The sequence below is a fragment of the Platichthys flesus genome, chromosome 4 (assembly GCF_949316205.1).
Source record: "Platichthys flesus chromosome 4, fPlaFle2.1, whole genome shotgun sequence".
In the NCBI taxonomy this organism is placed as follows: Eukaryota; Metazoa; Chordata; class Actinopteri; order Pleuronectiformes; family Pleuronectidae; genus Platichthys; species Platichthys flesus.
Window position 1 is genome coordinate 13013885 of NC_084948.1, and position 125675 is coordinate 13139559.

General features: G+C 42.3%; 4 protein-coding genes across 4 annotated transcripts; 1 reads left to right on the plus strand and 3 right to left on the minus strand.

The window, feature by feature from the left end:
* The first annotated feature begins 5056 nt into the window (after nucleotides 1-5056).
* On the plus strand, nucleotides 5057-15492 carry fzd4 (frizzled class receptor 4). Its single transcript, XM_062386574.1, has 6 exons — nucleotides 5057-5685; nucleotides 9579-9716; nucleotides 9898-10284; nucleotides 10773-10918; nucleotides 11457-11704; nucleotides 12113-15492. The coding sequence occupies exons 1-6, from the start codon at nucleotides 5428-5430 to the stop codon at nucleotides 12529-12531; spliced, it is 1596 nt and encodes a 531-aa protein (XP_062242558.1). The 5' UTR covers nucleotides 5057-5427; the 3' UTR covers nucleotides 12532-15492.
* Nucleotides 15493-39258: 23766 nt separating this feature from the next.
* On the minus strand, nucleotides 39259-47820 carry rab38a (RAB38a, member RAS oncogene family). Its single transcript, XM_062386201.1, has 3 exons — nucleotides 47538-47820; nucleotides 43864-44144; nucleotides 39259-40382 (listed from the first exon to the last, which is right to left on the minus strand). Exons 1-3 carry the CDS (start codon nucleotides 47737-47739, stop codon nucleotides 40227-40229), a joined length of 639 nt encoding a protein of 212 aa, XP_062242185.1. The 5' UTR covers nucleotides 47740-47820; the 3' UTR covers nucleotides 39259-40226.
* Nucleotides 47821-49846: 2026 nt separating this feature from the next.
* ctsc (cathepsin C) lies at nucleotides 49847-59125 on the minus strand. The gene is made up of 8 exons (XM_062385732.1): nucleotides 58794-59125; nucleotides 58152-58297; nucleotides 57116-57270; nucleotides 55132-55287; nucleotides 54641-54759; nucleotides 53563-53694; nucleotides 51644-51876; nucleotides 49847-51099 (listed from the first exon to the last, which is right to left on the minus strand). The coding sequence occupies exons 1-8, from the start codon at nucleotides 58951-58953 to the stop codon at nucleotides 50833-50835; spliced, it is 1368 nt and encodes a 455-aa protein (XP_062241716.1). The 5' UTR covers nucleotides 58954-59125; the 3' UTR covers nucleotides 49847-50832.
* Nucleotides 59126-63145: 4020 nt separating this feature from the next.
* Nucleotides 63146-121636, minus strand: grm5b (glutamate receptor, metabotropic 5b). Its single transcript, XM_062386609.1, has 18 exons — nucleotides 121259-121636; nucleotides 120469-120694; nucleotides 120212-120387; nucleotides 119504-119618; nucleotides 110767-110841; nucleotides 109686-109860; nucleotides 85739-85974; nucleotides 84893-85014; nucleotides 83395-83519; nucleotides 83135-83303; nucleotides 82713-82839; nucleotides 79053-79170; nucleotides 78658-78844; nucleotides 78052-78210; nucleotides 77505-77630; nucleotides 76680-76862; nucleotides 74692-74858; nucleotides 63146-72914 (listed from the first exon to the last, which is right to left on the minus strand). Exons 1-18 carry the CDS (start codon nucleotides 121412-121414, stop codon nucleotides 71825-71827), a joined length of 3732 nt encoding a protein of 1243 aa, XP_062242593.1. The 5' UTR covers nucleotides 121415-121636; the 3' UTR covers nucleotides 63146-71824.
* Nucleotides 121637-125675: the final 4039 nt, after the last annotated feature.

The window sequence follows — 125675 nt, forward strand, 5'->3', positions numbered from 1 at the left end:
ATCCCAGGCCAGTCAGGGCACATGTCCTTCCAAAGGCCGGGCTCTTTAGCATTAAACCATCAAAATGTTAGCCAGGGTGGGTAATGTGGGAAGGAAAACCACACCGTCGAGTTAGTCCTGCTGGCACTGACACACACACAAAAAAAGAATCACATGAATGTTGTGTTGAAGGAAAACTGTGCGGCATAGATAATTAGAAAGCTCTGACCAGTTTTTGCTCGGCCAACAGCAGTGGAAATCAGGCAGTGCAGGACCAACTCTCACACACAGACTTCAGGCGTTTAATAGGCAGATCTAATCTTCTATTGCATAAGTTGTTTTCAGTTGTGAAATATAGAGGCAGCAAGCTGTACAGGTTCCAGCTAAGTTAAACTCTGTAGAACTGATAGTGAATGATGGAGGATAGCGTGCACATGAGTACGTTATCATCATGCCACCATCAGTGACATGCACGGATGAAATTCCGAAACCCTCCTCAACCTCCCACTTCCAAGTATATCCACATAAAGCTCCAAATACATTTTGACTGGGTACTCACGGCCCACCCTCGCAGTGTGTTCTCCCTACAGTCACCAACAATTAACTGCTCAACATAAATGTTTATATAATGCTTGCACTAACCCGTGTACTGGCAGCCTGATTTCCTCCTTCAGCTGATTGGTGGTTTAGTCAGAAAAAGGTTGTGCTTAGACAAATTACACTCCTTGTGGATTCATGAAAACCAGCGCCACAGAATTAAATCGATTTCTTATGAGGAGCCAGACATGTATGTTACATTTAGGGCTAAATCCATTCTAGAAAAATTTCATTTGAAAAAAATGTTTGTCAAAGTAAGAACATGAGCTATGTTGGGCTCTTAATCAGCTTTAATTTCCATCCAACACAATCGCTGGCCTTCGACACATGTAAACAGTTGTATCATTGTAAAATGCAGAATTTAACTGCACATCAGATGTGAGCGAAGACCCTGTTCAAACCTGGTGTTAGCATGTGGGTTTGGGGATCTGATTCCCAGTATGCATTGCGTCTTTGCGAGCAGAAATGATGTCCGTGTTTGTTTGCATGTAGCGCTGAAAGTAGGTTCCGATCTCCGACCTGATCATGAGCCTCATGTGGGGCCACATTTTAATGCCAGGTGTGAACACACGCACTCAGAGCTGTTGGATCACAAATCCACATGTTAAATCCAGGTGTGAACGCGGCTGAGAGACAACAGGTTCAGCAAACATTGTAATTAACTATCCGTGTTGCGTTATGCACCTGTAGCCGAGGCAAATGTTACTTGTTTTCTTTTGGGAGGGGGTCAAGCGATAAGAACCTGATAAGAAAGGACCCGATAGGAAAGCAGTGTGCGATTGTCTCTGTCGTCGTTTCCAAACATCTCCGTTTTTGCCCGTCCAGAATAACGCAGCCCCAGAGTTTTCAAACTTAAATGGAGCCAGCAGCGATTCCAAATGTCTCCAATCTAGTGGCTTTAAAAAAAAAAAAAGCATTGTGGATGCCAGGCGTTTGCCTATGTGGAGTTGATGCATTTCCAAATGGAAACACAGTAATGTGGATGTAGCCTTTGTGAGAATATGGATTGTGCATAGAAGCAGGATATCCAGAAATTACTCTCCTTGTGGATTTGTGAAAACCAGCCCCAGAGTTAAAATAATACACTTTAGATTTAGCTACATGCAGATTTTAAACCCCCTCTCTCCATCAACTTCGATTACCAGCAAAGTGTCAATTGAGGCGAGAAAATTTTAATGGGAAGCCTGTTTGGTTATTAACCAAGTGGTTTTATGGCTTAAAGGGTAACTGTGGTCATTATCCCCTCAGTGTGATGGTCATTAGTTTGTCAGTTCCAACACGTTGTCTGCTCACCCCCGCTATTCACACTCCATTGTAAATGTAAACAGAGGGCACACAGTGTGCTTGTGGCCTGGGCTGATAATGTGCCACTGCGCTCACCTCACGCTCACTTTCTCTCCATCAGCCTCACTCGTCCCCTCTTTATCTATTCGAGATTGATTAACTGATCTGATTAAGTGTTGCCACAGTGATGCCAGCAATTGGTCCCGGGAACTTTTTTTTTCTTCTCTGCTTTGTGCTCAAGTCCTTTGGGTAAGCTCGGGCCTGATTCTCAGGTCATTGTCAGACAGGATCTCCACAAAATATCCAGATGCGTTTTTTTTCGGAATTCGCCTTTCACACATGTAGAGCGCAGCAGAAGATTGTCCGAGTCAGACACATTCCCAGCAGTGGGTCACAGCAGGTCCAAAAACATAAAGGTGAGGGTGGAGCTGGGCACTTTGCGGTGTCTGCCCTTTTGGCCAAAAGCTCTCGGATCCTGTTGCATTTCCAAGTTAACCTTTTTGTTTACATCTTCTATGTGTAAGGCTCTCTTATTCATTCTCAAATTTTTGTATTGTTATTGTTTTTTTTAAGTTTTGCATCCGTCATGTGCCCTTTTACCACTGATCGAACAACCCACTGACACCAGCTAGCATCTGGGTTTTGTCTGCAGTGGCAATGGATTTAACTCTGTATTCACTTCTGTGACAACTGGGTGAAGAGAGGGCCTCAGTTTCTGGTGCGTCCGCCATTCCGACCATGATGCATCAGGGAAAAGACAGAAACACGAACTCCTCTCCTGGTTTGTGGGAAAGGAATCAACCGCCTTTTATTAGTGGGTTTACCCGCGTTGGACCAAGATCGCTTGAGTGGAAGAAAAAATGTAGTAGAATGGATTTAGCCTCACATGGGCGAACTCAGATATTTCAATCAGGGGCTGGCAGGGAGAGTTAAGAAAATGTCCAGAGCAACTAACTCTGACATTCTAAACTTTCAGTTCAGTGCGAGTCTGACATGGGGTCTCAATTTCATGTTCTGATCCATGCACCTCCTTTTATACACACACACACACTTTCACACACACACCAGCCCCCGCCCCATGATAGTCATCAGCTGCAGGGCACAGTCTATTGTTTCAGCTCAGTGCTAATTACTTCAGGTCTTAACCCCAGGTTCAGCCAAAGAGCAGCAGAGAGGGGGGATGGTGTGTATGCGAATGTGTGTGGGAGCAGAGAAGTGTGTGTGTGTGTGTGTGTGTGTGTGTGTTGGCAGTAGGGGGTAGGGTAGGCTGGGTGGAGAGGTCAATGCTGCTGCCAATCAATTGTCACACTGGATTCGCCCAAACATCACAGTATAATCCAGGGGGGAAAACTCAGCGGCACAAAGAGAACAGCCAACAAGACTCAGATATGAAACACGTCAGGTTAAAAACTAAATCTGGAGCTAAAGGAGGTTCATGTTTAAAATAAGTTCATTTTGTAGACGGCGTCTGAATTTTTCCATTTTGAGGTGTAACTTCTGTCAAATTTAGTAAAGAAAGTCATTACCTCTGCCAGGAAGGTTACGTTTTCCCTCCTATCAGTTTGTTTGTTGATAAGATTCCTGGAAAGTTTCCCAGAAAGTTTCCCTCAAAACTCTGTAGAAGGATGTGGTGTTGAACAGGTAACAACCAATCAAATGTTGGGGTGGCTCCAGGTCAGGTGGCCGATGGCTTTCATAAACAATGCGAGATCAGGCACGTTTAGGGAACATATATTTATGAGTATGTGTGATCTGGTCAATCATGATGAATTAAAGAGGACTATTGGACTTTAGGGATATTTTGAATGGGAATGGGTTAGGGTTAGGGTTAGGGTAGTAGTTCTTGTCTACCTCAACTTCTTCATGTGTTGATTTCTTAGGTTTGTTTAGATTTAGATTAAGATTTAAAAAGGGCCCATATTCTCTTACTGTGTGTGTTTTTGTGTGTGTGTGTTTCTGGGCCATGTGTGGAATGTCAACACAAGGTCCGTTATCTCACCCAAATCCAGCTGGGGCAAAGGGTCACACGCTCAAAATTTAAATAAATAATACTGAAGAAGACAAATAGTTTGATGTCAGGAAGACTGGATAAAAAATGGAAAGACATGATAACTTCAGGTGCTATAACATGGGCTCAGGCATGTGCAGTGTTTGAGAAGGTCTGCGGAGCATGATCACACCAGGCGGACACTTTAGTCTTCTAAAAAATGTCCAAATCCGCTCCTCCGTCTAAATATCTGCAGCAAATCCCATCACCTTCTCACCCAAGTCCATTTTTCCAACAACAATCCTCACTGCTAGTTCAATGCTATGACAGAGAAACCTTCTGCCGGGTGCCACAAGTAAAACCTGTCCAGTATGTGAGTGCATTGCAATGCAAAACAGACTTCCAATGCTTCAGCATCACTTAAAGCCCTACTTTCAATTACAATGTCACGAGCAGTTAGAGCTGACGGGCCTTTTAGAGAAGGGGAGTGGAACCTGTGGTGAGGTTCCAGACGGCCTTAAAAGACCATTAGAGGACTTTAAATATAAAATAAACACACACTCGCATGCAAACACACAACGAGAGACACACACTGAAAAATCCACTTTTCAGATGGTTCTTTTCTAAAAATACAGCCAATAAAAATATATGTAAGGCCACATCACCCCATATAAATACAGGCTCTGCATATTGTCAGAATTAGTTGGGGAGCGCTTGCTGATTTTCTCTGCAGGAGGAAAAGCAGCGGAGGAGAGGAGGGAAGGCGAAGAGAGGGAAATGAGGAAAGAAAAGCAAAGGATGCAAGCAAAAAGGAGATAGGAGCCGAAGTGAAGGAGAGAGGAATGTAGGACATGGAAATGAGGAAGGAAAAGAAAAGGACACAAGAGGTAGGGAAAGGGGGAAGCTGAAGGGAAGGAGAGGGTGGTAAGGGCAGAGGAAAGAAGGCACCGTGAGGGAAATAAGGCAAGACAAATAAAAGAAGGATGCCAGAGGAAAGGAGACGGAGGAGAGCTGAAGGGAAGGAGACGGGGTAGAGGGGAGGAGAGGAGACTCGCTCTACTATTTTTTCTCTCGGATCCCGCCCTCCTGGTCAGGGGTTGGTCAGGGACACCCTACTCCCGCGCCCGGATTGGTCGACTCTCCTCTGGACGGGCACCATCGTCTCTCCTCACAGACACAATAAAGTTTGGAGCCGGACGCGTAGCAGCGGTAGAGGCGCAAACACACCGCAGCGCGCACACCCTCGTCCCTGCGCCGCGCGGCTCCACACGGACTCACTAACGGGAAACAACACACCGAGGACGTATCCAGATGTTTTTTTTTACGCGGCGTCGCTTTAACTGAAAACACGCGACTTTGGGTTTTACGCACGGACCTTGCAGTGTCTCCCTTCAGTTCTCTTGGGATGTTTTTAACCTGCTGAAGTGGATATCCCCCAAAACAAGGCACGGACCTACGCACACACACACGCGCGAGCCCGGACTGTAAACACGCGCCGAGGGTTTCCAGGGAGACTTAACACAACTTTGCGTGTGAGGAAATATTCCGACATCCCCTGAGGACAGCCACTCGCTCGGACGATGGTGTCGCTCGCCGGGGCTGCCCACCTCCTCCTGCTGGTGCTGCTGGTGGCCGCTCCGCTCGGCGTGGTGCGGGCATTCGGCGACGAGGTGGAGGAGATGACCTGCGACCCGATCCGCATCAGCATGTGCCAGGGGCTCGGGTACAACGTCACCAAGATGCCCAACTTGGTCGGCAACGTGCTGCAGTCGGACGCCGAGCTGCAGCTGACCACGTTCACCCCGCTCATACAGTACGGCTGCTCCAGCCAACTCAAGGTACCGGCGCGCAGGGCTGCACGGCCAGTGCTCATGACACCACACTAGAATAGAGCAGACCAGACAGTGTCTTATTAAAGGGGGAAACGCTTTTACCCACATGCACACATTTAGCAGCAGTGATCCTGGTCCGAAAAGGGCACAGCTGAGTCTGGATACTTTATTTGTGTGTGAGTGGGGGTGTGTGTGGGGATGAGGTATTGCCCATGTTGCGGGGACCACATTGCTTATGACCTGGGGACCTGTCTGCCTGATGGTGACAAAAAGTAAGTCACCACAACGTAAAGGTGAAGACCGTTTTCTTTTTTTAAGTCATGGTTAAGTTTCCAGGAATTTGATCTGTATATGTGTGCTTGTGAGTGTGTGTGTGTGTGGGGGGGATTCAGAGCACATGACAGGGAGCTACTACCAATACTATTACCCGAAAAGTTTTTTATTATGCTGGTGCCATTGATAAGTAGAGTCTGCACCTCAGCCAAGACCCAACAGTGCCCTTACATACGACCTAGCTGCCCCAATATTCACACACTAACAGATATCGGTTCCCTGGATCCGCACATTTAAGGGATTCTTCTCTGACCTACGTTGTGCCACTCCACCAACTCTCTTTGAAATCCATCCAGTAGTTTTTGCGCTCAAACAAACAAACAAACGGACACTGGTGAGGACACAAGCCTCGTTCCCAGCAGACATTGTATTATGTCATAATAGGATAAGCACAGGTGTTGCTGAGGTGTCAAGTGTCCCAGTAAGACACGATGACCCCGTGACACTCAGCCAGCGTGCACAACCCGAGAACCCAAATCCAGGAGCAGCTAAATGGGACTCAGCCTTGTTTACTTTATTGTTTACACCCGTGCTCTTCCTCGTGTGACATGTCAAAAGAATCTATATGCACTATCGGTCGCTTGAATCCCATGTAAGTGGAAGGGTCCCAGCCTTCCCTCCTTCCTGTTTTGCCAGGCTGTCATGCCAATTTCAGTTAAAATGCCCCCTCTGTCTGTTGACATTCTGAGTTCATGCCCCGCACAGCAACAGCTGAGTCTCGGGGGCTATATACTGTCTTCTGGTTAACAATAGTGCCCTCAGTGTGCTAAGACAAATGCTGCTTGTTGTGCCTCGTGCACCATGTATGAACAAAATTGATTGGTCTTATTACTTGTGCCTGAGATTATTTTTTTTTACTTCAGACTCTTTTTGTGATGACAAGTAGGACGAAGGGGGAACATCAGGAGCATGAGTTTAATTCACTTTTCTGACATTATAAGTGTTCTGACGACTTTTCATGCACCTTATTAAAAGTCACACCTAGACCTCGGCATTCAAAAATCCTCCCGTGTCGTCATTTGGAGGAATGGCATTCTTTAGTGAATTGTTTGTGCCTACAGGTGCTTTGGAACGGGTACAAATTATCTTGACATGCTAAGTGGACACGTTGACATTTGTGCACATGTGCACGAGACAGGAAAAGGAGCAACTGGAGCATAAAACCAAACCGTCCCGCTCCAGCTGAAAATTGTCTTGTAAGATAAGCCCCCCCCCTGCCCTTCCTCCCCACACAAACACACACATACACCCAGACACACACACACACACACACAGAGACACATGCATGCTAAAGAGGGAGGAAAGGGAAACCGTATCCTCTAACATTTGCTCTAATGGGAGGCTTCCTGACTGGTAACCAGAGCAGCTTTTAGCAGTGAAGTGACAGCGCTCAGGTTGCCAACGGTCAGGGGAAAACACCCAGAATGGGTTACACTACTGTCGCGGGCAGGGTACACATAACTCACTGTAAGACATACCAGAAGTTGTTCCTCTTTTTATAAACTTGTATGAGATTACAAACAGACGCGGAAACGCCACACAAACACACACAGAAACGCACACTCATCCAGAGGGTAACTTTGTTTAGCCTCAAACTTTGTTCATCTAATTGAATCAAATGGCAAATTACTCAGGATGACTATAATAAATATGTTTCAGCCTGGGAACAGAGATTCTCTATTTTGCAGAAACCTGATACTGACTCCAGATCAGCTCGTCTGCTCTGTTTGCAGAGATAAAGCCGTGCTGCAGCCCAGATGCTGACCACAGAGCGGTGTGACATATGGAGTTTGAACAGAATTTGTCATCAGATAACTCATTTTTTTTATTTGGCTCAGGTCCCTCTATTACTGTGAATTGTTTACAAGTCATTGATCGTGGCTATAATTTCAAAAGCACATCCACGCACAACTTTTACTGGTTTACTCTGCCAATAAATTCTCACAGAGAGTCAAAGTGTATTTATCAGCCATGACACCAAACCAAGGGTTCATGTTTCATTTTGGCTACTTTCGAAGGCCGATTTCGAGAAGGAGTTTTCTCCACCGCTGCATCAAGGCTGCAACTCCAAAACATTCTGTTCTGTTTATTGCCCAATACATATTTTGGTATGAAATTGAAAAAGCCTCAAATCCTCACATCTCCAGCTCCTGGAAACTATTTTTTGGCTCATTTACCTAAACATAGCAGAGTGAAATGTAATTCCTCTTTCTCAGTATTTTAATATCTTGAGCTTGGTACAATTTTACACTGCAGCTTCAGACAGATTTCACTGCAAAAAGCATGAAATCACTTGAAATTGCAACCTTGAGTAACCCTTGGAGTCCACCTTCCCACACATCTCAACGGCCTCAAGTGGTCAAATGTCACTTCGGATCGTTCACTATCTTTATAACTCTGACTTGGATATCTATTTCAAAACCATTGCCATGGGACAGAGAAAACTGAGCCTTGGATTAGAGGGGGGGATTATACAGCATTACATGGCACATGCCCTCGGTGTTGTTAAGACCACAGATTGTTTTTAAAGACGCAGAGTTGTGTGTGTAACCTTGGGAGCAGGTTAGTGTTGGCCGTCGTGTTTTGACTCAAGTTTTGGTTATTTTATTGGAATTGAAAATGGAGAGCCGCGACTCAAAAAGGTGATGAAACCTATTGAAAGGAAAAGGCAGGAGGGAGCAGTGGGACAGTTAGTGGTTATACGCAAATCCACGTGTTGCCATCTACCAGCTGTAACCCTGTTGTATTATGTAGCAGAATTGGTCCATGGGGCAGTCACAGCAATGTTTCCACTTCTTTAACAAGCACTACACTATTGACACGACTTTCCTTCTGCTTCACAGTTTGATTTAAGTAAGAGCAGTGAGCTGAAATGTGACGTGATATCGGAAAACTGCGCCTCACTCATCTGTTTCTTTCTCCCCTGTCGCCCAATAAAAAGGGCTCTTACTTGAATAAAAGAGAGATTGCTGAGGGAAATGATTTTCACAATGATGGCAACTGAGGTCCCAAGCTTGTATCAGACCAAGATAAGACGTCATGCCAATTTTTATACATTGTTTCATCTCAGCATGTGTCAAACTCTGGGAAACTGACACCAGATTGCAGTGAATAAATCCTGCACTTTTACCTCTTTAGGGGCATTCTAGTATTCTGCTTCAGCTTCAGAATTTGTCATATGATTGTCTTGCAATATATAGATTATCACAGAATCTATGTATCGTGAGTTTTAAAGGAAGGATAGCACCTGGTCCAATAAATGATCCTGCAGAAAATAGCAAAACGGAAGTCCAGTAATTGGCTATGGGACACACGCGGGTCTGATCAGCTTGCGGTGCGTCCTCTATGAAGGTGTTAACATCAGAATATCCACACTCAGACTGCTGATCCACAGGGGTTGTACCAACAGGTCCAATGAACAGATCATACATGATTATTAGAGTAATTCAACCCATTTGCATTCTTTAACTATTTTTGTGTAGATGCTTCATCTCTCAAAACTTGCTCTGTGTAACTGTGTGAGATCAAAATGTCTAACGAAATCTTTTATCTCTTGTTTTCACCAGTTCTTCCTTTGCTCAGTCTATGTGCCAATGTGCACAGACAAGGTGCCCATCCCCATTGGTCCCTGTGGCAGCATGTGTCTGTCTGTCAAGAGGAAATGTCTCCCAGTGCTCCACGAGTTTGGCTTCATATGGCCCGAGGTGAGTGACGTGGTCACAAGAACATCCTGCCTGTGTAAACAAATATGACTTTTGGGAGAGAAAATGCATTCTTTTAGGAATTATTTTCCAGTTTCACCCGAGACAAATGTAGATGAGTTCAAAGAGCTGTTTCAGTATCTGTCACAGCCTTAAAAATGCCATCACATCCCATTTCCTCTAGGTGCTCAACTGCAGCCTCTTCCCACCTCAAAACGACCACAACCACATGTGTATGGAGGGCCCGGGTGACGAGGACTCCCCCTACCCGCCGGTGCGTCTTCCTCCCCACCAGGAGGAGTGCCAGGCGCTGGGAACTGCGCCGGACCAGTACACCTGGCTGAAACAGACGGAGAGCTGCGCCCTCCAGTGCGGCTACGACAGCGGCCTCTACCGACGAGGCGCCAAAGTCTTCACGGACGCGTGGATGGCGGTGTGGGCCGTGCTTTGCTTCCTCTCCACCACCCTGACGGTCCTGACCTTTCTGTTGGATTCACAGCGTTTCTCCTACCCCGAGCGGCCCATCATCTTCCTGTCCATGTGCTGTAATCTGTACAGTGTTGCATATTTGGTAAGTTGTTGACATAAAACGATTTCTCAAACGTTGGGTATGCCAGCTGAAAAGGCATCGACTCCTATCTCATTGTCAGTAGAAGAGTTTGCTGTTCGATTTTTCAAACTCGTTGAATACTCTCTCGCCTCGCTGTCTTGCCAGTGGTGGTTTAATACACAGTTCAGGAAATGTGACTCTCAAGGTGTAAAAAACAACAATACAAACTGTCATGGGTAATTCTGCACCAATTCCCAGAAGCTCAATGCACTTCACAACATCAAGCAGAAAGGGTGCCGCTTCAGTGACTTAACTGCCAAAATTCTGGTGAAACCACAGCCACTGCAGATACCAGTGAACAAATTAGTCCAAGTAATACGATGGGATGGCATAGTTTTTTCATCACTAAATACAGACTTCCAGTCAATTTACAAAAGGAAAGAATAATAATGCATTTTTCTCTCGCATTTTTTGTAATTTCCCATTTTGTTCTCTCATTTGGTTTATAGGTTCGTTTAATTCTGGGGAGGGAACGTGTTTCCTGCGACCTGGACACCACAGCAATGCCCATTCTAGTACAGGAAGGGTTAAAGAGCACCGGCTGTGCTATTGTCTTCCTCCTCCTCTACTTCTTCGGCATGGCCTCCTCACTCTGGTTAGTACAAACAAACACACACTTTCTATTTGGATCAGTTCTCCAACTCTCTTTCCCAGTTTGATCACCGTCCTCAGCTGCCATAGACTCTGCTGGAACAGTTTGAACAAGAGACTGGCCTTCTGCTTTCTTTTTAGGTCCAACTAGCCTATATCGAAGGATTCATTTACACACACAAATAGACACACAGTCATCCTTTGTAAAAAAAAAAAGTATGTTCTGCACAACACAGTGGCAGTGGAAACACGGTGCTGAAGAAGCACTTTTTTCTTCCTTTTCACTTTGCCCTCATTTTCCTGTTTTTCTTCACTCTTCTAAGCTGAAAAGCCCAAGGACTTCACTTTCCTAAAATATGACCCCGACCCTGTTATGTAACCCACGACTATCTGGTGTCATGATTAGCTTTTTACTACAGAGGACTACAGTTGTCTGCCTGACAGGATGTTAGGCCACACTTTAATTTGCTCCCATGATGAGAGGTACAATGTTTTAATAATTGTCTCTGCCTAACTATCCTTGCGTGCGTGGCCTCTTCTAGGTGGGTGATCCTGACGCTCACCTGGTTCTTGGCTGCTGGACTGAAGTGGGGCCACGAGGCTATTGAGATGCACAGCTCCTACTTCCACATAGCAGCGTGGGCCATCCCAGCCGTCAAAACCATCGTCATCCTCATAATGAGACTGGTGGATGCAGACGACCTGACCGGACTCTGCTATGTCGGCAACCAGCAGCAGGAGGCGCTCACAGGCTTTGTGGTGGCTCCCCTGGCCTCATACCTTCTCATAGGTAACAAGAATGTCACTCAGTGGACCGTTTGCCTCTGCCAAGGCCCAGCAGTTGTATTACATTCAACCTGCACACACTCATATATATCAACCACCTTAATGTGCCTGATGTCTGATGAATTGTTCTGATAAATCAATGAAAAACACCCTATAATGCAATGTTAAATAAAGCTAAATTAAATTCCTTTATCCACCTAATTTAGATTAAAACCTCTATTTAGATCTGCTACCCAATGTGCTGGGTTCCTGCAAACTAACAGATGAACAAGGCCCATCGCAGGCCAAGTTTAAAATCTCTAGACCCAGATTTTGGGTGATTCCTTGGTCCTTTCACAAAATTCAGAGATCAGTTCTTGCTTCATATGACTGTATTGATATCTGATGAACCTTATTCCTTTCCGCACCTCAGGTACTCTGTTTATCTGTGCCGGCCTGGTGGCTCTATTCAAGATCCGCTCCAACCTGCAGAAGGACGGCGCCAAAACAGACAAGCTGGAGCGCTTGATGGTGAAGATCGGAGTGTTTTCTGTCCTCTACACCGTCCCAGCGTCCACCGTCATTGGCTGCTACCTCTACCAGCTGTCTCACTGGGAGGACTTCAGGTCCAACCCCAGGGATTCCTATGTGGCATCAGAGATGCTTCGAATCTTCATGTCGCTGCTCGTAGGAATCACGTCGGGCATGTGGATCTGGTCGGCAAAGACCTTCCACACCTGGCAACGCTGCACCACCCGCCTGCTCAGGGACAGCAGGGCAAGCCGACCGGGCAAGCGGGCGCCGGGGGAGGGCTGGATCAAACCAGGGAAAGGGAACGAGACGGTGGTGTGAGGGGACAGAAGGAGAGAACGGGCAGGGATCGTCAACCTGCTTCTCTCTCACTGACAAAAACTTCCTCTGTCTGTCCTTTTGAAGGATGGAGATGTCAGAGAAATCGAGAGAGCCACTGGATGTTATGGCATCAGGAAAAGAGATCGCCAAGAGTCCATAAGCACGTCTTACCCCCCTTCTAACTCCCTCTGGAGTCAAGGAGGATTAAAGAGGAGGACTGCTCTACACACAAGTAGCAGCAGTAGCCTCTCTACCTCTGTTAGCCTTCATTTGGCCAGAGGGATGGAGAAAAGCAAAATAAACAGCAGAAGGTGAAAGAGAGACGGAGAAGTCGGAAGAGAAGAATATGCAAAACGGACTCATGGATAAGCTGTGTGGCACCACGTCTACCTCTGTCTCTCTTTCCTCCAGAGCTGTCAGCAGAAGAGACTGAACCTGCTGCAAACAGTACACCCTTATGTCACTGTGTGTTTCTAGGGTCGGCAATGTTTGAAATTTTACACTGGAGGGTCTTGGTGCAGTTATTATACAGATGGAGTCGGATGTTTGCCTTGAAAGCCCCTACCACGATGCAAATATCACTAAGGACAATTAAAAACCAGACCAAAAGCCAAGAAAACCTGTACATTGGAACAATATTCTACAGGTTTGCAATTTATACCTTTTTTGTACAATACAAAATCACAGGTATAATGGCTCAGATGATTTTTGGGAAACCAGCTCTAAGCTGTAATAATGCACTATAATTATATACAATATGTGAAGGGTTTTAAGTGCATTAACCGGGACAAATAACAAATCATCATAACATGTATTAAAGTGCACAGAGCCATTAACAGGGGGGAAATCTGTTCATTATTTACTACACAAAAAATGATGTGGTTTATTGTTTACACAAACGTGTAAAAGATCATTCATTATATCACTTTTCTTACAAATACTATGAAGGCAAAGGCAGTTTTCTCTATACTCTGTCATGTACATTTAAGGTAAAGTCTTAGCTTGATATGAGGTAATACTGCAATGAATCCTGGGAGGACCCCATCTGTGCCTTTATATAGACCGATAAATGTGGAAGCGTCTGGGAGATGTAGGCCCGTGCGACCTCGGCACTCTGTGAGAAGCTCAGCTAACTTCCAGTGAAGTGTGTGTGTGTGTGCGTGTGTGCAGACTTCCTGGAAAAGCTGCACCATGTACAGGAAAACCGGCAAATTACCGTGAAATCCAGGAAATGAAATGATTCCCTCTGCCCCCCCTTCCAAAGATCGGATCTGAGGCAGGTTAAAGAATTCAGAAGTGATCAGACAATCACTCGCCAAAAGACACATTGTGAAGCGGGATAGAGCCGTCACAGACACATCCAGGTAGACACACGGGGATCAGTTCCCACGGATCTCATCCAACAGCTCGTTTAAGACCGAGTTATGATCACTATCACTGTCAAACGTTGGCTGTCTGCTTTTCCTCTCATGCGGGTTTCGTGATTTTTTCTTTCCAATCACTTCAGTTCACGATGAATCTGGCACCGTCTGTTCTGCTAGTATATCTGTAGCTGTGTCTCAATTCAAAGGGCTGCATCCTTCGGAGGACGCCTGGCCGGCTCCTTGGCGGTTAACCCCTAACCCAGCCATCGCAGAAGCTTAACCAAAATGAGACGCCCTGGTCTACGGTGAACAGTGGTCCGTGGCATTAGCTCATCTCACCTTTATTGGAAACGAGTGGATTGATTTAATGTCCCTTGTTTTGTTTGGTTATTTACATGTGTGCCACTGTTCATTGCTGTGACACAACACAGTCTTTAAGTTCTGCCTCCGAATGACTCAGGCATTGAATTGAGACACAGCTTGCATGTCTGTCTACTGCACTCATTTCTGTTTAACTCTGTCTTCTGCGTCGCGGTTCATTTTTCCAGACAATCAAATCATCCCCGAAAAAGATTATTGTTCATTACAGTTCAGAATTTCTAGCCATGCTTTTACTCCGTTATAAGCTCACAGTTCTTCTCACTATCTGGAAATCTGAGTTACAATAGGTGGGCTGCTCGTGTGTCACGGCTGCCTTCGCCAATCTCTGACTGCTCCTGTGTGCCGTATATTTGCCTGACAATCTATAAAGCAAAGCTCTTGTGTTTCCGTGAGGCTTTGAATGTATACTGTGTGGGGGGTGTGTCACATTACGCCTCGTACGTCTGAGTAAAGAAATGGTTTCTGGGTAATTTTTATGCATAAGGGCTTGAATAATTTGGAGCTTTGCCTTCCTACGTCTCATCTGAAACCACTTAGTGCCTCAAACAGCCTGTCATGGGCTTTTCTAAGCAGAAATATTCAGAACGACACAGAAAATGAATTTTCTTCAAATATTTTAAATGTAACTTCACCCTTATTGCATTCAAAGAGGGTTTTGGGTGGTTCTGGTGAAACCTAGAACCCCCCCCCCCCCGCATTTTTTCTCAAACCAGCGTACCTTGGCACATATTAAGTTCCCAAAGTCAAACAAACATGACATGGGGTTTGCGTGAATTAAATTAACCTCCGTCGACCTGCCCTCTGAGCTAATGCAGTTCCCCCCTGAAACCGTCTTAATGTTTTGGCAGTCTCCTCTGGTATGATCGCACCGAGCTCCAGGTGACGTTTCCCAAACAATCGCTGTTCAGTTGTGCCTTGGAGAGCGGTCGGGCGTGCGTCCACAGCCAAACGAAGATGGAGAACCACTGGTAATTCAGATTGTGTAAATGTGCTTTTGAGAATCCCCCCATATGGATCAGTGTTAGGGTCACCGGTGCTGATCGGAAAGCCTTTATGGTGTGGAGACTGTTCGTTAGTGTAGAAAACTCAATGTCTTGATGAAGTTGTGAAAGAAATTGTTAATTTATCCTCATAAGAAATGGCAAAACATTTGTTTATTATTTAAATAAAAAAAAACTTTTGTATCAGAAGATGAATAAAAGCTTTTGGTTTCCAACTTGTGTGTGTGTGGGTACATGTTGTCTATTTAGTGAGGGACACTATTGAAAAATGCCTGTTAATAAGTGAAATTAATATGTAATCCTGTTTCATTGACTGTGTGTTATGGCAAAAAAACATAATCCATCCATCCATGCCATGAGGATCTAGGGGCTGGAGCCAGGTGAGAGGGCGGGGGTACACACTGAACAGATCGCCAGACATTCTTAGTTAATTGATCAAGATAAAAAAGTAATTGTCACACTGTTTGTTTAAAGGCTTAAAGGAGTTTTTAACCCGTATCAAAAATGTTACAAATCTAATCTTGTCAACTATGTGTGCTATCTCGTCACTGAACACAAAATATATATATAAATATTTATACATATATACATATGCATGGTTGTATTCCCAAGCCTCTTAAGTCCACCCTGGGGCAAGTTAAGCATATGAACAAACGAGTGAATGAGTGATTCAACATCCATCATAGGTCTGGATAATACCTTGAATCTAAAACTTTTCATTATGTCCTCTCTCTTCCGTTCACTTAATTTGAACAATGCTGCCCTCTCTTGTCCAAAGAGGCAAATTATATTTAGACGCTTCACCAGCTTTTTAACAGCTGTTTAAAGGACTCATCGCCCTGTGTTAAATCCTCACATGCAAACAACTGGGTCCCTCTCAGATTTGTGTTTCTTTACAACAGTTACTCTGGTTCAGGATAAGAAACTCTGCAAAACCACTAAATTTGTTTTAAATCCACAGTGGAAACACGACGATTATACTGTGTAAACATTACTGTACCATACATCACATCTCATCAGATGTGAACTTACAGCCTCCACACACACATACACATATACAAACCAACACTCACACACACACACACAAAATTGCAGATGGACACTCAACTCTCCCTTTTAAATGAGAGGTAATTTGGTTTTACAATTACACTTAATGCAATTTGCGCTGTCATTTTACCAGTGCCAGGGTAAAATTGCAACTGGAGACACTGATTAATTCTTGGCATGCGTGTGTGTGTGTGTGTGTGTGTGTACTACAGAGAGTGAGGTAGTGTCCAAATATCGAAGTCTGCAGCGCAGATAGCTTTCCTGTAATTTACCGAGAGTGAATTGAGTGTTTGCTTAAGAACTCAGTGAAAAGCCTGAGGTAAAGAGAAAGTGACTGCATCTACTGCTCTATTGTTTCCAGATGTGGCTCCGATAACACACACACACATATGTATGCACACGTATATACACAAGTCATACACATACAGGCACGTTCACACACATTCACACAACGCAGTCAGGAAAATGAGTTTGAGGAGTTCAGTACCTTCAAATTCAGACCCTAAATGGTATTTTTGTATGCGAGTGCATGATCAAGCACACAACATGATGTAGCTGTTTGTTGCAACGTCTCCGTTCACATTTCATGCTGAACGCCCCAGGTCATTGGTCTCAGGCTTCTCCCTGCAGGCAGTGGTTTCACTGTTTCTGCAGCCGGGCACAGATACAGTTACTCGTTTCAAACTAAATTCTTTACCAGTGAAACAGCAGCTCGGCCTAAATGCTGGTTTTCCCGGCTTAAAGAAAAACAGAAAATGACACCTCAGACTTTATGTCTTACTCACAAACTACAGCTTTACACTGTAGGTTATGGATATCTGATCATGTGGTGACATTTAGGCAACCAGTTCACACACAGACAGGCACAGCAACACATGCACTCTTTGTTCCCTCTCTTTCCTCACTTCTTTTTTCTTCGCAAAGCTGAAATGTCAAAGGAGGCTATTCAAATTCCTTGGACTAATATTCCTGGGAATGTTTTTTTTTCAGAGCTGGGTTCCCTTGTGTGTAATTGTGTATGTAATGTTTGTGTGCTTTTCCATGCATGGCAGTGTGTGAGGAGACTGGAGGGAACCAGAAAGGAGCCCCAGATACAGAAAATCAGGAAAAGAAGACATAAAGAAAAAACTTAATGCAAGGGTGAGAATAGAGAAGAAAGAGTGAGAAGGTTTGAACAAGAGGAAGATAATAAAAGGAAATCTGTCAACCTCCAGCAGCAGGATGCTGCAGCTGTTCCCTCTCAGCAGTGTTGAAATCGTTTCCCCATTCTACTCAGCGTCCCTGCTGTATGACTGTAGTTTTGAGTAATGGCCACCACTGGGGATTCTGGGTGACGTAGTCGTCTTGGCCTAAGAGCCAATTTGGTGTGAGAAGGATTAGTAAATCCTGATTCTTGGGCCAAACAAGTTTAGAGAGTAGAGAGTGAAATTAAAAATCTCAGCCAAGAGAGCGAGACTGGAGAGTTGTCCACCTTCAGAGAGTGTGTGATGCACAGCAGGGGGCGTGAGAGGTTCAATTTATACATTTGGCAGACAAACCTTTCCTGTATGTTTAAGGTCAGGTCAGATACTTAAAGATCTAAACTTGAAAACCATGTGTCTTGCATAATATCAAGCATTATGTTCTGATCTTTTAAGACAATATTACAACAGAAAGTTAAGTAATTGATGATTTTCAACATGACAGACTTTAATTGAGGTCACTGGCAGACTTTTGTATGTATTTTAATGTTGTCAGATCTATTTTACATATAGTGTGTATGTCACCACTAGATGTCACTCTTTCTTTACCCTATCAGAGGTATATTAATCAGAGACACTTCATTCTTTCTCTACTGAAACTGTGGTCGTGATTAAATTAAAGTTTTGAACCCGTTCATCATTGTTTTGTGGTCTTTTTGGTGAGTCGGTTAAAGAATAACATTAATAGACGACAAAAAATAGAATGAACAAATCACCAGGTTTAGTTGGGAGAGTATGCTCACAATCTAATCTGAAAAGGAATCTGCAATTATTCTCATATATTTTTCTCTGGTTCTATGTAAATGTCTGTATATATATAAGAAAATGTAAAAATATGCTACTGACAAGGGCCCATTCGGCATAAGTATGTTTCCTCTGTGTACATGAATACAAGACTTCTAATTGTAATGGTATTTTTCTAAACTGTGGTAATGCAGCTAAATACTTCTTCCACCACTACTGGAAAATAATCAAAATCATGTACTTTACAAAGATTTAATAAAATCAAACCGTTCCTGCAGGTTAATGTTTTCAATGTGTAAGCAAGTAAAGCACACTAAAAAGAAACAGCACGTGTTCTCACTGTTTATTAAACCAGAACATGATAAATAACCACATACCCACAGGTGAGTGTTATTTGATTACATCTAGAAATAAATGTGCGTTCATCTTTCACATAATGCACACTAAGGTCCCTGGGGGGGAACTATGTATTGTGTTTGGACGGAGGCAGCGATGTCGGGAAGCCACTGTGTTACGATGAATAAATGTGGTACCATATGGGAGACAGGCTGAGTGATTCCCTGTTTTTTCAGTAGGACATTTGTCAACTTTAGAAATGTCAACCAGTCAATACCCACACACACACACACACACGCACACAGGAGAGGGTATAGAGAGCTTGCCGAATTGTATTTAAATTGAAAACAGGCTAAAGGAAAAAAAAAAGAGGGTGTGGGTGGCTGGAAAATGAGACTGCAAATGAGATGTGGTGGCTGGTGGTGTTGTTGTGGCGACGGAGAGAAGACAGAGAAGATGATGGAGGGGAGAAAGGAAAACAAGCAGAACATTATCCATCATTCTCAATCACGAAGCCTTATTGGCAGGCGGAATGACTGGAAATGACTCGTACAAACATAATCTATCCCCTTTCGCTTCTCTGGGTCTGTGGCTTATTGGCGTTTTTTTTCTTGTACATCTGCGCTCACTCAGTACCCAGGTTTACAGATATTCTCCTGAACACATCCCCAGAGGCTGTGTGTGAGGAGGCAAAGGAGAACTGTGAGAAAACATCAGGATATGGTGTGGAGAAGCGAGTAGGCACGTTGAAGACGCAGATAAAGATGTCACCTTGGAAAGACTTCGAGAGCCTTTTGGTGATGAGGACAGTTGTTGGTGTCTAGGTGCTGTAAAAAATACGCTCCACACAAATGCCACAACTCGCCTGTGTGCTTTCCTGCAGCTGCGAACGTGTCTGATCCACACAATCTGTGTTTTGTATGTACTGTATGACATTACAATGTCCAGATAATGTCAGGACCCAACTGTGCCGTCATTATTCACACTTCAGGTCTGGAAAGGGCTTTAGAAAGACCTGGCTGTGGGATATATTAAAACTAAAAGTCAGAAAATCACCGAAGTCAGTATGACTCATCCTCTGGGGACCATGATTGTAACTGAATTAATACATTTTTATACCTCAAGTCACACAGCGGGAAACAGAAAGCAAATGCTAATGAATTTGTACAGGTGTGTGTGCGTGTGTGTGTGTGGGGGGGGTGTGTGTCTGTGTGTGTGTGTGTGTGTGTGTGTGTGTGTGTGTTTGTGTGTGTGTGTGTGTTCTCACAGATCCGTGATTTTGAACTGCCACCCCTGTGAGGTTCATACTTTTTCCTGCAACCCTGAATATCAATGAGTCAATTAGCTGCAGCCTCTGATCCAGGCCTTAGTGTCCTGTTCTTATTAGAGCCAGTCCAACCCACTGCAGCTGCACCCCTGTCACAACGACATGGAAATGAGGTGGCACAGACACACTTTTACAAACACACACACAAACCAAAAGTCATCAGATAAGAAACAGGAAAATTTGGCACAGGGGAGTAGGAGCGGCCTGCAGGCTTAAAGATAACATCTTTTTTTTCTCTTTTTAATGTTTTATCAGCCACATGACTGAAAAACAGTTTCCAAGACTCTGTGCTCTCTGAACACAGTAAAAGTCCCCGTCTTCTCACGGGTGATAACCTTCTTAAAACAGATGGATCTATCTAGGTACTGACAAGGAACTGGATTGGGAAATAAAATCCTCTCAATGCCCATCCCTGCATCAGACTAACAGACAAGCCCAGCACGTGAAAGCCAAGTGAAATATAGGTTCAGTATTGGGGACATTTGCGGGACTTATTTTTAACTTGTGACACATATCCAAGAAGCCATTTTGAATAAGTAAGCCACACAAATTATCTCAGGAGATGCAGCAAATGTATTATAAGTAGCTGGGTAAAAGGAAAAATGTGGTTTTAACTGAAATTTTGTGAAGGATCTGCCATTATCTGTAGGGTTTTTATTTTGTGCTTCTGGGGTCATAGTTTTCCAACAAGCATAAACAATACATCGACATGAAGTTTGATTACAAAACATATATAATGATTTTCATCAATAGCAACATAATGAATGTTCAAAACATATCGATATGACAGGGAAGCTGTGGCTGAGGGGGAGAACGTTCATCTCTAAACAGACGGTCGGTGGTTCGATCCCCCTCTTTCCCATCTTCATGCCATAGTGTCTTTGAGCAAGATACTGAACCCTGAATTGCCCCTCATCGAAAAAGTGCTGCGCATAGCACTGTGTAAATCTGTGAATGGCAAAACCAGCACTGTAAAACGCTGTGAGGGGTCATCAAGATTACAACATTGCTACACAAATAGAGAACATAGACCATCTATATAAATACAGACCAGATTATACACCGGCAAGCACACTCTATAATTCATCTGATATAAAAACACACATTATGAGCAAAATATGCAATGTTTCAATTACTGTAAGTCGCCTGATTCTAATGTGTTTTAATGAAATGCAAATAGATGAGCTGAAAATGACATAACCACGCTTGTACCCATGTGACACAGTGACACTGCTTAGTGGTTCACTGAGGAGAGTGATGCAGAAAACAGAGGAAGGTCAGGGCCAGACACCGGAAGCAGAGAGAGAGAATACCTGAAGAACACACCAGCAACCATAGGAAAGTAAACTGGATGATTGGGGAGCATAAATACATTTGTATGTCACACTTCACACAAACTTGATGTGGCATAAATAGAGCAGGTCTGTTTTTCAGTGTGTGTCTGCTTCAGACTGGCAGGTAATTCAGTGACGCCAACAAACTGTTACATCTTCCACGTTCACCTAATAGCAGCCAATAAAGTCGTTTTGACAGGTTTTGTGAAAACTCAATGGAACCGTTTAACAAAATCTCTCTTCTTCATACTCTTCAACTTGATTTGTCGAGTGGGCGCAGAAGGAAAAGCACATGTTTAGAAATATGACATGTTGGCGAAAGCTGAATTCCTTTTAGCTGCTTCAGGGTCAGTGGCCCAGTGGACGTGAACGCTGGCTCACTGTCATGTCTTAGACAGAACCACATGTACTTTCCCCTGTACAACAAAAGTCAAAATGTTCAGTCGGGTAGTGACGTGAATGAACTGTTCTGCTTTCCATTTAATTCAATCGTTGACATTTTAATTATTCAAGTTTTAGTTGAAAATTTAGATATTTCTGACTCTGATTTATTTATAATTCAAATTACGTAAACATTTCCATTCCAATTAAGATAATTAAAGACTTGTTAAATAGCAGCCTGAAATATGTATAAATGTATTACGGGTTGTTAACATCTTGTGTATGACTGCAGAATAATGTCAACTATCACTACAAGCCAGATGCTGCATTGCTAACAACTGGCTGACAGTCAGAGAGGCTATTATCTGTGTCAGTGGTCTAATTGAAAATGCAAGGGTTAACATCTTCCGGTCTCCCAATAAAATAACACTTTTGCACATGTCATTATAAGCTTCACACATGGTGATAAAATACAGTGGTTACGGTGGAGCGGATAGATAGAGAGAGAGAGAGAGAGAGAGAGAGAGAGAGAGAGAGAGACAGAGAGCGGGAGCAAAGGGAACGAAGGAAAAGAGCTGGAGATTGATGAGGCCGATCGTTTTCCATTAGTGAGGCCCAGATCTCAACCCTAATGAGACAAATATTAGCTACAAACCACATTCTACACACACATACACACACACACACTATAAAAAGACAAAAATCACCAGTCCGCTGTGTAACCACCCTCAAAAGACCAGCTAATGTAATAATACATTATTACATTTCTGTTGTTGGTTGTTAAAGAATGTACAGTACCTCGGTGGCTGTGTGCACATAGCGTGTGTACATATTCAGGTCTGGCCTTAGGGAGCAGGAAGCAGATCCAGTATTTGCAAATCAAGGCACATAATGAGACAGCACATAATTGGTCTTTACAGTGTCATGTTTCATAAATTTCCATAGAAATTTTGTCTCATCAAAGCAGGCGGTGAGATTACAAAAACATTTGTTTCATTATCAGAGGAGACTAAGTGAACATTCAAATATTCACATATTAGACTGGAACTAGTGAATTATAGGAATTATTCCTCGAAAACAATTAATCAGTTATCAGATTTGTTTTCAATCAAGCCATAATCCACATATTTCAGCTATATTCCATTTTCTTTTGGTTCTACTGGCTCCTCTTTTTAGAATTGATTCTTTTTATTTTTCTGCCCCCAACTGCCTTTGAAACACAGTTGTTAGAAAAATAGAAAAAATTATGGCAATTTCAGAACTTCACAGCAAGTCCACCTGCTTTTGTACAGACTGCTATCGAGGACCCTGAGGTAATTTCCTACAAACTGTATTTTTTGGATCTGATTCTGGTGTATTATTTATCATCTCAATTATTCTTTGGCCAAATCATAAATCAAGGTAGATCTTATTTCCAAAGACCAATAGTATTTCTTTTAGCATAGTTGAGATGTTTTTGAAGCCACATCAGGATCGCAGTATAATTATAGATATATATTCTAGAATTATATTTAGAAGAATTTCAGTGAAAACAACCCCAGACAGACCTATAGTGCCTATATTCTAATAGTTTTTATGAGGGTGTAGAGTTAAACTGGACAGTTTTTGCCCATTTATTTATTGGGAAAATAAATCAAAGTCAAAAACCACAAGTTAGGAGTTGATGTTAAACTATCACATGATGGAAACTATTAAATGAAAACTATAAATTATTATAATACTTCTAGGCAAATATTCTTTTAATCAAGTTTCAATCGACCACTTGCTGCAGCACTTAAACTCTCAAATTCAATATTTCCAATATTCAAACTTTTGCCCTTCACTCACTCACTTAGCCGACCATGACCTGGCTGGTGATTGGCCGTCTGCAGCTTTTGGCAACTGAAGTAATTAGCTTCGCTAGAAAGTGCATGGACGATGGAGAATTTTCACAAGATATATTCAATAAGTTACACAGAATCAAAGCGGCCATGTGTGTCTGCAGGGTCCTCTTTTCATCCTCCTCTCAGTCAGGCAGCGTGGGCCTGGTCCTGTGATGAGCGTCGGGAGGACAACACCTAAATGAAGTGTCCTTGAAGCCGACAGCCCTCTGCTTCAAAAGACGGATTGTCTAATAAAAGCTGACACCACTTCATCTGTGGCGACTTATTAGTTATTGCTCAAGGGAAAGAAAACGCAGTCAAAGCATAAATGAACATAAAACTGATGAACACACTGGATGAACAGTGAACGACGTGATACAAACACCTGGCTCTGTGTCGTCTGCAGCCTCTGGCGGAAAGTTTTGAATGGTTCTGTAACTATTATTAAAATGTAGTTATTTAATACTGAGTCAATCAGCAGTTATTCCGGCAGCTCTCAGATGGCCAGTCCACAGGGTTTACTTTACTGAATTCAATAAGGATCAGACATTAGAACACTCATTACTTAGAAGCTGGGTCCTGGTAGGCAACCTCGCTTCGCCTGAGCTGATTCAGGGCCAGTGGGCAGGGCTGCATTCCCCCCAACCCCACCCCCCGATCCATACCTCTGCGTGGCTTCAGGGTCTCATTAAAAAAATATAAAGTCAGTCATGACGAGGGCTGGCAGTAATTGTGGCTATAAAGTAGAAATGTGTCCATGTTCTGGACAGTTTAGGAGTTGCACACCGAGTCCAGCTTTTCCCCACAGAAATGATTTTGCAAACCACATCCAATGAGCCAAGGCTGCTCTGCTCTGCCTCTAGAAATTACTATTCCCCCCAACAAGTTTTAAGCAAGTACTATCTTTTGTTCATGTTCTAGGATTTTCCTGGATGACACTTAAAGGGGTAGTTGAACGTGAACGAGGCTCCAGAGGACGTCAGAGGACATTTAGGATAAAACCTTGGTGCAAATGATACCATTTTGCACCCGTGGAAAATGGTATCATATCAGACCCGTGGATGACACCACAGGAACAGTATGGAGGCATGTTTTTTACGTTTGAAGAAGGAGTCACCAGTTACTTCAATTGGATTGGATTTGGCTGTATCGCTGTTTACCCCTGAAACCCTAAAGTGATTTGTGGACTCAAACACTTCAACCACCATAGGGCACATGGGGAGTATATGAGTCCATATTTGACCATGGCTTGAGAGCTTAGTACAAAGGAAATGGAGCAGTACCACTGGAAATCATTTGGGGTCAGTGTTGCAAATAGTTCAAGCCAGATGACAAAGACACAAGGAAGACATTTTAACAATGGCAGAACTTTTTGAGAGAGACTTTGCAAGTTGCTTAGAAACCACAGGGGTCAATATGATGTTACCTTGTTACAGTATATCATCATAACCTCTTCCACCGTCACCATGCTTGTTGTTGTCAGAAACTCAACTCTGCACTGCCCTCTGCAGGATTAATTGCTCAACAGCCAAGCCAACGTAAAGGACACATGGAGGTATGTGGGCAGTTACATTGTTTGAAACGGACTAAGAGGATCTCATACGTAAAAGAAGCATAAATTGGCCGTAAGGAAGTTTGAATGTCTGCAGGATCCAACAGAACAGGTCATCACTGTTTGTTGTTCACGCAGGGATTTACAGAGACTGAAGTCACTCACACACACACACACACACGTTGAAAGTAAAACTCTCATTAGTAAACTTGTGTATTTAAAGGAGCATTAAAGGCACAATGACTCATTCATGTAAAAACAACCACACACTGGGGTGAGTGATGAGTCTTATTTTACAGTAACATTTGTCTGCAAAAAATCAATGGGACATTTAAATGTCAGACGAAGAAGATTGAATGTCAGTAAAACTTAAATGTCAAGACTGTCTAGCGTTACAGACTTACTTGGCAGGTCGGTGCTCTGAGATGCAGGAGTGCACACACACGCTTTTCAACATTTCCTTTCACATCTCTTTCTCTACAGTTCTCTTGTTTGTTAGTGTATAAGCAGCCACATTTTCTTTAAAGATATTAACTGTCAATTATTTATTAACTTATAAATATTGAGGACTGAGGCTCAAATGTCAAATGGTAATCAATTTCAAGATAAGCTACAAGACGTTTATAAGTGCAAAATAAGTTCCATCAGTGGCATAACACCTAAGATCCAATAACTATCGATATGTGTGTAAATTGTAAGCAGGAGAAATAATCTATCTTAAAACTTGATAGAAATAATAATGTGACATTTATCGTGACAATAATTGATATCCACTGATACTAGCTTTTTATCTTGATAAAACTTTGGCCCATATCACAGAGCCCTGTGTAAAAAGGTTATACAGTACAATCATGATCCCAAATCAGTATCACACGAATACCATTTATCTCTCAGATAATCAAATACTGTTCGAAACACATTTCCAGCACCAGAAGTTAAACCCCCAACTGATGTGAAAGCAAAGGCAGAGGGATTGTTAAGCACAGCAACAAGTGCAATATGAATGTTTGAGGGGATATTATTCACAAGTGTTTACCAGTCTCCTGTACTATTTTATTTGTATTTGCCCCATGTTTGAGTGTGAGACGTTAGGTGCTTTACTCTCCTTCGCTTATTTCTTTACCTTTTTTCTTCTCATCTTCTTGTTCTTTCTCACAAGATTTTACAAGAATCAGCCTCATTTTCTTCTCAATAATTTCATCTTCCTCTTCCACTCTCCTCTCCTTCACCATCATCTCCCACTTCCCCACAACCTCTTGTTGCACATTTGTAATCCCCACATGTACTCATGTCATGCTCTCCTTCCACCTCAGCCTGCATTTCTAGTCAGTCTTTCCATCCCGCTCCTCCACTCGTCTTGAGTGCTACCTAAGACTATAATCGGTCTTCCAGTGCTCACTGCTGATTGGATCCGCAGGGACAAGCAGCAGGAGACAGGTGGAGGGACAGGACAAAGGGGCAGCTGTGAGTGACATATAGTGTGTGGGTGTGTGTGTGTGTGTGTGTGTGTGTGTGTGTGTGTGTGTGTGTGTGTGTGTGTGTGTGTGTGTGTGTGTGTGTGTGTGTGTGTGTGTGTGGAGAGGAGCATCTGAACATAGGATAGAGCTCTTCTGGCACTCTGTTAAGTGAAACCTCCTCTTCTTGTTTCTGCATGTTTCTGTCAAACACACATATACACACACACACGTGGGGTAAGACAAAAAGGCTGTCTCCCGCACCAATGACAGTGCACAGGTGCATGCATCATGTATGACTGTGGATGAGGGGATGGAGTAGACAGGTGAGGTGTGAGCTGGGCAGTGCAGTGTGACTGATTGGCTGTAGACTGCCGGTCCAAATCCTCATTTAGACAGGTACAGGGCTTTGGATCCAATCCTGAGATATATCAGAGATGTGTGTGCTCACAGCTGCAGTTCACTTTTCGTGACCATCTGCTCATAACAAACTTTTACGTCTGGCTGATAAATCTGTGTCTGTGTTTGTTCCTCTCCTGCTCTGAGCGAATTGAACAAATTTGAATACCAAAACGAACTCTAACATCAAAGCCAAAGTTGCACTGCAGCTTGTGTGTGAATACAACAGATTACCAATTATAACTCTACAACGGGGTTCTTCAGTAGAGCCGCAAGAAAAAATAAAACCACAAAACACAATCACACAACAAAGGCAGAGAGTTAATAAAATAATGGCATCGCATGCAACCCGCACTGCCTCTTAAATCCTATCCAGGGCCAATGGTTCTACGACCACAGCCTCCAGGGGTTGAAATAAGCCTGTGGTGGAGTAATTGTTTGCCCAATTAGTGCCTAACCTTAACCTCACAACAATTGGCACCTTCCCTCTCACCTCAACCAGGAGCTCACAAATGATGTTTTGCCTCATTAGGACCAAGCTTGGGTCCCAGTGAGGTCTACTGGTCCTGACAACGTCAGTGTTTATGCTGGTAAAGGTCCTATAGAAGTGACCGTAATGAACACAACTCTGAAAGTGCATTTGTATCCAGGATATTTTGGATTTAGTTCTGGACATTGGGTGGAATGGGATCATCGACCCCTGGGGTAGAGTGTTTGTCGAGGGACTCACCTGTTGACGTTGCTGCAAGCAGGAACTCAATCTTCAGTTATAATGGCGATCATGTGACACATTAAACCAGTAAGAAGCAAGCACTGGAACATATGCATAGGTGTATTAATGTCATCCTGAAAATACATCACATTGATTTACCTCATCTTTATACTGTTCACAACCTGCTGGTGGAGACCTGCCTCAGGCCCTTGCACCCATGAAACTGCCAGTGTTCATGAGCTGATTTACAAGGAATAGAAACCACCAGCGACAGTGAACCTGTGAGGAGAATCACGAGTCCATCTGTTCAACCTGCTCACTTCCTATTGAGGAAAGTGTCGATTCGAGCAGCTGGGATTCTCCCACTAACCACAAGCTGTAAAGGTTTAATCTTCCCTCCATCTGCCACTACAGCCTTTTATTTCTGTTTCTTGTTTGTCGACAGTGTGGGAAATCGACATTGGCTTGTCATTCACTGTAAATGTAAAAGAAAACAAGGACTAAAGGAAGACTTCAGGGGAAAGACCGGACATCGACAAACAACATGACAATTACAAGTCATGGATTTAGTCTTTTTTTTAATTAGTGCATTAACCATAAGAAACCATGACCATCAGGGCATTTGTCACATACTGCGTAAAGACCAGTAAGATACAACTTAAACAAAAATGGTGCTTCAATGAAATAAGGATAAAACTCACATGAAAATACTGCAGGCAAAGTCTAACAGCCAGGGAGAGCAGTCCAAACCAATAAACCCCAAAAGGGGAACTTCATAATGGAACTTCACTGGGGACACTGTGTCCACGGAGACATGAGGACATTGTGGCAACAAAAGATGGACAATGCATGGTATATGTGGGGTTTCTTAAAGGGAAACACAGGGACTGAACTAGTCAGGGGACAGGTGAGTCAAGTGACAAGGATGCGGGAACTAAAAAGACAGGAAGAGAAGTGATAAGACCAAAATATAACAGGAAACTCAAAAAGTCACACAAAAGACCAACAGCAGGTGGATCCCGACAACATTAAAGCACCTTTGCATGACTTTTCTCAAAACCTGAGATTTGCAAATTGTGATTTTATTTTCTCTCAGATATTTAAAATGTAGAATCCAGAAACAAAAAACTTCTGCCTTGAGGGATTCAGAGATCCTGGAACTTGACAATATTTCCAATATACCAAAAGAAATCAGTTTTTACAAGTAAACATGGACTTCTCATTCAGAACTGATGGTCTGATGCTGTAGAGAAAAGTTAGGAGCAGCTCATATACATCATCGTGACCAAGATCAAGTGAAGTCATTTCTACAGAGATCATGGTATTTTAATGCAAACCTGAACTTTGTAACTACAGCCGAGGCCAAATTCAATGTTGCCATTTCATAAAAGGTAAACCATATCTCCCCTGCGTGTATCACTGTGTGTTCTCGTATGCTTGGGAATCATTTTCTAAAGGACAGGTGAAGACAGCGACGGCGTTACCATGAAGCTGTGCAGCGGGAGCGTCCCTGGCAGTCCATCAAAGATGACAGGAGCAGAGAAGAGAAAAAGACATGAAAGCTAGACGCGCAGATGTGGATGGAGCGGGGGGCTTGTGTTGGGGGACATATGGCCTGTGTGAGGAGACAGATGTTTGTGTGCAGAGGGGCGAGGTGAGCGCTCCGCACGTCCTGTTGCTTCTGCTACTGCAGTGCCCCCGCGGGATGAACTAGACAGATGTGTGCAGAGGCTCCACTGGCTTGCTGGGAGTCTCAAAGCTCATCCAACCCAATGATATTCTCTCTTCACCTCTACAACCATCAACAACATCCTCTCCACTTCATCTCCTCATCACGCCTCATTGTCACTGTTACAGTTGCTCATACTCATACTCATGTATGTCGACTATCTCACCTGATTTGTTTCTGTCTGTAATTCAATTATTCCTGATGGAATTAGTTCAATTTGTCGTTATTTGTAGTAACGATGTGGGAATCACGGCTCAGGATAAGATGCTGCAGTGTCCTAAATGAGAATAAGATACAGGGTGATAGTGAAAATATATTATCATTTCAATACAACTGATTCAACAGTATTTTTCAATATTTTTACAAATGATAAACAGAATTTGATGCGAGAAAGAAATCCAGCCGTTTCATTTCTGTCTGTAATCAAGTCCTTTCATACTTTATCACCCTCTCTCCCTCCTCTGTGTAGAATGTGAACAGATGAGCGTTGTGTCAGGTCTCTGGTGGTCTCATGTGTTTGTCCTGTTTTTCACTCAGTCCCTCTCCCAGCCATCGAGATTGTTGCTAATACAGCTATAAATCACGCTGCTTGTGGGTTGTGTGAGTGTGTATGTGTGCGTTTGCGTGTGTCTGTGTGTGCGTGTGTGTGTGTGTGTGTGTGTATGTGTGTGTGTCTGTGTGTGTGTGACATGATTACGCAGCAGAGTGTGAAGCAGCAGTGATACATGTGGTAAAGGTGAGACAGAAACAGTGGCAATTTGCACTTTCTTATTCAGAAATGATTTAGTTCAATTAAAGGGAATGTGTCCGTGATAACAAATAATGTCCATTTTATTAGAGTTCATCGAGTTTATCAAGTTCTGGGAAATGAAAAACATGCGTCGATATAAATCTGTGGAATGGTTGGAATGGACGTCTTTATCTTAAACACGTGTATTGGAAAAATTAACTAAGTATATGTGAAATCTATGTTGTAGTTGAAAAGTAGGTTTTATGACCTAAATCTACATACATATACAACATGTCCAAATACTTTATGACCTAAACTGTTTGATGGTCTGAACTGTTTATGACCTGAAAACTGTCAGACCCTTTTTATCACTTATTTACTCTCCAAAGAACTGAAGGTATGGCTGCTTATCTCAAAAGGAATCAAATGTAAATCAGTTGTCTGTGGTTAGGTTCTTCTCTCAACCTGCGCCTACAGAACCATTCTGAACTGGTATCTCTCAGAACCAGTCTGAACTGGTTCTGAGAGATACCAATAGTCCTCCTATATAAGATCCTTGCATTTGACTGTCCTGCATCTTCACTCTGAGATCCTTGTGACTCTCTGTGTTGATCCTTTCTGCAGAAAGCCCCTATTAAAATACACAAAGACAAATAGGGTGTTCCAGCCTCTTGTATGTCCAGATTTCCATCATACACACAAATGGTTATTTCCTGGTTTCTTAGTATATTTCTACTCACACTGTTACGTTGCTATTTTCAGTTTCCATAGAGATGAGAGTTGATGTCAGGTTGATTTTGGCAAAAGTGTTTGATTATGGAATGTAATGCAATGTCAAATAAATAATGGGGTAAAACTAAACATGAAACCGTCCGGGTTCTAAGAGACCTTTAGACAATATATTTACATTAATAACTAATCATCAGTCATACTTTTAAAAGACTAATAAGCCACATGAACGTGACAATACAAACTTATGTTTTAAACATATTTCCAGAGTTAAAGAAATCTGTGTGTGAGATTATTACTATACTGTATTAGCCCTTGACAGCTTCTGTTTGTCATCTGCACCCTGGGTGTAAAGCACTGCTGTGCTGTCTTTTATAATCATATTGTTTGCACTCTTATGACAGGGCATGCTGTGTTGTTGCATTCAGTTAAACATGCAGAAAATCTATCATCTGTCTGGAGTGTGATCTGTGTTGTCGGTAGAATGGATGTAAATGACAACCTGGCGCCAGTCAGTTTTGGCAACTGGACACAGAACAGAGATTAGATGTTTAGTCTGATGCAGGTCACATTCCTCGACCTTGCATGTGATGTAATCCGCTCCTGCTGCTGCTCGGGTGACTATGAACAGGAGCAGCAGGTCAAGGTCACACTTGTTTTCAAAATCCCTGATCACAATCAAACACCAACAATGGACACTTGCTTTGTAAGTGTTAACACAGTATTTTCACCTAATAAAGACACAGAACAACATTTGCATTAATTTGTAATTGTATTATTGTTAATCAAACAAGTATCAGTGAAATGGTTTCATAATCCTTTTAACCTTGTTTTGGTCTCCACCAACTCCCGGGGTTTGTTTCGGTGCTGATATAGAAATAGTGATTGGTGCAGTTTTAAATCTGATTTAAAGATCAAATTGACTTGACCATAGTCGAATTGACTATGGTCAAATTTACCATACAAATGTTTGCATTTGTTGTCATTGGTATTTGTTTATAACCCTTGTGTTCATGCATATCAATCGGGCAGAGGACAGGTTACGGTGCTTTGTTGCCTCCTACAACGTTGTCGAAGGTTTTATATTTGATGATCATTTATTAAGCTACGAAACCAGCTCTTGAACTGGTGGGATAACAGAAATGCCTGAGGGTCAAAAGCTCGACAGAGTTAAGTGGCCTCAGTGTTTTGATGCTAAAGCGGTAAAGCTGTGAATTAATGGGCCGTGTGTCCACAACACATAACCAAAAGAAGGGGGGGGGGGGGGGGTATGATGAATTGCTGCTCACGATGTAGGGATATCCCACCGCTGACTCTGTACATGCCACTGGAGCGTAAAAATACAAACACACATGTGAATACATAAATACACAAGCAGCCGCACTGCAATTTATTACCTCTACTTTGCCTGTTCTAGCTGTAACACAGGAGAGGAGGAGTGAAGAGAGTTAGAGGAGAAAGACTGGGGATTGGCGAATGCAGGGAAAAGGGGCAAGAGCTAGAGAGATAAAGGGATGAGGGGGAGAGGGAGGAGTGAGCAGGTGTTTCGGCACAAATACAACCGAATACACAAAGAGCAGAGATCGACTAAAGAGGAGTAAGACGGAGAGAGACGGAACAGAGATGTACGTAGGATTCTGGGACAGCTGAGATCCTGCGGAACAAGACGACATCCTCTGTTGCCATGACAACTGCCTCCACGTGAGCCATCACTCGGTCCCATGCTCGCTCGCCCACACAGAGGGGAGGCACACACACATGCAATCACATACATGCACAACACAAGCTCAAAGACACAACTCTCGAACATGCCCTTAAACTCCCACGCTGCCTGGCAACTTACTATCATCTGCCCACCTCCCTCCTCTCCCTCCTTCCCCCTCTGTAAACACCCGTCCATCTATCTGTCTGTCCCTGCAGCCCACCTCCCTTCACATCAACATCCGTGCCTTCTTGTCCTCTGCCAGCATTACACATGTCCACAGACCGATTAACGGTAGTTAGGATTCTTTTTTGGGCCTATCGAAGATGTAGGCACACTTTTATAATTAAGTAAAGCATTCTAACAGCATTTATGTCATGTAACATTTTGACATGCAGATGTACATATATTTACAGGAGATTGTTGTTGTTGTTCGTTTCACAGAAATTTGTCTTTTTATCTCCACTTGTTAACATGCTTTCCTGAGGATGCCCTTGTGTTTGTGAAGCTATGTGTGATCAAAGATTGCGATGAGAGAAGGGTGTGTGTTTATTGGTATGCAGTGTGTGTGCAATGCTACACATTAGCTGCTAGATAGCGCTGTAAGGCACCACACCACAGAGGACCACAGCTGTTGAACTGCACAGACACACACAGGTGCTCCAGACTACAAATTCATGAACATGAGGAACACACAGACACTCATACACCCACACAAAAATAGAAACACACAACACAATGTGTTGGGCTTTGAGTAATGGCAAGGACTGAATACACTCAGCACAAGGTCGCATCAACATGTACATTCTGTGCACATGAGACAGTTGGCACAAAGGAGAAGGGCATTGCTGACCAATTTTCCACATCGCCTTTTCCCTGCCAAGGCAAAGAGAAGCAGCAAACATTGTGTCCCAGCACACAAACAGACACACACAAACACATGCTGTGGCCTTGACCAAAACATCCGTCCCAGGGACGAATACACAGCACCGGCAATTGACTTCCTAAGCAGAGAGACACTTGTTTTAAAGTGGAAACCATTAAATCGACACCGCCATAAATCAAAATTACTGGACACAATGTATGTTAGTGGGACACAAAACCAGTCCTATTATTTCTACAGAGGACAATATAGTATCATCCAGCCAGCACACAGCCATGGTACACGGTCATTATCAGCAGCTTATGGTACAGTGCATGTAATGCTGGAAACCCAGAGCCCCATTGTTAACCTCCTGCACCAGTGGGTCACGACCGCTGTCCAGGGTGCTGATCTGGGACTGTCAGGGAAGCAGAGCCATCCATGTTGTCATCAATGTACTGACAGTAGCACAGGTAACAAATCCTGTTGAATCAAATTGACCCAGAATCTGTATAATACAGGAAATTATCCCCCATGTTAGATATGAAGACATGATATTCTTATTCATGAATATTGCCTCCCGGGTGCGCGGCTTAATTTCAATGTTTTCCTAAACAGACTGAAAACTTTCTAGTGTTTTGAATATCTGAGATAAATGCAAAATACTTCTACCTCACAACATCCTTCACATACTGTCACTCCACAAGGTCCACACTCCACATTCAAAAGGTCCATGTGACGATGCAGTGATGAAGCTGAAAGCATTTGTTTCCTTCTCTATTTCTCTAAAGAAAACTAATAGCAGCCTGTTTACCGAATCGTGAATATTTAAATTTGTAGGAAATAAAGTAAAACTCTAACATGGACCAAAACCATACACCAACATTCTACTGAACTTGACAGGCTCGTCTCAGTCTTTTCTTGTAGTAATAGATAACTGCGGTCATTTACATTCTCTGTCATTGTTTACCGTTAAAACAAGAGGAGGCAGTTCTCATAGGCTTGTAAATGTTTGAAGATCTAAGAGATGCTTTTTTCTTTCAAAGGTTCAGAAAAAACATTTGTTTCCATTTAGACTCTAGGCTGTTTTATTTTCTCTGCCAGTGTGAAACAAATTAAACTGAGACGATACCACGCTTGTCTTTCTTCCTTATGAAGATCCTGATCTGAAGCTCAAAACCTTGCGAATACGAAAGATGAGGAAATTTCAGCCAAATCCTCATGCAGCTCTAACTCAGCCTAAACTCATCACATGTAAATGGAGGACATGGCGTCTCTTAGAGGAGAATGAGTAGGTTCTACCTTCTACCTTCATTCAGTAACAAACAAAAGACATATCGTCCTGTTCTTTGGCTCATTTGTTACAGGTTCAGTGTGGGAGCAAAGAGTCCCTCTTTAGCATGAGCTCATCTTGTGATCGAGACAAAAAGATGGAGCGGGGGGGGAGGCTCTTTGACAGGAATACGTCAGGTTTAGCGGACAGGTAAGCTTGTTGCATGACTACAGGAATGGAACTGCATTTCTAACAGCGTTTTCAGCCTGTGTGCTTCTCAACCTCCTTAACAACTTGATTCATTTCAATGTTTCAGTCTAATTTCAGCATCACCACTGTAAAATGAAGTGGAGCTAATTGCTGCACAGTTTACTATCCTCCAAGGCAGGGGGGGTGGGGAACCCCAAGCCTCCATGAGACAATGTGATCCAGCCTAAACATCTCATCAGCAACTCTGATGTACAAAAGCATTCTCATGACAGCGTCATTTTTTCTGCAATAAACGGAAATTGAATAAAAGACAAGCGTGTCCTTCAAGGTGGATGATGTGTCACCACGTCATCCTCCTTCAAGGTGGGTGATGTGTCACCACGTCATTATGGTGACTGTCAGGAAAAGGAGATTAGAGGCAGTGTGTCGCACTTTCCAGGAGGAATACACAGAGAAACATGTTTTTGTGGGACGTGCAATGTTGACAAAGGCCAATGTGGAGCACCATTAAAGCTGGAAACATGAAGCTAAACTGGACATGTCGGCAGATGGAAGGCCCATGGGTCAGGTTAATATTCACTTCCTGACAGTGTTATGCAAACACGTTTATTTGTGCACAAGTTAAAAGCTAAAAAGATGAAAACTCATACAGACAGAGAACTCTCTGCCCTCTGAAAGTTAAAGATTCACTTACTTAGTCAGACAGAGGTTCCTCAAGTCAAGCATTAGTTTGTTTATATTGTATGTCCCCAGTTTGATGCTTTGACAGCGGAATGTGCCGGGAGTGTGGGAAGATGTTCCAGGACATGTTGAATAATGGTAAATGGTCTGTATTTATATGGCTCTAACAGTTTTGATATTCACCAATTCACACACACATTCATACAGAGCATTTTTGGGCCCCACTTTTTCTACAAGGAGCCATTCAGGGTTCAGCATCTTGCCCAAGGACACTTCGGCCTGCAGACGGAGAAGGCCGGGATGGAACCGCTGACCTTCTGGTTGGAGGACAACTGATCTACCACTCAGCCACAGCTGCATAATGTGGAACTCTCAGATGTACTTGAAAACCTATCACGGCTTGAATTTAATACATTCTATGCAAGTCCTGAGGATTTTACCATTTAGTTTGGCCAAATCTTTTTTAAATGATATTCAGTTCGATCATGTGGGCTGCTGTCGTAAATTCAGCTCTAACATGGTCATATACCATGACGGCATGCTACCATTTTGAGTTACTTGCTTCTTACGTTTTCAGGCTTTGTAAGTGCTATTCCATGTGTTTGGGTTATTTGTCCCCCTCCTTGGAATGATCTTTGACCTATGGTACAGTATCTGGCCTGCTAAGGGAGGAGCAAAGATCTAGCGGGTGACTTCAACTTACAGTAAATAAAAACATGTCCAAATTTAGGCATAGACCCTATGTGCTACGTCATTTGATCTATAGTTTTGTTTGCAACACCTCCTCTTCAAAAGGTCTTGCCTTGCAGAGGCAAGTTGGATTTTCACCATTTGGCTCTGTGATGTCTCCGAGTCGCTAGAGCTCGTCTTGACCTGTGAAACTTCTGTGTAATAAATTCTGTTATGCTGCAGGTTCTGGGTCCGCGTATCAGATTTGGACACAAAAAAAACAGTAAGTCTGCCAGGTTCAGCTCGAGTTTGGCTCGAGTTCGGCTAATTTTCTCTCTGCCTTGTTTGTGTTCAGGCAGAGAAATTGTGGCTCGAGCCTTACTCAATACAATAACGTTTGTATCTGTGTTGGGACAAACTCCTGCAGCTCTTTTTCAAAACTGACATGGAGAAACCCAGTTCTGCTTTAGACTGAATGAGCCAAACCTGGAAAACCGGCTGCAAGAATGAAAATTTGATGTGAAAAATGTTCCCCTCCACGGTTTAAAGGGAATCCACACTCAGATGCACTCATGGCCAAAAATTCACATTTATCGATCAAACGTGGAGGTGTAGTCACTACTTTCGTTCATCCACAGTCTCCCCTGGGCCCTGCCTTCGATTCTCTTGTACTTTATGTGTTTAATTCACTGCCAGAGTGCGCCTGCCACAGCCTTCACTTCCAACTCCTCTCTCAATATATAGCAGCACTACAACTGAGCTCAGTGCCTGTGTTTGCGCTGTGGCTGTTTTATTGCCTCCCCAATAAAAAGTTATATTTTACACTCATGTATCACTGCTAAAAGATAGATTGTTTTTCTCTTTAGGGCAGTTTTTCACTTTTTCACACATGCAGCTCTATTTCCAGGAGACGCCTGTGTGCTACAGGTGTGTTTGTGTATGTGTGTGTTTGTGTGTGTGTGTGAGAGAGACTTTAAGTCATCTTGGAATCACGTGCAGATTATATTCTCCTTATCCTATATGACTGAGAAGTCTTGTGATTACAGTCTCTTGTTACGGTTCGTCTCTCTCTCTGTTTCTCTAATTACCTCCCTCTCTCTCTCTCTCTCTCTCTCTCTCTCTCTCCTTTCTTTTCTCTCCCTGCTGCGTAGGAAAGGAAATCAAGGAGAACTACAAGGATAGGGTCTGTAAGTAAGGAGAAATTAAACTATTGCTCTCTCTGCTTGTTGCCTTAGAGACCACCAGAGAGCGAGAGATAAATCTGTGAAATCCTCTGATCATCCATGTGTGTGTGTGTGTGTGTGTGTGAGAGAGGAGGGTGCCTGTGTGGGTTTACAGAGGGAAACCGGGTCTCACACACACACACACACACACACACACACATAACTTCTCCACTCCCCTTGCCCTGTGTTTTCTCTCTGAAATTGCTGCGTTGATGCTGAAAATCAGTTCCAGTTATTACTAATTACAGAGTAACATCATCTTCCTCCAGTGCGTGACCTCTATAAACCGATATCCATCAGAGTCTCTGCTGAACTATAGATTGTGTCTTTGTCTCTCAGGGCCGGAAACGAACCACAGTGTTAAACAAGGCACAAAATGATATCTTTACAGGGCGATCATTAGGCAGAGTGCCTGTCTGAGGCGTGAGAAAAGAAGAGGAGGGGTGAACACAAACTACTGAAAAATGTTGAATAACAGGACAGTAATGTTTTGGTACAGACAATATAGTGGAATTATAAACAGAATAACACCTTAATCAAATTTGGTGAATGGGTTTTAGATGCTAAAAAAGAAAATTCCACCTTCTTTGACCCTGATCCAAAGATTGTCTATGTCATTGTGTTGATTCTATCAGACACATTGCAGTTGGTCATTCTTTGGGTGTTGATAAGTTGATTAATGACATTAAAGTCGTTCAAACTGAAATCCAGCTTTTGTCCTTTTCTAAGGCCAAGAGTACAATCAGTCTCAAAGAAATGATCATCAGTGTCTGTAAGTTCCTGGTGCAGTGTGTGGTGACCTTCATACCTTTTGAAGTTGTGTGTTTTCAGGTACAATGAAAGCCTATCTCGGCTTTACAGAAGAATGTAGGAATGAAGGTTAAGACGCCATATTCTTGTGTGTGTGTGTGTGCTGCATGATCGAAGTCACATGGCAGGTCAGTAGCAGGTCACTAGGGGAAAAAACATCAACGAACACGAGCTGTGAAACTGGAATCTGGACTTTTTTCTTCGCTAATTGAAATTGGATTTTCAGCATCGGAGCGAGAAAGAAACAGCCGTAGCAATTACTTTCTAAAACTTACTAATTTCTTCATCATGGAGATCCAGTGAAAAATGTTTGCAAATAACATTTAGCAGTGAGTTTAATGTAAAACTTGAATTTCTTGTTTGTTTTGTCGTCTTTATGAACGACAACAAGGTAGTTTGGTTGTTCATTTAGCCAGGACACTAAAAAGAGAGAGTTCAACTAAGAGACTACTGGTCGGGACTGTCCTGTAATAAACAACATAATCAACAACTGTCCCTTAAAGTCGTCTGTACAAGCATCTTACTATGGCCCATAGTGGTTTTATTGTTAGACAACCTCCAGTCGCTGTAGTTATTATGATGGGTGCATAAAAAGTAGTCAGGTGACGCACTCCATGGATGCATGGAGGGAGGGATGGATGGAAGGAGGGAGGGAGGGAGCGAGGGATGAATGAATCGAGGAATGGGGACATGGATGAGTGGATGAATGGATGGAAGGAGGGAGGGAGGTAGAGAGGGATGGATGGATGAATGGATGTGTGAGTGAATTTTTATTTTTCGCTAAACTACCTCTTTAATCACCACTTGAGGTTTTATCAGTCAGAGCAATTGAAAGTAAATCACATGCAAACTGTCGGTCAGTAAAGCTGTGGTTTATTCATATGAACATGTTGAAAACTTGATACATCATTGGTTCTCATTATAATGTATAGAATATGTACTTGTTTGTATACATATATATACATTCAGGCCATACTTACAAATATTACATATATTAAACAAAGAAATAGAAATTTGATATAAAACAATTTAACTAAAATTGATAAAAAAAGGTTTTTAATGTTTGTTATACAAGTGATTACCATGTTAATTAGTTTGATTCTTCCTCAGTGATGAAAGTCATCATATATATATACCTTTATAAGTGCACATATAAATTAAATAATTAGTGAATATATCTGCTGGAGACATTAAATAAAACGGGTGTTATCAGATAAGGCACTTTAATTACATCAGTATAGTCTGCTGTACATTACGTTACTGAAGGCACCAGTGCATTACAAAAACAGGACTGGCCCCAGAGGATAGAGCCATAAAAATGACCATGTAAAATAAATCGTAGCAATGTGATGCATTGAAGACACAATGTGAGCGAGCTGTGGTGTTATCGGGGCCGAGGCTGAAGTGCTGGAGATGAATCTGAGGAATGAACGTACGTTTGTGTCTGAATGACTCGAGACACTCGTGCGGGGGAGGAGGGAGTAAAAAAAAGGACGAGACCACCGTGGTTTATAAACGGAGATTCACACCATGCACATCACAGACGGACCGTGAACACCGAAACCTTTCCGTGCATGTGTTAGGTTGCACGTGTCTCCATGGTAACCAAAGAGGCAGTGTCAAGGATTGAAGTTGCCCAGAGCGTGACCTTGTCTTTTCTTTTCACAAGCGGACACAGCTGCATCCCTCTCTTTTTCTGTCTCTCCCTCTGACTCAATCCATCCAATTCTTAGACCAGCTGCCTCTTTGTAAACCAACCCCCCCCCCCCCCCCCCCACACACACACACACCCTGGGCAACCAGAGTGGAGACACGTTGGCACCACTACTTTCCTCCTTTCTCACGAAAAGCCGAAGCAGTTCCTCCTCTGCCTCTTGCTCACAGACAAACTCGACTTGGTGTGTAAATGAGATACAAAAGGACATCCAGTTGTCAGGAGCTGTTACTGGGATCTGAAGCAGGACGAGCATGTCCCGCCTTTATCATTCTCTAACTGCGGGGTGATGGTGTCGGGGACTTCCGATTGGAGCAGGTCTTTCTCGCTGGCGATGATGTGTTTCACCAGGCAGTTCGCTGCTTCGTCGATGTTGATGTTTTCCTGGAGAGAGGAGTTGGGAAAAGGTGCAGGTAGAAAAAACAGGATAGGAATTGATTAATGCATTAACATTTTGATGGAGACATGTGAAGGAGAAGGGAAGTGAATATAACGGATAATTACGAGGCTGAGTGGATGGATGAAGCACCAGCAAGCAACAATGATGTGAAGACTAACTGAAAATGTAGTTTCCTCACAGTAGCTGACGGCCATGCTTCTCAGGCAGTGACAAATTATAACTTTACTCTAAATTCTGAAGAAAGGCAGAGAAAGAAATGTGCTGTGATCAAAACAAAGACATCAAAATGAAAATAGTCCCATTTGAACAACGGAATTAGAGCCTAAATACAAAACAACAACCAAAACCTTCAGTAGATCAAGTACAGCATCAAATCCACTTAAGATTAAATTGCAGTGGTTATTGCAAAAAAAAAAGAATGAACCTGTTGAATCCTCTTTCCGAGCAGGGACAACTATCAAATAAAGAGTGGCTTCCACATGTTATATTTGTACCAGAACAAAGAGCTACACAAAGGCAAGAGGGAGCTCTCTGAAGAGGCAGAGAAGGCCAGGCCAAAGGTTTGGGGGAGCCAGCAGCTACTGTGAAAGGTTAGCAGCTGGGGGGTGTCAGGTGGATGTCCCTGCTCACTGCTCCACCACAAGGAGATGTTCAGGGATAAAGAGCGAAACATCTCTTGACCTGGTGGTCCCCGGCCGTTGACCAGGTGGACCCCGGCCAGGTGCTGCAGGCCCACAAGAAGAAGTACATTCAAACCCAAAATATATCCAAAGATTCAATTCTTTTCAAATATTCAAAATATTGTACAAATAATTCCAAAGCAAATCAATAAAAGGAAAAGTGAATCTTCTGAGTAGCTGGTTTTGAATAAAAACTGCGACAATAAACTGCAGGTACTGATTTGAATAAAGAGAATTATTAAGTTTGAGTAAGTAAGACATAAATAAAAGCTTGAAGTGCTGCTCATTCTTTTTGGCTCCTTTCACGCTGCAAATTAGGAATAACTACACATAATGTTTTCGTACCACTACACAAAATTTTCCTGTGAATAAACATTAACCTGATGTTGTTTTTATGATGCCATTATGAAAAGTTATTCTGAAGAAGCTTTGGCTTAATTGGATACAGACAGGAAGTATGGGGGCAGGTGAGGGAAGACAAAATGCAATGGCCTAGAACAACTGTGTGCGTGTGTGTATGTGTGTGTGGGGGGGGGGGTAACAAACTGAACTGAAAACGTTATTAAATTATTGCAGCCTATTATTATTATATTCTCTGGCCATCAATGTCTCTCTCTCTCTCTCTCTCTCTCTCTCTCTCTCTCTCTCTCTCTCTCTCTCTCTCTCTCTCTCTCTCTCTCTCTCTCTCTCTCTCTCTCTCTCTATCTCTCTCTCTCACACACACACAACCACACACACACACACACACACAGTTTTGTACATGTGAAGTACACTGCAGGAGCAGTAGAGCTCAAACAGTGCTCAGTGGGATGTGACATGGCAGAGCCCTGAACCTCTCACACATACAAACCATCTGTGTGTGTCCTGATCTGTCATCCTTACTGCACAGATCTGGAGACCGAGATTGTGCTACACCGAAATAAAACAACAACAGATCTGCTCCTCCTCTGCAGTCGGCCAGCTTCACTTCTTTGCACACGGAGCACATCTAGATACAAGTTGGAAAGGACTCATCTGGCATTCATGTGGCAGTGGGCTTATCGGTACATGTGACATTAAAGGCATCAAATTGATTCATCATTACAGTTTCAAATAGGCTGAGGCTGTTGGAAAATGGCAGCACACTTCCTGCTGGGATGTTTTTATAAAGCAGACACAGCAGACAGCTCTGGACATTCCCCCTGAGCACCAGGTCACTGGAGCAGCAAGATGTCTTACACAGAGCAGCTCCAGCTGTGTGACATTCTATGATTTGTCCAACATTAGATGACTGGTTGTGTGTGTGTGTGTGTGTGTGTGTGTGTGTGTGTGTGTGTATGTGTGTGTGTGTGTCAATCAATTTACTGGTTTTCTGCCTCAATTTCATCGGATTGAATCATAAATCTCTTATCGTTCTTTCACAACAGCTAATTATTTTAGGTCAACACCACTTGTGGCCTCCATCACCTGATTGTCTTCCCAAGCAGTATTTTTTTCTGTTGGTCTCAGTTCAGATGGATAATTTAACTTAACATACTTTAAGAAAATCACAAAAAATGCAATATTCCCTGGGTACCCCCATTGCTATTGTGTAAACGAGCTAAACAAAGTGTATACAAAAATAGCATTTATAAACTGCACCATATTTCATAAACCCTCATTTATATAGCACTTTAGCACAAGTTTACAAGGGTTCACAAAGAGAAATTCAACGTGTTTCATTGGTAGCTAAATCTGAGTGCCCTTTTGTGCTGTTTATAAATGTATCACAGGTTTGTATACATGTGTGCTTGTGTGTCTATGTGCACGTCTTAGTCGTTTTTTCTTTTCTTCTCATCCAACTGGGAGATTCCTGCTCAGCATTAGCTGCTATAATCAGGGCGTGAGCTGTTGTGTCAGTGTGTTAGTGTGGAGGTGTGTGAATCCTCAGTTCATTTCACAGCCACAAGCCACTCACTGCTTTTCTGAATGTGTCACCCAGTCCTGCATTATACTGCAACTTCTGTTCAGTTCCTCCAGGCTTTGTGAAAGGTTTATTATTTTTTTTCAAGTTATTTATCTGCTCTATTTGCTGCTCTACATTTCTTTACTAAATACTATAGACTATTTACTTAGTAATGAGGATGTCTTTAGAACTTGATTTTCATATTCTACTTTTCTGGTTGCTGGTTACTTAAAACTTAACTCTTTTGTATTCATAGCGAATTGATCAGTCGACCTCCTCTTGGTGCCCACTCTGTAATTATGGACGGACATTAAAGAGGCAACAATCCTTTCATCTAACTCTAAGCATGACAATGATACAAGCCGATTTCCAAAAGGAAAATGTCAAACTACTCTTTTAGGATCTGTGCCAGTCAATAGAAAACAGTGGACTGATACATTCCCAGCTGCCCCAGTTCTAACAACACGGGAGGAATGTCTTCCGTGGAATATCCGCACGGCTCAATGATTGAGGCTTTATTCATACACTAAGACTAAATGGACTCGTTCTACTCAGCATTTGAAATGGATTTCTTCACGTCCTGAATGTGCCTCTGTCTGTGGTGGCATCTCCACAGGGCGATCAGGTGCTCCGTCTGACACAGTGGAGCTGGTCAGGAGTCAGCTGCTCCTAAAGGACATTTACACAAGGAGGGCACGCCTGCTGACATGGGGGCTTAAACCTCCGAGCTCCTGTTGAAGGCCGGCCATTGTATTCACACCGACTTCTAGTGTGTTTGAGTGTGTGTGTGTGTGTTTGTGTGTGCGTGTGTATGTGTATGTGTGTGTGTGTGTGTGTGTGTGTGTGTCCCATCTTTCTCACCTTGGCAGATGTCTCGTACCATCCCACAAAGCCGTTCTCCTGGCAGAACTGCTCCATCTTTATTCCGTTATTCGTGAGCACGTCCCGGCCCTGGTCACATTTATTAGCCAAAAGCACAGTGGCTACATTCTTCCCATTGGCAAGTGTCAGTTTGGAATCCAAGTCCTCCTTCCATTTAGCCACGGCCTCCAAGGAGGCGGGCCTGGTGACGTCGAACACAATGAAGGCACCCATGGCCTCACGGTAGTACACACGAGTCATGTTGCCAAACCTCTCCTGACCTGGAAGACACGCACCAATGTACACAATGCACACACAAAAATGGTTTTAATTGCATAGCTTCATGGATGCATGCTCAGTGTGTTTTATTTTCATTTAGGCGATAAAATGAATTTCAGCAATCAGACACCATCTCTTACACAAGTCATTCAATTTACTTTATCCCACTTCTGTTTGATATATGCTGTCGTGGACACATTATTAACATACCTCATCTCCTCTATAACCTCCACACTGTCATTCATGTTTTTACAGTTAAAAGAACTGTAGTAAGACAGAAGATGCAGAGGGAGATAGAGGCAGGATTTGATGAGGTGAGAGGTATCTGTAGTGTGTGTGTGTGCGTCTGTGTGTGTGTGTGAGAGTGTGTGTCTGTGAAGTTTTTCTCTGTACAAATTCCTCAGGGTAAAATTAATTCGATAAGCTCTGTTGGAATGTTGTATCCACACGGATTTTACCATCCATAACTCCACCATCGGTAGCAGCTGCATAGTTGAATAATAAAATCATCGTACTGAAAGGAGTTTATATAAAACTACATGTAACTGTACTCATTCTCTATTCACCTGACGATTGGATTTGGGTATATTGGAGACTCTAAATTGACCTTAGGTGTCAATGTGAGGGTTTACCCCATCTCTCGCCCCCTATCCACAACCTTTACAGTATATATAATGAAATAAGCAATAAAATAAGAACAAGAAACCCGTAGCTGTTACTAGTTATGTGTTTGTCTATTAAAAACTCAACTGAACCCCACAACTGTTACTAGAATTTGAGTACACTTACTGCAGACTGGAGCACAGAAATCTTTATATCATCCATTCAAACTGAGCATTGCCCTTTTTAAACCAGTGAGAACACTTTTAACTTTTAACTTTTAGGGAAAAAAACTTGGTTGAGATAAAGTCACATCAATGCCCCAAACATCGGCAGTTCATCTTGATATTGTGTCTGATGTTCTGAAGCCAGAGGACTCCCACAGCTCAACGTGCACAGCACATCTATGGGATTTCAAATGTAATGATAGCAGTACAACTCATGTCGTGTCTCTGTGGACCGGCCCGAGCAGCTGTCCCTGTCACTGAGTCGCTGCAGGCCACAGAAAACTGGCCGCCAAAAATAGAACGGCTGAAGATGTTATTTGTCTTGGGAAATGCTTCAAAACAGTCAGTGAATTATTACGTCTGTGACATGAGAAAACTTCAGTCCCTCCTCAAATCCCAAAACAAGCTCACAGCAGAGCTGGGTGAAGAACAGTCAGGCTTTGGTTAGGTCTTATAGATTCAAATGTATTCATTCTAAAGGGGACATATTTTTTAGGAGACAAAACTTCTGCATGCTCTTTCTTTATGAATCTCTATTGGATAGAGTTAATCCTCAATAATGCAGAACCACAATTGAGGTTTCAGCCCCCCCCCCCCCCCTACCAGGTCTTCTATAACTTCAGGGCCCACGCAGGGAGCACGTACTGTACAAGACCTGCAGAGGTTTCCTCTGGGAGACACTCATCCTCACACCACAATAGAAGCTTTCTGTACACAAGAGCTTGGGACTCAAATCTCCCTCACATGAGTTCGAGACACATGACTGCCTGCGCTCGCTGGCGAGGGAGCACAGGAGGGGAGAGCAGCGGGTCAGAGAATTCTTCCAACCCTCAGCCGACACTCATGTGAGACCAAAGCGCTGTGCAGCCTTTAGCTTTTTTTTTATCGTAGCCGGCAGCATCACAGGCGAATGTCTGTGTAAACCTGTGACGTCTGCGCTCGCCCCCTGCGCCAATCAAAGAAGTCTACTCATGAGGAAGAAACATGACAATTTCTCTAATTTCTATCTACTGATCAAACAGGGAAATAGAACAACATTTCAAAACAGCTCAGGTTAAGGAACTGATCCCACAGACACAGAAGGCCATGCTTTTCAGTATGCAAGGCTGGAGAGGTAATTAGTGGTACCATAAGGTTCAAGACTGAATTACTGTTTTTATTACACTTAGTGTATTATTATAAATAGTGTATAATTGTATCTGTGGATATATACTTGGATGAGTGTGTACTCGAATTACTCTGTGGTGTAAATATGTAAAGGGACATTTGTGTGTTGCCATCTGGCACAATTTAGATATTTTAATTTATGTTATGTCATTTTTTCTTTTTACAGTGGTTTACACCAAAAATAATAATGATGTGGCAGGCTGTGGCCATGGCTACTCTCTTATATCATGTGGTATAATGGTGATCTATCATGTGGTGTCATAGTGATCTGTCATGAGGTCATGCAGCTCTCAACATAGGAAATGAGGCTAAATGATGATATCGATTTAATAGTTAATACATAAATGAATTGGATTTGTATATTCACAGATCAAAATTCTTTGTTGATAAAAGATAAGTATAGGTTGTATATACTTTCAACCAAATATAGAGTATATAATAATGCAGTATTATAGAGCATGTGATTGTGGCTCTGGTTTTATGACTCTGTTTTCCTTGGGAATTTAATTTGAAGGGAAGCGTGTAATTGTAGAAATGTGTGTCCAAAGAATGTGGATTGATTCACGGGTCAGCTGATACAAATGAGAAACATCCACCATGGATGGCTCGTAACATCATGGATGTATGGAGATGGAGAAATTACTTATTTATATTTTCTCTGGGATCACTCTTCTTTATAATTCTAACCTCAAACACTCTGAGACTTCAGAAACTATGAATATAGTGTGATTTTTTTAATCTCAGGCCTCACACACACACACACACACACACACTCTGAGATGAAATAGTGTATAACCTTCCCTGGAAGAATAAAGGAAGTATATGGTTTTCATTTTTTATTAGGAAAGCTTTGAATCAAACTTTCCGCGAAAAGGAAAAGTAGATTTCATTGAAGTAGTTTTCACTGCGTGTTTGTGAAGCACAATCATTCAGTAGTGATAGAAATCTAAACGTGATTTCCACCATGACCGTTATCTAATATATCTCATTATAACATGTAGCCTTCAGTTAATTTGAACTTAATAGGGATTTTCAACAAAGTCCCTTGATTTGATTTACTACAAAATGGATGTGTCCAATTTCATTTAAAGATAGTTTTTATTTTACTTGTCCAATAAAGTAATCCATCCTTTTTTACCAGTACGCTCTATCACAATAGAATATAAATGCTACAAATGTCTTACACATCGGGTATTCTTCTTCTTTTACTGTTCTCCAAGGCTGTGTCTGGTTTCAAAAACGTGCGTAAAATTTGAGTCATAGGACAATAAATCACATAAACTAACTTCATGTTGAGAAATTTAAATTTCTTATCATATTTCCTGAACTTCTACACGTCTGTTTTTCCTCTTGTGCGTCTCCTCTTTCCACGTGAGCCGTGCGTAAAAGTCGGGACCGTACCTGCGATGTCCCACAGCTGAAGGCGCACCGTCTCCTGGTCCCAGTTGAGGACTTTGAGGGCGAAGTCCACGCCGATGGTAGCTCGGTAGTTGGGGCTGAAGTTGTGGTGGACATACCGCTTGATGATGCTGGTCTTGCCGACCCCGAGGTCCCCTATCACAAGGATCTTATACAGGTGCTCCTTGTGGTGGTTGTTCTGCATGGCGACCGAGGAGGGCGAGAGCTGAGCATGAATCCACCGTAGAGGAGAGGACTCGGGATGAAAGAGGGGAGAAAGTACAGGGCAGCGCAGAGGGAAGAGGAGTGTGAGTGGGGGATGAGGAGGGGAGGCGAGGTACGCCCTGGTCCACACAGAGAAGTGGAGCACAGACGTCTCGGGACCTTGTGACTCACGCAGGGGAGCTGCCCGAGTCTGTGCGTAAAAGTCTGGAAATAAGACTGAAAAAAGATTTGTCAGCACAGTGTCCGCATTTTCACAGATTTGATGAGGAAAACATTTTATGAAATGTTTGGTTACATCAATAAAAAACGATAGTTTGTGAGATCATGTCGTTTTGTGTAAAATATTGAATTCGTACATTAGCTGTCTGATAAAGAGTAAAATTTCAATAATATCCAGTAGCATTACATTGAAATACTGAAGTATGTATAATGAGTCACAAGTCTGGCTAATAACATATCTTAAATAATGTACTTACCACCTAGAAATCAAGGAATGAATGGAATGTTCCGGAAGAAGAGAACTGTTTGGGGTGGCTCAGCCACCTGGTAGAGCTGCTGCAAAAGAAAGGACTGTTTAAGATCACAAACATGTTTATGTTGAAGATTGAACACGTTCAATGTTCTATATATCGAAGGCTCATGCTCCTTTATCTTTAAGGTTCCATTGAAAGGTCCTTTATAGCAACAATAAGAGGAACGGGATATACCTATCCATAAAAAGGATACTGTGATACTGTTTCAAAAATTGACACCCGCTGTGATCAAGAGAAAACTTCTACTGACACAGAAATCTGTCCAGAATATTTCTAACTTTCTATTTCAAACTAATAGATTATACCAGTGATGGAAGGTTTTTTTCCCCAAGACGTGGGGACTATTAAAGAGCCAGCAACGATTCTGCAGAATTCTATTTGGATGTCTCAACAAATATGCAACCTCATAGACCTGCTGGCCAAGGAGAAGGCCAACCTTAGTACATCCTACCACCGGAGGATCCAACTGAGCTGAGAGTTGAAGAAGCACAAACGAGAGCTGCTTCGACAGAAAAAGCTAAAGCAAATGCTCATTAACAGAGGAAAGAAAACAAAGCAAGAGCTGGAGCAGTTACAAAAGTACAGCAACACAGAAGCTCTCAGCGCCACAAAGATCGCCTCTCAGGTAAACAACACCATCAAGAGGAAGAAGATAAAAGATCTTCAGAAAGATTACGAGGAGCTGAAGGTGTCATCATCAATCAGGAGAAGTTGAACACCGAGCTCCAGGAGGAGAAGAGGATGAATAACTCTCTCCAAGAAGAGATGGAGAATATCAAAGCTTCTTATCATGAGGTCTGCCAAAGTCACACAACCAACCAGGAGGAGTTCAATCTGCGATCTCCAGGACGAGAAGATGAAAAAGAACATTCTCCAAAAAGAGCTTGAGAAGCTCAAGCTTCTTATCACTGGGTTTGTCTAAGTCATACGACCAACCAGGAGAAGTTGAAAACCGAGCTCCAGGAGGAGAAGAAGAAGAAGAATGATCTCCAAGAAGAGCTGGAGAAGCTCAAAGCTTCTCCAGCTCTTCAAAGCTTTTCAATTTAGTGGCCAAAATGGCCAAAATGGCCACTAAATTGAAAATAGCTGGCTTCCTGTTGCGTTTTTCACAATGCCCCATAAGACTTTTTTTTATGACTGGTCACGATACACCTGTGTTCCGATTTTGGTGAAGATCGGTCAAGGGAAAACCTAGGGGCCACACCTATTTCAAATTACTCCAGAATACATACATTTTCACCACTTTCTAATTTCCTGCAAAGTTTTGTAAGAAGTTCAGCATGTTACCCATGCCCTCAAAAAGCCAATTCAGTTTCGTCATAATAGTAATAAGATTCCTTATAATTTCAATAGGGCCTCTCACCATTCGGTGCTCTGGGCCCTAATTAGTATTTGAAATATGAAACTGTTGCATTGACTCACATTAAAAAGAGCAATTGCGTTTCACGGTGCATTTTGGTTTTTATTTTAGCAGGTTTGTGTGAATGTTTGCCATTGAGGAAACCGTTTGCCCGATACACAAAATGACAATGAATAAAATCCCAGATCCAAATTTTCTTGATATGCTTTTATTCCATCACTGCAAATCTCGCTATACAGATTAAAACAAATGCTTTCAATAAAACAAGGGTAAAAAAAAAGTCAGAATCGAAGGCACTACAGCCAGTTGAAATCCCTTTATCATGAAATGCCTTAAGATGTTCCACAAGGATTGAAGACATTACAGTTCTCCCCTGAGCTTCCCTGAGACCAACAAACAAAATCCTGCACCTGACAAACAAACACAAATATCGACCTCTCGTTTGAGAATTCCCTTTAAATTTGAGTAAAATGTTTTGTCCTTTTATGATTCGTCACAGTAAGTACCAATCCATTGATTGCATTGATTCCAAGTTTGTGTTGGCAGTTACAGCTTGAATTAAATCATCGATTGGCAGCGATTGTGCAAAAGTCAAAACAAAAAGGCAGTAACTTGCATGCATTAATACTTAAATAATCAACCATAGGAAAGAAGCGTTGGTGTCCCTAATACCAACTATAACCAAATATAGCTTTCACAGCATGATATAGAACTTTGTCTTGTCTTTTGTTTTTTACATGTTATTCCCAGAAACCAGAGCTTCCCAGAAAAAGCGGAGCTGCTCTGCAAGTGAAGCCTGGGATTTTAAAAATAGAAACTATATTTCAGGCTCCGATCAGTCAAGACAGAACTTCCAATGAAAAAATGTTGATCCTCTAATGTCAACATTTAAATATGCGACACTTGACTTAAGAATAACCAGGCTTAAAAGTCTCAAAACAATCATAAATATTTTTTGGTTTTGCAATGATTTTCAATGACTTTTGGCATTAAATCTAAAATCCACGTATTTTAATTTAAAAGGTTTAGCAGTTTTATGCACTGTAGTATTTTTACACCTGCTTGTAGGATTAGGGTAATGTTACATTTTGCTGCATGATGTCAAAAACAGATCAAGAAAGTTGTGCTACTGAGATCCCTCTTCAGGACCCACACTCCTCCCGTCCTGACTCTACTGCGTCTACAGTTTGGGGATTGGTTTGGCTGCCACTGCGATGCTCTCGATGGCGCACTCGTCACTTCCACGGCGGATTCGGAAGTAGCCGTCCTCGCCCCAGCCAGTGCTCCAGCTGTTCTTCACAATCCAGAACTTCTGCCCGGTCTTGTGGCAGCGGCCGTATCCCACCAACAGCACGGCGTGGTTGGTGAGCTCGAAGGGGTTGAAGGGGTCTGAGAGGCCTGTGTGGTGGTAGATGCCCTCCTTGTAGTTCATGAAGTCAGAGTAGACCTGAGAAAGAAACCTTAATTTACTACACAATTTACTTTTTTTTAGTTTTTTTAGTTTGCATTAAGGTCTGCGGAGATGGAAAGGATTAAGTACATACTATTTTTCGAAACCAATTACTACCTCATGTTTGAATGCCTCTAATAATCAGTCAAGTGTCAGATCAAATTAGAACTGCACTCATTAGAGCCCAACGTCTCTGCCAAGGCCCAACAGTCCTCTTAAATTCAATCAAACTATATCAAACTGTACACACGCATAGAGAGCAGGCCTCTTAATATGCCAGATGATATTCCCTTGCAAATCAATGCTGAAAAATTCACATGGCTTGATGGCTGTTCACAAACAGCCATCAACCAATGCATGGACAGGACTGAAAACATGACCTCCTCGGTGGAGGAATTGATCATTCTCTCCACACCTGGAGAGAGTTGATATTTAAATGTTTGCCAAATTTCAAGACATTTCCGCGATGCGTCTCTGAAATATCACCTTTATGAGAATAGAACACTGACAGATGGCATGTGCTTAGGAGCAAGTGTTTCACCTCAAAGGCCACGGCCATGGGTCCATTCTTGACCAGGTCCAACATCATGGCCATCTCACTGCAGCCGCCATAAAACCCACCAACGTAGTTGTACTCTGCCGCGTAAACGCGGACGCAGTTTTTTGGAACGCCACACGGAGTGTCCTTTCCAACGTATGGTAAGCAGGACTCGTCCACCAGGCCGAAATCCTGCACGTACTTCCCGATCAGGTATGGGAACCCACCGTCACACCCTAAAAAAGATGAGTTCAACGTTAGATGTGGTTGGTAATATTTTCAGAGGTTGTCATGACATACTCGCAGGGTGAAATATCTTAATAATATTAATAATAATAATGATAATAGCTTGAATTTATAAAGTGCTTTTCAAGAGACCCGAGGACGCTTTACATGTGTCAGTGGGGGCAAAAAGAGAAAGGAAAAGAAAGTACGAGCCCCAAGATGGAAAAAGTAAAGTAGGCTTCAGGGCTCTTCACAATAATGGAGTGAAAATGCTCTAAACCAGGGCAGTAGAGAAACACCTCAATCTGATAAGTCTCACATAGCCAGACTCTACAGTGTCGTGTCAGCACCCGAGTATGGTCTGACTTCACCTACTACAATTTTGCCATCAAGAAAAAAGCTGGCTTGTTTGCATTTCTTTAACCAGTTTCAGTTGTCTCGGGCTGCACTCAACACATAATGCAAAATGACCTGCAAAATGTGGGTGGGGGCGCAAATTGTTCAGTTGGAACATTTGCCCATTGGATACCATAAATGTCAAAATTGGAAAAGTTAACCTCTATCAATGAATTGTTCCCCCTCCATAGACATATTTACGGTCAAAGAAAAGACCCACATGGTTTCTCATGCTGTTGGCTGTACGTAGTTGCTTTTAAATTTCATGATACAAATACGTGTTAGTTTGCTAGCTGGGAGATTGTCAGCATGCCCACAGTCGGTGAGTCAGACATGAAACACTTGACTTTCTAAGACTATCCTTTATGATTATGGAGGAAGGCAGTTCACCGGATTCTACATACGTCACAGCCTCATTTAAATTGATAACTGCTGCTCAGTTCATATCAAACAGCATTTGGCAACTGAGGAGAGAACAGCGGGTCGTTTTTGTATTGTTTCTGGAGCAGCCTGCAGGGTGTGTGTCACACAGGTTTTTTTCTTTTGTTTTGTTTTAAAAAGGGGGGATTGTGTGCCCAAGAAACAAATGACAGACGAACACGTTTAAAGCTATTGCACCTGAGTTTAACACAGTATATTCCAAATGAAAGTTGGTTAACATGTACAGCCTATTTGACATTTAAATCAAATTATATTAGCACATCAATAAAACGACCTTGTGAAGATTGTACTCGTTTTATTACAAACATTTATTGTCTTGTGCTGCTGCATTAGACTGCATTATATAGGTAAAGGTTTGCCCTTTTCTTTACCAGCTCTTGTTGAGTTAATTGCCTGTATTAAAAGCAACATGTATTGTAGCAGTGCTGTATGGGACAAAGTAATGCACATGTCATATGTTCTTGTTGGCTTACCCACTTCCTGTTTTTAAATAAAACGTTTTTTTATCTAAATCCAACCGACATTTTATTCAAATATTAATATCGATGCCATTTTCAGTGTGTATGCCGCTAGCAGAGAGGCTGTTGTCTGGATAATGAAAACAGTGACAGGCTGGAAGTGGAATGGGAGAAAAATGCAGTCTGACCCAGGCGCCCACTGGTAGACTCATACCCACAGTCTACATCCGGTGAGTCAGACATGAACCACTTGACTTTCTAAAGTCATGATTAGACGGGAAGGCAGTTATGAAATTTCTTCATAGATAACTGCCTCATTTAATTTCTCTAACTGCTGCCAAGTTCATATCTGCAGCACTTGGCATTAGATGATTTGAATGAAGTGATATGAGTGTTATTTACCTTGAGAGTATTTAGAGCAGGAGACCACTTGCTGCGGACTGAGGATGGTGGTCTCACTGTTGTTGGTGAGGATTCGGATGCGAGCCTCTAACATCCCCATGGAGGCGAAGGAGTAGCAGCTGCCACATGATCCTGCAACAACACAGAGAGATTTAAACTGAAGTAAACAAAATCACAACTTTGCAACACAACAGCGCTGGAATAAACCCAACTAATGCTGGGTTTGGATTTTATCGAAATCAAATCTCTGAGGCTGTAACTCGTGGAGATGTTCTAGATCGCATTATATTATGAAGTGTTTCAAATATGCTGGTGGGATTTGCAGCGTGGTTCAGTTTTTATCTGGGCGCCTGACCTTATTAAGAGTAATAGGGTGTAACAACAATTAATATAAGGGAAGGATCTGTGCTAGTAGGACAAATTAAAAAACTGAAACCCAAACCCAATCGTCATGTGTTTGGACGGTGGGAGGAAGCAGGAGTAGCCAGAAACCCACACAAACACTGGGAAAATGGGTCCACACAGGAAGACCTATAGCCCAGGATTTATGATAAAGAAGTCATTTTGAAAATAACCGACATCTACACCTGCACCTTCCCTTTAAATTCAGCACTGAAAAGAGCCACTTATCCGCAATCTCACCGATGTTTGTGAAGTGAAATGGAACCAAAGAAATTCACCTGATTGTAAGGAGTGCAGAAAATAAGAGTACATTGGCTTAGAGGGCGTCTATTGAGACACTTCAGCTCTCTCCAGATCCTTAAACCCGGCGCTGCAGAGGCCCTCTCAGACACTCACACTGCTCAGCACACATAATCTCTCCACTCACACACTAGGCTGTGCAGAAACACAGGAGCAGAGCAGAAAGCAGAGCAACGCCTGCCCGGAGGGAAGCCAAGTAGCTGGCGAGCTGCTGTTCAGACAGCCTCTGCCTTTACAGACAAATGTGAGAGGAGAAAGATTTTGCTTCGTCTGATTCTACAAGTCTTCTCATTTTTACTGTTTCTGAATCTTTCATCGTGTGTCCAAAAGTAAAATACAGTTTTAAGATTTCTGTTGGACAGTCATTGAACATTACCTTGGTTTCGCACGGGGCTGATGAAGTTCACACCGCCAACGTTTCTCCAATCAAAGCGCTCAGGAAGAGCTGCAGCCATCTTGGCAACACCAGCTCTCACAGGCATGGGGCGAACACGCCTAGGGATAAAAGTGATTAAAAAAAGAATCGCATTTGAGCACGAGGACATTTTACGTCAGACATTTTGCAAAAGATAGTTTCACAGAAAACCTTATTAAATCAAATTCTCTAGCTGCACCATTAGTAACATTAATCCATTAGCCCTGGTGTTCTGTGAGTATTTGAACTCGTGAGCTTTATTTTGATCTTCCTCAAAGTAATGTTTTTTTTTTGCACAGAATGAGCAGTGATGCAAAATCACCAGGAAGGAGCCCAGCATGATTCTTTGAGATAATAGTATTTTTAGAAACAGTCAAATGACTTATTCCTGTACATTTGTATAGTTAATCCTTCATGACACATGAGGGGCTTCAGGGCAAGTAAATACTCACATGGGGACACGGGAGGCGGGTCCCCCAGCTCTGCGTTGCAGTTCCTGAAGAGTGAACGTCTCATGCTCCGGGTAGGCCACAGCCTTCCAAGAACTCTGAACTGAATTGATGGAGTCAATGAAGTCCATGTTGTTTTTGTACGGCTTCTGGAGCAGCCTGCAGGGAGCATTTTTCACGTGAGGGGGATTGTGTGCCCAACAACAAACTGATACAAAGGACACATTGCAAGCAGTTGCTGCTGAGTTTGACACAGTGTATTCCAGATTTTGGTTGTTTAACATGTACAGCCTTGACAAAATACACACAACAGCGGTTTTTATATCACTTTTCAGTTGCTACACAATGAAAAAAAACCTGTGAATGTTTTTATTGTTGGAACATTTGTGGCCTTGTGTTACTGTGCTGCTGTTATGTTGGACTGCATTATGTAGCTGGAGGTTTTCATTTCCAACTCCTGTTTAAAGGTCCAGTGTGTACGATTTAGGTGAACGGGATCTATTTGCAGAAAATTAATATAAAATAATTGTACTGATGTTTTCATTAGTGTGCAATCATCTAAATTGTATGAATTTGGGTTTTCTTTAGCCTAGAATGAGCTCCATCAGGAGAGGGTCCTCGCTACGGAGTCCGCCATGATTTTATAGTAGCCCAGGATGGAAAAACTGAATATCTTTTGAATATTTATGACAACTGAACGCTACCACAGGTTCTCTGTCGTGTTCGAAGGAGAGGGTGAGGTGAGGGGTATTCAGCTGCAACATGAAACTTCACCTCCAGACGTCATGAGATTCTACACACTGAACCTTTAAGCTCCTGACAGCTGGTAGAAGCCGGCCTTTTTTTGAGACCGTTGCTTACTTCTGGCTACACTCTCTGCTTCAGCAGTGCATGTCTCCCTGGTTGAATACTCTGGTCATGCACAGTGAGAGTATGGGCAGGCTGCACACATGCAGGCAGGTCACATTCGCCAGTGAATGAGATAAAAAGTGTTTCAGAAACAACTCACCAACCCTACCTTAAAGTTTACTGCCAGTACTACAAGCAAAATGTGTTGCAGTAGTGCTTTTTGCAACAGTGTCATGCAAACGTCATATGTTCTTGTTAGCTTTTCCCACCAAGTGAAACTGGCTTCCCTTTCTGCTGAACTAACATTTCATTCAGATGTTAATATGCATCCTTATTAATATCTGCACCACAGTTCCACAACATAAATGGTCTTTAAATTAGATTAAGTCAGGTCCTCTGTGCATTACAACTTCTGCGTGTCGACTTGGATAATAACGCTTTGCAAAGACATTTTCCATTTGTTCAAAGTGATGTCATGAACAGCTTTATGAGGCAGTTTAAGGCTGTTGTCAAGTGCTGTAGATTGTTCCAGTTCAAACTGTATCTAAATCTAACTCAAAGTTCATAGGAAAGCTACTATAATACAACTGCCAACACAATACATGTCCTTTTAATCCAGATTAAAAGACAAAACAGACCCACAATCATCACAGAGCAGCCAAGAGATGACAAGCAGCTGCTGCCTAGACCAGCTGCTGCCATTTTAAATCCACTTTAACACCTGACTAAATCACTTCCACTGGTGCAAAAAATCTCACAGAGTTTCATCCTAGAAGAACATGTTCCCTTTGGCTTAATACAACGAAGTTTAAATGTTTCAGTGGTAATGTGAGCTCATCGTAAGTGAGTCAAACACAGCATGATGCCCTCTGAAGTGTGAGGATGTGGAGACGTTCTGACTGTTCCTAGTTTGATGACTAATTTCAATGCTAACTATTGCTTGCAAGTATTGAGTCTTTTTCCAGCAGGGCATGGAACAGACAAATGCACTTAATGTTTATGCATCTTAAGCCTGTGTACAAGAAACAAGGACATTTCACAGACATTTCAATTAAAAAATGTTGCTCCCAACAATTTCTAAATTTTGGGGTTAAATTTCTCTACTTTGCATTTTATTGATGTACCAAGCTATACATACCTGCTGCTGAAAAGTGGTTTATAATCTACACGGGGGGGCACTGGTTTCACCTTCTTTCCCACAAAACAAGCCCAGTTGTTTCCCAGGACATCATGGACCCACCCTGGCAGGGTCTGGTCACAGTAGCTGGTGACTGTGGGGCCCCCCTCAGAGTACTGAAGGTAAATGGACCGAAACAGATTAGATGGTCCAATATGCAAGTCAAAGCCAAAATATGAGAACAATAAACCAATACAGAAACAAAAATAGTTATTGATGGGTGCTGGATGAACACTTATTTGCATATTGTTTGGAAAAGCTCCTGTGAAAAGATTGATTGGCCGTACTGAAGGCTCTTCCTCAGACTGACCAATATACAAGTCAGGCATGTCGTTTCAAATCAAATCTTTAGCCTTTAAGAGAAAACCTTTATAAGAATAAACATCACATTTCTACAAATAAAAAGGTATAATATATTTCCAGGACATTTTCCGGAAAAATATTGGATTCAAAACTTTTGCTTAAGTTTCTGCACAAAGAAAAATATCGTGCTGTTTTCTTCATATTACTCGATTAAGCAATATAAAGTCCAGTGAATGGGGAAGTTGAACTAGACAAGGATAAACCACAAACGCAGGTTTGAAGACAGATAAGCGATGACACTTCCCTTTAGTCAGTGTCATGTGAGTGAGGACAAGTGACACATGAGTGGAAGATAAAATATGATTTTAGTCCATATTCACATTCAATATCTCTTAGAGTTCTCTTAGAGTTCTCTTAGTACTCTTGGAGACACAGTCATATCATGAGAGGAGAGAAAAGTGAGTGTTAGTGAAACTAAAACTTTAAATGTCACAACACATCCTCCTTCATTTGCAATCACTTGAACTTTGACTACATTAAGTGATCAATTAGGCTACAAGTCAAGGAGGACAAGCTGTGCATGATGCAACTAATGTGACCTGCATAATGATTTTAAGTCATGAGCAGACAAGAGATGTCAAGCAAAAATGAAAAGATATCTCAGATTGATGAATTGAGTCGACTCATATTTTACCTTAAAGAAGGCGAACCATTTGTAGCCATTGATGACCACTTCAAATCCCTGGTTGTAGATGATGGTGAAGAAGCCGGTGTTCCCAAGTTCGTCCGTGGCCACAGACAGTTTCTCCAAGGTCACGGTCACAGAGCTCTCCCCTGTGGCTGAGGAGGAACACCAGAGAATACAAGTGAGTACATACAAACACATGAAGCTGTTACACAGTGCAAGACAAAAACACTTCTAGTGCAGCCTGTAACCTGAGTATAGTGTAATCTGTAACCAGAGTATAGTTCAGTCTGTAACCAGAGTATAGTGCAGTCTGAAACCAGAGTATAGTTCAGTCTGAAGTCAGATTATAACTCAGTCTTTAACCAGAGTATAGTTTAGTCTGAAACCAAAGTGTATTTCAGTCTGTAACCAAAGTTTATTTCAGTCTGTAACCAGAGTATAGTTCAGTCTGAAGTCAGATTATAACTCAGTCTTTAACCAGAGTACAATGCAGTCTGAAATCAGAGTATAGTTCAGTCTGTAACCAGAGTACAATGCAGCCTGAAACCAGAGTAAAGTGCAGTCTGTAAGAAGAGTATAGTTCAGTCTGTAACCAGAGTATAGTGCAGTCTGTCCCCACAGGCATGAGAAGAACCTGGATGTGTTTACCCTGAGCGGAGCAGTTGACGGTGTTGTCGTGTCCTCCTCTGGACACCTGGAACACCCAGGTCCCCAGCAGCTCCGGGTAGGTGCAGTTGGCAGGTGTGTCTCCCCTGGAGCCTTCAGCCCAGAGCAGACACACACACACGAGCACTGCGCTCAGCCTCATCGTCTCACACACAGCTAGCTAGCTTACCTGCTAACACACACACAAAGACACGAAGCTAACGAGATGCGCAGCTAAACCTGCGTCTCCAAGTTAAAACTTTAAAGTAAAATGTCTCTGACTCGCCTGTGGGTACTGTGACTGTCTCTTGCTTAACTTTGAACAAAGAGCCGCACTTCAAGATGAGTCGCTGAAAACAAAGAGAACCACGCGCATGCGCCCAGTTAGCTAACATTTTCGCTGGCTAGCTTAAGTCCACACAACATTAAGCAACTCTCTGGAAGTTTGTTATTATATGTTGTTCTCATATACATATATCTTATATATAAGCTCATGTATTATACTCTCTTCTCTCGCTATGAGCAGCTTATTCACAGTCGGCTCAGTTGAGCTCTCCTGAGCAATCACGGACGCACAGGATACTGAACCATCTTGTTCCCATCGTCTCTCTCTGCTTTTTGGTTTTGGTTCCCTTCGTGTCATGTGATCTTGTCAGCTGAGAGTGAGAAGTTACGCATGCGCAGTAGATGAAGGGAAAGATAAGGAGCAGATGATTGGAACATTATAGAATACTTTTATTTCAAACCATAACTTGTCTTTGATAAATAAATAATACGTGTAAAAGCAAAACATTAGACAATTTTAGTGTGTTATTAAATATATATTTGGACCGTGGTATTTTAACTTCTCACATCACTAATCAACCACTGAATTAAATGATTGCACATTGACTCAGCTTTGGTAAAGTTGGCTAAATCTAAAAGTTGTTTTGACAGGTTAGTTGGATTTTTCTTTTAAGTCTTCGGTCATGTACCCAAATCTGAAACATGAACAGGGTCTGTCATGTCCTGTGTGAGGAGCCAGAAAGACCAAACTTCCCAAAGAGCTCATGATCAACCAGAGCTGATCTGAGTGTTTGAATGTACCGAGGCCCGATAAGTGACCCTCTCCATTACCTTCCATAAATACTGTACATATCCTTTTCCACTCTTTGAGTCTGTTTACTTTTTGTTTTTTTCAAATTGTATACATAATGTTGCTGTTCTCTAATAATACTTGTGGGAGGAATTTTATGTCCACTTCCCTCCTTAGGGAGGCCAGGGTGTTAAGTGTCCCTTTGTATGTGTGTTTGATTGCATCTTGATAGGTGTGTTGTTAAAGGGGTTAAATCGCTTTTTTTAGCCAGCAGGCTCTTAAGATAAGTGCTGGAGGCTTTAATCACCATAGCAACCATGACATGGACTGACTCATCTCCTTTACAGACCATAATAAGCACTCATCTGAAGAAGGGACTGAAGATGTATTAGTCATGCGCTCTCATTAGTGCCATTACACCGTGTTTGTGTGGAAGTGAGTGCATGTGTACATTAGTGTGTGCACGTGTTACTGCATTTTATGTCTGTAAGCATGCATGTGTGTGTGCATGTGTGTGTGCATATGCAATTACCCAAACTGGAGGAGCAGAGAGCAGAGATGGAGGAATGATGTTATGAATGTTAACAGCCTGAACTGACTGAGTTCCCACTAAGAGTGACTCATTGAAACTTGTGTTTCCATCTTGATATTGTTCTCGCTTCCGCTGGCAGGAAATTAAAACTGTGACCTTCGGTTCCCTCGCTCCCTGCCACAGGTTTCTCTCCTTTTTTCTCTCGGTCAGTTGTTCCCTTGCCATCACCCTCCATATTCCAGACCTGTGTTGTTTCATTTGTTATTATTTCATTTCATCCATGAAATGTAATCTATACCTGTGAAAACTACTCTCCGACTAAAACAACATTTTTGGCAACATCACCTGATTTATAGGTGCACTCCACTGCTTAAACAAATAGCTCAACAGTTTTACCGCTGCCGCCTTTATTCTGTGCTTTGTTACTGACATTAATCAGCCCTAAAAAAGGAAGCAAGAGAAGCGCTTCATTAGGTTGGGGGTGTGGGTGGAGCCACTCCATCACAAAGTGGGGTTGGCCACTCCAGCCTTGTGGTATTCATGTTACACCCTTCACATGTAAATGAAGTCCTCTGAAGTGGCTTCATGGTCAGTTACCCTTTAGCCATACGGCCGCGTATACACCTACACACAAACAGAAGCGAGCGCTGTACAATGATACGTTTTCACCTTCCTCACACACATGCTGGTGCCCACACATGCCAAGCATATGCACGCGGCAAATGTATATGTCCATGCACGCGCATGCAGAGCCTGACATCCACTGTTAACCTCATGCTGCCTTGACACCCCTTGCCCACGCAGACTGTACATACAGAGGCTGACACAGTGAACCTACAGCTAGCTGTTAGCATAGGAAGAAACACTATGTATGTTTGTTGTCAAGTTCTGACAATCAATGTTGTATTATTTAGCACTATATTACACTATGTTCGATTTTACTCTCATTGATTTTCTCATGGCACAGTTCAAAATCTGAGCACATGAAACTACAGGAGAGAAAATGAGAGGCATCTTGAGTGACTGCTATAGCATGATATCTAACATCTGAGTTTGTATGTTTCTTTGCATGTCAGGTGTCGTCCATCGTTGTACAGTCTATGGCTGAAGCTGTATTGACAAATTATAACATAATATATCAGCTATTGTGTTATGATACCAAATGTAAATATCATACTACACAATGATACAAGCTGTTTATGATATTATATCAATTGTCCCACAATAATCAGCCATTAAAAGAAGTTGTTCAAACCTGCAGAGGTGACTGTGCTTGTACTTGAATGAATCCACCAGTGACGCAGCAGAACTGATGAATGTGATATTGGATTTTTTACATGAGCATATCTCCACTCTGACAACAAACCAATTTCTACACGATTGTTTTTCCTTCCTTATTGTATTCCTCCCATGACATTTTCATTATTTCCAATCTTTTCAGCAGCAGGTCATGTGCAACAATTTGGAGATATCTGTGTCGAGAGATGAAGAAAGAAAGGATGATAGAGCCGAGCAAAATAGAGAGAGAAAAAGGGTAAATGAATTGGGGGAGCGAGAGGAGATAGGCGGAGAGAATAAAGGAGAAGGGTAATTTCATTGTATTGACCTGTGCGCCTTCGGTTAAACGGATGAAATGTTTTTCTGGGAACCATTCATCAGCTGTTGTCACTGCGTCATGGCTGCCATGTTCCTGTGACAAGGAAGGAGATGGAAGAGGGAGCAGATATTACAGGAGCTGTCAAGGTGCTGTCGAGGAGCTTCTGCTGAGTGGATTCAACTTCCTGCTGTGCTCAAAAAATGGGGGTTTGTCCGGCTACTGCATGCTCTAAAAATCATGGAGACCAGAATAAAGACTCCACACCAGCACAACATGGTGGCGCAGTGGTGAGTGCGTCCCCATGTCTCTGTGGGTCCAACGACATTGATGAGTTTTTGTCTCTGTAAATATCTTTTCGGAGTGGAACCTCGCCCAATGTCAGCTGTGACTGGCTCCGGCAAAGGATAACCGGTATAGATTATGGATGGGTAGTTCGAGACCTAAACATTATAAGGTTTATGTATCTGTGAAGATCCTCAGTCATCCGGGTCATGGTATCTTCAGGAGTTATACATAGGCAAATGGACTTGCTTGTGTTTCTTGAATATGTTTAGATCAATATCCAGCATTGATGTCACCTTTTAGGAATGAAATAATTAAATGTAGCAACGCTGGCAAGCCAGTTCACTCCACTTGAGCTTTGCTGCTCTAATCACACTCACTCTCCACGCGCCTCATAATACACACCCTCTCAATTTGGCAGTCTATTAAAGCTGCAAAGTTTTCTCATCACTCCCTTCAATTCCTCTGCTGCCCTGCGTCAGTGATGCTGCCTGTCAAATCCGCCCCTCCACCCACCCAGCATGCACCATTACGCACTGACAGGGGGGGGTTAAAGATATTTGCTCATCACTCCCCATTATTGGTGATGTGATGGAGTCGGAGCATAGAGGACAAACTCTAACTAGGTTCTTCTGCTGCAATAAACATTCCAAACTACACTCTGTGGTAGATTTGTAAATATTTATACATACAAGTTTGTATGAATTACTTGAGAAGTTGTTTTTAAGTTAAAAAAAAGTCTGTCTGGCACAGGTAGAGATGGATTGATGACATATACATACACCTTATATTAAAATAGTTGCCATTTATCAATGATTTACTACAAAAACAGAAAAGACAAGAAGATCATAGTGTTTTTTAATAGTGATTTCAACAATGATTGAAATGTACTTTGTAGTACACTTACACAATGATGTATCAATGGAAAAACACATGTTTCCCCCCACAGCCCTGCTGTCTGGTGGTCACAATGACCAGAGGCTCCTTGAAACATCCCAGTGAGAAAGAAAACATGAAGAGAACCGTGTCATGGTGAAGAGCTGTAAGTTTAGAGCTGATGAAAACCTTGTGACTGTTCATTTTCCATTTTTAGTCATCTGACCTACCTCTTTCTTAGTGGTGTTGGGTTTCTGCAGAGAGGAGTGCTCAGCAAAGGATTGAACTCATGCGTTTCCCTTACCAAGTACGCACTTACAACACAAGAGCCATCTCATGCCTGTCGAACGTTAAGTAGTGCTCACTGTTTTTTCCTATTTGCACAAGTTTCCGGAAGCTTGCGGTTCTTCGCAGATCTTATTAATGCACCTCCACTTTCTGCAGAGTGGCTCGTATTAGTTTATCACTTCCTGCCACTTAAGCCACAATGGGGGGAAAAAAAGTCTGAGATGCAGCGCAGGAGGAATTGGAGGCACACGATGACAGAACACAAACTATTTGAATCTACATTTTTGCATTTTCTTTTTGCCAGTCCTACTGCCAAGCACGTCCACCTGTCCATGACTAAGAAAAAAACACTTGTTATGTGAAAAGCACAGGGAGCATCTTATTACTTTCAGCTTACAGTTCCTGATCGGCCAGAGAAGTGCCCTTTGTGGGCATCACCCTGGGCCTATTTGGAGCGAGGAGATGAAGATTCATTAATTGGGAGATGAGAAGAACTCTGTTTGGCCAAAATTTGCTCTCGCTCTCACTGCCAGGTTTGTTGGGAGCCTCTGAAAGGCCTTTGAGCAATATCCCCGGTGTCGGCCACAAACAATTTGGATCCCAGCACAATTGGAAAGCAATTACATTATATCAAACCTTTTTTAGTTTCTAATCACCAAGGCTGGCCTCAAGCTTATTTGATAGTAGTTGGTGGTCGAAAATCTGCCTGAATGAGACATCTACAACCTCCCACCCGCAGCTAAAAGTCACTTAAAAACATTAGATTTTCCAAACAGCGACAACCATATATTCTCACATTTCACACTGTACAAAGCTGAGTAAAAATATTTAGTAGACAATCAAATATCCAAATATAAAATCACCTTCCATTATCACACTAATATGTAGCATCAAATAACATTCTACGGTTCTGAACGTCAGGAAAACAAAACAGCAAAGGCTTAAAAAATGAAAAGAAAAAGTCCGGTTTATTACAAAATAATTCAGGGTGGATAAACACTACAAAGCGTCCTTAAGAAAACGATATATTTAAGTAATCTTCATCATATTTATATGGCACTGTTAGACAGCTTATGAAAATATACATATATAATTTACATTTTTCACCACAGAGGATCCTATAGCTGAATCTTCTTTGTTGTGTTTATCCAACCCCACTAAAAAAATAAATGCAGCAGCATCTGAAATAAATAAATATAATAACAGAAAGTTGGCACTGAGTGGAGGAGCTTGTGCTAAGAACACACTGATAAAGCACAGCTGGAGGATAACCGGGGATACTCTGCGGTCGATAAGCCTAAATAAATGATTCATACATTTTAATTTGAGTAATGGTCATTTCCTGCCTGCGCTATATAAATACATCTAAACGATTAAAGAGAAATACATATTTATATATCACATTCTACACCCTAATTATGTTTATGCAAACTCTTCATCATTTTCCATTTTATCACGAAGCCCAAAGTATCTGCTTTAATGAGCTGAGCTGAATGAAACTTTTGATTGGTCTGGGTTTGTAAAGAGATAAGAGCACAGCACAGGGCCTTCATTTATATGCAGATGAGCTGCCTTCGTTGAAAATGGGTGAAACAAACGCCACATTTGTTTACGAGCTTGTTAAATTTCACAACAACGGAATCTTGTTATAAAACGCGATCGTCTGAATTATCTCAAGTGAGCTGTGAGGATGTAGACCTCAATCGACGGCATTATTCATATCTCTATCGCTCTACTGTCAAAAACTCTACTGAGAGAACCTCATCTGAATTTAAAGCAGGGGTATTAATAATGTTTGTGGCCACGGCTCTGATTCAAACAGGATGATGTACATATGAGGAATATGTAAATACAAACAAGATTGGTTTCTTAGAGATCCATGGTCCCCTGCAGGGATAACTGTGTGTCATGTAGTGTAATATCACAGCTCAGTTTGGTTTCATTCTCTCACTAAATGAAACACGTTCATCTCGATATATTTCACAAACCATCAATACACAATACTGAACATTCTCCAGCCTGCCCGATCTTTTTGTAAAACAGAAACATCCCACATTCACCTGCTTAATTATAAGTTAATAAGTGAATCAACTGCCCCATTAGGCCTGACGGCAAATATATAATTATACAATCTCCTCTCTTACTTATGATCAATATAATACAGAATCTATAACTTCTTATCACACAACACAATCTCCTCTGCACCATACGACCTATACCGACCTAAAACCTGTTGTTTTACTCTATTGGCTTAGGAAACCGCCACATATTAAAAACACACATGCCCTTTACTCGGTTATAGAAAAAACACAACATTCAAATCAGAAGCTTTGGACGAAACCTACAAAAATACTGTTGATGACTTTTAAGACATCTAGTCGTCACCCCCTGCGTCGTCAAGTTTAATTCTCAGGGACAGTGATATGTGCTGTATCTTGTGATAGGAGGGCGCCGCCATTTAAAGTCTAAATGCCCCTTAGCATCTCCTGAAAGTAGATTTTTACTAAATAAAGTCAGAACAATCGGTTGATTTGGAAATGACCATAAGCCACTCTCAATACAGTGAAATGATCAATCGATTGATACGTATACTGGTTTACATAAATCGGCCTAAATCTTAAATAATATAATTTACTCCGAGGGGGTTGACCTCAGCAGAGTGACGGAGGCGAAGACTATGAATTCAGCTCTAGAGACGGGCATGTTCAGGATTTTATCGATACCGACATTCTTTCCTTTCTGATTTGTGTGGAAGAAAAAGACGACAGACCAGAACAGACATGAGTGTGAATGGATTCCCTGGTTGACAGGAAGAGGGAAGAAAGCTTGTTGGCCTTGACCTACTCAACCTCTCTAGGTGTAATTAAAAATATAAATTCTTACCTCTCATCTAAACATCTTTTAATTCACTTATTTCATATACCTTGTTTAAAAAGGTATGAAACTGCTAAGTCTGCCAAATGACACTCAGAGGTTTTTTCATCATGATTTACTCTTATAATAATTAGACTCTTAGCGCAGGCAGTCACAAGAGACCTTTTGCTTTCTGCCCTGACAGCATATACACGACCATTTGTCAAAGTGGTGTTTACACAGTAAACAAAGCTCTGTGTTTTGTGTTCAATGAAAAATATAATCAGGTGTGGCAGTGGCTCTGTCTCACTACATATTAAAATCTGTTGATCCATCTAACCGTCTACAGAGATTCCTCAGCCTCAGCACAGATATTAGGGGGAGGGAGTAGACAGTGATGCTTTCCTCCAGATCATCGCAGCAAGGTGGCTGCTGGTGTGTTTACATCAGGAGAACAGTTGCACAGGAGACCGACACACCACCATTGCAGTGACCGGTTAAAGTCTAAAGTATTCATATTCTCATTCAGAAGGTTTAAAATAAATGACCTTGGGCTCCTGCGATCAGCAGATAAACAAGTCTGGATTAAAAGTATTTTTCCAGCACAGGGATTATCAATCCAATTCTTTAGAGTGCATTTACAGAGCTAAGGGAGCCGACAGTGTTTTGGGTGGACATCATCTGGAGATCATCTTCCTGGCGAACATACGATTTTACTCATCATCATAATAATCATAATCGTCATCATGTTGTGGCTGGAGTATGAAGAGGAGCAGAGATCACCCCCGATTCCTACGAGTGGTACCTCTCTGTGATCCTTGAGGTAGGGCGGAAATGTGGAGCCATGCTTTATAAAAATTATCATTTCCAAGCAAGGACAATTACACATTAAGGATGACAGATGTAAATAATACCTGCATTATCTTTGATGTAAATATTTTTTACGGTTCTCTAATGTAATAATTTGACAATTTTTGACAATTTTCCTTCAATCATTCTAACCACCTGTTAATGACTATGTTCTCTAATGATTATATTCTGTTAATGGTGTGTTATATTAATTTGCGATGGTCCCAGAACTGAGCACTTATAAAAAATAAGATCGCAATTTGATGTCAAACGCTGATCCCGTCTTTTTCTGCAGAGGCAGCACACAACTGTCGAGGCTCTCACCCAAGGGTCTGAAAACAAACAGCAAAGCAAGCTCCCGGCACGTTAGAAACAATATCAGTGACAGCAGCACATAAACCGGCCCCTCCTCGGAAATGTCTCCACATCAACACTGGTTTGTGTTCTTGACAACTGGTCCCCGCCCAGATTTAAATGAAAAGATGTAGAGGTATTGACACAAACAAAACTTTTAAGATATGCTTGCAGATCATATAAAGTCTCTGTACATTTATCCAAGATGGTGATTGTGCAATTATCCACAAGTTCCAAGTTCATAATCTTTACTTTAGGGTCCAGAGACCAACAAAATATAGTTGGGCAGTACAATTCTTTACAAAAAAAGCAAAATATAAACAATTAATGGCACACAAATCATCTCTTACTATCTTCCCTGCCTTCAGAAGATCGGACTGTTTAGATCAGAGAATCAAAAGGTGGAAAATGTTGAACAACAAATGAGACAACTGCAATAATATGGAATCACACCTTCGTGGCAATGCGAAGATAATAAATGTCTTCTTTTAAATATAGATTTAGAAAAAAAAATTCTCATCTACCCATATCCTTCTTTTTGTTGCCCACCAGTGATTACAGTATAATAAGGAACGACGTTGCTAATAATTTGAGCGACCCCTCCGATGTGCACCTTCTACATATAAGGATAATATTGCTTTAACACTGGAAAATGTGGAATAATTATATGAAAATATCCAAAAACGATAGAAACAGTTTCACATTTACATTTTTCGTCTTTTTTTTATGAAACCATGTATTTACCCACAAGCTAGTAAACTAGACCTTCTCTTACCCCTTTGGCACAATGAATCATATTCATATCAATTATTATTATATCGTTGAATTACAAGACATTTGAATAGGAATGGTCACTCACACATTCAGAGTGGTAACACAGTTTTTGTAGTCGTAACACATATCGGTACTGTATGTTATAACACAGTTCAAAAACATATTTTTTTGTCCTTTTTTTTCGCCTGTAAATAAATGTACTTTCATCAGAAACAAAACAGAACTGTCTTCGCATGCCCTTATTATTTACAGAATCACTTTGTCTGAGTTTGTTCTAACTGGCTACTGTAGAGCAGAAATACAACACTGAAAATGGACCAAAAATGGACAATAACACACAGGCAACATTTTGTCATTGTGACAGCAACAGTCCCATTAGCTTTGATTGAGTTCCATTTACCAATCCATGTCTTTGTTGCAGGTAATACTCCTCGAGTAAAAATGTCTAAAAAGTTGGTGTTGTGTATCACAACTTTCTAACTTTAGATTTCTGGTTTGGTTTGTTTTCGACTGTACTTTGCTGAGTGTTTTCCTCTGTGACTAGATGCCAAGGTCCCATTTCTCAAAGCATCTTAGTGAATGCATTCATCGGCACATTTTATATCCCAGCACTGCTCTGAGTACTCTCAAATGCTGTTCAAGTGTTGGCACATATAAGTACAATATTTCATTCAAAGGCATATGTTTGTACCTAAAGCTTCAATAGTCGAGTAGTCAGTTGGAGGCTCTTTAGTGTTTTCAAGTTCAGGTCTGTTTACACCATCGGTTCCCAAACTTTTCAGCCTGTGCCCTGCAAAATCAAGGTGCCAGAGACCTGCACCCCCTGTTATGTCTGGAGTTGGATGAAGGATACAAAGGATGTGTATTTGAGCTAGTTAGCAGAAGAAGAACAAATCTGTAACATGCATATCTGTATTTTTTTCCTCTGCTACCAGCGTAGAACGCAACATAGATAATGAATTACAAGCGTTGCTGACTGTGTTGTCTTTGCTGACAATTGCTGTGCAGTTAAATCCTGCATTTTACAATGATACAACTATGTAGGAACCAAGCTATTATTCAAGCAATCTGTGAAAATTCCAGTGTATGCATGCCTGGCTGGGCACACTGGCACAGGCATTCCTAGTGTATGCGAGTGGTCACGTGATATTTGCGTGCAGGCTTGTTAGAGTGGATGCCGATTAAAACTGATACGGATCGAAAAGGCTGTTTTCAAACTAAAACTAAAACGCTGTCGATGTAGCCTCAGTGTCTCGTGGCCCAATTGGGGGTCCCTACCCCTAGTTTGGGAACCACTGATCTACACAGACATTGAATTTGAGCAACTGAATTTCGACTTTTAATCTAATAATCAACAGTTATTCTCTCCATATGTACCAAACCATGTCTCCTTTAGAAAAATGCAGGTACCATCTGGATTACATTGATTTACACCATTTCTCCTAATCCAGGAAGTATTGGATTAGGATGAGCAATAGTTATATATTTGGCAATACACAAGTGGCCAGTTAGCTTGGCATAAACACTGGAGACAAAATGAGCCTGGCACGGTCCAATCTGCCGAACAGCTCCTCTACAGCTCACTACATAACATGCCACCAGACCGGACACCAGATATATTCTCCTGACTGATATAAGAGCTGCAGACGTCTCATCTCGCTCTCGGCAAGAACGCAGGTTTTAACTGGGAATTATTCCTTTAAGTTCATCCAGTTTGACAAGTGGGTATAATGTTCCTGTCCATGATTCCATTTTGACAGGCTTCTAACTGGATGTCAATCGGTCTCTGCTACCAGGTTGGCTTCGTGAGACTAAAGCCGTTTTCAGACATGAACTCTGGAAAGGTAAAAAGGAGTTTGCCTTTCACATATGAAGAACACAACTGGAGATTACCCAGATCAGACGCTTTCTAAACCACGGGAAATGTTTTCAGGATTCAGGCGAGGAGTGGTACCATAGTGGATCATGCAGGAGGCAGAACATGACGAAAAAGCGCTCAGGGTCCTCTACTAACTTTGAGGACAATGTGTGGATTTCAGTGCATGTCTGAAAGCAGCTTCACAGTTATGAAGGGTCAATGCTCCATTTTGATTTGCGATCTTCTTCTGATGTTCAGCCCCTCCTTGTGTGAAAAGAGTGGCGACCTTTAAACGGCTCATAGCACCTGTGAGGCAGAGGACCTTGGTCAAGGCTGAGACAGACGAGGAGGCTCTCTCTCTCTCCCAGCGTGAATCTATCAATATGCACCGGCTAACATTAGAGACGAATGTGATTCCAATTAATTCCATTCAAACGGACACCTTTGATGAAACCGAGCGACGCTTGTGCCCCGCTGACAGACAAGAGAAAATGTCACGACTGTGATCCAGCTAAGTCTTACGTAACTCTCTGTTAAATGTCACACTCTAACAATAAGCTTTGAGGTCAGATTTCATCCAATAATCTACCTGAAACAAAATCTAATGACGAGGCTGTTTATATATTTAAAAAACGAGGCCAGGTCGTTGATCCCTCGTCTCCCTCGTTCTCAAGTCACAGACAGATTAGAGAGGTACAAAAGGTTTGGTCCCGACTGCTTCAGGAGTCATGTAGAAAATATACATTCAAACTTCTGAAGAGAACACACACTTGAAAGAGTAGAAAAAACTGAAACCGTGGCAGGGAGGAAATGAAAGAGAGCAGCGAGAGAACGAGGGGCTGAGGAAAAGAAAACGATGAGGAGGGAACGGCTGAATAAAAGTTCTTCAGAGTAACATACAGACCGGTACGTTAACACAATGCACTTTTGTCAGAAGCATCTTGGATTTTATCTTCAAAAGACAAATCCACAACCTGTCATTTATTTACAAAGTGATTCCCTTACAGTGTGTCTGTGTGTGTGTGTGTGTGTGTGTGTGTGTGTGTGTGTGTGCGCGTGTGTGTGTGTGTGTGTGCGTGTGTGTTTGTGTTTGTGTGTGTGTGTGTGTGTGTGTGTACAAGCAGATTTGTATGTGCCATGATTGCCTCTTTTTAGGCCATACAGGTTTTTGGAATATGACCTCATCAATACTGTCATGTTGCCATTAACTCTCATTAAGTAAGATACAGCCACAACATACCAATGCACACACAGAAACAAACACACACACACACACACACACACATATTCACAGTTTCTAATTAGTGTATAGCCATGTTACCTTAAGGCCACTACCCAAACCTAAATGATCCGTAGCTCTAGACCTTTCTAGAATGATTAGTGGCTCTATAGACACCGAACCACTGCAACGTTACCGTGGTTGCTTTTGCAGTTCTTTGCGTCCGACTTGTCAGAGACAGCACTAAGAAAACACGACGCGGGAAAAGCTTCTTATGCTTGCATCTCGCTGCGAACATGTAAACACAAACACAGCTTGGTGCGTTCACCAACCAGCCCTCCATGACTCCTTCACGTCAGGTTTCTGACTTTCGCGTAGGGAGAAAAATGGATTTCAATCTCTTCGTCTTCCGCGTGACCCGTTGTTTTTAGGGCGCTCCTCTTCACTGATGCATTTTCTCAACTTGTCACCTCTGCCTCACAGTGAGGAGGAACTCTGGCTGTAGTTTCTGAGCGTCAGTCTGCTAAATCTGGGCGAAGGGGGAGAGGGGGGAGGATGGGAGGGGACTGGTGGGAGACAGAGGTCTGCCTCAGAGCCACGCGAGCTGCTGTGGCTGCTGCTTGACGCCAGAGAGTCACGGAAGGGCGAAGGAGGAGTCAACGCAAAGAGCTCCTCCTCCAGCTCCGCCCTCCTAAGAGGGGAGCCGCTCAGGCAGCTAACCAGGCCGCCGCGCATAGGGGAGAGCGAGGGGGAGGCCTGGGGGTGAGGAGGCGGTAGTGGGTAAGGTGAATGAGGCATAGGGTGAACGAGGCAGCCACCCCGGCCCCCCTGGCTGGACTCGACAGGTGGGAGGGGCTGGACATCAGCATAGGTGGTGAGGGTCGGGGCCGCGTGCATTTCACGGGGTAACAGATAGGGGTCGGTGGGCTGGGGGGAAGGGGGAGTGTGCTTGTTTGTGTGTGAGTGAGTGGGAGAGGGGCAGAGCATCATGCTGTTGAGCTCGGTGATGTTGGCGGTGAAGCGGTTTACTACGCAGCTGATCTGATCCATCAGCGAGCTCTGGGCCACCCCCGGGTGATCGTCCACGATGATCAAACGGCCATCACTCCCAGTGACGACAGAGCAGCTGCTGATGGGACCGCAACTGCTGCCGCTGCCCCCGCTGCAGACGCTGCCCGGGTACGCTGGAACACCAGACATCTGAGGCTCCTCCCCTAAACCCGGCCCTAATCTCTGGCTGACCGTGCTGATCGGCGAGGGCGTCTGCGGCCGGTACGTGATGGAATAGCGCTCCTCTGCTTCCGACAGCTCGTACAGGGTCTTGTCCGGTCCGATGTCGTGATGGGAGGACATGGAGGACATGGAGGGGAGGGAGGGCAGGGGAACGTGCGGGGGAAGGTCGCCCCTTCCACAGTAGCGTTCCTCAGAGGTTTTGGAGAAGGGCTTGATGACGGCGGTCTGGTTGTTCTCCTTCCTCTTGATGTGGAAGGACAGCCGCTGCCACAGGTGGTTGCCACGCGAGCCGCTGCGCTCCGTCTGCGCCCAGGAGACTGATTTACCGTTGGAGCTGGAAAACCGGAGGAAAATGGAAGAGAAGGTTGTTTTTAATGTTTGAAGGCAGATTCATCCCCTTCAGAAACAACCTTTCGGTCATTTTGGAGTAATTGAATTGGTCTTTGCACAAACAGACTACATTTCTGATGAAAGCTTAGGTTGGTAATATTAGAGAAGCCAACAAGAGCAGGGTACACTTTGAAAAAATGTAACTGATACAAGTCTATCCGGATAGTCCATTCGATTTATGAGCCAAATCTGCACATGTAGCAAAAACATTACACCAACGGTTCCTGTTCTGTATTAGCTCCGATGTGTTCTCCTAGACGAGTAATGTAATTGGATAGAAATACACATCTTTAAATGGAGCCACTAATCGGTTGGACTTCATATGATGAGTAATTTCATCACAATTCATTTTCTGCTCTATTTTTTCCTCCGCCAGTTGGTTCTTCATTTTTCTTTGTCAGGTTCTCTCTCTATCTCTTCTGCTAACCATCTTTTTTTCCACTTTCCTCTTCACATCTGTCACAGCGCTCTGTCTCCTCTTATCCCTTTGTCAGGTTAATTAGTGTGATTAATCCATAGTGGAACTTCTGATTAAACCTCACATCTCCAAGGCTTGGGCGGTAACTGAAATAACCCTGTAGACACAGACACTGCACACGTCTACACACACACACACGTGTCCATATGCTGCTGCCTGTGTCGACTTGCACATGCACATGCACAGTGAAGTGATCCACTTGTTACATCCCATAGGGAGAGATGGCTGTGGAGCGTGTAGGACCACTGCTACTGGGAGAACCACTTGTTGCACAGAAGTTAATGGATCTATTTTACATCCTGCTCTGATGATGATTTGAATGACTGGTGAATAAATACCAATCACTCCTCTGCAGTTCAAACTTGCTCCATACCATCAGTCAAACGTTACTTCTTTTTTTTTTTAGCTGTTCTTGCTTTCCCACTTGTGGTCCAGCGGTAACCTGTCTGTCTCACAATGACAGCATCTCAAACGCAACAGCTTCCAGCCCCGCACCGAGGAGATAGACAGCCCTGCCAATTACCACCTCCCACAGAGGAGGATAGGACCAAAAGACACAGACGGAGGAGAGGAATGACTGCAAAGATGGAAACACTCCTGACATTGCTCATAAGAGTGTGATTGAAATCTTGCTTGCCAATAGGGGGGGGGCTGGAGTAACCTGCTGACAGACGAAAATGTCTTCTTGTCTTTTTTCCTCCCTTTTCATTCTGGGCAAGTGGCTGTGCGTCACTCCCTTTGTATCCTCTGATCGCTTCCTTGTCACAGTAGATGACTTGAGGATGGCCTTAAGCTGGGTGTGAAAAACATTAGGTCTGTTCTTTTCATACCACTCTTTAAGTGCTTTCCTCTTTCTTTTCCGTCGCTTCTGGTCGTCGTCTGTCTCTCTCCTTTCCCAGCACCCATTTTGTCTCACTCTCACGCCTCCCCTTATCCTGCCTTCCTCAGTTCATTCCTGTCTCTCTCCTTTGCCACATTTCCATTAGGCCATTGTCTGCAGTTCATGTTAGGGTCAGAAGAACAGTCAGGCTGCTCAGAGCAGATCAGAGAATCAATCTCTCTCTCTCTCTAACATACACACACATTCACAAATGGTCTCAGAGTGGGGCCATTACAGAAATGGTGCCTTCAGCTGTAACTGAGGTGTAAACTGGCATTAACCTGGCTAAGACATCACTAGTGTACACACACACACACACACGCACACTTACATGTACATGTACACGCACACGTACACACGTACCTGAGTGTCTCTCCAGTGGAGCCCCTGCGCTTCCACAGGTTAACCAGACTCGATGAACGGCTGGCAGCCGAGGAAGATTTGCCATCACCCACGTGCATGCGCACCACGGTGCTTGTGGTGAAGGCACTGCGCACGTTACGCTCCGGTTTGGCCAAAATGATGTACACCTGTTTGAGAAATTAAACACAACCAGGACCAGTTAATTTAGGGCAAAACATAGAGCTCTAATAAACATACAATTCTCCAAAGAGGCGGCAAATTGTTTTTATTGATTGATTTTGTCATGCAGCTCCGCAGGATATGTAGCTATTAGCGCATAAGTGGGAGAAACCATAACACAGGATCATATTTTGAAAAGTTTTCGACTTCAATGCAGGAAATTAGTTAGATTTAATTTCAGTTTATTAATTATTTATTCACAAACTCAACTTGAACCCTCATTTGTTGTTTACTGGGAGTTCTGCCAGTGCATTACAACTGTCCATGGTCACAAGCAAGACATATTTTAGTGCATTATAGTCATGTTTAAGTTTTCACACATCAGAATATGTTGTGCTGTATTGTGTGTACAAAGTAATAATACAGTGAAATACAAGTGTTTCTTATTATTTTAAGAAATCTTCGGTAGCAGTTAAACAAAGGTGACGGTATTCACGTGAATTAATGCTGCGTTCAAGACAAGCATGGCTGAGCGTGAGAGGCTGATGTTTATTTGGCTCATGAAGAGACAATTCAACTGTGACCAGTGCAGCCTCCGTTCATACATAAACAATGCAGAGGACGGGAAACAATGCATGAGGCAACAGACGCCATTATACATTTTACACATTCCAATACATAAGAGTGAGAGAACACTCACTATCACTCGATCTCGTGACAGTGCAAAACAACCACACAAGAGTCAAACAAAGGGTAGACGGGCCTTTTCATGTCAAATTGGCTGCCCCTGACTCGTTTAGGACTGTGCTGCCCGGCTCTGTCTAGCCAGCTCACGTTAGAAGACATCGGCTTTGTTTTATGTCGTATTTAATCTATTCCACCATCTGAGATCTACAATCACACCAAGGGACCCCAAACTACGGCATCTTGAAAGTACCCGAGCATGGACCCTCCAACACACACCATGACTTAACCGCCAAAAAGGGCCTCAGTAACAGACAAAATACAGACTTAAACATTAACAAAAGATTCCAGAACATGTGAAACCCAATGCTGCCTTTTATCTGACAGGTCCATGAGGTTCGACCCTAGAGAATACTTCCCTGCTCTCATAACCTAGACAACTACCACGTACCAGAGCATGCAGCGAGTGGCTGTGTCAGCAGTGAGAGCTGAATGCTAATGTGCCATTGAGTATTGATGCCGCTGCCATGGTTATTTGAAGGCTCATATAACTCATGCAGTGATGAAGAATGATTGCAACCATTTACGTTTGAGGTTAATAAAATTCACAACTAATGGACATCTAACAAGTAGAGCCTGACCAAAATCCTTTTTTGGGGGGCTGAATCATGATATTGATAGTAGGTAGTAAAAAAGATATATTGGATAAAAAGTGCATTAATAAACTTGATAGTTATAGTTATAGATAATAAGTAATTTTCATTTTGGGGTGAACTATCCCGTTACGATGTCATTATCGAAACCTTATGATGAAGAAATGTAATTTAAGCATGATATCTCACATAATTCCACTACACTATATCAACTCTATGAATAAGAAAACATAATCACAACCAAATATATAAACATATTTAATTGTTTTATTGTGTAAAATACAAATGTCCATATCAGTGGATAGCTGCATAAACACAGATACTGATAAGTCTGTGAAAGGCTCATACTGGCTAATACTTCTGGCCAATCTACAAATCAGTCTAGGTCTATTGTCAAGCATCCCAAAACGTATCTGTGGCTTCTTGAAGCAGGAACTCAGTGTTTAATGTGACTGAATCATGTGAAGATGTATAAAGAGCAACCAGCCTTACCTTGGGTACAAACATGCAGCACAGAGCCACAGTGGCACTGAGGCTGACACTGAAGCACATGGTGATAATTTTGTAGTTGGACCCAAAGTAGATGGGTACAAAGGCCAGCCAGATGATGCAGGTGGTGTACATGGTGAAGGCAATGTACTTCGCCTCATTGAAATTAGCCGGGACGTTGCGGGTCTTGAGGAGAGAAAAGTGAGAGAGAAAGAAAAGAGACGGGTGAGATAAATATTCAATCATCTCAATACAGCCGCTGAAGATAAAACTGTGTTCGCTGCAAACCATTTGCCTTTGCATCACAGTTTGATACATTATGTGAATCATGGGGTCGCAAACCCCCCACCACCAGTTATATTGGTTTGTTCCGCCGCTATGTTTGTTATCACAGAAAATGTATTTGCTTGAAGTACAGTCCATTTCAGCTGCTGTCTCTTTTTACCACTCGGCTCTCACACGCTGCAGGCCACCGAGAATTAAACATTTGCTTTTTTTTATTTGTTTGTCGCAGTAAAAATTGAATTTACTGCTGTTGAAAGGTTGTAGAGCAGCAATACATTACCAGTGGTTTCATCATTGCTTTTCTGTCGTGTGATGGTGTGCACTGTACAAATTGTAAAAAGAGACACATGTGGACATGTTCATAGACTTAAAAACCTATGGTTCCAACTTCAGCTTTAAAGCACCCACTCATTGTGAGTATGTCTTATCCTGTGAAGATTTAGGATTTCCATTTTTTTCAGCATATTCACTATTGTAATTCCAAACTGTAATGTTGTTATTACAGTTACAATTACAATTACTTAGGAACACTTGCGATAGTACCTTGAAGGCATAGAAGGTGCAGCTGAGGATGAGCAGGCCATTGTATCCCAGCGGCGTCACCACACCTATGTTGGTGGTGTTGCAAATGAGGTTGACCTGGTGGATGCTGGGGTAGTCATGAATCACCTGGAGAGAAACAGGAGGGAACATGGCATCACAAATTAGAGAACCAAGGAAGGCTTTTGTTACAACAACCAGCCCAATACTTTACATCTACTGGCAAAGAAGTAAAAGTAAATTACTGCAGCAGAACTGCAAACAGTACAACGCCTGACAACATTCTCATTAATTGACTGTAAATGTCCAATAGTCTTAAAAAAAATGATACAGAAGAAGAACACTTTCTTTTTTTGCGCACACACACACTAACACACACACACACACACACACACACACACACACACACACACACACACACACACACACACACACACACACACACACACACACACACACACACACACACACACACACACACACACACACACACACACACACACACACACACACACACACACACACACACACACACACACACACAGGATACCTCAGGTGGCTCCATGAGGAAGAGGGCCACGATGATGCCCAGCTGCAGCAGGATGAGGAGGAAGGCAATGATGAGCTGCGCGCAGGCCGACATGAAGCGAGGTTTCTTGGTGCAGATCTTTTTCTTGCTGCCGGCCAGGATCCGGGCGATGCGGTTTGTCTTTGGTCAGATCACAAACAATGTCAGGGTATTTTCATTAACTATATACTGAACACAGTGGACCTCCTACTTGGGCCATTATTTGTGGGAAAGAAGGAACAAAGGCACACAGGAGTCACAATGTAGTGATATAAATGGAGGGTAACTTCTTTTGTTTAAGCTAATGTAACAAGTTAATGTAACATTGTTACAAATGCTCATTGCCAAAATCCCAGTGTAGGACTGACCTATACCCTGACTTCTGATGTTATGTTTCCCATACCCTCTCACTCTAATTTATAAAAAGGGATTATATTCTGAAGTATCACTTCACTCTCGCCATCTTTCTCATTCAGTCGCACGGCCCTGTTCCCCCCCTAAGACGCGTCCTTTACCCCTGAACCTCTGACAGCTGCCGCAGCCTTTGCCTCACAATCACTTTGCAAAATTCTTAATTTTTGTCCTCACCTTTGTGACGAGTGCAGAGTAGCTCATGGCAGGTGACAGGCCGATTCCCAGTCGTTGGAGGTAGCAGTGGATAATGTGGGGTTTCGCTATGAGGCAGAAGGTGCACAGGTAACCCATGCAGATCCCTGCCAGTATTATGTAACACAGCTCCCGACTGGAAGATTTCACCACCGGGGTGTCCCGAAATCTAAATACAGAAATGTTCATTCACTTATGTGCACAAATATGGAAAATGAAGACATAATGTATAGTGTACAGAGAAGGATTTAAACGCACAAAGGAAACACAGACTAAATGGTAGAAATGTGCAAAGTCGGTATTTAAATGTGTATTTCTGTCCAATGCATTATTATCTATCCTCAGTGCTTATGTGACTGAGATTAGAGATTCATTACCTGATGAAGACGGCAGTGACAAAGAATGTGAACATTAGACCGAGGCAGGCGAAGACCAAAGCAGCTATTGGCTCAGGGTCTCCCCACCGCAGGTACTCAACTGGGATCGGGTCACAGCCTGGAGAAAAAGGGATGGATTTCATGAAACAAAAAAATAACCAAGAGCTTCTACCTCAGCCCGGGAGGTTATGTTTTATCTCCTCTCTGCTTCATTTTGTTTGTCAAGGGCACATGGGACATGGACGAAGAATGAACCCATTCAGTTTTGGACATGGATTTTTGACATTTTCACCAATTTCCAGAGGAATAATGGATGGATCTTGATCAGGAATCTTTAAGGGGCCAATTCCAAGTGTTTGGTGCAGATCCAAATAAAAATCTAGATCTAGTGGATTTCAAAGTGGTTCCTGTATGGGGTTAGGCTTTTTGTCAGCCAACAAACATATATGGCTCCAAACCTGTAACTACCACCATCGTTTGCTGAGATGGGTGGGGAGGTCAGCAACTGAACAATACAGTGAAAACTTGAGGTAAGACTTCCATTCCCCAGTCAACATTCAACACTGTATCGATATCATTTTCCATTGGTTTCTGTTAGCATCAAGCTTTCACCCACAACTGCTCAGGTGAGACATCAGTGTGCAGCAAACTGTACAGGTCAGGGGTAGAGGAAAAGAACAGTTAACTGCCTGAAGCCTGAAGCCTCTGTCACACACACGCAAATGACGAAGCCACGCAGCGCATGTGTTTCGCCCTAAATGTTTTATCCACCTCCTCAACCTCCCTGATTGGAAGTGATCGGGGGGTGAAGGTACCGCCACTGTTACATTTGGGTATTTGTGACCGAACCTAAAGACGTCACCTGATCCTGACCGTGTGATGCTGTCGGTAAGCAAAGGAGTTAAACACGATTAGAAAACATGGGTAAAATGGAATGAGTGTGTGTAATTTGTTTTATTTTCCGTCGATATGTATGAAATCCATTAATTAAACATATCCAGACACTAATAAAATATTATACGGATTACTCCACAGGGCTCCTTCATTATCCACCGCTGCTCGATGCTGCTCACCTGCTATCTGCTCTTTTGAAACTTGCTTTTCTCCCTGTATTACATATATCCCTTCTGTCTACCCGCTCTTCTCCTCTCCCTCCATCTGTGCCTCCCCATCATCCTCTCTGCTCATGTCATTCAACCTTGATCCCTTTCCTGTCGCTCATTTCTCTTTTCTGGAGTATTCATCCATCACTCGGTTCCCATCTTTCCCCACATCTCTCCTCATCCTCACTCCTCCCACCTTTCTCCCTAATTCCCACCCTGCACCTTACTCCCTCCATCTCTGTCTTCCTCGTAGGCCTGGAGATAAAGAGCCATTAATTAAAGGGACAGTTTTAATTATGATCGGTCTTAACACTGGCTGAAATTATCCAGCTGCATGGTCTGGACGTACCAGAACCGCCGGGGCCCACGTAGACTAAAACCTCACGTCGCTCCACATCTTCCTTTCTCTTTCCTTTCTATCTATCTTGCTCTTTTCTCTGTCTCTCAGAAACAAATAAACGCACACACACACCTGGTTGTATCGTACTGGAAATCGCAGAGGGAGGATAAGACAGAACAGTCATTAAAAAGACCTAAGTAATTGAATGACGTCTTTTTAACACAGTCGTTAACTGTATTAAATCAGAGATCGGTTTGGTCCAGGGGCATCAACAACAATCTAATTGCTGAAGAAGAACCATGGGGATGGTAACAATCAGGAACATAAACTGAGTCGGGATGAAACTTTTGGTTGAGGTTGCAGCTCATGTCACAGAAAAGCTCCTAATGTAGTTTGAGTTAAAGCTGAATAGCTTAATATAAATCTTGATTAAAAACAGTGTGAGTTTTTGTAACTCAAAGCAGAATAATCAGACATAGAAGGCTGCAGCTTTCCCGTCTCGCCAGGTGTCCCCTGTCTACTGGTGAGGACCATCCACCTGCAGAAAAGTGAGAACCTGCAGAGAAATGAATCCTGCCCACATAAATCGAAGTGTTTGGGCCGAAAATCCCAGATCAGTGTTTTTCTCATGGGTGTTGTAAGCATCCTCTACCTCTGCATATTAAATCCTAATTAGTTCACAGAAGTTGCAGGAAACCATGTCGTGTACGACCCCAGGCCATACTGGTGTGTCGGGGGGGGGGGGGGGGTCTGGGGGGTTTGAGTCAATATAAAGTTTTGAGGCAAACTCCTTTAAACACTCTCAGGCTCAGACTTGTGGAACTTTACTCATCAGTGGAGAGGCTCAAATCCCAGAGCTAATCCTCCCTTTTTACGTTTTCCTGCTCCTCTCCCTGGTCACTGCCTCTGCCACAGCCTCTATTCATCTCCATCTCTCCTCCTCTCCCCCTCTCTATCACACTCACTCTCACCATCTCTTCATGTTTAAAAGTCAATTCTCTCTCACACTCTTTTTTTCTTGTTGTTTTGCTCTAAAGCCGTCACCCTAAACTCTCCTATTGCTCTCTATCCTTCTTCACACCCACTTTACCTCTGGTCCCTGCCAGCTGAGACCTGGCGCTATTCCCTCTGCCCCTTTATCGCTCCCCCACTTTCCCTCCTTTCTTTATGACCTGAGGATGGATCAAAATCTCTAGCAGAGGAGCAGGGAAAGCAGTTTGTTTACACCTCATTATTACTGTTTCCATATAACCCCCCCGCTGGGCGACACGCAGCATTTATTGATGAAATGAGTCACATACTCGCAAAGATGTGAACAAACACACACACAAAAAAGCTAGTAACCCCCGACACTCTTTCTATCTTCTTCCTCCCCTCGTTTTTCAGTGTCCACTTCATCTGTCATTTTCTCACTGGTTCACTCCGTGTTTTAGGCACAGGACGCTTCTGTCTCTGGCAGAGATGCTCAATCTGAATTTCAACAGGGCTCGGTTCATGTTTTAATCATCGAGCATGCTGAGGAGCTAGCAAAGCATTGTAATGAGCAGCTGAAAAGCACACAGAAACCAGCCGCTTCGGACACAGTGGAGGGTTAATACGTTTTCATTGCAACTGAGATGCATTTGCATTGAACGCTAATCATGAGAAGGAGGATGAGGAGAGGATGAGGAGAGGAGAGGAGAGGAGAGGAGAGGAGAGGAGAGGAGAGGAGAGGAGAGGAGAGGAGAGGAGAGGAGAGGAGAGGAGAGGAGAGGAGACACAGTTGGTTCTTCTCTCTGTTTCTCTAATGTAAATGGTGCAGGATTTACCACTAGCTCAGAAATTAAGTTGTGCCTTATTAGGACCAAGCTTTGATCCACATGAGGTCTACTGGTCCTGACTAGGTCAGTGTTCATGCTGGAAAAGGTCCTCACACACACACAAGCACATCTCCATGACTTCAGATGACATTACATTGGCGTGCATTGATTTCCTGAGGACTTACTCTCATCTTAAATGAAACCTAAGCTTAAAAAATGACTTTGCCATAATTCATATTTCAGGACGCTTAAATAGCAAGACACCGCTACATCCTTGTAATTAGAAGATTTTATGCAGGATCATAGTTAGTTTGTTCCATGAGCTCACTGTCGTGCTTCTGTTCTTGTTGTGTTGAATTGACTGAGACTTCAGGTTAAAAATAAACCCACAGACACACACAGACATGCAGACACTGACCTGTGAGGTCAAAGGTGGGCCACGAGCCCAGCTCACAGGCTCGACAGGTGTACTCGTCGAACACAAACTCGTTTTCTTTGCAGGGAGTGCACGTCCAGCAGCAGCTCACCTCCCCTTTACGGATCACCTAGCAGGGGCAGAGTGTGCATCGTGAATGTTTGCCTGTAACTTCCAGTACCAGTGAGCTCGATTATTTATCAGTGTCAGCTCTTTTCTTCCAGCCACTGTGTCCAAATGGAGCTTTTCTTTATAAGCAGCTACAATGGTAGAACGAAAAAATTCCTTATGAACCAATGTTGATAATAATTCGACTGGCCAATAAGAAACTCACCATGTACACTTATTACCACTGCTGTCTACAGAATACTAGACACTTTAAACAGCAGGTAAAAATAAATGATATCTGTATAAGTTGTATTTACCTTAATCTGTGCTTTATCACAGGGTTCACTGCAGACTGACTTGATGATGGCCTCTTTGTTGGGCCAGATTTCATCATGGTCTATCTTCAAGCCGCGGTTGTCCCAGCTGCCAACATTAATGTAGTCGTAGTAGTCCTTCCCCATCTTTTTAAAGTTCATTATCTCATACCTGTACAGAGAAAGAGCCTGTATGAAAACATGCAACAAATAAACGCACTAAAAAGGAGAGGATGTAATTTCTGTCCAGTTCCAGCACCCACCTGCCGGGCGAGTCTCCATTCGCATCGAATAGGATTCCCTCCCCCGACACTCCGGTGAAGTTAGTTTTCATCAGGAAGTCCAGCAGTGTGGCACCATCTATAGGTCGCATGGCATCACATAGGCCCTTAAAATACATGGACATACCTGTCATGTAAAACACATATGTCCTGATCCAAATGTTCAGGTTAGAATCTGTGCATGCACACAAGTAACCTTTAATGGTGGTCAGTGGTCTTTCATGATAAAACTGAATGCAACGCTTTTACAACACTGCTGGCACGTAGAAGAATATTATTACATAGGAAATCTAAAAATCCACCTTGTGTGTCTCTGTGGTTTAATGACCTAATGCAGTTCATACAGTTAGAGAAAATAAAATACACTCTCAGGGGGTCCAGGGACAAATTCTTTTCAGTCTGGGATCCAGTGCTGACATATTGTGGTAAACTTAAGAGTATGCCTGCTTAGTATCACTTAGCAGCCCTCTAGCATCTACAGTTGTGATATTTATTCTTGTGAGCTATAGTGTGTAGTACACAACTTGAAAAGAAATGGTGAGCCTATGTTAATGTATGTGTTTTTTTTTTTTTTTTGATGGATGGATGTCTTGTATGTTCGGGGAAGGGTGGGGGGATAATTTATACAAAATGATGTGACAATTGGTCTAAAGCTCTTTTGTGAATGTTGTATCATGTACAACTCCTTTGACATGAGTGCTCAATAAAAAAAAAAAAAAAAAAAAAAAAAAAAAGAATGCAACAGCTATAAAGTTGTTGTAAAAGCTCCGCCAGTTAACCAGTAACTGTATATTCAAAGTAGGTTGATTATCGCAACACTATGGAACTCTCAGTTAATTCTAAGACTCGATGGAAGTAACATATAGAAAAAAATACAGATTAATGATTGAAATTTCTTACATTTTCTACTATTCCACATGAGTTTCCCATTTTATATATAATTATTATGTACTGTTTAAGTCTGTACATGTTATCCTTTGGGTTCCCATCAGGAAATTGTATATGAGATTGGCAACTAGAGTGAAATCTACAATACTCTTATCAAGTGGCCACAAATGTCACACACTCGATATAGTGGGTATCTAGATACGAGTCCCTCATAAAGATCTCTGTATAATTTATTGCGAAATTCACAATAACATTGAAAAAATCTCCCAATGTTAAAGAAACTTAGTATTTTCACTGATCTGCCGCCTTTATTAAATCTGCTCCAAAATCAAACGAGTTTTCCCCTGACCCATACGTCACCCTGACACCAAGTTTCATTAGTTCTTATGTAATCCATCTAACAAGCAGGCAGACACACAGCGATGAAAACACAACCTCCTTGGCACAGGTAAATATGGAGCCTGTGGAAACAAGTCATACATGGGTGCAAAAACCTGTTTGGCACCTTCTTTTTTTTCCATCGTTCCCACTCTCCACCCCCTTCGTCTCTTTGAGTCACAGTGTCCCTCAATTCATTCATCCCAGTACCTACCTGATAACCTGGGCAGAGAGCCCGCTGCATATTATGCAGGCCATATGCCATTGAGTAGATGGCGTTGATGACGAACCCCATCTTGGTGTCCTGTGCGTACTGCTGCCGAAGCGACTCTCGCTCTGCGGAGGTGGGAGGGCAGGGACAGAGTACAAATGAAAAATGCAGGTATTTCAGTGCAACTCCTAATTTCACGTTTTCTTTCTAATATTATGAAGCAAAGTGTTTTTCTTTTCTTCCTGACATCAAAGACTGCTCTCTTCCCTTTTCTCATCGGCCACTTCCCACCTCCACATCTCCTTCCTTTCTGTCCCGTTCATTTGTTTCACATCCTTTTTCCATTAGAATAAGGGAGACATGATTCCCTTTGATGCAGCTCTCACGCACCGGTTTGATTAATGGAGGAGCCGAAGCCGAGAGGGACGGGGGAGAGACGAATACATTGAAGGGAGAGTGCACTCGCAGCCCCGAGGGAAACGAACAGATGAACAGGAGAGTTGTGTTTGTGTGGTTGTTTACTGAATGTGTTTGTGTTGAGACAGTTTTTTTTGTGTGCATATTATGTGAGTGTATTTTATTTGCCTTAATATAAACACTTTACTTCATCTCCATGTGATTATTGTCAACACAAAAATACAGCCGCCTGTAACTCAGCGTTCACTGCTAATGAATTTCATGTCTTTTCCCAAATATGTCTCAAGGGATTTTACAACAAACAATAATAAACGTAACTTGTATCGCTAACAATCCCTCGTCATACGGAAAATGATATTAAAGTCCTGTCACTACAGAGAATTCCTCCGGCTGCCCGTTTACTTTCATTTCTTATTTCCGGTCTGTACTCACTGCTGCAGGTGCGGTTGTACTTGCTGCTCTCCTGCGGGTGGCCTTTAATCCGACAGTGAAAGCGATGCTGCCAGAACTCTGGAAACCAGGGGTTCCGGATGTTGTTCTCAGGCCGAAGTTTAAGGTAGTACTCGTCAAACCACTTCACGTCGGCCGACTGGAGCTTGATGGTAATACCGCCGGCCGCCTCCCTAACAAAACCGTCCGTCACGTCGTACCTGTCCGCCCATCCATCACTGTCACAGAAAGACAAGCAGCACAATTAAGTCAAGATTTCAATGTATATGTTAGGCTTGAAAAAGGGTCATACAATCCAGAGACAATTTTCATCATTCCTTTTTCTACGTGGTGGCGTTAGTTCTTTATTCCGACAGACTTCTGCTGATTTTGCTGCACTGGCTTTTGAGAGAGAATTTGATTGGACATTTTATCATTTTCAGACATCAACAATATGGGAGAAGACTGAGGTAGAAGTGCGAGGGCAACTTTTCTTTGGGTACAACCATTGTAAATTGACATTCTTAAAAGAACATGGTGTTAACTTGAGGACAGTCTCGCTCAGGATGTGTTAAGGACACATCTTTTTCCTGCAGATATCTTGTCCTGCAGAATGTCAAGAAAGTAGGTCCCATGACTATGGTGCGGTCGGAGGGCAGACGCCAGCAAAGAGGAAAGAAAAGGGGTGGGAGAAGAAATACTAGAACGTTGGAGTGTGGCAGACGTAGTTGAGAACTTTTCTAACCAGTCCAATCAAGCATTCATGTGTTTGTTAGGCTGTCTACACTTGTTGAAGTGACGTTTCTCTGAACATTTCCTGGGTGGGGGCTGTGTGTGAGAACGCAAATGTCCTTTTCCTGCCAGCCCCTCTGGTAAAATGTCCACAAAATGTCTGAGCGAGGCCATGAGAGAAGGCAGCAGGAAAATGTCAAGCGTGGCAGTGGGCGTGTTGATGACGATTCTAACACATTATAGATGCAACACAGGATGATTATAAACACGTCAAGATGAAAATGGAGGTGCCGTGCACGTAGAAGTAGCAAACGAACATGTCAACTTGGAAAGAATGATATTCTAAAGGTTGGCGCTAATGCAGATGTGCCATAAACAAAAACCCTCTGCAGAACTCATACATGATGTCTTGCCTGCATGCTGTAGGCTCCACCTGTCTGACTTTGACAAACACTCGCTGCCTTCTTCATATGTGAAAGGCAAATTCCAGGAAATTTCCACAGCCAAATTTCCAGAGTTCATATCTGAAAAAGTCTTAATACAGCTGCTTCGTGTGTACGTGTGTGCATGTCTACGTAAGTGTGCATGCTGGTTATTGGGTGATATAAACATTTGGGTTGAGAGGTGAAGCACAGGGCACCAATATGGTGCAGTCGTTTGGCAAAAGAAATCTGAGAGGGAGAGCAGAAGGAGCAAATCAGGGAGAAGCCCAGTGAAAGACGGCGAAAGCAGAAGGATAGGCAGGGAGTCAGAAGACGTGTGGGAGGGAGCACTTTAGTATTATGGGCACTCTCCAAAATTCTTCATATCTCTGACAAAACGCACACACACTACGCACAGACACACACCAACATACGCCAGTCGGGCGCTGAGAGGATCTAGGTCAAATGGAGTATTTTGGCTGCAGCTCAGCCGCCGTGCCCCGTCAGACACCAGCAAGACGAATATAACCTCCTCACAATACACGCACATAAACTGTGGAGACATAATCACTGTCGTTTGCATTTTTTGGAGGAGATTTGAGTTTATTGCTCCTCAAGGAGGTACAGATGGCACAGTGTGTGTGTGTGTGTGTGTGTGTTTGTTCGAGAGACAAGAAAGATAAAGAGGGAGGGAAAGAGAGAGAAGAGGATGTGAAAGACAAATCTCTCCTCCTTTCACAACTACTGCCAATGTGGCCTCAGGCAAAACAATGATCCTCGGTTTCTTTCGATGGAAATGTTCATTTCTTACTTTCTTCTTTCTCTCCTTTTCTCGCTCTCTCACACTCTCCCCCCTTCTCTCTCAGCCTCCAGAGAACAAAACTCATTTTCTCCTACAGCAGTCCTCCTCGCCTTGGTCCGTTTGGAGTGCTGGTGTGCATATGTAAACTGCCTTCTCCGTCTGTCACCATTTGGGTGTCTGTAGCTGTCCCTCTTTTTCTCTGACTTTGACGTTTTTCTCGTCCCCCTCTACTTCTGAGCTGTAAACATAAATCACGGCTATCCTTTCTATGTCAGACCAGGGCTGTAAACATACAAATAAATGTGTTGTTTGGAATCAGTTGGGGGGGGGGGGGGGGGGACGGAAAGGGTGACTCCACTTCTTCCCACTATCCAGAATGCAGCTAAAACATCCTGACTACATATCAGCCATGTTGTGCATATGGAGCCAGAGTAAGTGCATTAGTCGAGATTTGGGAATGAAGCCGAGGTTTAGAAAGGTCCCATCGATACACGAGTTTGACCAATCACGAGTCCGTCTCAGCTGTCAATCATAAGGCTGTTTTTATAGCATCAAATAACAAATTAAACCACATCTACTGAAAAAAATGCACTTGTGATAAGAACTACCTACAATGACAGAAACCATTTCTGGTCGGCTGCAGCTTAAATCGTTGAGCTTTTTCCGAACTTCTGCCACACACAATGCAAATAGAGCAAAACAACCACAGTGCAGTTGTGCAACTCATGACGTCACCATGTTCAAAGTGAACAGGCAGCATTTCTGTTGTTGTCCCCCAACAGGTGTGAGCATGTCCAGTTACATACTAATACGTAGAAGATGAGTTTGTAGAGTGCTTTAACTGGACAGCTACCATGGAACGTTAGCATGAAAGCCAGCAATGGTGTTTCCCAAGCTTAAATCTGTGATTGGCTGCCAGCACGAAGCTGGATAAGAAATGTCAGGATACAAAGAAAGCTCAAAGAAAAGAAAACTTCCTTTTATCTTTTTTTTTTTGTAAATATAAAAAACTTCGATGTCGCTTATTTACGCTCACAGATAAGATCATTTCATATAAACATATAAACAACTGTAATGCATGTCCCAATCACATTGTGACCACCGACTTATTTAACTAGTGCACTTTAGCAATATATCAAGGTGGTGGCAGATGCTTGGATCATTATTTCAATAACAGTGTTGACTTTGGTACATTAGTTTTGGTCCGGGGAGTCTCAGCACATGTTGTTCTCTGGTGTCACACAGCGGTTGTTGTTCCATGCAGAGCAACAAAGTGCGAGTATCACACCGCACGGATCGATCGGCAGCCCCCCCCCCCCCCCCTCGACGGACGAATGAATACGATTTGGTGTATTTCTGGGAGTATTTCCATCTAGAGCTCGGTTTACACGATGCTGTATTGACTTTAGAAGACACGGTGGGTGGAGGAGTGAGAAAGAAACAAAGTGAGAGAAGTGATTGACAGGCAGAGGCAGAGAAAACAGATTGAAGTAAACAATCCCTGATCGTTAATCTGGTCGCTCTCATCCTGTCAATGGATTTTCTGGATCTCTGTCTCTCTCCCTCGATGTTTTTCGCCCTCTGTCATTAACACCTTCAGCTTTCCCTTGAGTCCTTTCATTTTGTTTTCCTCTCCTCTTCCTTCTCCCAATGCTCCGACTGTCACATTTCACTGCATCCATCTGTCATTATATCGGTTGCTTTTCCTTTAATGCTCTTCTCATTTATTATTTGACTGATGCAACACATATTCTGAATCTATACTAGGGTTGGGCATCGTTAGGGTTTATTCCGATATCAGGGCTCATTCAGTTCTTTTAAAATGGCACCGGTGCCCATAAGGTGCCGGAACTGAACATTTGTATTCTTTGCCAAGTCAAACTGGCAGGTTGAAATTTAACATGAGCCTGTGGCCAGGGCGAGTTTTTTAATACAGAGCTCAGGCACCAAAATCAGCATTGTGGTTGTGTCAGTCTATGTCTATGAGGTGTACTTGTTTTTGTCACTGTTTAAATTCTCGCTTTCTGTCTCTTTCTGTCTCTCACTCACTCGAGCAGGCTCCTCTGATGCTAACATCCTGTCCAATCCAGGACCAAGCATCAGACCTGGTGCGACAGAGCCTTCTCTATCGCTGCCCCAACCCCCCCACCGAGACTTCACCTGTCTCACAACGTTTTGAATCACAAATGCTTTTAATGTGCTGTGTGTTTAGCTTTTTATGTTAATTTTAGAAATTTGTAAAGCGTCTTTGAGCACCTTGAAAAGCACTCTATAAAAAAATATATACTCTAATTCTGATTATTATTATTAACTCTATGACCTTCAACATGTTTACGTTCTCAGCAAAAATTGTAAAATCCCAGTGTTAAACTGTCTGTGATTAAACATCCCTGAAATAAAATACATAAAGACATATATGGCTGGGGGGGTGCAGTGTTTTATCAACACTCTATAATTGCCCCTTGAGGAAATAATATGTTTAGTAAGCTCTGCATCACAATCGCAATTATATTTGCTATGTTCTCTGCTTTGCACAAATAGCACAATAAACATGATTTTAATAGTTTCCCAGTTTGCACGACACCCACACATTCTCATCTGAATCCTGGAGATCGATTCATACCAAGTTTTTTGGATGTTTCTTACCAATGACTGGGTTTGATGTTTCGAAGCATATTTATTTTTTTGTTAAATCCTCATAACTTATAATTCAATGAAGCAGATACATGCAAGCGAGGATCACCGACACAGGATAGTTTTCACCTGCAACCAACCTGCAAAAGACACAATCTAAGATGTCTTCCATTTTACGAGCATTTTTGCCAAGGAGATATTTTCCTGTTAGGTTTGTCTTCAGCTGCACCGGCTAGGTTCTTGTTGATTTGCCTTGAGTCACAGTAGGCGGTGAAGAACAGCAATGGTTGAATGTTATTGTCTTCCAAACAGCAAACTGCAAGTTGTCAAGCCTGAACACGATTTGTCAAGACTATACACAAAGCTGTAAAACAGGTATTCTTTCAGAATTGTACCACAACATTTTCACACTAATACCTCGTTTCTACGGTTTGCTCAAATATGGATTCTGCCTCCTACTGTTCAACGCACAGAAATGCAATTCTTCCAGTGATGGATAGCAATGCAGGAAGAGGAAATCATTTTCACCTCCCATTTTTGTGGAATATTCAGCTGTAGCAATATCTGGACTCATATTGCTTTGAAATTGCAGGTTAAAGCACATTTTTTACGTCAATTATAATATGATCAAATTAATGTTATTCCCACTCCCCCAACTCTCCCACGTCTTTAACCTTGATTTCACTTTTTTCCTTTTTTGTTTAAATGGCTCGACAAGTTGTACAATTACACAGTTCGACTATCAACAACTGGATTTAATGAATTAGCCTCTAATCTTATTGGATTTGATCCTTCATCAATGGGCAAAGTGCTGAGCTGTGTTTCTGTATATTAAATAGAATGGACCTTCTTTTCACAAAATGTTCCAAAATCATTGCGAGGACGACACTTCTTTATCAGGAGCGACTGTAGATGATGTGACTGGCCTTTAACACACCCAGTGATATTGATATTACATGGGATTCCTCCAATTTATAGCTCCCAGTTCCGCCAGTTAAATCTGCACTTAAAAACGTGCAACAATCCCCTGACAAACAAAAATACCAAACGTGCAATACAGGCAACCCCTATGAAATCTATACATCTAAGCTTTGCACTCTCTGCCCCTGATTCCAAAGACTGCAGCCCACAGGGTGTGTGTGTATGAGCCGTATGGATTTTGAACATGAAGCCCAACAAACGTACATAAAAAGTACACACAGATGTTTACTGATCAACACAGTGTGTAGCTGTGTGGGCGATGCTGACACAAGAGCAGGGATTTACATAAAGTCTTCAGGGTTTGTTCACATGTATCATATGTGTGTGCATGTGTGTGTACATGTGTTTGTGTGTGCGTGTCATCATCAATTAAGCTGATCAATCCCTCACTCTATTCTTGATCGCAATAACTGTTCTTAATGACATCCTGGTGCTCTCTCTCTCTCTCTCTATCTCTCTCTGTCTCTTTCCTTTCATATACAGTCCATGGTCTCTACATGTCTCGGAGCCCAAGGCCGTTGCCATGGTTTCCAGCCCACGCTCATCCTGCTGTCTGTACTTTGTGTCTCATTAAAGCACAGTGGATTTTAAATGTATGCACACAGACACCCACACACACCCTCTCCCACTCTCTCTCTCTCTCTCTCTCCATCTCTCTCTCACACACACACACACACACACACACACACACACACACACACACACACACACACACACACACACACACACACACACACACACACACACACACACACACACACACACACACACACACACACACACACACACACACACACACACACACACACACACACACACCACTTAATTTTCAATTTACTATTCGATTAACATTATGCAGCCAGTCTTCCAATAGTGGAAACATTATTTGCATAATAGTACAGAATTATAGGCCAATGCATCACCTTCAGCAGAACTTTAACAAACCATCTCTATAGACTGAGGCCTGAGGCACTTCTCTTTCACTTCTATTCCTGAGTAGAAATAAAAACTAGGACTCATTTGTGATTATTAATTTGCACGTGGTTCTTTCCTGGTGATGACATCCCTCTCACACCAGATGTATTTGACTGTGAACTCAGGGGCAGATCAAGGGGTGGGGCCAGGGGGTCTCCAGTAATAATTAATATGTTTACTCACAATATTAACTTTGTTAATGATTACAAAGAACACAATGTGCTTTAGAAAGGAAGAATTCCCAAAATATAGAGCTCGTTGTAAACAATCAATGACTTAAATGTGCACCCTACTGAATCATGTGCATTGGTGTTGATCAAATAATCTGCCCTTGATTTAGAAATCAGACTGACTTCCAAACTTGCCTGGAAGTATATCCGTCTCACCATTTTCTATATTTCTTGCATCTTTGCCTCTGTACTTTAAAAACTATGTAGTAGAAAAACATGACCTGGATAAGCACATGCAGGTTTTCAATCAAGCTTATAACAAGGTTAACGTGTCCGATATCTTCATAAACCATTAGGCCATTCTCATACTTTATAAAGTTTTAAAAAGGTAGATGACTATCTGAAAGGATAAGACATGGTGATTTAGATATTCATGTAGGAGAGAGTCTCCCTGTTATACCTGAATAAATGAATGAGTAATTTATTATTATTATTGAGATTGCAGAGTTCAAAGAGGAAAACTGTATCAGTCCATGAACTCTATAGTAAATCACACCAAAACAAGAGCTAGATGATCCCTGCTGAACATTTCATCTGAATTATTAAAGTAAGTTAAAAATAATATTAATATTTGATCAGTGAGTGAAGCACAGTGTTTGGGGATCCGCAGCTTAAAGCAAAATTGTAATTTTCATTATCGTTTGCCTCTGACCTCAGTCGTGATGTGCCCGGTCACGATGGTGCTAGATGGAGTGGGGTGGCACCAGGGGGACACACCTTTCTGCTTCATCGTTGGAAATTAAATATTTGGAATGTTCCATTATCATTGGCGTATGAGATTGTTTCGGCTCAAGAAAATTGGGTCACAGATTTGTTTTTCGACCAAATATTTCATCCTGACCAAGAGCTGATCTGCACAGGTTCAATCATAAAATGCCACACGACCTCAACCCACCCACCCACCCAGCCAGCCCCCCTCGAGCTGCCATGGCAACCTGGCGGAGATTCTAGATGAGCATCTGCTGCTTACGACTGTACATTCTAAACGTGCACACGCACGCACGCACGCCAAAAATACACACACCAGCAGTCCACCAACCAAACCTGACAGTAATAATTAGCTCCACAGACACCACGACCAGGAAAAGGGAGCATGAGCACTCACACACACAGTTGCATTCCCCACACCGTCGACGCGTGGAATTGTTAAAATGTAATAGCCCGTACATTGTAGAGTGACTCTTTGGGATTAGTTTGCCTCTGACATTTTTTGGCAGTTTGTCACATGATCGGAAACTATCATCTGATCGTGACACCACGAAACTCCATCTATAAACAGCCTCAGCCTGACGGGTCAGAGTTCACCATCACAACAGCAAAACTCATTACGCCAAATGTCAGAACTGTCTCACACACAGACATTGTGGCGCTAAACTGCGTGTGCGGTGGAGAGGGTGGAGAGAGAGAGAGAGAGAGAGAGAGAGAGAGAGAGAGAGAGAGAGAGAGCAACTTTGTAATTATGTGAGTGATCAGATCGCTTTACATGCTCGTCATTCAATATACCACACACACACACACACACACACACACACACACACACACACACACACACACACACACACACACACACACACACACACACACACACACACACACACACACACACACACACACACACACACACACACACACACACACACACACACACACACACACACACACACACACACACACACACACACACACACACACACCTGATTAGATTTGTAGCAATTTGTAGTTTTTTCTTTTCCTTCATTTCCACCACATACCTCTCTCTTTATCGTTCATACGGATTCCATCCCTTTCTCAATACTTCTCTTCTTCTATGTTTGTATATGCATTTATCTATCTATCTGTATCTAGTCTCGGTCCCATCTGTCATTTCTTAATTCCTAAATCACTGTCTAACAATCTATTACCTCATTTTGTTCTTCTCCTTCATTCGATTATTTCTTGCTGTTGTTTACATTTGCAATTTATTCTCCAGACAGAACCATAATTACATTGTCAGATAATTGTTTGAAATTCAGTTACCTAATTGCTTTGATGAAAAAAAAAAAAGGAAAAGAATAATAGCAATACAACAAGTAATTTCTGGCACAGATAAATATATTCTACGTAGGGAATTTAATCAAAATGAGCATTGAATCCTTTATCTTTAGAAAATAAATCTAATTTATCATTTTTACCTTCCAGTTAATATATTCATATTACCAAACCCTGAAAAGAACCTAACCTTAGAATCACCTTTGTCTACAGTATGTAAAGATAAGTCTCATATATATAAGTTTACATAAACCCACACGCATAAATCGCTTTCTCACACTTATCCAAACACACTTTGTTTTCAGACTAGTATGGACATACAGAATGGATTTCAGATTTCCCCCGAGTTCCGGACAACAAGACGCCCAAGTTTCAGGTGTGATATTGGGACAGAAACAAATCTGAAAGTGGGATGAAGATATCCTGCTGGATGACTGTCGTTCCCCTTTTTCTTAAACAAACGCATCCAAAAGGGATCCTGTTGGTTCTCCTTCATTCAGGACTGACTCACTGAAGCACATTACAGCTTGGAAAAGGTCACTGTGAGAAGGAGAGGAGGAGGAGAAGGCTGAGGAAGGAATCGAACCTAACAAAAGGCTCCGGCCTAATGGAGAAAAATGATACGACATGCGATTCCTTTTTTCTCCAGCAGTCTAACTTCTGCAGAGCGTACTGACCTTCAGGGCATGTTCCGACTTGCTCCATCACGGTTTGTCATAGAGAAAATGTCTTCATGAGAAAATATGCCGCAAGCAGTGGGGAAGACTTGTCTTGTAACAGACGGAAGAAATTCAGCGAACGGGCTTGTCATTTTCATATTTTTAGATCAAGTCCACAGGGGCCGCCACTGCATTGTTCCCGAATGATTTTAAACACTGTATTATAATGTGGATTTTACATGTTTATTTAAATGGTTGTTTTGATTATTATTCCGACCTCAGTTACCGATAATGGAAAAAATCGTAATAGTCTGACTACCACGTTTCTGCTTTCATCAAAGACCCTGATAAAAAAAAGGAGTTAAATACGAAGAGACTTATGGGAGAAACACCACGAGAGCAGAGGTTAAAGACCTTGAAATCCACAGAGATAAGTACGGATGTAGCGAGACCGAGGCTACATCCACATACAAACGTTTTTCAACACATCACTGTTGCCATGTTTATTCACACTTCTCCGAGAAGAAGTATGGAAACGCTGCTGGCCCGGGTTTGGTGAAATTGGCTCATCTATGTATTTTTACACTGCCTAAGCCTATAAAAGAGAAGAACATCAGGCTCGGGTCAGGTTCTGACACAAAAAAATGAGGAATGCCTGTCAAGTTCGGATCGTGCAAGGTTTGATTTCTATTTGACCGGTTCAGACAGAGTGTGGATGCAGCCAGCGAGCGAGAGTAAAGTGAAACATTTGATGTCTGGGAGAGAAATGACTGACATAAGGGGAGAACAGCGGAGCAAAAAGAAGATGGCTTTGTGTCATAAGGTTGGAGAAGCCTGTGTTTTCAAAGAGGAAGAAAAAGAGCATAAAATGTTGGCGACACTGAGGCGGAGGAATGATGTCAGCAGATGAGAGTCAGAGGGAGATATTCAGCCTTTTCCTCCAGGTCTGGCCTCATCACGTTTTATTGCTTCACAAATAAAGGTCTCATATTCAACACAGCGGACATTGTAATATCACCTGCTGAGGTAATACACCACCAATGTAACAGCACTCCCTGCCTCATCTTTATCACCGCGATGGCCTTCTGGTCCCTTGCTCCCTGATGCTCTCTTCTTCTTCTCTGCTCTTCCAGCACTCTCTCTATCATTTTGTTCTCCTCTCCGCGTTCCCTCACTTTCTTAGTCTCTACGTTCAAAGACCTCTGTGGCATCTCAAAGTCATTTAACAACCTTTCAAAGTCAAACGTCCCAGCCGGCAGGGACCAGAGGAAGGTTCAATTATTTGGCAAAGTCATTACAAATTCAAAACATCAAAATGATTCAACGCAAAGGAAATGTTTATTTTCATGTTTTTATACAATACTTCCAAGGCCACAGTTAACTAGTGTTGGGAGCCGTTAGGGATTTTTCCAAAAGCTGTGTCCAACGTATACTTTTAAAATAGAGTAGTTTTCAAAAATTTGCTACACGTCCTGGTGTCTGAATCCCTTCCTGTGAAAAACAGTCCCACTTTACGTTTTAAGCTCTGAGTTATTTCTTCTTGCGTCAAGTCTAACTTGAGGAAGCTACAAGCTAAACGTAGGCTGACATTAGTTGCATGCTAGAGCCATGCAGAGAGTGTGTTGCCACCAGAGTAAAGTGTAATGGTAACTCCACAGGTGTGGTGATGTTTATGTTGCCTGTGAGCAAGGCAACTATTTCAGAACCAAGCTGAGGCACAGGAATTTGCCCTGTGATTCGTTCTGGTAAATATCGGTTGTGCAGGAACCGGATTTTGTTATTTGTAAAAACACACACATGTTCATTCTCACAGATGAACGGACACAGCCACTAATGGACAATCTTGTGTAACCTATTGATGGGCCCGTTTCTTAGAAGCAGCAGTCAGAGCGGTTCCCTGCTTTACACGATGGAAATAATTATACTGGTTGGGCCTACGCACATGCCCGCACACACACACACAAACATACACACAAACACACAAACACGCACAGAGCCTGGCTGTTTGACAGCAGGGATTAGCAAGGAGAGGTGCAACTAATGCCCAGTAACGAGACATCCAGCTTATCGCCCACAGAATCGTGTGTGCGAGTGCGTATCAGAGAGAGAGAGAGATAGAGAGAGGGAGAGCGAGCGAGCACCAGACGGATCTACGGCAAATTAGCAGCATGTTATTTTGGACTTTGATGAGTTTCCCACATCTCGTATCCAAACCACTGTTTGTATCTCTCTGGTTCAGTGCTTCCCAAGCTCAAATTAATATGTGCTTCACTTGCATGACTCATGAGTATGAGCCATTGTTGCAGATAACAACATGAAAAATTAGATGTTAGCGATGCGTCAAATGCAAAACATACAAACTTATGTGGTTGTATGAATATGTTGGTAGTATTTTAAATATAGACCCATGTAGCCTAAATACTATGAATCCAGGTACAGAGTGTACATATACACACATGGATTAATGAGGGTATTAGACAGATGTTTGTGTCTGATCCGTTGACAGGGGATGATGTAACCTGCTGATATTTGTTGTCGTGTCGGCTCCTCACAGCTGAACTCATTAATATGATATTTTTTCAGCCAACCTTGGGAGGTGCACTCCTCAGATGTGTTTTTTTTATTTTTTATTATTATTCCGAGCAGCAGAGTACAAATTCTGCATGTCCTCTGTGTATCCTAATTAACACCGTTAGCATACTCTGTTCACTGGGAATGTTTTTGCTGTCACAGCACATTTCTGCGGCCACACTGGGCCTGTGGAGTCGTTGTGTGCTTAATGATTTCCCATGCTCAAACTGCTCAATGTCAGCAAAACATGAATTGTTTTTTTTTTACATGTATTTCTATTTAGAAATTGGGATAGGTTTAATTTGATGGTTTTTATTTGTATTTTTCCAATGTGGGGGCTGGTGAAAATGGGTGTAGCTGGTTTCTGTGAGCCAGCTGTTCTCTTCCCATCGGTGACGGTGAGAATTTCAGAGTGTTCTTTTGTATTTGTAGAAGCGACAGATATGTCTGAAACATTTAGAACACTTTGTAAGTGTTGAACGAGGACATTTTATTTCCCTCTTTCCGTTATTTACATTGTTAAATTAGATTTTCTTCATTAAGAGTTCAGTGTAGGTGATACAGAAGATGAAATGATGTGGCTAATGTAAATGTTGTGACACTGATTATATTCTTAGCTTGCCTGACCTCAGATCTAGTTAGAGCTCTATTATCAATGGGTCTAAACTGATTGATTAACTGATTGAAACAGTTTTGAGAGCAGACCCATTAGCTTAATTGAACCTTTCCAAAATCAAATGTCCTTTTTGTATCCTGAAGATACTTTACACAAGGAACACTAAACGTCACACTTTTCAATGCTCTGATTGGTTGTAGGTCTGCTCTGCTGCTGGTACATTGATGACACCCCTCGAGTATTGAAAAAGAACAGAACTTTCCATTATTTCTGCCTTTAAATCAGTTTCCATTTTCTTCATTCGTTCAGGGTTAAATATCTGCAATTGTTGTATGCCTCAACAATTATTAAAAACAAAATAAGACCTTCTATGGCTTTGTACCCTTATGAATAAGTTTGCCTTCCTTTGGGTTAAACATATCAGTAGCCATAGCTGTTATCTTATATTTTGAAAAACCTTCCTAAGAGGCATTTTCTCCCTTTGATGACGGAGGACTTGAGTCTCTTAGATACGTTTAAAAAATTATTTATAGTGGCCGTAGCTCGGGTTCCACTCTCTCCATGAATGTGCTACTTTAATTTGGAATGCGGGAAGCTGAAGATCATTCATATTCAGAGTTCATATTCTAAAAGTAGAAGGGCCATTTGCAATATAGCTTGAATTTTACACATTAAGTAACATGAATTGGTGTTTCACAGCCTGTGACAGGTGCATAGATGACATTCTCCTTCCTTTGTTCAAAACCCGATATTTCCAGCCAACGGATCCCCGCGACTTAAAGTAGAAGATCTGAGTGAAGAAAAGTAAACATCCTGATCTATCTCTCACTTTCACAAACTTTCTCTCTCTCAGATACACACACACACACTCTCTCTCCCTATCTCTCTCTTGCTCTATCTCTCTCTCTCTCTCTCTCTCTCTCTGCCCTTCTATAATTTTCCCGCTCTCTCGTCTCCTGTGTTGCTATAGTAACAAGCTGTGCGGGGGTTGTGATGCGGCACACATCACACCCCGTCTCACTGAGCTCACCGGAAGAGAGCGAAAGCGAGGGAGACAGAGACAAATAGATAACAGGGTCTGGTGTGTGCGTTTGTGTGTGTGTGTGTGTTGCACATAACTGAGATGACTGTTGAATTTTTGAAGTTGTAACTTGAAGTATGTTTTCTTCCTTTTGAAATGGCAGCAAATGTATTTTATTTAAGGGATTTTTCTTGGGCTGACGCAAAACTTAAAAAAATAAAAACATCTACAAATCCACCAAATATAGCTGATTTTACAAACAAATACAGAATAAACCCAATCACATTATGTGACAGCTTCAAAGTTCACCCTGTAGGCTACTCTGATCACAGTCTCTACCAAAGATCGTGAGCTGCCAGTGCTTGTTCACTGCTTCTAAGTAAAAAGATAAGTAGGCACCGTGGAATAGCATATTAATCAATACAGAGTCAAGCTATAAATGAAAGCTTCCACCATGTTTCATTTATAAGGCCAAATCTCACTTAGTAAGAAACAAAGCCAGAATAATAAAGATTTCAGTGGATCACTTGGGAACAGGGAGAAGAATCTGTGATATTCAGAGGCTTCTGTAACACTTCCTGTGCAGGATAGCGGACCTCAATTTAATATTATACAGCACTGACAACATCCATGGGCCATGTTTCTGAGGCAGCTCTTCAATTTTCCAGATGGGTTGTATGTGAGAATGTGGCTTTTCCCGCCAGCCCTCTAGTAGAATGTCCAGTGAATGTGCAAGAGAGCCCATGTGAGAATACAGCTAGCAGGCACATGCATGACGATTCTAGCATACGACCAATTCAAAACCAGAAGAATATAAATATCTCAGGATGAGAAAGGGGAGCCGTACACAGACACCAACAAAGATCTCATCCTGAATAGATGACATTCAAGAGCGATAAGGATCGACATTGAAAATCTCATACAGGTTGCAGGGATGGAGAGAATTTAAACTTCATGTTCCGCGCTACCCAGGTTCCCCCCCTGGCCTGAATGTGCCAGAAGTGTTCCTGTTGTTGTGAACTCATGTGACTCGGAAAATCTGCAGCTGCGTTCTTCACTGTGAAAAATGTCTGGAAAATATTGTCTGGGCCTTGACAGTCAATGCCGGAAGCAGCTGAAGAGATCCAAAGTCAGATACCATCTCATACAGCTCATTCATTCAGAGCTAAATGACTTCACCTAAAGGATTTAATTAGCCAATCATGCACCTCTGTCTCACTTCCCCCTCTTCCTACATTGTTTCCCTGAGATTTCATCTCATCAGTCAGTCACGGACAATGGCAGACCGAAGAACACATGACAGCGACGATGGCATGTTATCACTGCTCGCTGGTCTCTAAGGTCAGCAATCAGGCTCAACGGAAAAGACGGCTGCATGAGGAGCAAGTCAACAGCTTCTCATGAAAATGAGCCAATGTGTTGTGTGTTTAAGCTGATCCTACAATGTGTGGTGGGGTTGGCATGATTCTCGCCAATTTCAGGAACCAGTAGAGGTCGGAAAATGTCCTCACTTGAAAACCAGCCAAGGCAACCTGTTAAAAGTCAATATTTCGTTTGATAGTCCATTTTCTAAGCTACACAGACTCCTGCACCAAGTCGTGTGCCAGGTTACTATAACCCGGTGGAAAGTTGTGTAAGTTTGCCTTTGCAGCATCGGTAAAAAATAACTAAATGTGGGCACGCAGCAGGTGAGAAGAGTATGTGTTTTTTCCTACTGGAGAAAACTGAAATTTAAATGATTGTGCAGTTCTTTTAACATCTTAATCAGCTTATACGAAGCCCAGTCAGGGTTTATTTTATTGTGAAAGCCTACAACAACACTTCTGACCCCTTCATCAAAATGGATCACATAAAGACAGAACAAGCCAGCAGTAAATATGTTCTCAGTGGATTTGCTGCTTGTTTAAAAGTCCAACATTGTATTATCTTTTGAAAGAAACAAGCCAGACACATATTCTCTGAGGAAACACACGTTGACAGCGTCAGAAGCACATGTGCTGCGACAATTGAGTTACCGAGAACACAACTCCACCGTCAAAACAACGGGAGAACGAGGAGGACATGTGAGTGACTGTGTATGTAGCATGTGTGTTTAATAACAAGTGACTGGTAGCGTTTGTAAGTTAACAGGGACGAGTGGGTCTCAGTTTTGACCCTTGAAGGACTCTGTTGCTGTTTCCAATTAAAACATTGAGCATTGAACAAAGTGCATGTGGTGACAAATGGATGGAAGCATCTGGTTTACTTAACAAGTCAGGAGAGGCTGAGTTCCTGAAAACTGAATAAAGGATACTTGATAAAATACTGAGGGTGTGTTACCTTCCATCTCTTGGTTTGTGTGTTTTAATTCTGTTTATTCAACTGCTTCCATTTTTCCATTCTATTCACACAAGAGCAGGGAAGCCATTGAAAGCACTCACTTTCTCCGTGTATTCACATCTTTTATTTCACCGGAGCTCTGCCCATTTCACATGAACAGCACAGTTCATATTTCTCTTAATTACCTTTCCCTGGTTCAGAGTCGGCGCTAAATTAAGGGCCAATTCATTTCCTGTCCAGGCGGCCAGGGAGATAGCGGGGCAATTCTGAACAGATAGCCTTGAAGAGAGTGTATCGAGGAGGAGACAGAAAGAGGCGGAAGACTTGCTGCCAATAATGGATACAAAGTAGAGCGATACAGAGTCAAGTGTATGAATTGAAAGGGAGCAAATAAGAAGTAAGTACCAAGAGCAAACATTGGATGTTATTTTTGTCCTTACATGATATTTGTTTATGTCACCTCAATACCAGTGAAGGGAAAAGTCGCAAATCTCAGAAACAACAGAAAGTAAATAAAAAGGGAAACCCTTTAGATTCATGTGGGGATTATCACAATGACCATAAAAAGGATTATTGTTTTGTTGTTTTGTGTGCATTGGCGTGAGTCTGTGCTGAACTGCTGACGTAACAATCGGTTTAATCCCGCAGCGTGCTTCCCAGAAAATGAGAAGCAAAATGCAGAACTGAAAGCTCACAACTGCTCAAACAACTCAGTTTGTTGCACTGACACACTGATCCACGCCAGGACAGATGCACAGAATGTTTACACTGGACAACCCGTCTGTCTCCTCTGTCTGTCTGTCTGTCTCCTCCCATCCTCTCTCATTTCCAGCATTTTTCCCCATTGGAGTGCTGTAAGAGGATAAGGCCATTCCCTGGGATTGCAATAAGAGGATGAATATGTGTGTGGAGGTGTGTTTGTGTGTCGGCTATTGACTAAGTGTGTGCGTGTGTTTGTGTATATAAATACACATGCATTTTTGGTATGTTGCATGGTCAGATTTACAACTGAATACAGGTGTTTTTATGTAAACAGTTTCGTACATGTGAGTGTGCATGGGTTAGGGTGTGTGTGTGTGTGTGTGTGTATGTGTGTGTGTGTCCAAAGGTCTGCCCTACATATGGAAACCCTCTTTAATTCCCTCTCAAGAGACTAGGAGAGTTGGAGGAGCATTAGAAATTCTTGAATCTCTGGGTTTTCCTGTTCCCTTACGGCACAGCGATCACTAGTAGTCATTAATCAGCCCGTCTCTTACAGCGGGAACAAAGAGGAAAAAAAGATGAAAAGGACGTGCAGCAGCAGATCTGCCTAATGATAAGAATTTTTGATATTTTTTTTATCAGCCCCACATATGCTGAGTGAGGGAACAGAAGGATTCTATCTAACGGCGTATTGAAGGTTGTATGACTGAAGGAAATTCAACTTAGAATACTTTAAATTCCTTATTATTTAATTATGTTATTTAAACCAATACTGTATATTGAATTGTATGAGCAACATTACCGAAATGTCCGTAACTTATTGCTTTGAAGAGCTATGGCTTTAACAAAGCATTAAAAAAAACATATTATGCTTTAATATAGTGATAACTTGAAATGGCCTCCCCTCCTGATAAAGCCCAGTCCGCTCTGATTGGGCAGCTGGCCCACTCTGTTGTGATTGGTCAACCACTTCCATTGTGTGTAGGAAATGTTGGACTCTAGAAGACCACATGTCTCCTCCAATAAAAAACCCTGCTTATTTCCCCCAAAAGGGATTGTTATAGACAGCATTTGAAATCACTTGATAAAAAACAAAATTCGGGATGAGTTATTTTTGCCTATATATTTGAGATATGAGTATGATTCTCATTGTTTATAACATGAAGATGAAAATATGTATGCAAACAACTCCGTCTTTGAGAAGTTTGAACTGCAGGAAATCTATTGTTCCGGGATCTCTGCAAGTCTCTCTATCTCAGACAACTATTTATAAGCAGACCATCCTGTCAAGTTCCACACAACACCACAGAAAGGACACAACGAAGAAGTAAAAGTGTCAAAGGCAGCTGTGTGTGTGAGGACACAGAAGAAGAAGACTGGGTGGCGACAGAGAGACAGTTTGAGAGTAAACCACCTGTGAGTTGAATAAAGAATTCTTTGACTCTGGGTAGTTTCAGTTCAGCAGGTTTTTGATCGGGAGTCATGGAGGATCTCAGCCAAACTGACAACACAAAATGAAAGTCACGGTAGAGTCCCTATTGGGGTTTAAAGTGTGAAAACAGGAACCGGCTGGCAGAGATCTTGCTTGACACGTTTGACACCAAGGAAAAAACTAACCTGAGTCACTTCTTCATGAAATCCATGGAAAGAACTTGATGCTCTCCACCATATAAAGTCAATAACAGAGAAAAATACTCTAATAAACATACAAAAATGTAACCTAATGAATTTAATTAAATGTTATTTTTTGACATTTCAGTAAAAACAAAAGCCCTAACGTCATGCCTCGGCGTAGAAAGAGAGTCCATGATTTGGTCAAGGGATCGTGACTATAGATTAGACATTTCTATAACAGCCCCCCTTCAGTGGAAATCAACTGTTTAAACATGTCCCCTTGTGCATTCTTGTGTGATAAAACATATTTTGAACGGAATTTACAGTCAAATGCAATGGCTGAGTACTTCCACCTAAACACTGCAGTAAACAAATGCCACTCTGAAAAAACCCTACAACGAAATAAGGTCTCTCATTTGACATTGTTTAAAACAAAGAAAATCAATATGTGGCAGTCAATGTTGATGTTGTGTTTTTTTTTGCTTCATTGTGAAACTCAGAGGACCCAGGTGGTCTGAGCGATCATATCTCAAATGTATCCAAATTATGATGCGTTCATACCTGTACTAAGAGCTAAACCTAACCTATCAAAAGAGCAGGATTCATTTCCATCGATTCAACAATTAAATACCACAAAACAGCTCTTATTTCAATAAAGGATCATTTAAAAAATATTACACAGAATTTCCACTCACAGGCTGGAACGGAAGCTCTTTGTGTCAGTGTGTATTTGTTCGTGCTGTTACAATCCAAAATGCAGCAGTGATTCTTTAATTGGGCTCCTAATGTGAGCGATTTGCTTTTCAGGTCTGACAAGAAGTCTTTTATTATCATATGAATGACACACACAAAAGGAATCTCTCCTCCCCTCACTCATCGTATTTTCCATTCCTCTCCTCTCTGAATCTTCCCTTCCTCCTTTAGCTCTCAGATTCCCTCCTCTGCCTACACCATTTTCTGATCCCCCTCTCGTACTCGTGCAGGTGTGCGATCCGCTCAGCGTCTCTTTCAAAACACATGACAAAGACGGTACAGGTCGCTCTCACATTTTACAACTCAACCGCTCTCTTTCAAATTTCGCACAATTTCGAAACCCCAAGATGGTGTCGTCTTAACAGCTGCGGTGTCTAGTCGGACACTAGGGGGGTCTGACCTCTGGTAAACGATCTGTTCGGGGATCTCCGTTCTCAAACATCACACTCTTTACACTCTGGCACAAGGCAAACAGCTGGAATCAGAGAGAGACACAGTAACAGACGGTGAGAGACGATGAGAATAAGTCACAGATGAGAGGTGCTAAGAAAGAGGTGGGTACAGGAACAGAGAGACTGATAAGGAAGAAGAGTCACAAAGGACTAGAGGGCACAGAGAGGTCGTAAAATATCAGCACAGACAGGTTCAGGCTCCGATATGAAATTCAGTGAAATGACCATTAGAATTCTCAGTAGGCCCATCTTTAAACTGGGCTGAATGTAATGACTGCTGGGCATCAGAAAGCCAGTCACACACTCGTATTGAGATGCACCCCCACATGCACAGAGCCATTCACATAAACACATGCGCATGCGCCGCTTGTCACCCCAGCTGCTCGGCTGGCAGCATCCAAATATGGTCGGGGATATTCCCATGGCAACAGCAGGCAGAAGGGGTGCAGACTTGTGGGGGATGAGAGAGAGAGAGAGAGAGAGAGAGAGAGAGAGAGAGAGAGAGAGAGAGAGAGAGAGAGAGAGAGAGAGAGAGAGAGAGAGAGAGAGAGATTCATTCTGCTTTTGACTTTTGATTCAAACTATTCTCTTTCAGTTCATTCAGCAGCACACACAGAGCATATCTGCCTCTTATGACTACCACAGACTTTTTCTGCCGGGGTGACACATCGGCTGCAACAGAAATGCAACCAAACACCGCTTCAACCATGAGGCTTGCAATAGTTGCCTAGGCCTACATTTGTTCTGACCCGTAACTCAGGTCTCGAAGCCCATCTGAAAAATGTGCATCTACGGGGCGACGGCTGATAAATGAGCCAAGACTCTTTTTCCTGTTCACCATGCAATACAGCAAGTTTCTTTTATCACAGGTTGAACGTTTCTCCAGACAACACACAAAGGTCCCGATGACATTTTGGCTTATCTCTTCTAACATCGTAATGTAGACTATAGGTTTGTCTGGTACAGTGTACACACACACACACACATAAACACACAATCTAAAATCTTTCTGTAATATGTCATTGAGAGGATTATGGATTTGTGAAGACGGCTTTAGACAAGTCAGACAGCATATGTCCATATTTGCCTCAAGCCATTGAGGCATTATCAAAATCTGTGTTGAGAGTAATATACTACAATATGTAGCTAATGGAGTAGCTTCCATGTATGGTTGTTAAACATGGGAGGAGGGATTACAGCATTTTACAAGTGGCGGCTGGAAAACCTACTGTATGTCTTTCATAAATATAAATCTCATCTGAATTAAAAAAGACATTTCATTTGGACACAGAAAAGGTAAAAAGAAGGGAAGGAAATAATTTGTCTTTATAGGTAGATGTGTACGTTCTGGTTGTGATGTGTGTCCCAAGTGGCTTTATGTATTTATCTCAACCCAACTATTCATTAATTGGTCCGTAGCTGCTGGTATCATGAGGAATTATTGGACAGAAACAATCAATACGTCCAAGCTCCAGTTTCAGACACGCTGTGTGTGTTTGTGTGTGTGTGTGTGTGTGTGTGTGTAGATAGCCTAAGGGGCTGATGGGGGCTAGTATTTCTAGAAAAAGAAAAGAAAACTCTAAAACCTTCACTCTACTATATATTCTTGACTGTATGTGTTGCATTAATGTTAATGCGGTATATAAAGAATGCTTTATATTTACTGCAGAAAGTTGGTGAATTGATCAGTTCATTGGAAGTGTAATGTCTAATGTATCTGAGGGCCATTCCAACCCTTCCTTGTTTGGTCTGGACATTCAGACTTTTAAGTTTAGTTTCAACCAAACATACTGAATCAAACTAAACCTCGGTTTGTTTATTTGACAGTGTGAAAACACTTATAAGGATTTTAAACACTTTTGGAGCAGTTGCAGGAAGCTGAGGGAGCACTAAACAAAAGGAGAAGAAAAATAAGTCAAAGCGTCTTGCAGGATTGCTTGGAGTCTTTGCCTCTGACAATATAATGTTTGATAGACGAGGACATTCTTTTTGCTGGAAGTATTTACCTTAATAATATTGCAGTGGCAACGCATTAAAAAAAGACCCCCTTCAAGTCATTACAATAGTAAAAGCCCAGAAATTACGTTTGAGACAATATGGGCCCTTTAAGTATAAGGAGTCACAGCCCACGTAGGGGATGACAACAGGACGTACGCATGTCAATTAAAGTCATATACTTTTTGTCACATAGGAACCCAGCCTAGAAGAGTAAGTGTGTGAGTACAAGAGGTTCCTACTAATTTCTAAAGGTACTTACATTAACTGTCTAACAGGGCAAATTCAAACAGTACAAATTCAGTCTTCAGATCCAGGGAAGTTGCAGTGTTTAATTCGATCTGTTCAAGGTTCTCCAGCCTCAGTAACTGAATAATCTGTTTCATCATCATCTGCATGCTCTCGTGGTAATGGAATTATCCCGGTGTTGAATGAGCATCAGACCAATCAGACTGATAAGAAGTTCCTATTGCAGACCACCAGTGAGTGGGGCGCCCACCCGTGACCATTGCCAATTTAAAACTACGCTTCATTATGATACTGACACTAACAAGGGCAAATATTCAATTAACGGCCCTAATCAAAACAGACTGTCCAGAGAAGGAGCAGTACAGGATGTGCAGCAAGAAAAACCTCAATTTCAACAAGCCATTAGGTTTTATATTCAGCCGGAGAAAACTGTTTTCTTCCCACAAGTGGACAGCCAAATGGTGTGAGAGCTTTAGTACAGTTAAATCCAATTTCACTGTCACAATGTGACAAGTGACCAAAAAGAATTAAGAGAGACTGGTAGGCCTATTAAGATAGTGTTGGATAATTTAATTGAACTGTTGGAACAAGTTAATTTGGCAATTTTCTTCAGTAGTATTCTTGGATATCAGCACAGACTAAATACTGACTATCACTTCATTTGGTAGATAGCGGGAGTGGGAAACATTTTAGGTGCAAGCAGGAGAACAAACTGCAACGGCTGAGCCAAACTTCACAAAAGTTTACCTTAACCTGAAGTATTTTTTTTTTTGATCATGTTTGGTCATTTCCAAGACCCCCAAGCTGTAATTTTACTGTTAACTGTTGGGAGGAGTTTGTTGGAATCGTGTTTAACCTGCTGCTTCTTTTGACCAGATGGTAATGAGCTCAGTTTTATTTGAAAGAGGTAACAATTACCCCCCTGACCCCACTCTCTTACTTAGAGTCGCTACTGTTAACCAATAGGAAAAAATAAAATAACGTAGTTCAGCAACAGGGATGAGATTCCAACAGCAAACTGGGTATCTTAGATTTACCATATAGACTCTGACCACTGACTATTTAATGTTGTAGGAACATATTGTTACATGCACTGTTAGGCACACAATGATCTGTATGGGTTGTTAATAAGTTAGGCTACAACTCATAAACTATATATAAAGATAGACATATTTCTCAAAGACGTGTCATTTGTCATTTAAGGTACTTTTGATAACACTGACACTGCTTTCCGATTGGCTGAGCACATGTATCAGTGGGACCTAAATAACATGGCTCCATCGCAGGATAACAAAGTTGTGACTGTAGTCGACCCAGGTTTGACTTTGTCAGGACAAGATCTCTCTCTGTTTTAGCCCCCCTCTCCCTTATACAGGATAAATCCAGTTAATAGGAGGTACAGGGTATGGTTTAAGATATTACCTCACTCTCAGCAGGACGATGACATTGATGATGATGAAGATGATGATGATGATGACGATGACGGTGATGAAGATGATGAGTAAGATGAGTATGACGACAACAAAAATGATGCTCGCAGCGTTTTCGTTTCAGAGGGGACCACTGGAGGGAGAGTAGAACACAATTGAATAGAATTATAGCTGTGGCATTTTGATGGAAATCACACGACAAAGCCCCCACTCTATTCATTAGAATGTGTCCTCTGCACATTGGCTGGCATAGGTGCTAAAATTATTATTCATCTTATGTTAATTAAAGTCGGCATGGCAACCAAAACTCAAGAGGCTTAGTAGCAACTTTAACACACACACAGATGGAGATAGAAATCCATTTGGATGGTTATTTTTGCAAGTGAATAGTAGGAGGAATTCGTCTTAGTGAGAACAGAAGCTTGATGTGAAAACCACCTCCAAAATTCAAAATAGTGTGTTTCTGTGGCAGTGGAAAGGGCAAAAAAGTCCCCTGCTATAAAGACTAGATTACAGTTTAGTCTATTTTGGAAAAATTAAACACCAGTGTGCCTCTCTGTGTGAATGATTCAATGAACCAGCAGGCTGCACAAACATAGCATGTCCACCCACAAGATACTGAAGTTTCCTGGGTCAACATTTATTTGTTTAGTGTCTGAGTTAATTCAATTTCGGGATGTGTGCAGAATAACATGAGAAGATGAGCAGCATTGTTTGTCAGACACAAGGTTGAAGTCAATGAATTAACTTAGGCGCTCCACTGACCTGCCGATGAGCAGGAACTCTCCCACCAGTCCCTGGCGTCTCATGGCCATGAGGATGTTGCGGACGGTCATGCCTTCACAGAAACAAGCCACCACCCTGGCCTTGGGCAGGTGGGCCCTCAGTCTCTCCAGCAGCCGGTCGAAGCTCTGCTGTCCAGCGTTGCTCCAGATTTTGCCTGGAGAAACATCAAACACAAGAATGGTACTGTGACAATTAAATAATACGCCAAAAAACATGTCATCTCTCAACCTGTCCTTTACAGTGAAATGTCTTAAAGTATTTTTCAGAATCACTCATGTTAGATAAATAGCGACGCTCAGATAGCAGCATGGGAAATGCCTCCGATACTGACAGAAATGCATGGTTGGGTATCGGCGAGTGTACAAATCTCTGTACCAATCTGATACCAAGATTTCAAAGTACATTACTTTCACTAAAATAAAACTGTAATATTCTTTTTCAGCAAATAACTTATTTTGCTGCGATGTACTGCCCTTGGTAAGTACTATCTGTAGAGTATTGAAAAAGTAGAAGGGTTTTTGCAGTAGTGTAGTGTAGCCAGAGCTATCAGCAATTTGGCAATATTTCCAACTGAAAAGTTCCAGTAAAATGCTGCTGTGAAAGGGATGCAAGACCTCAGTTTCGAGGGGGGGCACTACTGTCAATTTCAAGAAGAATTTAAATTAGCTCTTCCATAAAGGGCTAGAAGCATACAGCTGCTCAGGTTTTTGTGCTCTTTAAATGCACTGGTATCTGATTGGTGCTCTAGATCGGCCTTACGCATTATTGAGGGATCGGAATCTGGAAGGGAAAACTGCTAACGGAACATCTCTAGAATAAGATGTAAGAGACAGTAATGAGCAAAGGCTTGACTGACAGCAGTGTTCCTCCGAATGCTGAGAAGCACTTAGCTGTGGGCATGATGCTTCCAGTTGTACATTCACTGCTTCTGTGTATGAGTAACACTTACACGCCTACTCAAATTAGGTCCAGTTTTTTTCTTTCAATTAGAAGTCTTGTAGTTGTTTGGGATAGATTTTATGTTGAATTCACTGACAATATTTCAATATGAGTCTCTTACCAGAATGAGCGATGCAGATGCCCTCCTTGGCTGCCATGTCCTTGAACGCTTCCATCCCACTTTCGCCGTAGTTGCCTGGAAATTAAAAGAAAGGGTAAAGGTGGGGGTGTTTTTTAATAAGTTCAGTTTTGGGGTAGACGAGGAAAAAGCTACTAAGAACATGGACGGTGTATAGTTAGATTCTCCCCCACTTGAATGTAATATTCAGATTTTCAGATACATGCCCACTGCAGTTACTAACCTGCTACTGTACTAATCATGAAAGCTCACATTTATGTCAAAAGGAAGCTTCTCCCCACTGTGGCACCCGTTTCTTCGCCAGAGAAAGTGGGTGACCTGGAATTTATGCTAATGAGGCGCTGTACAGTCTCTGGCAAAGAATATGATAGGATTCCCCTCTTTAGTTTCTCCTCCTCTGCCTTCTATGTCTCTCTTCTTGTTTGATGAAATCACAATCAAACATCTCCTTGTCACGTCCTCTTCTTTTCGGTGTTTGTTTCTCTTTCCTCACTCAATCGATTGATTGATTGATCTGGCTTGTTCCCTCCTGTTTTTATTTACCGTGTGTGTTATCAATAACAGAAAACAGCCTAATTAGACATCATTGAGCTTTGCTCTACTGAGTTTGATAAAGAGAGGGAAGAAGAGGCCAAATGAGAAAAACATTAGGAAAACGGTATAAAGGGATGTGAGATGAAAAGAGGAGAAGAGATGGTGAATCACAGCAGGGGAAGAGGAGGAGGAGAAAAGAGACGCAACGTAGAGGCGATGGCCTAAGAGGTTCCACAATCCCTGACCGCTGCGGCATCACAGTGTGTGTCTGTGTGTGTAGACGGGCCAGTGATGAGTGTGGTCGAGCAAAGTGTAAAGTCCTGTAATTAGTGTCTCAGTGAGAGGGGTGGGAGACAGATGGTACAGAGTGTCCTGCACAAACACACTTACTCTCACACACACACACACACACACACACACACACACACACACACACACACACACACACACACACACACACACACACACACACACACACACACACACACACACACACACACACACACACACACACACACACACACACACACACACACACACACACACACACACACACACACACACACACACACACGATCATACTGTTAACATCGAAAATCGATAAAGCTTGTAATGTACTTCACTCTGGTCTCAACAGGGATTTGTTCGCAAGACACCGCTCTCACATGCTGTAAGCTTGTCATGTGTCTCTTTATCACTTCATTTCTGTGTCTGAATTTCTCAAACACACATCACGCAATCTCTCTCTATGCAACTTAACATTACTGGCACACAATAATACACTTACGCTCGTATCCCTTTCCGAACAAAAGCCCACCTACACACACATATTCATCAGATACAGCGACAACCAAAGCGGAAGACAGGATCTCTCCAGTCTGTCTTCTCTTCCTCTCTGCTGCAGCACAGCAGATTTCCTAATCTCATGACAAATTGCTAAATTCAAATTCAAACCACCGACATTTGAGTTGTTCGAGTTCAGTTCTGCACTGCCTCAATCAAGCGTTTGATCTACTTACGTGACCCCCCCCCCCCCCGTTGTCTCTTGCTGCCACCTCACTGGTGGAGTGGTCAGCACTATTGCCTCACAGCTAGGGTTCCCAGGTAAAAAATAGAAATCTGCCTATGTTGCGTTTGCATGTTACTTCCCACAGTCCAAGTACATGCCTATCCATCAATGGGAATGTGAGTGCTTGTCTGTGTCTCTGTATGTTAGGGCTGCGATGCGCTTGATCAACTCAAGCCCTGCTCTCTCAAAAGGATATGCGGAGTGGATATATTGAATATCGGCTGAAATTTGGTCCATGTCCCTTCCACAAACATGGAGGAGGCAGCCACCAGGGTTTGATCAGAGCACTTTGGCTTCACTTTTGGAAAGAAGCCATGCCGTCTTATATGCTGTCACTTACACATAACTAGTAGCCATTAGATCCAGTTCTACAGTAAACCATCTTCCTTGAACTCTCTTCACTCATTTAGTAACTTTGTTTGTTTCTTTACCTCCCACTGAAACAAACAACAACTGGGAGCTCCACGTTCACAGCTTCTCTGTTTTTCTTCTACTGTTAACCCCTCATCACATTTTTTTTAACCTTTTGTTGCTCTCCCTTTAATCACAATTTTTTAATGAATAATTTCAGTGATAAAACAAATAGGACAAAAACAGCTTAGAATAAACATTTCCGAACAACATTAAAATGTAAAAGGAAAAAAACAAAAACATAGTGCACTGAGTGCCCATCTTGCACTTCTGCCCTCTATTTTTTGATCTCTCCTCATCTTCTTGTTATTCATCTGATGTTTTACAATAAATTAAAATATTAAGTCAAATGTATAACTCAAGTGTCTTGGCAGCAAAACAGACGTAAAAATACATAGAAAGTGGGTGGTTATTTGTTGCTTCTCCTCTTGTTTCCTTCTCTCCACTCTCTCCCTTCCTCCATTACTCCTTTCTTTTTTATTACCATCCTCATCGTCCTGTCATTTTTATCAGGTCTATTACATGCAATTACACCTTCCCCCTCTCTCCCCTCCTCGTCTGCTTCCTCTTTCCATGCGTCATCCCTTCCTTTCACGGCTTCTCCCAGAGAAAAAAACAACACAGTTAAGTTTTAGACACGAGGAAGGAAAAGGGCATCCTCCTTCCCTGTCCTCCTCTTTCCCGTAATCCCTCTCTCTTTCTCTTGTCAACTCTCCACTTCTCCTCAATCCTGACCGATGTCAACACTTCTCTATAGGACATCTTGAGTGTGGCAACAATAAAGCACAGTAAACCATTGAGCAGTATGGTTTACTGACATTTATACTGTTGACACAGTTCAACAAAATAACAGCGGAAATACATGGACACAACCTTCCAACCTTTTCTTATTAGAACTGTCTGAGTATCAATCTTTTTTAACCTTTTAAATCTGCACTGACTGAAGTGGATGATCTTCTGCTGGCTATGGATTCTGAATCGACCTCTGTGCTTCTCTTACTTGATCTGACTCCAGCTTTTGATATCATTGAGGATTTTATACTACCTGCTTGTCAGGCCTGGCTTTCACCTGGATAAAGTCTCACCTTAATCAAGTAATTGGGGATTTGAAATATGGAGTACCCCAGGGCTCAATTTTTGGCCTGTTACAGCTGTCATGGAATTAATTTCACTCATTCATGTCACCGATATTTGACCTTTGTAACATCCATGTTCCATCACTAAAAAAAACGTACAGTCCCCTCAACTCAACCTGCGGATTTGAGTCTGCGCAATAGTGAGTTATCACACCGACTAATTATGTTCAATAAATTAGGAGTCACTCTCAGCTGTAAAATGCCATTACATTTATCTTCATCTTTGAGAGGAAGTATTTGACTTTTTATTAAAGCCCATGTCATATCCACTATCATGGAGGAGGCAATATCTTTGACCTGTAGTGCAAGCAGCCACTAGGTGGAAATCCATTTAGCTTCCTCCCTTTTGGGCAGCTGGTATTTAATCTGTCTTTATATACAGTCTGTGGTCCAGGTTGTCTCTGACTCCCATTCCCTATTTTTTCCTCCATGCCCTGTCTTTTCACTCAGGCTTTCTGTAGAGGACCATCAGCCGTCCTGAGACCTCTCACTCTCCCCCTGACTGCCAATGGCTCATTCCAGAAGTTTTTTATCCATATCTTCATCCTGCAGGAGCCCCAGCCTCCTCCTTGTCCATCTGTATCCCTTGGGATCATGATATCCTCCTTCTCTCTGTCACTTATAGTGTGTTATTCCTTCTCCTGGAGGTTTTGTTATATCGCTACATTTTCACATTTCTATCCCTGGAAGCCATACTGCAGGACTCTAATGTCCTTTAGTAGCTCAGTTCAAACCATTAATTGAGTAATTTTAAACTGAAATACCTTAAGGGATCACTTAACAGCAGGACTTTTAGACTCTCTCTTTTAAATAATCAGCAGTTGGATACATTTTCATATTTTCTTAATATACGTCCGTGCCTATCTTCTCCTGCTTTTGCAGTGAAAATAGCTCCAGGCTACAGACATAATGCTTATTTGCAGTTTTATGGCCATAACCATGGTTCTCTCCGCAAGCGTAGTTCCCCCCCGAGCTCCACTCGCGCTGTGCTTTTATTCTATACTGGGGAAACTCTGAATCTAAAAATAAATTCATGTTTGTATCCAGAAATCTTACTTTCTGAACTTCAAACAAACAAATATTCAGACATTCACATCACCAATGCATCGGTGTGGAAGTGTTCTATGTTATACACCAGTTGTCACCAACCTTTTCGAGCCCAAGGACACTTTTTAATTCCAAACCTAAGATGTGATCTACCACCTTGATATCTTCTAAAAAAATCAGGAGGGTCATATTTATTATTTTTTGTTATTTCTGTTAAAGGCTGAATCTATGTGCATAAATATATTATATAAAAATATCAATTTATATTAACAGCATCTGTTCAATAAACAATATGCCATACACACACAATCAAACTCACAAATATAAATCCTTTGCAGAGTAAATTATATAACAAACAATGGCACTACACATACTGCCAAATGGTAACAGCCTGTTTTACTATGGCACAGCTCAGACAACCCCCCCCCCCCTTTCTAACTTCACAAAAGTCAATAAACTGATTCCTGGAACATGACTTCTGAAGACTGAGCCTGTGCCAGTTTGATCTCGATGAAGTCCTGTGACCCAGACCCATTAAACCACAGAAGAGATCTGGTTTAATGGAGCTCCACCAGACACTGGCCCACGAACCCTCCTAATGAATCTTCACCCTGATGCAACACTGCCAGAGATGACGCCAATTTCTGTCATCCTCCTCTCCCTCATTCAGTATTACTCTCTCCGCACTAACCCTCCCAACACATTCCACTTTCATCTTCCTCAATCTCACTACCACAGTTAAATAAGCAAAGAAATTGTCAGGTTAGAAAAAGAGAGAGAGGGGGATGATGAAATAAAAAGAGGAATGATGGGAATAGAAAGAAATGAAACAGATAATGGAAGAGGGAGGGAATCAGTGGATCCAAAAAGCCGAGACAAACAAAAGAGAGAAATGAGAGTGAGAGTAGAGAGAAGGTTGACATCTTGATTTATTGACAGATTGATCCGTTTATGTTGGTGCCACCTGTCAAATTTCATGTCAATAAAACCAATGAGCTGAAGTGGACTAAACTGAGGGACACAGAGAGAAATGATAGAGGGAGGCGAAAAAAGAGAGAAGAGACACAAAATAGAGGAGGATGATCATCACTATTCTCTTTAGTGAAATAAAAAAAAACTACCGCAGCACATTATGCACACGCTGTGAAGTATACTACATGCAAGCAACATTTGAAGTTAATGATGGGGGGGGGGGGGGAGGATAAGAGAGGAAAATGCTGATGTGGAGCAATGGACAGCTCCATCTTCTCCCTTTACAGCGCCTGGTGAAACAGAGTAGCACTGTTAACTCAGGCCAGTCTCCCTGGGGGGCTCTACAAAGAGTTTATTCTATGATCTATAAGACTGCTTCTCCTCTGCCTGCTGGAGCACAGACATCAATGTGTTGGAATAACGCTATTTCCCCTATGGCTGATAGATCCCATAGATATCAGCTGTATGAGTAGGAAGTCTGTCATAAATTGTAATTTGCTTTTGCACACATTTGCATACACTGTTGATCATCTTACCTCTGGTGAGCTACAATTAATCTTCTATTACCACTATGTTAAAACTATCAGCTAATCTTTCAGTCCAAGTGACAACTGGTCCAATTTGAAGGCTTTAATGTTTGTACCAGATGTGATTACATTTCCTATGGTTGTTCACAATATATTCACAAGCATATCAGACCAACTTGACCATTGACCTTGGAACACCAATGTACTCACACATGAATCAGTTCATGTGTGAGTACAAGTGAAGGTTTTTTCCAAATTTGAAGAAATTCCATCAAGGTGTTCCTGCGAGGCTATGCTTACCGTGTTCTTGAGATATTTCATTCACAGGCAAAATATGTGTTGTATGAGATCACCTTGACCTATTGACCTTGAGGAACCAAGATATTGCATTCACAGGCAAAAACGTGTATTGTCCGGTTACAACGGCCATGACCTTTGACAACCAAACTCTAATCAGGTTAGTTTTGTCCAGCGTTTTCGTCCAAATTTGAAGATATTAGATATCGTGATCACAAGAATGGGACAGGCAGATGGACAACTCAAATCGCTTTTGGGAGGCAGAAAAAAGCACAGTCATGAGCTCGACTGAGACTGTGTTTCTCTCTGGTTTGCAAACATTGCTATTAACTAATGTTTGAGGACTGGATTTTGACGTAATCTCACAACCAGCTGCTCCCATTAAAACATGTGTGACAGCATGACCCTGTTGTTTTGTGTGACTGAGTTTCTACATGTCCATCTCAAACCCTAGAGGAGCACTGGACTGTGCATCGATTTCCAGCACTGCAGCCACAACTGGAAAGAGATACTGTCAAACCCAGAGGGCATGTAATCTGCCGATGAGAGAGTAATACTCACGGTATACTCCCCTCAAATATTATTTCATTATTTCACTGTAATTACTCTGTGATATTACATGTATTATTCAGCTTCTTGAGTATCAGTTTCCATAATCTCCTGCCTCGAGATGCAAAATGTTAATGCAGAGAATTAATGAGTCGCTGTAAACTTAAGCCCCCTCGACCATCTTTCTCAGAATCTGCAGCTCCTGTACACTCTTATCTATCGCTAGCACTACACACACAAACACACACTTGTACTCTGTCTTCTGTGGTTTTCTGGCACTGTAATCATTGCTTTCCCCGTTCTCTCTTTCTCCCACGTCCCTCTCACCCATTTTTTCTTCCTCATTTTTCCTCAATAAACTCTTTATTTCCTCCCTTCCTGCTTCGTAGTCCTCCCTGCCTTCTCCTTGCCTCTCTTTTCTATGCCTTGACTCTGCTCTTCATCACTCCCTCTCTCCATCTCTGTGTTCCTCTCGCTTTCCTCCCATCCCTTCCAAATTTTTTCTCTCTGCCTCCTCCTCCCCCGCCCTCGCTCTCTCTGGCTCTAAGTGTCTGAGAGCAATTGTGTTGTCGGAGGCAGCGGCCGACCTTGATGACCAGTTCCAAGGTCAAACACACCTGTCTGAGCATATAAAAAGACCAATGCTTTCCTGACAAACACACACACAGTGGTACACACACTGACGAGTACTTTCATAAACACTAATGCCTACACGTACACACCCTCTCTGTCTTACTGCTAAGATTAATAGCAGCACAACAGCAAGGCCACATACACACACACACACATATATATTAGTTATATGGAGGTCATTCTCATGAGAAGGCAAAAGTAAATGTCATACAGAAGACAAAAGGTTGTTTCTGATACTATAATGTTAGAGATAATGTATGCAGGGGGATTTTTCTGTAAATCAACATCTAAACATATGTAGACAGATTGCAAATATGGTTTAATACATACGTGAAAAACTGTTGTTAGCAGAGTTTAGTTTGTTTTATTTCAAATCTCTCTCTTGATTTAGTGTGTTTACAGGAATAAATCAATTTTAATCAATTGCCTCAAATATTCTATGTTATTCTACATTTAAATTACTTTTTCAGACATATTTATTATATGTAATTAGATCTCTTGCTGCTTTTTTTACTCATTTTCAAAAATTGTATTATTTTAAATGCTGCAAACGTATCCTTACTTGTGTGGCACATTTCATAACTTAGAAGTCAACAACTGCATCACATTCCGTTTGTTCGTCCTCGTCATACACCCACGTTTAGTTCATTCTCTACACTCATTAGCAAACATCTAGTGCACACACACATACATGAACACCTCTAACACCTCTCACACACTTCATCAATTCAAATGCTGTCCTCAGGCAATGCCAAAGGCATGTGTGTGTTGGAGGTGTTCATGTTCAAGTGTGTTAGAGGTGTTCATGTTCGTGTGTGCGTGTGTGTGTTTATCGCTCTTTATCACACACCAGGTTCAACAAGACAAACGCACAGGCAGGGCATTGTCCTCCACTTCCTGTGGCTGTCACACTGTTTACTGCGGAGGCACCAGTAAAGCAAGTGACTCAACCTGTGAACGAGTGAGTAAGTAAACCTTCATACATCTTTTCCCTGCCTCTTTCATTCTAAAGATACTGGCTCATATTGTTTTGAGTTATAAGACACTTAAGGATGATGACACACAATGCTTCATCTTCCATGATCATGCTCTGTCGCACAATGTCTGCGCGACAATCCCGCTCGTTACAACCGAAATGACTGTGATTTATTTTATATCTCCTATCCTTCCATGAGCTGAAAACGCATCTTTTTTTAAAGCACCTCCCTCTCTGCTACAGTGCAGCACATACCCCTTTCCCTAAACTCCCTTTTTCTTCTTGTCCTTGTCACTGAAAAAGCTTTTCTGACAAATTTAATTTTTTTGTGAAGCAGCGACAGTTTTCTTTTACAACTGGACTTGTGAGAGCAATGAAGGACTTTATACATATAGTGATGCTGCAGATAAAACAGGTCGACAAGAGATCAGTAAAATGAATATGAGGAGCCAAGCCCATCGCACCAAGACAGAGAGAGGAAGAGAGAACAAAATAAGAGGAGAGTTTGCGCAGGCATGTCTGAGCTGAAAAGAGAAGTCCAAAAGACAGACTGTGTGGGTAGCTGTACCTTCAGTGTGAATAGCAGACACGTAGCTCCAGTTGTATCTCTTGACAATGTCCACCATGGCTCTTGCCTGCTGGGCATCTGAAGGCACCACCCGCATAAAGTACTTATAAAGGCTCTGAGACAATGGAAGTAAAATCAATGAAAAGTTGAGTTATCAGGATCTATAATATCATTCATTATAAATCAGTTTCTGGGAAGCACTGGCTCATTTTATATAGTTACAATTAAATTCAGGTTGCAGCAATACAATCTCTCTCTAACAAACTCCCTAAGGCTCATTCATGCTCAACACTTTATGTATATATATGTAGAAGGTAAGGGAATACTCCCATTAATTCTGTATTTGTGCAGGTCTTCTGAAAGCTTTTGGATACGGACATCAAAAACAATGCGTGCCCCGTCGGAAATCATGGGCGCCAGTGTAGGTAGCTAGTGTCTGTGGCCGTTAGTGTTTTTTTGGACAAATGGAAAATGGGCTTAAGAGTTGGTGGGAGACTACAAGTATCTATACGATGTTACTTTGCCTCAACAACCATGGCAACGTAAAAGATGCAGGGAAGTACATGGGCAGTGACGGTTACATCATTTGAAACAGACGTATCTCTCTTCAAACTTAAAGGCAGCACAAATGAGCCTTAAAATATGCATGTGCCTACACCTGCACTGCCAGTATCTGGTAGTAATTTGGTTTAAAGTACATGGCCTCACCTTGTCACTGAGGTCCATACTGGTGGCGGAGTAGGCAATCTGTGGTATGTTGAACAGCTGTAGCAGGTTCTGAACCTGGATGGCCACTGAGCTCGACCCCGGTCCAATCAGCCCCACTATAGGCTTCTTCCCCCGCATCGGAGTGGCAGAGGGGTCAGCGCACTTCATTGTCGGTCCTCCGCCACCTCCCCCTCCCCCACCTCCCCCACCTCCACCACCACCTCCTCCTCCTCCTCCTCCCCAAGAGCCTCCTCCACCCCACTCCTCCGCCTCATCGGAGGAGACAAGCGAATCCCGTATGAACTCGATGCTCTGCTCCAGAGCCACGGCCGAGTGCCAACACGAGTCTCGGATCTCACAGCCAAGGGTGATGTTGGGAAGGATGTGCGGGTCACTGTTGATGCGGTCCAGCGTGTGCATCATGGCCTCCACCCTCTGGATGCCATACTGCTCTCGCACTGCACCACACTTGCGCTCGTGAACCTGCGCAGACAAGATGGAATCAAACAAAATAAAATTGCAACAACATTTAGGTCACAATGTTGTCTATATGCCGACAGTACTGTTAATTGCATTTATTACTCAGACACAAAGATTAAGAGACATTTTTAAAATCAAGATTTTAATGCAGGCTTGCCTTCACTGTTGGACTAGAACTGGTTTTATGTTCACGTGGCTTTCATGTTCAAAGAGAGATTTTCAGTTTGCAATTATCCATAATGAGATGGAAAAACGCTTAAAAGCCAGTGGGGTCAGCTAATGGAGCCTGGCTGTACATGGACTCACAGAGGTACCCATAATAAAAATAGGTTCCCAATAAGCAGAGCAACATTAGGACCACAAATCATCTCCAGTAATGATCCTAATCATTTTAGACATTTTCGGTCTCAACTCTAAGAACTTTAAAAGAGCTTTTCTCAAACCCGGGGCGATGACACGTGAAGGTCAGTGAATCAGAAAATGTACTGTCACAAACACTGAATGCCTATAATTATATCACTCAAAAACAATCCTGCAGATGTTCACAGGCACAAAAACACAAATTACCTTGTCAGCAGGAGGCTGGTGATGGACAGAGAACAAGGCTCCGATGATGATGTCGCCAGATATGTGCGCTACAACCCGCCGTTCATTGGAATGGGCGGAGCCGGCTCGATCGGGTCCAACCCAAATGGACAGAACTAGCAGCAGCCAAAGGGTCATCTTGGTCCCGTAAGGTTAACAGAAGCGCAGCAGATCCCAGAGCAGTTTTATCGTGCAGAGCCGTCACAGGGAATCACGTGTCCGACAAACACTTATCCTCTCCATGGCAGGAGCTCGAGGCACAGAGGAAGTTTTGGGAAATGGTTGATTGTTATATTCCTTCCTCTTCACTATTCTTTCCTTCCTTCGGCTTTCAAGGTGGCACCATCACTGCAATGGCTGAGACAGGAGCAGCAGTGCAACCTGGGAAATTCAAAAGAAAATCTGGGCTAAGTCTCAATGGCTGACATAACCCCCCCAATTAGAAAGCAGTCTCCACAAGAACAGGTGAAAGAGACATGATCACATAAACCTGTGAGCAGAGAAGACGCTATTAGAATTGGACAATCTTAGCTGATGATGGATTATACAAACAAACAAACCACACAGACTCATAAGTTTGACCTATGTTTACTTTTATAAAACCTCTGTCTGGGAACAAATCCTTCTGTCTTAAAGGGATAGTTCACCCAGCCTAAAGGTCCAGCAGAAGTGGAGAAGATAGCGTGGGGCTTATGGACACCAGCGAGCAGTAAGAAGGTTATGTTTATATTTTTCTGTTGTTTTATTACGTTTGAAGCTTTGGTCAGCAGTTGCTTCAATTGTATTGGATTCTGCTCCAATGCTTTTTACCCATGTCGCTCCAGAAGTGTTTCGTGGACTCGAACCCTTCATCCATCCCTCATCAACATAGTGGTGAGTAGATAATGAGTGAATTTTCATTTCTGGGTTAACTATCCCTTTAAGCTTGACACACCTTCAATATAACACTCTTTGGACAAGTGCATTTAAAACTATGACTAAATGTACTTCTACATCAGCTCCAATTTTGACATAGAATTAAACAATACTTTAATTAACTTGGGGGGGCAAACTGCTGCATATGAAATCAGTATAATGGTCATTATACTTTACAACATATTGAGCAGTGATTGTTGTTCTAGATGAAGGTTAATGAGATGAGCGAGGTTCTGGCTCTAGATCAGTGTAATTCATTTACGTATGGAGGTGTTACAAACACTACGCCAGCCGTCTGGCCTTGCCCTCTTCTTCCTGGGGAACGGCTCTAAATCACTGTTACTGAGCACGGCCACCACTGTGTAACAATATTATTAATAACCACACCTATCACACCTCAAAGCTGCAGGGAGGAATCTTTGGTTTTATACAGTAGAAACCATGACACCAACAACGTCACAGAAAACCATTTTTCTTTTTAATTTATTTTTTAAGTCCTTTATGATTCATTTTACAGTTGAAAAGCCATAATGATGATGGTATGTTTTCACCCTTGTCTCTTTGTTTCATGGTTTTTTTGTTTGTTTGTTTGTCGGCAGCCGTATGCAAGAACGCCAGAACAGATTTCCACAGAATTTGGGTTAGGTTGCAATCTGGGTACCATAGAACTGTTTAAAACTTCAATACTGGATTTTGGGTGTTCTAACCAATTTCAGCTCCTTGCATAGCTATCATCACAGTTCAAATTATCCTCCTGACATATTTGTTCTTCCAGCTTTGAGTCCATCACATGTTATATACATAATCAACACCCTCACTCGCTCTCTGTAAATCTTCCGGATATTTGACTCGGGGGTTGACTGGAAAATTTCCGGAAAATCTGTTGAGCCGCTGATCACAGGCCCTCCGGAAAAATGTGTGCAGGAGTCACTGCTCGTCTGAAAGCCTGTTAAGACCACTTCACATCCATCCACAATCAAATTTACCATGTGGTTATAAATTACAGAATTCAGTATGTGCAAACAGTGGTTAAGTAACAGTGAAATATCCCCTTTGCAAAATGTGAGAAGTCAACCACTAAGTAGATGATTCCAACAAATATACAGGCAACAAGATATAACCCAAACATACCGAGTCAACCAAACTCCCTGGAGTACATTTTCAGGTAGCCATCACTGTGCATTAATGGGCGAGCTTTATAATAAGCTTAACCTCAGAAATACACAAATACCTTTACTTGACGGCATTGGAGCAAGGTAATTGACCGTAAACAGCAGGGGAGCTGGGACAGATCAGACGGTAGAGGATGGCATCAACTGCCAATGCAAAACAGGATCAAGGTCGGGACAGTGAGGTCGCTGGTTAGTCGGGTGGGGGGAGGGGGAAGACTGAGAGAACGGAGGAGAAAAAGGTGAAGGTGGGGTGTGGTGTGGTGAAAGTCTAGAAATGGAGGAAAGGGATGGGACATAGCTCGTTGGATGAAGGGACAGAGGGTGGGAGGATGGAGATAGGAAGAGAAGAAAGGAGGACATGAGAGGGGAGAGAAAGAAATGGGGAGTGTATAGAGGGAGCGTAGAGGAAGAGAAACGGAGACAGAGAGAGAGATTAAAGAAAAAGGAGGAGAGTGCGATTAAAAGAAGCATCAGGGGACACAGAGTCTGACTGAAGGTAATTAACATGACAGTGTCAGGATGGTAACAGGACCGACTGCTGCAGCAGGACTGAACAAATCCAACTCACACTCGCTCTGTGTCGCTGATGCTCTTCTGTCTCTTCCTCCCTCTCTATTTATCTGTTCACAGCCTCATGTAAGGATTCAAATATCCTTCTCAAACTCCTCACTCCTTAATATGGGCAGAGATACATCCATCGACTAATTCCAGACATCCGTGTCTGTATGTGGCTCGCATATCTCGAGAAACCATTCATCTTACTATTTGCATTGTTAAGGGCCTGAGGATGTGCAGTGTCAGACTTGGTGCAATATGGCCTCACGATACGGTCAATATTAATTAAAGTCTACTTAACAGGCAAGAGCACTCTGTAATAGGGGAGACTAGGACTCAAAGTAAGTAGCGTTGTTGATCACAAAAACAGAGCGTTCACGACAACGACAACAACAACAACTGATTCTGTGGACTAAGTCCTGCAGCCGGTCTTTGCTTGCTGCAGCTCAACCACTGCAGGTCACCTTTACAGTTTCACAAAGACGTCTGAAAACTGACACTTTCTGAAGTTTGCCTTTCACATACGAAGAACAGTCGGACGTCCTCAAGAAAATATCCAGAGCATTCAGGCGATGGGTGGCGTCTTGGGGAAGCATGCAAGAGGCAGGGTGTATAAATTCAGCTGCAGAAAGCAAAGTGTTTTTGTTTACAGCACGTCAACACCTGCGACTGCATCTATCACCAAATGCTCTGAAATATCTCTACAAGTGGACATCTTTGTTGTTGTCATCTATGTCTACGGCACCCTCTTTTTCATAGGATACATCTGTTCCCGCAGTTTTGCGTCCATCGTGCGTTAGAAACGTCTTCATCGCTTGCTCCTTGTTAATTTTCCAGAAATGGGCTCACTCTGACATTTTACAGACATTAGGGGTCTGGCAGGGAAATTCCAGAGCTTTTGACTCTGCGACTTTGCGTTCTCGCATTCAGCCCAGAAAATACAAGAAAATTGTGCCGATTTCAGACCATATCTGAAATCAGCTTCAGTCAAAAGCACACTGTGCCTCTGTCACACTCCCCCCTCTGTGTCTCTATTGCATTGCGTGGGCTTAACTGTAGATGGGAAAGAAAAAGAAAATCCAATCCTCATTCCCTAAACAAACATCATCTCACACACCATTAGACAGTTATATCTCTAGTTCTATTCAAACTACGCACAGGGGCATTTTAAAACCTTTCACTTCAACTTGTGCACAGAGGTATAAGCACACAACACGGGCAGAGACAAACACTCTACCCTCCTGTCTGTTTTACATTAGTTCAATGACTTTCATTAGTGCTGACACACTGTTTTATGTTTTGAGAAAGCATTTAATTTACTGCTCGTTAAACACACTAAACAATTACAATTTATTAATAAAAGAGAAGAAATCCCTCACACGAAAAAAACGTATTTCCTCTCGCTTGTTCTGCATGACACAGATATTTGTGTTTGTAACACAGACTGTATTACGATGGCCCTAACAGTAAAGCCAAAGTCGGTTTGTTTATTTTAAACATCCCTAATTATTTACTTTTTTTTAAATATCTCAGTGCCATTAGGAACTGTTCCTCGGAGGAATGAACATCATGAAGACTATAGGAGACACCAACATTATTATGACGATAAATGGCACTTTATTATTTCTTTCAAGTTTAAAGACAGATTTTTGCTCATCAGTGAAGGTTGTGGTTTTAAAATCGACAACAGAAAAACATTTTACAAATCTGAGGTCGATTAAAAGTGCGTTATACCTCCTCAATGTGCAAAATGCATT

Bases quoted from the DNA above. Each gene is read 5' to 3' on its own strand.
- ctsc (XM_062385732.1), bottom strand. From the start codon at position 58,953: ATGAGGCTGAGCGCAGTGCTCGTGTGTGTGTGTCTGCTCTGGGCTGAA. The intron at 58,298-58,793 runs GTAAACACATCC...GTTCCTCCTCAG, and splicing joins CGTCAACTGCTCCGCTCAGG to CCACAGGGGAGAGCTCTGTG. The intron at 55,288-57,115 runs GTATGTATAGCT...TGCTCCCTGCAG, and splicing joins AAACCACTTTTCAGCAGCAG to GCTGCTCCAGAAGCCGTACA.
- rab38a (XM_062386201.1), bottom strand. From the start codon at position 47,739: ATGCAGAACAACCACCACAAGGAGCACCTGTATAAGATCCTTGTGATA. The intron at 44,145-47,537 runs GTACGGTCCCGA...CGTGTCTTCCAG, and splicing joins TCAGCTGTGGGACATCGCAG to GTCAGGAGAGGTTTGGCAAC. The intron at 40,383-43,863 runs GTGAGAAAGATG...TCCTCTCTCCAG, and splicing joins GGTACGAGACATCTGCCAAG to GAAAACATCAACATCGACGA.
- grm5b (XM_062386609.1), bottom strand. From the start codon at position 121,414: ATGACCCTTTGGCTGCTGCTAGTTCTGTCCATTTGGGTTGGACCCGAT. The intron at 83,304-83,394 runs GTGGGTGCTGGA...TTCTCTGTACAG, and splicing joins AATGGAGACTCGCCCGGCAG to GTATGAGATAATGAACTTTA. The intron at 82,840-83,134 runs GTAAATACAACT...TGCCCCTGCTAG, and splicing joins GTGATAAAGCACAGATTAAG to GTGATCCGTAAAGGGGAGGT.
- fzd4 (XM_062386574.1), top strand. From the start codon at position 5,428: ATGGTGTCGCTCGCCGGGGCTGCCCACCTCCTCCTGCTGGTGCTGCTG. The intron at 5,686-9,578 runs GTACCGGCGCGC...TGTTTTCACCAG, and splicing joins GCTGCTCCAGCCAACTCAAG to TTCTTCCTTTGCTCAGTCTA. The intron at 9,717-9,897 runs GTGAGTGACGTG...CATTTCCTCTAG, and splicing joins TTGGCTTCATATGGCCCGAG to GTGCTCAACTGCAGCCTCTT.